The 108,995-nt window shown below is 32.4% G+C and overlaps 7 protein-coding genes and 1 long non-coding RNA gene across 10 annotated transcripts; 2 read left to right on the top strand and 6 right to left on the bottom strand.

The window, feature by feature from the left end:
* Nucleotides 1-13,573: 13,573 nt before the first annotated feature.
* LOC139516897 (protein sel-1 homolog 1-like) lies at nucleotides 13,574-33,052 on the top strand. Of its 2 annotated transcripts, none has more exons than XM_071307319.1 (19): nucleotides 13,574-13,713; nucleotides 15,602-16,527; nucleotides 19,090-19,146; nucleotides 19,996-20,059; nucleotides 20,545-20,707; nucleotides 21,044-21,097; nucleotides 23,196-23,255; nucleotides 25,048-25,129; nucleotides 25,811-25,968; nucleotides 26,685-26,741; nucleotides 27,323-27,391; nucleotides 27,799-27,876; nucleotides 28,545-28,607; nucleotides 29,236-29,323; nucleotides 29,817-29,965; nucleotides 30,558-30,723; nucleotides 31,074-31,321; nucleotides 31,827-31,952; nucleotides 32,768-33,052. In XM_071307319.1, the coding sequence occupies exons 2-19, from the start codon at nucleotides 15,639-15,641 to the stop codon at nucleotides 32,897-32,899; spliced, it is 2,703 nt and encodes a 900-aa protein (XP_071163420.1). In that variant the 5' UTR covers nucleotides 13,574-13,713; nucleotides 15,602-15,638; the 3' UTR covers nucleotides 32,900-33,052. The 2 variants fall into 2 exon arrangements, with proteins under 2 accessions (XP_071163420.1, XP_071163418.1); XM_071307317.1 differs by having other exon boundaries at nucleotides 13,585-13,713; nucleotides 15,602-17,676.
* A 12,076-nt stretch (nucleotides 33,053-45,128) lies between these two features.
* LOC139516896 (uncharacterized) lies at nucleotides 45,129-50,430 on the bottom strand. The gene is made up of 3 exons (XR_011663040.1): nucleotides 49,667-50,430; nucleotides 48,394-48,856; nucleotides 45,129-47,046 (listed from the first exon to the last, which is right to left on the bottom strand). It is a non-coding gene; the product is annotated as an uncharacterized lncRNA (long non-coding RNA).
* A 6,115-nt stretch (nucleotides 50,431-56,545) lies between these two features.
* LOC139516894 (NAD(P)H dehydrogenase [quinone] 1-like) lies at nucleotides 56,546-62,462 on the bottom strand. Its single transcript, XM_071307315.1, has 4 exons — nucleotides 62,170-62,462; nucleotides 60,759-61,003; nucleotides 58,790-58,891; nucleotides 56,546-56,900 (listed from the first exon to the last, which is right to left on the bottom strand). Exons 1-4 carry the CDS (start codon nucleotides 62,357-62,359, stop codon nucleotides 56,625-56,627), a joined length of 813 nt encoding a protein of 270 aa, XP_071163416.1. The 5' UTR covers nucleotides 62,360-62,462; the 3' UTR covers nucleotides 56,546-56,624.
* Nucleotides 62,463-67,761: 5,299 nt separating this feature from the next.
* Nucleotides 67,762-75,582, bottom strand: LOC139516895 (NAD(P)H dehydrogenase [quinone] 1-like). Its single transcript, XM_071307316.1, has 4 exons — nucleotides 75,329-75,582; nucleotides 71,874-72,117; nucleotides 71,090-71,191; nucleotides 67,762-68,067 (listed from the first exon to the last, which is right to left on the bottom strand). Exons 2-4 carry the CDS (start codon nucleotides 71,979-71,981, stop codon nucleotides 67,792-67,794), a joined length of 486 nt encoding a protein of 161 aa, XP_071163417.1. The 5' UTR covers nucleotides 71,982-72,117; nucleotides 75,329-75,582; the 3' UTR covers nucleotides 67,762-67,791.
* Nucleotides 75,583-87,078: 11,496 nt separating this feature from the next.
* Nucleotides 87,079-87,900, bottom strand: LOC139515328 (uncharacterized). Its single transcript, XM_071304894.1, has one exon. It carries the CDS (start codon nucleotides 87,898-87,900, stop codon nucleotides 87,079-87,081), a length of 822 nt encoding a protein of 273 aa, XP_071160995.1.
* Nucleotides 87,901-90,064: 2,164 nt separating this feature from the next.
* LOC139516891 (uncharacterized) lies at nucleotides 90,065-97,254 on the bottom strand. The gene is made up of 2 exons (XM_071307312.1): nucleotides 97,013-97,254; nucleotides 90,065-96,643 (listed from the first exon to the last, which is right to left on the bottom strand). The coding sequence occupies exon 2, from the start codon at nucleotides 96,374-96,376 to the stop codon at nucleotides 95,312-95,314; it is 1,065 nt and encodes a 354-aa protein (XP_071163413.1). The 5' UTR covers nucleotides 96,377-96,643; nucleotides 97,013-97,254; the 3' UTR covers nucleotides 90,065-95,311.
* LOC139515327 (uncharacterized) lies at nucleotides 93,422-94,123 on the bottom strand. The gene has a single exon (XM_071304893.1). The coding sequence runs from the start codon at nucleotides 94,121-94,123 to the stop codon at nucleotides 93,422-93,424; it is 702 nt and encodes a 233-aa protein (XP_071160994.1).
* Nucleotides 97,255-98,400: 1,146 nt separating the features above from the next.
* LOC139516890 (cdc42 homolog) lies at nucleotides 98,401-106,479 on the top strand. 2 transcript variants are annotated; one of them, XR_011663039.1, is made up of 4 exons: nucleotides 98,404-98,700; nucleotides 99,968-100,026; nucleotides 102,735-104,449; nucleotides 104,529-106,479. XR_011663039.1 is itself a non-coding variant. In XM_071307310.1 (3 exons), exons 1-3 carry the CDS (start codon nucleotides 98,559-98,561, stop codon nucleotides 103,137-103,139), a joined length of 606 nt encoding a protein of 201 aa, XP_071163411.1. In that variant the 5' UTR covers nucleotides 98,401-98,558; the 3' UTR covers nucleotides 103,140-106,479. The 2 variants fall into 2 exon arrangements, 1 of the variants encoding a protein (XP_071163411.1); XM_071307310.1 differs by having other exon boundaries at nucleotides 98,401-98,700; nucleotides 102,735-106,479.
* Nucleotides 106,480-108,995: the final 2,516 nt, after the last annotated feature.

The following is a 108,995-nucleotide window of genomic DNA, read 5'->3' as shown; positions in this document are numbered from 1 at the left end:
TTGTCGTTTGAATTGCTTTACATTTTTCATATCTATATATATATAGAGGCCTTTTCTAGCCGACTATACGGTATGGGGTTTTCTCGATGTTGAATGCTGTGTGGTTGCCTATACTATCTATATACTAGCTTTCATCCACTTCATTTGAACCTTGATGGTTAGTTGTCTCATTGGAATTGACAATCATACCACATCTTTTATCTTTTGTTATAATTTTCTTTTAGTTTGTATGCTTTACATCTTCGTTTATTCATAACAAAATATCAGTGTTTGCTACTTATTGTATTTTGAAATACTTAAAGAAGTCGAATTAATTTTATGTATGTGAATGTGTCCTTTTCAGATTAAATTTCTGCACAAGAGATTCCAGAATAAGCATGTATACCCGTCCAATATCTTCTTGTAAATATCGAAGGATCATTTATGAGCAATGTTCTTTGATCTATATTTTAAGTCGTGCAAATTACAATCAAAATACTCTTTACATTTGAGTACTTACAAAAGTGTTTGATAATATTATTTAGATAAAGCAGATAAATGCACACGTATTTGTCAAATCATTACATGTACTGATTCAAAAGTTGAAATAAATGTACACTTAAATTTATATTTTGATATATATGTCCGTCAGTTTTGGAATGTGAAAATGTTTTTGACCTGTTTGACAACAAAATGTTCACAGAATAGATTTCAAACCTTGTTTTTGCATTTGCATAATTGATTCGAAGTCAGGATATAGTGTTTTTGATTTTTGATCTTTTTATCGTTTAAAAAAATATGCAACGTTTATGGATTTCTGTTCTATTTTTGTTTTAATCCTAGAAATGGGCATACTTCCAGAACACAAAACATTCAAAATTGGTGCAATTTTAGTTATGAATCATAACTGTTTATGCTACTTTATGCTACTTTATGTAACACATTAACGAATTGAAACACAAGCAGATTATGATTAATTCATGCGAAAGAAAAAGATCATTAATAGTACAGATTGGACACAGTGTCAACAGTTTGGATACGGTACAATTGTCTGGAAACAATTATAGACAAGCATTAACCAGAGATATTGTTCCATTCGGGGTTAACTTCTAATTGATGGTTTTTACTTGTCTAAATAATTTAATATATTTCAAAAGTAGGCATTCAAATAGTGATATTTTAATCCAAAATACAACTTGTAGACATATTAGTTTAAAAAGGGGAATGGAGTAGAATGGGAAATATAGAAGAAAGATAACATTATTCAAAACTTTAGCGAATAAAAAATAAATACATAGATGGACAAATTGAAAAACAGTAGCACAACTTTTTTTTTATATTCCTTCAATTATGCTGTTACCATATGCGACTTATTATCGGATTTTTACCTGCCTATGTATCTGGAGTACCTCATTACGCTTCTCGCGATTTTCGATATGCCTCCAGTTGCCCAGATTTTTTTTTGTTTGTAGTGCTGATGAAAGGAATTATGTCTGTACGTCTTATTTCTTCCCGCCATAGTGGTGTGTCCTTTTTTAACTTTCGGTTTTTGATTGTCTCTTATATGTACCTTATTAATTGTGATTTAAGTTGTTATAAAACTGAATTCTACCGTCTAAGTTAGTAAATATATATATATATACTCGACCTGTTAGTCAAATGCGTTTTGTTTAAATATACTTTTTCACTTTTTTAGTCTTTTCGAAAATGTTGTTTGTGCTGTTTTTAGATCCTTCTACAACGAAATTTGTTTTACATGCACACGTATAAAAATTGCGGTTTTTATCCAACGCAATCATAGGTTTGAACGTAGTTTTTAATATAGACTCGTTTATATTTTTTCGTTTGGGCTTGTTTCATATTTTCCCTCCGGTTTATATGATCCGTTCATCCTATATTGACTCTTAAAATTCAAGAGTCTATCTAAAACTGAGGGTATTTTTTCTAAAAATGAGGGTACTTTTTATATGGCCTTCCAAATATCGTTTCGATCCCTAACATCACTGAAGAGACATTTATTGTCGAAATCCGGATCTGGTGTACTAACCTAAAAAAATATTGACACCGTATGTTTGTGGCATAACATCGTGGCCACAAGTTAATTTTTTTCTGCTTAGTATCAAATTTATATTAAGATCCATTTTGTTACATCTTGTGATTAATTTTAGTTGGCAATCGTCAATGGCAGTCAGCAGGGTTAAAGAACATCAGTTGTTCGACCTGTTAGTCAAATGCGTTTTGTTTAAATATATTTATTCACTTTTTTGGTCTTTTGGAAAATGTTGTTTGTGCTGTTTTTAGATCCTTCTACAGCGAAATTTGTTTTACATGCACACGTATAAAAATTGCGGTTTTTATCCAACACAATCATAGGTTTGAACGTAGTTTTTAATATAGACTCGTTTATATTTTTTCGTTTGGTCTTGTATCATATTTTCCCTCCGGTTTATATGATCCGTTCATCCTATATTGACTCTTAAAATTCAAGAGTCTATCTAAAACTGAGGGTATTTTTTTCTAAAAATGAGGGTACTTTTTATATGGCCTTCCAAATATCGTTTCGATCCCTAACATCACTGAAGAGACATTTATTGTTGAAATCCGGATCTGGTGTACTAACCTAAAAAAATATTGACACCGTATGTTTGTGGCATAACATCGTGGCCACAAGTTAATTTTTTTCTGCTTAGTATCAAATTTATATTAAGATCCATTTTGTTACATCTTGTGATTAATTTTATTTGGCAATCGCCAATGGCAGTCAGCAGGGTTAAAGAACATCAGTTGTTCGACCTGTTAGTCAAATGCGTTTTGTTTAAATATACTTATTCACTTTTTTGGTCTTTTGGAAAATGTTGTTTGTGCTGTTTTTAGACCCTTTTACAACGAAATTTGTTTTACATGCACACGTATAAAAATTGCGGTTTTTATCCAACGCAATCATAGGTTTGAACGTAGTTTTCAATTTAGACTCGTATATATATATACATATATTTATACTATTAAGATAACATACATTACTAAAGTATAACATGAACCAGAAACATATATTTTACTTTTAAACAATCACTCGAAAAGTAAGTATACATGTCAATTGCGAAAAAAAATTTGAAGTACATAGTTGAGATAAATGAGAGTCCTTGTCAGCGGGCCATTGTTGAAAAGATAAACAAAAGTCTGGTACTGACTATCGTGTATATGTAAACTTTAAACATGTTTTTGCTTATCAATGGGATCATTGTCTAAACAATGAAATATATTTCATTTGATTTTAAGGAATGAAACATCAAACAGCGTACGATGAAGATTATCATCCAAACTTTCAGTCTACTGGTATGTCAGTAGTGGAGAATAGTATAATTCCCAAGATTATAATAGCTTAAAACAGTATGAGATAACACGCTCTCCTCTTGGTTACAAATGAATTTGTATTGTAATGGGACTTTATTTGTATTATTTTCCATGTCTATTTAAATCTGTTGAATTGAAAGCAGTATAGCTTCATGCATGTCTTTTTTAGTTATGTTCATGTAGATTTTAAAACATGTTCTCTATTCATGGTTATGAGGTTGTCTAAAATAAATGCTCAAACAACGGTAAATATATATATCATCGTACCTTTAACCCCATATTTACAGTATCTTTATTATTAAATTGGTCAGTTTCTGTCTGGAAAATAATTAACTTTGACTAGACAACTACTATAGTATACCAATACTTTCTTAAGTAATGTTAGCTTATTTTTTTTCAAATAAGTACCCTGAAATTTTGGTTTCGTAAAGGAAAAAAATGTTGCGATCTATGTAAAATTATCTAATTCTCAAAGGCTATCAATTCAACAATGTAATAAAATATTGTTTTCATCCGTCGGTATTAATAATGATTTTCTTATCAATATCAATGAAGTAAACAAAACTTACTAATAGTGTATTGCCTGTGATTCAGTGAATATTGTGTGTTGCTTAATGCACAAATCAAGTCGTTGTTTTTTTTAGATTTGAATTGTTTTACATTGTTACATCGGTGCATTTTAAATATCTAAGCGTCACTGACGAGTCTTATGAAGAAACGCGTCTGGAGTACCAAATTATAAGCATGGTACCTTTGATAACTATTTAAACCACTGGGTCGATGCCACTGATGGTGGACGTTTCGTCCCAGAGGGTATCACCAGCCAAGTAGTCAGCACTTCGGTGTTGACATGAATTTCAATTATATGGTCCTTTTTATAAATTTACTGTTTGCAAAAGTATGAATTATTCGAAATACTAAGGATTTTCTTATACCAGGCATAGATTACCTTAGTAGTATTTGGTACAATCTTTTGGAATTGTTGGTCCTCAATGCTCTTCAACTTTGTATTTAATTGGCTTTCTAAATATTTTGATCTGAGCGTCACTGATGAGTCTTATGTAGACGAAACGCTCGTCTGACGTATTAAATTATAAGCCTGGTACCTTTGATAACTAATTATAGCTAGCTATGCGGTATGGGTTTCGTCCATTGTTGAAGGCCGTATGGTCATTTATTTGTCATTTGATCTTTGATGAATATATGTTTCATATATGCAATAATACCACATCTTCTTATTATAAACTGGCAGGAATGATACATGTAAGGTTATAAATAAATGGTATCTTTTCATTCCAATTAAAATGAAAGAAAGTAATATAGAATGAAATTCAAAACAGTGTGGCTGTGGCTATTGATTGACACATTGAATTCATCCATTGACTGGGACAATTTACGTGAACGTTTGTCTGTAACGACCACTGTTCACGACGTACCTACGATAGACATTTAAACTGTGGGGTCACCAAAGGTTTCTTAACGCCTTTAATTATAAAATAATTCGAAAAATTAATCAGGAATAACCTTTATGTTTTGATTTATATAATTGATATAAATCAAAAAACATCGTGTTATTTCTGATTAATTTTTCGAATTACTTTATTAAGGTGTTGAGAACCTTTGGTGACCCCATAGTTTAAGTGTCTTTAAAAAGTACATCGTGAGCAGTGGTCGTTACATACAAACGTTCACCTAAATTGTCCCAGTCAATGGATGAATTTAATGTGTCAATCAATGGCCACAGCCACACTGTTTTGAATTTCATTCTAATTCGTACTTTTGTGTTGATTTTGAAACACCATTTTCTTGGTAACTGCAAGGATAATTCGTTTTTTTATCTTTTTTATTTAGCAAAATGTGATGTGAACCATACAGGTAAAGAAAAATGTAAGGAAGTAGCAGCTTAAACATATACTAGTATAATGTTGTTTTATTTTTTTTTTATTAAACCCGATATAGTTGAAATACTTGACTTTTCAATTTTCAAGTCATTACAGAGACGATCATGGTCCAATTGTTTTAGAATGATAAATCAGAAGTTTATTTATAACAACAGTTAACTGCATACTGACGGGTTGCTATGTAAAATGGACAATTTTACTAGCAATGGCAAATCTGATTTACTATATTCACTGCGAAACTATAATCTGGATCAAACTTGCCAGAAACTATACTTCACATTTAGAAACTTAAAGATAAGGTCTTCCCATCTTCACAAACATTTAGTTAAATTATCACAATTGTGTGTACTTTGGGATTTTAATAACACCAATTTATTAAAGCTTAAGGGTAGCTTATAGATGCAATTTCAATATGGTTCTGTATCTATTTATAAGTATATATGTTACAATCAGATCGACCTGGTCTGTTCCACAAGTCGGAGTTCAATCTGAAGTCACAGTTTCAAATCGAGGTCTTAATATTCCTTCTCTAATTTAAGCTAGGTTCACACTGCCGATCAGATCAACTCGATGATCCCGATTGTCCAAATTTCCACGACCAAGCTCAACCAAATTCTTGATCGGGCCTGTTTACGACTTCTAACCGACCGCCATCTGACTGTACACAACCTTAACTCGACCATTCACGACTCCTTAATGACTCCATCTCGACAACAAAATTAATACTTATTCGATAATTCCTATCAATTCACGATCTTTACACGATCTTTACTCGACTAGCTAGACCAAATCAACTATTCACGATCTCAGCCTGATCTCGACTAGACCAGATCGACCTGATCGTATATGTGTCGCAGGGATGATCGGGAATTGGTCGGGTATGCACATTTTTAGTATAAAAACGTCCGAATTTTTTTATCCCTCGTCGCTTCGGAGTGGGCATTAAATGTTACATTTGACTAAACATAGAAATAAGCAGTTGGATTTGTGGGCAAGGTGGTAAGAGCTCAGAGAGACAAGTTAATAGCTGTGACGGAGTTTGTATAATGCATAGAAGACGAAGTAGATAGTGTAGACAGCAACAGGCGTTGAGAAATCTAGTCGAGGTAGTGGCTGACACGACGACCACTGTGTGGGCAGTTTGAGAGACTTGCACTAACTCAACAAAGAGGAACCCAATGCTTATAAAAACTTCCTCGTAGTTGACATTGATATGTAATGGTAGTTTTATTACTTTTTTTGGAAATGACACCACAATATGAGATTTGTCACTGGATTAGCACGTATGTTAGATAGCAATATACATAAACTTTACCATCCCCATTTCCCTGCATTCTTACAAATAAAAGCGTACTGTTTGTCAAATATATGTGCATAAGTATGTAATCAGTATGTTCATAGATTTGATATCCAGTAGTTGAATGGTTAAAGATATTTATTTTCTTTTTGCTGTATGACAACAACCTGTATGTATTTGCCAAAATATATTGCAAAAAGAGGGCAAAGATGTTACATATTTCCCCAAAATTTGACCCAAAGTAGAATTTCAATCCCCTTGAGTGATATCTTTTCTGAAACAGTTTACAACTTTACATATATTTATCAAGAGATCCGGAGTGTATTTCTTTCTTACCAAAGTTTGGTAAACGTTGTGTGCCGTTTGTTATAGTTTGGTAAACGTTACAGAAGTAGAAACGAATGCATCGTTTGTTTAGAAGGGATTGCAATTTTGAGTAATTCTAGACAATATTTTGAGTTATGGCAAGCAAAAACACGTTTAGATAATTGATTTAATGTTAAAGCTAGAAAGAAATGCATCGTTTGAACTAACAAACGACTAACGTCAAACTATACGCATTTGCAGCGAGTGTATAGTTTGTCAAAGTTGACGCAAACTTGCAAAAGTATGTTAGAAACAAATGACCAAAACGTGTGCTCACTGAAAAGTTTGTATCGTTACTGTTAGAAAGAAATTCGCACCAAATCAAAAAATATTTGTCTTTCGTCTCATTTTTGTGTGAAATTACTTCAATTGTAACAGTACCACATCTTCTTTTTTTATGCTACAAACATTTCTTGACAAACAGAAAATACGGACAGACAAAACAGAAAATAGCCCATAAAACAGGTAAAATATAATCTTGATGTTCTTATAAACCAACTTTGAAAGATAACTTAGTCATCAGAATTCTAACAATGAATATTATTGCACAATTATTTTAATATTTGAAAAATCCGCCAGTGCCAAAATTGGAGGATTTTCATCCCTTCCGGAACATCTGAGATCATCCAAGGTTTTGTTGGGTTACGTGTTGCTAAGTTTTTAGTTTTCTATGTTATGTGGACTGCTGTTTGTCTTCTCGTCGGTAACTGTTTTTCGCTATGGCTTTTTCGGTTTGTTTTCGACCTCTGAGTTTGATTGTTCCTTTGGTGTCTTTTGTCTCTCTTTTAAAATTTCACCTCTCCTTGCAAAAGTAAAGACACGTACTGTACATGGTGGAATTTTTGTACAGTAAAAATAATGTTGCCACTATATATTTTTGCGGAAGCAGAGTTATGAGATTTAATCAGATCTGCACACACTTTTAGAAAATCGTGTAGCAGTCGTGTGTTCTCGTGTATGGCCGAGTAGATATCGAAGAGTGATCGAATGTGGTCGCGAAGGGATCGGGTATTGGTAGAGTTAATCTGGAAATGATCGAACATTAGTCGGGCAAAGGTCGAAATGATCGAGTACTGATTGATAAAACTGTTGTATTCCGACCAAACTCTATCTCTACACGATCCTTTCCCGATCAATTCGACCGCTATTCGACAAATTATCGATCTCTTCTAGAGTGACTTGCTTCTCGATCCTTACTCGAGTGTTTTTGACATGTCAAAAACTCTCGGGTAGAAAGTCAGATCGATGACTAGCAAGGTAGGCTATCCCGAACATTCTTGTCGATTGAGTCGGACCAGTCTCCCGATCACGTAATTTGTCTTGATCGGGCTTGGTCGAGTTGGTCTGATCGGCAGTGTGAACCTAGCTAAATAGATGATAAAAATATCTCTTTATCAATTTCGTTCGTCCGTAGACACGTTCGAGCTATAGACTCGTGATCATATCATTGCCATTGTATTACCAGAACGACGTCAGAGGGACAAAAAGATACCAGAGGGACAGACTCACTCATAGATTGAAATAAACTGACAACGCCATTGCTACAAATAAAAATTACAAACAGACAAATAATAGTACAGAAACACAACATAGAAAACTAAAGACTAAGCAACACGAACCCCACCAAAAACTGTGGGTGATCTCAGGTGCTTTGAAATGGTGAGCAGATCCTACTTCATAAGGAGCACCCGTCGTGCTGCTTATGTTATTACAAATCCGGTAAATATTCTTAATTCGGTAGGTCACATTCGTGAAAAGGGAAGGGTATTGTAGTTACGACATAAGGAACATATCCGATATCATCTGTGAAACGGTTACTAGTATTCCATAACGATCAACCAACTTGTGATGGCGTTCGTAAAATTTACGAAAAGGGATGATTTCAACTTCACCATTTGCAACTCTTGGGTTAATAGCTTCCTTGTGAGCAGTAATCCTCTATCAAAGAAATCATCCACAAAAGAGGGACGAAAGATACCAGAGGGACAGTCAAACTCATAAATTGAAAATAAACTGACAACGCTATGGCTTAAAATGAAAAAGACAAACAGACAACAATAGTACACATGACATAACATAGAAAACTAAAGAATTATTATAAACAACACGAACCTCACCAAAATCTAGGGGTGAACTCAGGTGCTCCGGAAGGGTAAGCAGATTCGTATCTAATCAACGCCAAATATAAACTAAAACAACATATTCAGTCCAGATCTAGAGATCTCATTCTGCGTAAATAGACAAAATAAGTTATAATGTTAAGATTGGATTGACGTACAATAAAGAACGTCAAAAGAGACAACAGTCGGGTTACTAAGGAAGCAACTAAAACAAAGTAAAAGTACGAATATGTGTAACAATATGGATAAACTGAAAAACACTAAAGACTATACGGACATTGATCATTTGCACACAGAAAATGCTAGATGTTGCCTTGATATATATTTTATGATGGTATAATACTAAACCCCTAACGGGAGTGATTGTGCTTGATATTCATATGATGAAGACATTATATTTCAATCAGTTAAATTGAGGTCTAGAGCTGACATGTCAATAACTGCTAATAGTCCTTTGAAAAGTTATGTATCATTGTCATTTTGTTTAGTTTCTTCTGTTACCTTTTCTGACATCGGACTCTGACTTCTTTTAAACTGATTTTGACTGTGCGTATTTTTGTATGTTGTTTTTCCTACAATTACAAGAGGTATAGGGCGAAGGTTGAGATCTAAAAAAAAAAATGTTCTACTCCGCCGCATTTTTGCGCCTGGCCTCTGGCCTTTGTTAGTCTTGTATGAAATTTAAATTTTAGTTTCTTTTATATATTTTGAAGTTTATAGTTTGGCGTCCATTATCACTGAACAAGTATACATATGTGTTTAGGGGCCCACTGAAGCACGCCTCCGGGTGCGGTATTTTCTCGCTGTATTAAAGGCCCATTGGTGGCCTGCAGCTGCTTTCTGCTCTTTGGTCAGATTGTTGTCTCTTTGACACATTCTTCATTTCCATTCTCAATTTTATTATCCACGATATCGATTTCAACAGGTATATTGTAAGATTGCCAGCGGTGCAGATATCTAACAGCTCTTCACAAAATTTAAAACAACTTGATTAGATAATTTTATGGTGTCTTCCTGGAATATAAAAAGGAAGATGTGGTATAATTGCTAATGAGACAGCTCTCCACAAGAGACCAATTAAATGACACAGAAATCAACAACTATAGATTACCGTATGGCTTTAAACAATGAGCAAAAACCATTCCGCATAGTCTGCTTTAAAAGGCCCCGAAATGAAAAATGCCAACGGCAATTCAAACGAGAAGGCTAACAGCCTTGTTTATATTTAAAAAATCACGAAAATCAAATATGACATACAGCTACTAACGAAAACCACTCAATGATAGGTCCCGAACACGAACATTTATGCCGGACCCATTGACAAAGTCAAATTCTATCCATTGATACATTACCTCCGTAAAATTGCACCCCATTGATATAATGACTTTCACTGATAAAAAATGTGACCCATACCAGCGGCACGTCTGTGTTTACCATTACATAGCAAGAGAACACCCTCTTTCCGTGTACAATGTCCAGAGAAACAGGGATCGATAGATTGATAAAACTGTGAAATTATCGGCATGGGACGTTTGCGCTTTTTCATAGGACATTTGCGCTTTTTATTTTGGACACTTGAGCTTCAAATCATAGGACATTTGCGCTTTTTAAAAAAGGACATTTGCGCCTTTTACATAGGACATTTGCGCTTTTTACATAGGACATTTGCGCTTTTTACATAGGACATTTGCGCTTTTGCAATATTTTGTTTTTATGACTTCCCTCCTCCTTTTTACGGACTTGGGACCGACAGGTTTGACCTGGCAGAGTAAAAGTCATATTTTTCTATATGGTTAAAAGTTTAAAATCTTTTCATAGTACATTTCATAGCACTAAATATAATTACTATGTTTAAAAGTTAATATACAGCTAAACGGAAACATTCTAAAGACATAAAACATGTACAGTCATCACAGGTCAGTTTTCGCTTGATATCTGCTTGGTGCCTGTTTATCAATATAACGAATCTTAATGTAATTCACCGACTTTTGTTCAATGATACTCTCCAAAAAGATAAAAATAGCAGGATGAGTCAAATAAAACTGTTCATTATAGTGGGCATGGAAGGACTCTGGACCATTTTTCGTACGCTTACTGTGTGATGGCTGGAAATCGTGATTCAATTGTCACATAATTTTCTGCCATGCAGGATCTGCAAATTTGGAATATCTAGGTTCACTTATATTTAGATAAAAAGCGCAAATGTCCGATCACTTTAATACAGGTGAATCAAAATCTAAAGCGTAAATGTCCATAGTATCGGAAGCGCAAATGTCCTATCGTTTTACAGGTAAAAAAGCGCAAACGCCTGAAATTATTATTTATTTTTAAAACAATTATATATCATATTTATAATTAGTGGTTTTAATCTACTAATAACATAATCAACATTTATAACTATAGAAACAATATCCAAAGATCTAATTTCAATGTTGAACTGGTATAAAAAATATATATATTTAGAATAAGTTTGTTATAGGATCGATAAATTTTCCCGTATCGTATCTCATTTGAAATTTCTGAGCTCGGTAAATAACATCTCTTTGAAAATTTTATCTGGTTTATCATAACAAAAAATTCCACTTACAGTCTTAGGTCAAAAGTATTTCACCTATCTTAATTCATCTGTAAAAAACCGTGTTTGCCAAAAACTAATTTTTATGTCATTTCCTATTTTGATGAATTTTTTATACAAAACTCTGAGCTTTTATGATGCCGGTCTTTTTTCAGCAGGACAAACTATCTTGAAATATTTCTATCACATGCCAATACTGTGAGAAATCATTATGTTTATACACAAATTGTATTCAAGTGTCAGTATTTTTTTTTATATCTTATATAGCCCTAGGAACAGTATATCTAATAATATTGATATATTCCTGTAGAATCCATGACAAATCGCCCCACTGGAAAATCGCCCCACACCTAATAGTTATGATAACATGCTCCCCTTATGAAAAGGGTTAAAATCCCGCTGAAATACGGTCTGTCAACTGGCCCCACTCATGACAAATAGATAAACCACTTATAAAAAAGATGCAATCCCGTTGTATATCTTTGTCCCTGCCCACGTCAATACCTTTGAACACCAAAGTGAAGTGCTATAAAATCAAATTGCTGTTAAAAACTCTGTTTTTGCAGAGACATGATACTTTATACTTGTTAGCTTAGTTATTTGTATAACAATTGAAAAGAAACCTGTTAATGTATTATAATCATACTATTGATGCGTTATTAACATTTATATATAACTTTATTGCAAAAACCAGAGACATATAATACAGAGACATATAATACAAGAGATTGGCAACTTGGCGAAATCCCGTAATATCACACGGCCACATTTAAACCTCGCGAGATCTCTTTGGGTAATAGAGTCTTTATCAAAGTATTAAAAGTACTCGAAGTAAGGGTGAATGTTTAAGCATAAATTAACTGTTTCCGTGTTAAAATTAACATAATTAATTAAATAATTTGAGTTCATGCATAAATATTTATTTCAATGTCATTTTAATTTGTATTATTTGTATTATTGAAAAAGAGACATAATTTGATATTGAATTAAAAAAAAACGATATTAAATAGTTGACACTTAATAAATTGTATCAGAGTTCATTTTATTTGATAGTTTCATAATGGGTTTCTATTTAATATACACCTGTGTCGGAGACATAATTTCACAGTGTGACATGTATATTAGGCTTGAATTATTCGATGGTCAGGTAAATCACAACCTGTTTAAAAGAGTTGCCAATCTCTTGTATTATATGTCTCTGGTTTTTGCAATAAAGTTATATATAAATGTTAATCACGCATCAATAGTATGATTATGATACAATTAACAGGTTTCTTTTCAATTGTTATACAAATAACTAAGCTAACAAGTATAAAGTTATTCTCCAATAATGATAAAAAAATGTATTTGCAATTATATTTTAAGAAAAGTTTAATAAATTTCGTTTTTTTTGGTATTCTGTGTAGATTACAAAAATCAAAATAAGCTTTCATTTAAGTGCGGCTAGTTGGTAGACCTGAAAATTACATATATAGAAGTAGATTTTTCCCTTTTTTCAAAAAATGGGGCAACTTGACAGGGGAAAATTAACTGGATTTAACCCTTTTCACAAGTGAGGCGATTTTTTAAAAAAGTGGGTCGAGTTGGTTAACCAGGTTGGGGCGACTTTTTAAATTTTTTTAATAGTGGGGCGAGTTGGTGAAAAAGTGGGGCGATTTGGTGTGGGGCGTTTTGCCAGTGGGGCGATTTGTCCTGCTTCGATTCCTGTATAGCCATATTATGATAATCTTTGAGTGTGCATTACTGCAAGGATGGTAACTAGATCCTTGGTTTTCGATAGGTGAACACATTTGACTTTTTTTTCTTTTCTTCCTCTTTTTTTTCTATTGAGTATCTACCAAATTTCTACTTTTAAAATGCAATTAGAGATAGTATATTTTTTACATCCAATTATATATTTTTTTAAATGGTCGCAAAGATAGGGCGAAAATATAAGGGACGAAAATATTAGGTATTCTTGTTTCCGGTGGTACAACCAATCAAAATTCCCCACACAACCAAAACAATAAACATGGATGGAAAAGGGAACTAGTGAAAAGGACGTGGCAAAATTAACTGAATTTACGACGATTTATAGCGACATGCTATTTGACATATCACATTTTTTGTAAGATAGATAATTAGGTAAGACTTCCCTAAAATCTGCAACATTTTATTACTCATGTTTTGCACAAAATCAGCTAAAACTGCTGTAAAAAAAGAGCCCCTGAAGATAAATTTATCAGATAGTGATACCCAGGGGCAAATTAAAGCAATAACTGTACATCACAGCACGAAAAAAAGACCTCAATTAACTACTAAACAGTGTAAAGATAAAGCAACTTAAACCACGATAAAAACTGGGATGAAAAGTGCTCCAAAAGGTAGAAAAACCAAGGTTGCCAAAAACCGGAGCTTTCTGAGTATTTACTGTATCTTATAGCCAAAATGAATATTATATAATTTTCAAACGTCATGATTTGATGTCACTGAAAAGTCTCATGCTCCTGGGCGTCTTGTTTGAAGAGGTACAAGTGTTCCAGCATGATCATTTCACAGCCACAGGGTGGTCCCCAGCCCTTTTATGTAAAGGGTGACATTGACTAATTTGGTTGGAATGTAGGACAGAAAGTCACAGGACAAAAAGTCACGGACAAAAAGTCACGGACAAAAAGTCACAATTCATTTTTTCTGATTATTTTCTTTAAAGAAAAACAGCTTATTTCTACAAAAATATTTTTGTATTTTTCTTGAACTATTGTATAAATACCAACTTTGTAAACAAAATTTATCAAAAATATATCAAAGATAATCAAATAATTGTTAAAAAAACAAAATGTCAAAGTGACTTGGCACTTAAATGGCTTCATGGTGCCAAGAAATATATCTTTTGCATGATTAAAATTAAATAAATCTCGAATTTTCAAGTATAATGAAACAATTCCTAAACTTTAATTTGAATATATGTATTAAAAAGTAAATATTTCAAGATATTTCTATTATATATTCAAACAATTGTCAACAAATCATTTGTGACTTTTTGTCCTGTGACTTTTTGTCCTACCAAATTTGTGACTTTATGTCCTGTGACTTTTTGTCCTGTGACTTTCTGTCCGTTTACCTTTGGTTGCATGTTATTTCATGAAGACAGTATTTATCACTTCCAAGAGATTCAAGAGCGTTAATCAATCATTCCTTTGTAGTTTTGACTTAACATGCTTAATATTAAAGTATGTTACTTCATTAGAACCTGATGAAAATGACCAGAAGTATATTTGTCAGGCCCGTAGCCAGGATTTTCCAAAGGGGGGTTCGTTTGACTCACAAACTCGACTTTAACAGTCACAATTCGAACAAAACATCGACTTTAACAGTGCTTATTAGTTTTCAAGGGGGGGTTCGTCCGAACCCCTCGAACCCCCCCTGGCTACGGGTATGTTTGTAATCCATTTGCATTAAAAACTTCATATTCCTCACCAAATACATGTAGGGGGCCAAACATGGTTTATTTTGTAAATTTGCTTTGTCCACTATTGAAATTAGTACAAAGTAGGGATAGAAGTCGGTAAACAGACCAACTATGAATGAAATCCGGATTATTACTATAATGACTACGGACATATGAATGGAACAGCTGACCATTTGAAAGAAGAATTTTGATCCCAAAAAGAAAAAGTTTGCATTCCACATGCATTAACATACATTTGTACTTTTGGTTAGATCAACTTAATTAATGTATATATTCCCATGTAGATCATTGTTTCAATTTATTTATTCAAGTTGCTCAACTCTGGGACTACTATACTTAATATACTAATATCATTATATTATGTGCTAGCTTAACTTTGTAAAAATTTCATATCTTTTCTAACATGTTTAATGAGAAAAACTGAAAAAGATTAAAATATGTACTTTTTTTCAAAGTTAACGTTGAAAATATTTTCAAGACAAACATATGCTTTCTGTATAATCATGATAATGTACATGTACAAAATGTATAATACATGTATAACTAAAACTTTTTCTTTTTTAGGTGTTAAGGTTGTTACCAATATCTTGAGAAAACAAAAATGAAGAGAACTGGTTATAAAACCAACACCAGTGTCGTATTCTCATTGGAAATAGTTTTTCTGGTTTGTTTATGTGTTTCATTAAATAATGGTGAAAACCAACAGGTCTCAAAAGAAGACGTAAAACCAGAAAAAAAAACCACAGAAATTCCACAGGCACCAAAGGAAGACTTAAAATCAGAACAAGGCATTAACTATAATACTGATAAAACTGTAAATACACAAGGTAGGAAAGCTGATGACAATTCACATGTAGAGAATGTTGTTAAATCTAATGAACAATCAATTCAAAATCAGTTCTCAGATGAAAAAGTAAATCAAAAGGCTGAGAATGATAAAAATCTTAATGATAAAGAAAGCAAAGGTATTAAAGATGTAGAAAACATAAAACCTAAGTCAGAAAGGGTTGATGAATCAGTTAAAAATGATCTTGTTCAAGAAATGAATCAAAATGATATAAATAAGGATACTGTCAATGCTAATGTTATTAAGGATCAAATAGGTGAATCTCATAAAAATGATAAAGAAGACACTGGTCCAAATTCTAAACCTGGGCCTTCTTCTGAAAAGGGAGAAGGCTTTCCTGCTAGTGCAGTAGGAACAAATGATCATGCAGATAACAAAATTGAAAGATCAGGATCAAAAGATGATACAAAACCAGGAGAGAATGTAAACCAGGTTAATAATGAGATGTGGGAGAAAGATAATGATGCAAACAAAGTCCCAGGTGATCAGCCAACAAACTTTGAAGAGGTTGAACTGAAGAAAAATGTTGAAGATACCTTGTCTGAGGAAGATTATGATCAGTGGTTAAATGATCATAGTATAGAATCAACGACAGAGTCTGTTAAATCAGGAAGGGAACCAGAAGACGGTACAGATACTGCAGGTAAAGTTGATGCACATGGTAGTTTTAGTTCTACTAATATTGTGGGTGATCTATCTAGCACTTCTAACTATAATCCTAGTAGCACTTCTAATAAGCATGCCCAAACTAAATCTGATGACTTGCCACACAAAACAGTGATGCAAGATCAGATTGCAGATGTTAAAGGAAAAGCTGAAAAGAAAAACATACCACATGTACAACACAATGGTGACAGTGCTGATGGTAAAGATGCCTCTGAATGGGAAAAACAAAGTAAGAATGGTAAGTGGCCTTCTCATTTAAAGATGGAGGAATCTGTTGAAGTCGAGATGCAGAAAGATGATGGAAACCATGGGACAGACAAAGAAATAGATTTGGAAAATGTAATGGCAAGTCAGGACAGCAGGCAGCCCATGGAGTCTCAAGAAGAAAAATTGCAAAACCTTAATGAACAGCTGTTGAAGAAAATAAATCCAGAAGCTTTTGAACAACTCAAGCCTATGTTTGAAAAACAGTTTAAAGAAGCTTTAAAAACCTTGAGTCAGAGAAAACAATCAGTTGAGGAGGTAGAGGAGACGAGAAAAAAACAGCATAAAAAACATCTCAGAGATAATATGAATGTTGTTGTAGATCAGGAAGAGCTGAAACATTTTGATAAAAAAGTCAAGGAGGCATACGAACAGAAGGCTACCCAAACGTATACCCAAATACAAGAGACCTTGAAGACGTGGAAAGCTACTCAAGATAGTAAAAAAGTTAAGCAAGCTGAAGTGCAAGCTGTAGATTGGCGGAGTAATTATTATGATATGCCTGTTTTTGACTTGATGGAAGGAAGGCAAGAGTATATAAAGACTTATTACAAACTCAAGTACCCAGAATCCTATACAAAACCAAGAAAATATACCATGGAGGACTTTCCCAAGATTATTAATGAGAAAAGACTTAACATGGATGAGGTAGATCAGATAAGCAGGAGTATAAATGGAAATAAGAAAAGAGAGGTTGTTATCTATAAACCTAACAAAGAGGGAACAGTCAGAGGACAAGTCTATCAGATGACAATAGAACCATCAGGGGAGATCACTACAGAGGTAAAACAATACATTCAGCCTGGTTCCCCTCCCCAGTTAGTGTCCCAGAATCAGAAGTTAGAAGATATATATGTACAAGGTGAGGCTGTCTATAAATCCCATGTACACTGTACATCAAATATATTCTGCTGCTCATGGAAAATGGAAAGATTACTTATGTACAGTGGAGGATTTTTGCTTTAAATTTTACCATTTTGCTTTTGATGCATGATGGAAAAAACACCATGTAAATTTTGTTTCTGTGGTGTATATTTTTGGATATATATGCATGGTTAACAGGGTTTATAATATGCCTTACAGTTACATGTAAATTTAAGTTAAATGGATTATAACTGTTATAATCAAGTAATACATGCAGATGTTGACAATGTTGAAAGGATATATATTCTTCCCCAAAATCATTAAGGGAATTTTATATAGAAATCAGCAATTATATCTGACAAGCTTTGTTTATATGCATTGTAGTTGCTGAGACAAAATCCATGCATTAATGGGTTTCAGAAACACTGATTTATTTGAAGAAGTTTAAATTACAAAATACCTCTTCAAGTATTTAGTGTGATTCAATTGTACATGTTAAAACTTTGTTTGCAAACACATGAAAATTACTCTTCAAATGAGTGATCTTTTCTTTAACTTTCAAGCTTTTCCAGAATTAAATTAATAAGATAAATTTGAATTTAGGGAGGAAGAATCTTTGTTAACTTGATATCATTCAAACTCAAGACTGACAATTTGTAGGTATAAATACTTCAAATTTTTCAAAAAGGTTGTGAAATTCAAAATACTTGTATTAAAGAGTTGTTTCCTCCTTACTCTCTGTTCATATATTCAATTCTAAGTTCTTTAAACAATGAGAAGAAAAAGTAAGAAAATCAAAAGTTTTCAAAATATAAATTTTTCATTATCATTATTTTACACTTGAACATATACCCTGTTCCTCTTTATATGTTTGGTTGATGCTATTGATTTATATACATGATATATGTACACATATTGGTGAATAGATGTATATTTCACTATGCTTTTATTATTTTTCTATATTCATTTTTTATTGTTGTGTGTTTTGTATACTTTATTTTTGTATATTGTTGCAAGTTTTGTATATGCTATATGCTTTTGAGTGTTTGCTGATTAATATTTTTTTCTATTATTCAAATTTATTATTCCACTTCACAATTCAATTTATTTTCTTTTGTTTAAAGTAATAAAAAAAAACAATCTAGCTAAAGTAGTTTATATAAATTAAAAAATGTGAATTTGCTTATGTAAAAAAATGTATATGGAATTTCATCATCAGCTAAAGGAACAGTAATAAAAAATGTCTGCTATATAAAAATAATAACAAATGTACTCTATTTATAAATATTTTTCATTTTATTGTTAGATTATTTAGATACATGTAACTTTATATGTATACAATATTGTTAGCTGTTTAAACTACTGAATTTATGTCACTATTTATATTAATATTTGACATTAAATTTTATAGAAAAGGAAGCAAAAGAAGTTGTAGAAGAAAAGCCCTTGTCACCAGAAGAACTTAAAGGTATTGTAAAATTAAGAGAACTCTGATTGTAGAAAATGTTTGCACATGCAGGCAATGGTATATATAAGTTCTTAACTAAAATTGATGCTCTATAATGTCTCTGTATTAAATTGAAACTTAAAGCGTTTAAACATTTACGTTGTTGTTGGTAAAATATATATATAACTACATTTGATGTGTGTGAGTAAATGGGTGGTGTAAAAAAAAAGATGTATGATTGCAAATGAGACAACTCTCTACAAGTGACAAGAGACCAAATGACACAGGAATTAACAACTATAGATCAACTAAAGGCCTTCAATAATGAGCAAAGCCTGTGTCGCATAGTCATCTGTAAAAGGCCCAGAAATTAAAAAAAATGTGAAACAATTCAAATGAGAAAACTTACGACCTGATTTATGTATAAAAAACAAGTATGTAACACAACCACTGAATTACAGGCTCCTGCCTTGGGACAGACACATACAGAATGCGTCTTTTTTTTTTTTTAAACAAAAATCATTTATGATCAAGTGAAAGCCAGCTTAATTTCAAATATACAAAGTTACAGTGAACTTGTACTTAACAACTTAATATCACAAGTACTGTCATTTAATTATTACAATTAATACAATTATAATAAAATGAAAAACAAAAACAACATATAAATTCCTAGAAACAAAACAAAAAGTTATTAGATTATGCCATTACATGTACAAGAAAGTTTTCGAGCACTATCAATAGTCAAATAAAACGGAAGCATTAGGACACAATGACATCTGAATTCGTACACAAAATTAATCTGTATTTTTGCTAGTCATAATTTATCTTTAGGATAACTAATAAATAAAGATTTTGAATTATATTTAGCTGAAGAACTCTACAAGCAAGGAGAGGCTCTTATAAATGAAACATTCCAAAAAGACTACCATCAGTAAGTTAGTCAGAAGTTTATTTTGATAGTGCATGTATTACATTTTTGTTGGTTTTTAGTAACATTATAATAATTAGAGAAAAGGTTGTAGCATCTTTTTATGTTTCATTATTCCTATATGTTAGAATAAAAGTATCCATGTTAACAATAAAAAACAACAAAAATTGTCAAACTTATTTATGCAATAGTCAATATCTTGAGTTTGTACATGTATATAGCCAACCTGGGGAGAACATTGGCGGTACTGTTATCCACATTCCATGCTGAAATTCAATATTAATATAGTGAATTGCTGTGTGCGACTCCAGTTAAAGTTTGTTTTAGCTGTACATATTTTTTTTCTCATCAAACAGTGTAATCTGATAATTGATATATTGGTACCCATTTTTCATTTTGTTCCATTTACTTGTGCTGTAAATAAAATTGTTATGTTAAGCTGGAGTTTTTTTTTATAAGAAATTGTTTAAACTGATTTCTAATTGTAGAGCACACCAATTCTTCAAGATGGCTGCTGATCTGAATCATACAAAAGCTTTAGAACATATTGCTTTTGCCTACCTGTTTGGAGATTATATGCCACAGAGTATTGAAAAAGCTAAAGAATTATTTGTTGATTTGTCAAACAGAGGGTCACCAAGAGGACAATTGGTGAGTGTACAAAATTAACCTTTTCCTTTCTCTAGAATAAAAGATTCTCCATAAGAAACCAAATCTTAAGAGTTGATACAGGAAGGACCACACTGGATATAAAAAGTAGATCTTTATACTTATTTCAGAGAATCCTAGTAATAATATTTTTTTTTAGATTTTCAAAATTTTCTGAAATCCATTCATGGATAGGTTAATCCAACTTCCTAATTTAATTTTATGACGGAGTAAAAATATGGAATACTTACAATACAAAAAAACCTGTATGTACCAAGTATTAAAATAAAGAAATACACTTTTCATAACCAGATAATTAATTGAATTTCTGATTTACAGGGAATGGGATTTCTCAGTAGTGCAGGAATTGCAGTCAACTCCAGCCAGGCAAAGGTATGTTATTGACTACCTCTAATTTTAAAATAATCAAGGCATGTATTAAAAGGTTTCATTAACTAGAACATAGTCTTAACATATATTTTTATATCACTTCAGACTTGAAATGTTAACATATTTTTGAATATAATATACTCCACAGTAAAACATTGTAAAAGGACAAGGATGGAATTCAAACCTTCAAGATTGTAAGAGGTTTTAAGGATAATATTTTCAGTCTCAAAAAACTTCTCTTTTTAGTGCTGTTCCATTTAAACATATATGGTATCCAGGGAAGACACTTTGAACGGGATAACCTCCTATAGGGCAAATTAGAATTTCACTTACATTTCAACTATTCAAAAACATAGATAACACCCACCCATTGTTGAGATTTGGAAGTGCCTAATTCTGGGTCCTATGTATGATTTTACGGAACAGCCCTTCAAAAGGATTTCTCATATTCTTACACCCTAGTTTTTGATTGGTTTCTGTCATACCTGTTATCAAATATTATTTGATAAAATGTGAATACACCTACACCTAACCACTATTTGGTCACCATTGCATGCTATACCAATTACAAAATAAATGTGTAGGACTCTACAGTGTGATGGTACTCTAAAGTGCGATGGTCACGCTAAAGTACGATGGTCTACGCTAAAGTACGATGGTGTCTCACGCTAAAGTGCGATGTTTTTTTGTTCGCTAAATTACGATGGTGTATCACGCTGAAGTACGATTGTCTAAAGGGTAAAATTCGAAGTATTAAAACATCGAGGTTTAAAAAGTCTTTTTGCAAAAGCTATTATGCTAAAGTACAACATATGTGATAGGCTTTACAATTTACCGGTAGTCTGAAGTGATAGTTTCTAAATTAACAAGTCTGACCATGTCATAATTGCTATTAAGTTAATTTATGTTTTGCAAAATATTATTTTTCATGTTAAATGATTTTTTGACAATTCGGAGCGTATTTATTATTTGGATAATTGGTGTAGATTGCCGTCCACACTACTAGTTTTATTTTCAATGACAAATGTAAGAGAGGTTGTAACACTAGTGACTTGTGTTACAACCTCTCTTACATTTGTCATTGAAAATAAAAATTACAAAATTCGTTCACTGTCGGAATATGCAACATTTATTTGTAGAAGCTTTAATCTAAATGAGAGAGAAATGCAATGTTTGCCAAGCTTTCTCCTTTTTTTTGTAGCGAGTACAAATACATGTTTTATTTTTTCCGACAATGTACAGTACGAACTAATGTATTAGCAGACAATTTACAGTTCACGCACGAAAACATGTATCTCTATTTTACCGACGTTACTTTTCATTAAAATCGACGGCATTTTAACGGGGATCACAAAGTACACTGCCACATAAACAATAATTCTAATGTATCCGTTCGCTTCAAATAGAAGCAGGATGGGTATGAGTATACTGTTTTGTATTTATATAGTAAAAGGGTCGACTGTAGTCCTTCTTCTAACACTCGAAAAAAATAAACATTGTGATTCAACCGACAAAGAACACGGTTAAATTAAATCAATTACTAGTAGGTAATGGACATTTGATGTAAAAATTGTTAATCAAATATTCTTCATCTATCTTCTGGCATGTTCATTTTTAGTTTGTATGAACGACTGTTAACGTCATTATCGAACTAGGTTTCTAACGTCTATATTTTCGCGGACCATCTGAATTTAGGGTATGGAAGCATCGCACTTTAGTGTAGACCATTGCACTTTAGCGTCCCCATCGCACTTTAGAGTCCTACAAATGTACAAACATTCTTGTACAAAGTTAATACCACAAGAGACAATATTTAAAAATACAGTGCTCAAAAGAATCTCTGTGTGAAATAAACTAGCCAATTGTTATAAAACCCCAAATAAAAATAAGACCAATTTCTTACCCAAAATGATTCTTTTTTTAGGGAGAATTTTATTTTGCACTCTTAGTTAACATATTTGATGTTTTCTATGCATAACAAATCTACAAATGCTTATGGTCTTTAAATAGCACATTAAGCTAAATACACTGAAACGACAGTGAAATGATTACATGTTTTCCATAACTAACAAAGGTATGATAGTAAATTTATATTTTTCAGGGTTTGATATTCTACACATTTTCTTCACTTGGAGGAGATCCATTGGCACAGATGACTTTAGTATGTACTGATATAATAACAAATTAACATATAGATTTTGTTCAAATTAACCAAACATTGTCAGCTTTTATCATGGCAATCTTTGGAGAAAGCTGAAGTAATGCAACAAGACTAAGAATAAAAAAGAAGGAAAAAGCATCAATTAAAAACTAAATCTAGTCTTAGGATGAAATTTGAGTAAGATTTTGCTCTGTCTGCAAGTCAGAATTAAGTGGAATAAACAATAGCATTCAGAAATACTTACAACTAGTGAGATAATACAAGGGCAGTGATTTAACCACAACCTAGACAGTGGCGTAGCCAGAGTTGAAATGATGTGGATGCCTTCGCGGAGCGGAGCGAGGCGAATTTTTTTTTGGACTATTTTATGCAGAAAATTATATTTTTTCAGACATTGTTCCTGTAGGCACATTTGCTCCCATAGAATCCGACACTGGTTATATAGATTTTTGTTTAATTTCAAAATACCCACCAATTCATATAATTGTATTTCAAACATAATTCTAATGTTTTCTCGAAATTCTCGAAATTGAATGAAATTCAAAATTTATTTATTTGATGAAAAAGTTTCCCACCAATCTTAATATTTGACATCTCATAAATGGCCCTATCACAGCGGCACTTCTGTATAAAGGAACTGACGTGATCCCCTTTTCTAGCATTTCTAAAAAAACGGCCCTATCACAGCGGCACTTCGGAATATAGGAACTGAAGTGACCCCATTAACGCGTCGTAGGGGACATCATCGAAATACCTGGTGTCCGTCCATCCGGTCTTGTTTGCACTCTCATGTGTACAATTCTTGCCAGATTTTTATATCATCAGCAATGACAATTTCGAAAATAAGTCCTAAGCTTTGACCTTTTGAAATTAAAAAATTAAAATGGAAATCCCATTGCATTTTCTCTAAAGCTTTTATTTCTCCATTAAAAATAAAAGGAAAAGGAAAAACATTAATTTTTATTAGTTATTGCTCTTGTTCATTGGTTACATAAAATATGTGCAATGCAGGGGACATAGGAACTTTGTTCTTTTATTGAAAATAAAATTAATATGTGGACCTAGATAGGAACTGGAATTTTCTGATAAGCCTAGGAATGATCACACTCTATTACAGATTAGTTTTTTTTTCACGTCGTCGTTCATTTCACAGGAAACGATATCAGGATATGGTGGTTTAGTTGTCAGTTATGTTGTTAGTCAGTTGTAGAAGCCATCGCTCCGCTAGGCTCAATTTCAGATTAAACATGTCCGAGGATATCTGCATCATTTTCTGCACTTGCCGTAGCCGACGACGTAGTCTTTTTATGAAAAAAAATCGAGAACACTTTTCTGCGATATCTTGTTTTATTACATGAACTAAATTATCCTTAATAAAAGACCACGCATACTTCATCGAAAATAACTGGATGCTATCCTCATATCCTAACTTTTGTTACATACGGATACCTCCGAGTTTAACTGCTGCGAACATATCTTTATTTATATTTTTTTTCCTGTCAAAATGATGTGGATGCTTGAGCATCTGAGCATACATGCAAGCTACGCCACTGCTAGATCAAATTGTTTTGTCATTCAAATAAAAACTATTTATTAAGATTTTCACCAGAAATGTCATCTCTATGAAGATACCCACATTCTTTTAAAAAAGTATTGGCTCTGGGAAAAAGTCTTGACAGTTTTGAACAATATTTAAAAAAAAACAAAAAAAACTCTCTTATACAATTTGTAATTTCTTCAATAGCAGAAATATGTTCTTTGATGAATTAAACAATATTTATTTAATTTCTAGGGTTACAGATATTGGTCTGGTATAGGAGTAGAGACCAAATGTGAATCTGCATTAACTTATTACAAGAAAGCAGCATCAACTGGTAAGATCCTATATGTATACATTTTATCAGAAACAATCATAAGTTTTTGACTTTGACAATCATGACATGAACATATAAATGTATTGAAACAATCACAGAAATATTAGAAAAGAAATAAGTTTATTTGAATTTGAGAGATTTCTAAATCCTTGTTTAAATTTTTACTTTCACCTTTAAAAAATAAAGTGTGATTCTAAAAGACATAAATTATATTAATATTTTTATGTACATGTATATGCATATTTATATGCATATTTCCATTTCTTTGAATGTAAAGCTTTCCTAACAGTTTTGGTGAGAGTGAAAAATTATTGCATATGTCAGTTTAATGTTGCCATGCATAGAGGATAAATATTTATGGTATGAGGAAAATTAATGATGAAAAACATATTTCAGCTTAAAATTTGTTATTAAAAAAAAGATAGTGTATTTAAAGAGCACAAATTCAAACTTTAATAAAGAAAGGGAGACAAGACTATCATTACTATAGCTATGACAAACAAAAATGACAGATCAGATTTAGTAACACAAGCACATCAAAAATTGATGTTGTTGTACAAATTTCTACTCCTCCACCCCAAAGGAGAGATTAAATGATAGGTTGTTGCTTGGAACCTTATGCAAAAAAAAATCTAGTATTTAGTGTTTTAGACTGATGAATGTAATATTTGTTTGTTACAGTGGCAGATGCTGTAACATTTTCGAGTGGTCCTGCCATACAGAGAATCAGATTACATGAAGAAGCAGAGAATCAAAACTCAGGTCAAAGTGCATTGATGGATGATGATTTACTACAGTATTATCACTTTTTAGCAGACAAAGGCGATGTGCAGGCTCAGGTATGTAAATACATTAAAGATTTATCACTTTTTAGCAGACAAAGGCGATGTGCAGGCTCAGGTATGTAAATACATTAAAGATTTATCACTTTTTAGCAGACAAAGGTGATGTGCAGGCTCAGGTATGTAAATACATTAAAGATTTATCAGTTATCAGCCAAAAGTAGACAGGATACTTCATGTTTTATGATATTTAAAAACAAAACCTGAACTTCAGCCTTTAAGAGGAACAATGTGTTTGGAATGAAATACAAAGATTGCTTTATATTACAATACAAGTGTTAATTCTGTGAAAAAAAGGTTTTGGTGAAAACAGCTCTTTATTATTACCTGGAAGCCAGCCTATTTTCACATTTAAGTCTTTCAGTTGATTCTGTTGATGATCCCAGATCCACAACAATTTAAACATTAATCTTGTACTTGCAAAATCCCAATGAATAAACCTTGTTAAAATAGTTGGTGTACATTAGTTTTGTAAGGGTATGTAATACACCTGTTTTGCTTTGAATCGGCATCTGGTCATAGTGTTGCAAATTATTACTATTTTCACTGAATATAAGGTTAACTATAAGTTATTACCTATATGTTTACAATAACTGCCTTACTTATAAGAAAGATAATATGTATTTTGTTCATTCATATTATCCATATTAGTTGATCTTGAATGTAAAATTTCGTCCTGAGATTATAAGTGAAGAATTTTTATGTTTTGATAGGTTGTACTTGGACAGCTGTATTACCAAGGTGGAAGAGGAGTCCCAGTAGATCATGAGGTATTGTCTTATTAAGAAAGAAAATATCAATGATAATTACTGACCATCAAAATCTTAGCTGTGAAGTGAAACTGTACACACACCAGTACCAAATCTTCATTAGAAAAAAAACCTCACATTCATGTCTTGAGTAGAGAAATATCATGACACACTTGTTGCAGTGATGTAATCTTATATTCATCTGGTGCTTTAATACCAATTTATTTTTGTAACTGACTAGAGCTTCTTCATCAGAAATTATAATTGATGTGGACTTGTTTTATTTATACCAAAGAATATTAATTTTCAGAGCAAAAAGAAATGATAGCACAGTGGAACATAACATTGAAGTCATCAAACTATGTAATTTTCAATTTAAAGTTTGAAAAAAAACGCAAAACATATTCTTTTGAACCATATGATATTGATATTGAATAAATTTACTGAGACAAATATCCACTAGAACCCGAAAAATGAGGATGTAAGAATATAGAAGACAGAATTTAGAAATTGCCAAAATATTCAATATACAGAAGTACAACTACATTTTATATCATTATTTAAATTCCAGATTATTAACTCTAATTCCTATATATTTTCAGAGAGCTTTACATTATTTCATGATGGCAGCAGAGTCTGGGAATGCCAATGCTCTGGCTTATCTAGGAAAGGTTGGTAAAAAAGAAAATGTTGTTTATATGGTCATGTTGTAATTAAATTTTTTTTCAATAATGTGAAGAATTAATAGCTGTTGTATATTGTTAAATCACTTGGAAATGTAACAATTACTTAAAAAAAGATTTAAGGAACATGGTTGATTCAATCCTAGTAAGATAAGTACACAAATTGTTTCAAGCAGTAATTTTTGAAGTACAGCAAATGTAAATTAAATGTATATTAATTTTGTATGGACATTTTTTTCTATTCAGATCCCAGATAATTTATTATACAATAAAGATATTACACTTTTATATAGACAGGTAAATCAGTAAATCCATTTGAAGATCCAGACATTCAGTAAATTTTGATGAAAAAACTAAAACCATTGTATTGATTGTAATTTGTTTTTGACATTTAGATGTATACAGAAGGTAGTGCAGCAGTGGAACAAAATAACCAGACAGCCATGATGTACTTCAAGAATGCAGCAGATAAGGTGGGTAAATTCAGGGTCATATGTATTTTTATTTCATAATCATCCTGCAGCAATCTACTTTTGTTTTGCTCCAGTTGTGCTCACTTTGATTGTACCATCATATGAGGCATCCTTTAAACAGTAGCTTTTTTCAGAACAGATCAATTGTCAACAGTATAAATCTTTGAAATGGTTTTAATGTTTTACCTGGTAAAAATGCTTACTTTTGTTAATAAATAAATGATATACACAAGAGAATCATGAAATATTTTACACAGAACAAATACATGTACCTATGAAACAGAACTTTTGTATATTTTTTTTTTATATATTCATGAAACATTTAATTCAAAACAAATACCAATGAATTAATCATATATTGGTTGATTAGTGGATGGTAAATCTTCAATTACAATTAATTTACTGTTTATATATGCCAGTACTATGTTGATAGCATAGGCATTTACACTTCATCTTGCTGAACTGATATTTAAGTTCAGATTTTATATCTGTTTCTTCTCAGGATAACGATCAGCAGGCGGACATGTCATCCTGCGCAAACTCTGGTTTAGAATTTGAGCAGACTTGTTAGTTCCTACAATTAAATGTTGTAGTTTTTGCAAAATTGTATATTATGTCAAGAGTATTATCAATGCCAGCATCATCTATTGACTTTGTTTGACTTTCAGGGAAATGCAGTAGGTCAGACAGGTCTTGGAATGATGTACATGTATGGAAAAGGTGTGGCAAAGGTGAGTGTATACATGGCTTACATTTTGTCAGTGACTTGCCTTGTAGACGAAAACTTGTTGAATTCCTCTAATGACAAAATAATACAAAATCATTTAACTGTACATGTTAAATTATGATTTTGAACAACTTGTATGACATTCTTAGAAGTAGTTTGATATGTTGCATTGACATTTTGGGGTTCATTTTTCAAAATTTCGAAAAATATTTGGTTTGTTTTGATTTTCAGCTAAAAGTAAGATCTTTACACTTTCAATAAAACTGTGCAATTAGGGTCGATTGCTTATCTGGAAATAGTAAATTATACTAGTTTTTACTGTTATTTTATTTAAACCCAAATCACCAAAACTATTAAATTTTCATTTTACTCTAATTCTTACAACATTCTAAGTGAAATGTAGATACCCAAAATTAATTGAATTGAGTGCATCCCATCCCTCACCAGTCATAACAAACAAGCAATTCATAAATATGAATTTTACAAAACATCTGTATTTTTTTATATCCTTTTGAACATCAATATGAAAATCTTATAATTCCAAAAAAATATATAGTATTTTACTGAATAAATTTATTTGAGTTTTGCTTTATATTTACATATTTTTTACTGTTAGTTATGTTAATTTTCAGGATTTTAATAAGGCTTATAAATACTTCCAACTAGCAGCAGACCAAGGATGGGTAGATGGACAGTTACAGCTTGGTATCATGTACTTCAGTAAGTCATCATACAATGTATAGTACATATAGACATGATAGATTGAAATAGTTATTGCATGTTTAAAATCATCCACTCTTTCTATTGTAGTTAAATCTATAAAATAAAAATCTTTTGTTATATAAAAAAATTAGTAATAAAGACATTTAGCTGGTTTATATTTAAAGGATATTTTGTTCCTTTCAATCTGATAATATTTTTTTACTGAAAGAAACATATAGTTATGTGTCTGGATAAAAGATATAGATTAAGTGAAATTAAATTTGAATATTAAGAAAGTTTGTTTATTGAACATTATCATTGATTATTGTCCTCCCTGAAATGTGTTGTGTTGCTTCAGACATAGAAATTCCAGATGTCCTTCCATCCATGTTCTGTGTGAATGTCAGTCTTATTAGCACTCTCAAAAGTTCAATTCTTGCCAGGTTTTAAAAAAAATGCTATTAATGGTATATATATTCAATACATTGCATGCATGTTGATTATGTTATAGGTGGTAAAGGAGTAAGAAGGGATTATAAAATGGCTGTAAAATACTTTAACTTGGCTGCTCAAGGAGGACATGTATTAGCTTATTTTAACCTAGCACAGATGCATGCTACAGGGACAGGGGTACTAAGGAATTGTCATACAGCTGTAGAGGTAAGGGGCTATTATAATATATAACCTTATTTACTGCCTTTAACCAACAAAAAAACAACATTTTTGTGGCAAAGAACTTTTCAATCAAATGTCATGTTCAGATGAGTAAAATTTTGCTATGATAAATCAAATGAGCATATAAAATGGTGAATGTCTCCAAGAGACAACAGCTCAATCATAGAGCAGAAAAAAGCCAAAGGACACCAATAGGTCTTCAACACAGCGAGAAAAACAACACCTGGAGGCAGGCTTCAGTTGACCCCTAAACAAAAATGTGTAGATTTAATCTTAAAAATTAGTGTTATCTTTCAAGAGATAACTGTTGTAATCTATTGGTTATCTGTCTATGATAATACTTGTGAAACAACTTTATTATCACATGATGACTTGATTACTCCTTACATGATCATGAAGACCTCTTTTCTCCTTGTTTATTTAATTAAGAAACCCTAGCCAACACATTTTAGTCCATTTTAATCAGTTTGTAAAGATATCAACTGAAACAGAGAGTGCACTTCTTGAACTTAAATGCACATAATAAATCATTTGAATAGGTATTTTGCATTTCGATTAAATTTTAATTTTATTTCAGTTTTTCAAAAATGTAGCAGAAAGGGGACGGTGGGCTTCTATGTTACAAGAAGCTCACACACTGTATAAAGAAGGAAATGTTCATCAGGCTTTAATGAAATATACATTCCTAGCAGATTTAGGATACGAAGTGGCTCAATCAAATGTGGCATATATTTTGGATAATGGTAATGTATTGCTTTGTTACAATTTACAAGTATTTTTTTGTTCAGGTCTGAATTTATTGTAATTTTACCTGACAGTCAATCTGGTTAAAGTATCATCACAATATTTATTATAGTCTGGTCTAACATTGTCTAAGCTGCCTAATGCGTCTTGCCTAATGCATCTGTACATATTGTCTTCCAATCCTTTGCCTAATTAAACAAATCCTATAGATGACAGTTTTTAACACACCGAAACAAAAATATTTCTTAATAAAGTAATAAAAATTCTTGTTTTATAATCACCAATTATTTTTATTATGAGGTTCAGTAACTTTATTAATTATTATTTTGAGGTAAAATTTTTATTTCAGGTGAAGTTGGATTATTTGTTGAAGATGAAATTTATCAGCGAGCTTTACTCCACTGGGGTAGAGCTGCTTCCCAAGGATCTACTATAGCAAGGCTCAAGATGGGAGACTATCATTACTATGGTTACGGTACTAAAGTCGACTATGAATCAGCAGCTAGTCAGTACAGACTAGCATCTGAACAGCAACATAATGCTCAAGCCATGTTTAATCTAGGATATATGCATGAACAGGGTCTTGGTCTTAAACAGGTAGGCAAATGTATTAACTGTTGACTTTTGTGTTGCTCAGTTAATCAGTATATGTTATATATGGCCAGTGTCTTTAAACACACAAGCATTACTTACAAGGTTCATTATTAAACCATAAGTAATGAAATTACACATGTTTAAGACCTGAAAAAGGACAAGAATTGTTTTGCTTTTTAACAAGATTTACGGGATATATGGCAGACAGGCTGGCAGCTGACAAACAGTGTCTGTGCATTTACTCATAAACCAATGAATTAAAGCTTTTCAAATTTTAATATATTATTACGGATGACAAAATGGAGGTCAATTGCGATATTGACGATTTTCACTTTCACTGTGAAGGAGTTATGGTTCTTGAAAAATAAATATTTTCGATCAAGTACAGATTTATTAACTATGTGATGCATAGTGACTAATAATGTTTATAAACATCAAGTTTGTAACATGTAATATTATAAATTTTGGAAGCCATGATTGTATATTAAAACTGTTATCTACATTTTAGGATCTGCATCTAGCCAAAAGATTTTATGATATGGCTGCAGAAACCAGTATAGATGCTAAAGTTCCTGTTATGTTAGCATTATTTAAATTAGGAGTATTTTATGGTGCTGATGTATTTAATAAAGAAGTAAGTTCATGTGTTTAAGTTATCCTTAAGAAACTATTGACATGTATTTGATAATGTGTGAGAAATATACTAAATTGATCATAATTGGCATGCACTAACTTTCCCTCAAAAATTAACTTGATAAATTTGTACTCTATACAGAAATAAGTAGATGATGTAGTATTATTGCCATTGAGACCATAATCTACCAATGGCCAAATGACATGGATGGTGTCATCTGACCTTGACCTCATTTTCATGGTTCAGTGGTTATAGTTAAGTTTTTGTTTTTTTGTCTGTTTTTCTTATATTGTATGTAATATAGATTACATTATGGTCTTCAACAATGAGCAAAACCAATACTGTATAGTAAGCTAGAAAAGGCTCTAACATGACAAAATGTAAATTCAAACGAAACAACAAATAGTATGATTTTTGTACAAACTATTCACAAAAAAAACAAATATTATAGAAAGCGATTTGATAGTTCTGTCATGTTGTTCTACTTGAGAAGAACAATATTCTGTTTATGAGATCTCCTTAACTTACTTCTCATCTTACTGATTTATCAAATGCATAAATCTGTTCAAGCTGATTAGTGTAATGCACTGTTTTTCTATCTTATTTTCCGGTAACTCAAACTTCAAAATTATTTTGTTGTGTGTGCTTCAATTTTTTATGCTATTCTTTTTTTACATGATATATGATAGAAATAACATTTAGCAAAAACACGTATTTTGATAAAAATGAATGCTGTTTTCAGATATATATTTGAATATTCCAAAGCACTAATTTTTGGTATATGCAAAGTAAGGATGTTTTTTTTTCTTTTTCAGATAGAAGAAATGAATAATTTTTTCCAAAAACTAGATCCCAGATATTTATTTGGTCCTGACTGGGATATGTATCTAATAACATTTTTTGCCTTGGCAATAGGATTAATTATTTTATTACGGAGAATAAGATAATTGTGAAGTATTTTGTTATGTGTGTGTTCATGAGAATTTTGCTAGAAGTGGATGGTTGAGAGGTGTGTGTAAGCATGATTGCTGTGGGAGTGGCTGTGTGTAAGGATTTTATGGAAACTGTTGATTTTATATTAATAAAAAATATTTATTACATTTGTCTTTTTATAAATCCCTTAATTATTATGTATAACTTTTAAATTATTTATATCAGATATTTTATGATTCCCATATGCTTCATAACCTGTCCTTTTGCCTATCTTTCATAAAGGTTTGTAAATGCAAAATCTCCTTCAATAACATTGTGACACAAACAATTCTAACCATGTCCAGTGTCCACTCACTTCCTTGTTAATTATCCTCTGATATTTAAGGTTTTCCATAGTAAATCATGGACTTTGCCCTACTGCATATGAAGGAGAATTTAAGGAAAAATTTCTAGTTTACAAAAGAATGGCTCCAATTATGATTGGATAATTTCACACTGAATAGTTATGCAGATCACTACTTTTTATAACAATAATTCCAAACAGAGTAAGACTTTCAAGAAGGTATTCACAATCTATTAATAAAAGCATAATAGAAGAAAGTAAGACTACTTCAGATACTTAACTACACAGTGTCCTGAAATGCGTTAAAACTTGAAGATTTTGTATCTTTTAATGAGATATGAAAGTTGTTTTCCATTCATTTGATGTGTTTGAGCTTTTGATATTGCCTTTGATAAGGGACTTTCTGATTTGCAGTTTTCTTGCATTCGGAAATTTTGTTATTTTACTTTTTGACAGTAACTTCCTTGAATCATTGAAGGATGGATTTTCTTAATGTTAGCTCACCTAAATTCTTTAAAGATCAGTGATGTCCATGTTGTATCGTCAACGCATTATCTTAAATCTTGAAAACCATAATAGATAGAGGAAATGTGTATGTCATAAATGCTTGGATTGGCAAGATCTGCAATCATTTTCTTGCCCTCAATTTTATCTGATGACTCTTCAAGGAGTGGTTGCCCTTTCATGACGATTTTGACTAATATTCGAGCTTTCATATAAAAGCAAGAAAATTTTGAGGTCATCGTCTGAAAACATTTGGTTTCTGGACAATAACTTAAGTAAAAGTAAATAGAAATCTATGAACTTTAAACACAGGTTTTCTAACCACAAAAGAAGGTTGGGATTAATTTTGGGGGTTATGGTCCTAACAGTTTTGAAATTAGGAGCCAAAAAGGGGCCCAAATAAGCATTTTTCTAGTTTCCAGACAATAACTTGCGGGACAGTGTGAGAAACTGAAATTATACCTCAAGTTTCCATACCACATAGGGATGGACAGGATTGGCTTTGGGGGGGGGGAGGGGGTTATGGCTCAAACCGTTCAGGAATTAGGGGAACACCAGGGTTTCCTGGTAAATGGACAAATTCCAAGCAGTGTAAGGGAGATAATCCAAACACATTTAAAGTACATTGTTGTGTATGTTTGGATTACCTCCCTTACACTGCTTTTAAATTATGTTAAAAGAAATGCTGTATTATCTTGAGGTGATAAGCTGTCAATTTATTTTTAGAAGTAACTATTTAAGGAATATTAATTTTAGCCATGATTATGTATGTCATTTTTCTATTTTAAGACGTTTATGATTTATTAAAATTGAAAACTATGGTTGCAAACTTAATTGAAAATTTGAATTGAGATTATGAACATATCTTGAGGGAAAGATTTTATTTTTTTTTGGAAAAAGGGTGAAGGGGAGATGAAAATAACAACAATCCAGATTCAGACTTGTATCAAGCGCAAATATTATGTCCATTATTGCCCCAACTCTTCAATTCTGCGGTCGTATTCAGCTGCGCTCAGCGAAGCATTTTATTGTCTTCTGTCTTGAAAACTATAATAAAAAACGATGGGTAGAAACTGCTCAGTTATAAAAACTAATTGCAATAGAATTCCTTTAAAAAATCAATACATTAAGATTTTTGACGTATATTCGAGTGTTTGTCTATTATCTAGAAAACTATAATAGATGGGTAGCAACTATGAAGTAAAAGAATCACCAATACAAGATCTAATTTTCACAGGTTTCAGGCTCCTGTTTTATATTATAAAAAACAGGCACACACATAGTTTATCCACAGTTACATAATTACTACAATATCTGGAAGAACATGTTTAACCAAATACGCTAAATCTCAGCCCATGGGTTAACTGTGCCGCAATTTAACCAAAATATGCAAAGTTTTCACATCTCTTCAATCCTAAGTCATCTTTGGTTGATTTTTAGTTTTAAACAAAACGATACAATTTTAAGGTTAATTAAACATGTCATTACCATACATTGATAGCTCATTGACGTATCTCCCGTTATTCAGCCTTGTGGGGCCCTTTCACGGTTATAGACATGTTGAGTAGGGGGGAGATTATAATTATGGTGGTAAAATGGTTTGAAAAAAGGTGAAAGCATAATTGAAACAGAACAGCTGTTTAAAAACATGCATAGGATTTCCCGTACTGACATACTATTTTCCACCTATATCCATAAAATATATGACCCCTTATACTTATACTACAACGAAAATATTGGAGTAATGAGGAGCATTTAATGTTGAAAAGGTTGTATCACTATCTACACACAATAAATCGATTTATTGCCGACTCTTTCAAATGCTACAAGACTATGAAGACACTTGTTTTCAAAATAACATTTGATTTATCTTTTTATGTTTGTAAGTTTATTATTAAAGAGACCTGCTAAGCTTTGCTGCAATAACAACAATTCATAAACTGATGTGTCAAATATAAAGATCTAAGATCTCTGATGCAAACGATTTCTGGGTCAAAATGCTTTACACAAAGGTATAAAAGATTACATAAAACACACACACACACACAAATCGGATAAAGAGAAATAAACAACCATGGATAATATGAAACATTATTAAGAAGCTTACAAAAAGTCAAGAACGACAAAAACCGAGGATTTTAAAGTAAAGAAGAAAAAACCCTTTCAAATAGACAAGTAAAGAAAACAACAAAATGCATACTGAAAATTCATCCATCGAAAACATTACTCTGCAAAAAGATATAAAAAATTAAACAGATCCAAGAAAATCTGAACTTTTGTCAACCATTAATAAAAAGATTGGTATATGTCATCACTAATTAAGGAAGGAACATTGTACACAGGTCCGGCCGACAAGACACACATCCTAAATGCACAATTGAAATCTGCACTCTTTTTAAGTACAATTCACAGGAGGCTGGCTAATTTAGATTTTCAAAGCGCTTGAAAGTAAAGAATAAGTTGCAAACTAATTTAGAGGGCAAATACAAATTTCTCAGAAAACAAAACCCAATCAAATCCCATTTGCTCAACACATATCGATACAACAGGTAAAGGACAAAGCAAATAACAGTTAGATTTCTGCAGAGAAACATCAGATTTCATTACCAAAAGTCAAGAGCCAGGCTTGAACTATATTAAAATACCACAGGAAATATTTACTTACTTATAGGCCTTTGACCTCTCCGGGAGCATAGGCCATTGACGATCCTCTATCTAACTCGATATAGCGCCAGTTTTTCTAAAGTGTTCCAGTTGTATCCTATCTGCTTTGTTTCATATTAGGTAGAATACGACTTAATTATGAAACTGTTTGGGATACAGCAATATTTTTTTTTTTATCTATCTATAAAAGAAGAAAAAGTACACGTCAGATGCGTTACAAATAAGTATAAACCAAAAAAATGTTTGTGTCTTTGAAATGATAGCTCACCTATGATGCAAATCACTACACCAACGAAGAAAGGAAATAGACTAGTAATGTTATATTAAATCGAGAATTACATGGTAGCAATATCCAAAGAAGCCCGCGACTCGATCACACCACCATTGCGTCATGGAAGAAAAATATACATTGCAAATAAGACGCTTCACGTACAGAATACAAGTTCTTTAATGAATGGGAGACCATGTTGCATACTCATTAATGTGTGTATGTCGTCGGCATTATTAAATGCCTTCTGTTGGTCTGCCAATTCAAGCCGTCTTTTACATCGTAGATGGTACCACGTATCACAACTGTCACAGCAGATGCTTGCAATTTTACAATTTTCATTCCACAAGGCCAGAATATCATATTTGCTTAACAGTGGGTTTAACTTTTCTTTTCTTAGTGGCAGGCTTGTTGAAATCCTTCCACGATCTTCCACAATCAATTCAAGTGCGTTTAATTATAAAATACAAAACTTCGAAAAGTGTTCCCCGCGGTTGCGATTATTAGACCTCGGGCACTGATTTTTTTTTAATAACGAAATAAACGTTTTGATCGAGGTTAATATCGTTCAGGATTCTTCTATATACTCTTGTTTAAATTTTCTTACTTACTTGTATACAATTTTGAAATCTAAAATGTAAAAGTGCAACAACACTATCTACACACTTTAGATGTAGCATATAGAACATATCCACATTTATATTAAGAACAAAACAAGCAATGATTATCTTTTTTATTCAGGAAAACATTTATTGTTATAAAACATTATTATTTTATTCTTTCGGGCGCTTTTTTTTCTTCCCAGCGGGCCGTTCGAAACCCTAAGATTTTTAAAAACAAATGAAAACGAAGATACAACAGTAACAAAACTATCATTAAACTGTGACACAATCTTGCAAAGTGAAAGATGTTTCTGAAGAGTATAATGGAATTTACTATCATGCCGTAATAATTTAAAAGTTTTATCGCCTACAAATCAAGGATTTCAGTGGCGGATCCAGAACTTTTCGTAAGGGGGGGCCGCTGACTGCCCTAAAAGGGGGGGACTCGAGTCATGCTTCAGTGATTCCCTATATAATCAACCAAATTTTTCACACGATCCGCCTATGGATTTGTATAGTTATATATCTATAATACTAAAATTACGAGGTCCAATTTGTCAGCCGTCATCACGTAAAAACGACGAATCAAAGAATTCAACTTTATATATAACTAATATAGTACAAAGGTGTAGATTAAAAATTACACCACTCCAGGCCCTTTTGTTTTCCACGTAATTAATATCGCCAATAATTAAGAAGTTCCGGGTCGAGTCCGATACCGATACCAATAGTATATTCACCTGTTACCGATTACCTTATCTGTACGTTCCGCATCTGACAGGCGCGCCACCAAACGGTGTATTCAGGATTAATATGCTATATATATAATTATAGTATTACACGGGTCATAATCACAGGGTTGTCACTACTTAATTGTCAAATTGTTACCTATTGTAGTATTTTAATCAGTTAAACTTTTAGATAACAATACGAATACTAAAAATCTGGACTAAAATAAGGTGTATATAGGTACAGTTTTCAATCTGTTAGCGGGCATGACGTAAAACAGCGAATCAAAGAATTCAATATTTATAACTAATATAGGACAATGCTGTTGATTAAAAAATACTCCATTCTAGGACCTTTTGTTTTCCAAATAATTAATATTATCAATAATTGATAAGTTCCAGTTCGACGGGTTCAAACAGAAAGATTTGAAAGCAGAGAAAAACTGTGTATCTTATAATCAGCATGACTTTATCAGATAACAATACTGATACTAAAATAAGGCTTGCGCATAGTTATATACTTTAATTCTGTCACGGACCCGCGATATACGAGTGTGTTCTAGTATAATACTAAACAAATCCCTGCATGGTTCTTTGTCTCTGAAAAAATATCCTTTTATGATAACTCAGGGAAAAACCCACGAAATGATTGAAATAAGAAGAAAACGGTAGACATATACAAAATTTAAAAAGACGTGGAGGAAAATTATTGTCAATGTGTCCTAAGTATCTGTATTTTTTCATTTCTAAAAAACTCAAAGTTAAGGGTAGTTAGGGACGATATCAAAAAGTTTAACGTAGGATAAAAAACTTAATTCAGTATATTTTTTCACTACATCCCCCAGCCTACCCCTCTTAACTTAATTTCGGAAAAAAATGATTGACCAATACTTGTAGCAATTTTGACCAACGCCAAACTATTTGAATTCATTTTTTTTTTTATCCTTCATTGATTTTTTTATTTCGTCCCAAATATCTAAATACCACATAATCAAAATAATTCGAGGTATATAACCTGGAGGTTATATACCTCGAATTATTTTGATTATGTGGTATTTAGATAAGACTAAACTGATACAGAGGGAACCAGTCGTAGTCATGCGGAGTACTTCTAGATTTTTCTATCTGTTGGTACTTTGCGTGGCACATGATCATCACAAAAAAGAAAACAATCATTAAGAGTGATGCTGAATTGACAAGACAATATAGTTATCTGATATGAGGCAAGACACAGCTTCTAGAAATATTTAGCTCTACATAAGCTATATAACATTGTTAGCCCAGATTCAACTTTGGACATAGTCATAAGTGATCATAAGTCATAAATGATTTTTTTATGACATAGATCACTTTACTGACACTACACACAATTATCCTTGATCAAACCAACTATTTTATTTGTACCATTCATTGACCCCATGCTGACATGGACATGATCTGCCAATAGTACACCATAAATTATTTTAATTTAAGATATATACAAACTTTTCCTATATATATTCCTTCTTGTTCAAACAAAAAAAATACCGGATACAACCAGAGACATATAAATACAGAGATTGGCAACTTATCGTTACGGCTATTGACCAGCGGTCAACTTCACGCGTGTGCACGAGATTTCTCGAGAGTAGAAAATTCGCCAAACAATCCGCCATTATTGATTATTTACAAACAGCTTTAACGTACAGAAAACAACCAAATTATAATAAAATACAATCTATATCAACACAATTCAATTAAAAATAACTTAAATTTATGAAGTGGCATAGTTTATTTATAATTTTAAGCTTTCTTTAGTAATGGTTAATAAAATTATAGGCGAATTTATATCCCGATTCAAGAAGCCCAAATTTTAGATTCAGTACTCGATAAGGCTCCCGACTTTTGGAACAAAAATAAATAAAACTAAGCAATATTTCGAGGTTGTGTTTGTTTAAACAATGACATATAAGGTCTATAAAACGGTTTCTTCTATTATAGTTGGACTAGGATAATCCTGAATAAAATGATCGTTGGATAACAAAACTACTTGAATGGTCTCAAAATGGCTTCAGAGTCATAATGTTCTTTTACTTGAAAATTAAAGCAATGATAATTAAATTACTAAACACATGCTAATGTTCTTGTTGTTAAGCTCCATTGATACAGGTTTTAATGTTGCTAATTAAAAATCTTGATCATGGTAATAAAACTGTTTATAATTTGACACCTATTAATAAGTAAACATCCTGTAAGGTACACGAAGTAAACATCAAACATGTTAGGTTATCAGTAGCTGTATGATTCTTCCTCTTAATAAGTTAGTAACTCATGTAATTAAACCACTTGGACATGCAGAAATGTCACCTGTTGTTAACAAATTGATGAAGTCTTTCTAGATTAATTATTAACATCATAAACAAGGTAGTGTGAACCCCTGGTGTTAAAACTTGAAACTTTTTATCACAGTGTAAAGTAGCCCGACATATCTTGTCAAGTTGTTATGCTTAATAAGTCATATATGCACCACGAAGCCATTTAAATTAAGTACCAAGCCACTTTGACATTTTGTTTTCATATAAATAATTATTCAATCTTGGCGGAATTGATGATTCTTAAAGTTTTTCTTAGGGAAGTATTACAAAATTAACATAGCATGCATGGACAGGACCTTAAATACTTTTAAAGGACATGCACTTTTGCATATCCTTTTTTTTTTTTAACAAATGCGTCCTTGTTAAAAGGATGAAGAAAAAAATTACATTTTCGCCTAAATTACATTTCAATTGTTTTCCATGTTGTCTTGAAGTGTGTCCTAGGAACCCAGAGATAGATTTCAGAATCTTGTCAAAGTCAGGACATTTGTAACCAAAGTATAGCAGTAACATCTGCACTTAAACTCTTGTCAATTTCCTTGACCTTTTTTTTTGGGGGGGGGGGGGGGGGGGGTGCACACCTGTCGCTAGAACAAAGTCGTCACTATCTACAATTGGGTCAGTGTCATTGTCGTCCAATGATAAAAAATCTGTCTTGGACATCGTGAATATCACAACAACCACCAAGCATCAATTTTAATATAGATATAAATATTGAGATGATTGAAAGTTAATTTTAAAAGGGGAAATTTCGCTTGCTGACATCTTCGACATTACACAGTTATTTCTTGCAAAGATAATAATTTTCCACATACACACCTAATCATGGGACCCCCTAATTAACAGACCGATTGATGCTACATGTAAACAGTGTCATTATTATTCACCTGCGAATTTGTTTACAATACAAGATTTTAATTCTGAAAGTCTTTGTCACAGGCACTTGTTTCTATCCATTGGAAGAAAATATACGTTGATAGTGCCGGTTCTTCCAATGGATAGAAACAAGTGCCTGTGGTCTTTGTCCTGGTCCTTCATACAAAGAAAAACAACAGGGTGTTCCGAGTGATTATTATCGATTGCCTAGACTACCGCTAATCTCGTTATCATATGATTAGAGGATGCTGGGTACGAGTTTACACGCGTGAAGTCAGCGAGATTTACAAGTCGCTAATCTCTTTAGTATACATGTCTCTGATACAACATATAATTTAAGTGTAGAGTCATTTACTTGAAAAGTATGTCTTCAAATCTGTGCCTACATGCAGTTGTTAACTTGTCAATCTACCAGTCTAGTTTTTATGTATTTAACTTGCTGGAAAAGATGTTTTGAAAATTTTACTTAGCCATGGTATTTTGACCCTCTGCGGTATATTGAACCCCCTACTATAGACCACTCATGTCACAAATTCTAGCTATTCTAACTCCTTAACATAGTAGTAATATTCCAATAAGTTTAACATGATGGAAAAGATGTTTTGAAAATTTTACCTAGCCATGGTATTTTGACCCCGCTGCAGTATATTGAACCCCCTACTAAAAACCTCTGATTTAAAAAAATGATAACCAACAAATTGTTAATTGGATTATCTGCAGTACTATTTATTAAAAACAGGGGGGTCAAAATACCATATGCGAAAAATGACCGCATGGTATTTTGACCTCAGGTTCACTTTTTTGGAGGTTCAAAATACCATATGACACCTGGTATGTCCTTGTAAAAAGTTTGGCCTCAAATCTAATGACAATGTCCTCTGATTCTCTGATTAAATTACCCACTAATAATGTTTCCCCAATCCTTTTGCTAGAAGGTTTAATAATGAGTACATGGAGTATCTAATAATCTTTTAATGTACATGATGTCAGAAACCTAATACAAATGTAGTAAGGATTGTCAGGAGATTTAAAGGATGTTATTATATATACATGTACAAGCATGATATACACCTAAAACAGGACTTTATTACCCTATCTTGACTTCCTTTTTTCCTCATGCTTGATATGATGTATCCCTCATCTATAATAGTTTCCTGCTTTGCCATCATTTTCCACAATGACGTCTTATACTTGATGATGCCTTGTTGATTTTGACGTCTATACTCTTTTGAAAAGGACATAGATTTGGGATGAATCTGACACAATGTAAAAATGAACATAGATTTTAGGACTTTATACATAGACATTAATGAACACTGCTCACAATAAATTATCTGACTCGTTCCAGTCTTAAATAAACAAGAGAAAACAAAACAAAATTCAAGGATTTCTATCTTAACATATGAAGTACCTGGTATTTTCTTATAAGTTTTTAAAACACAATACAATGGTACAGGTTTGTTAAAGTTTGCTTTTATTTTATTTTACAGATTTAAGAACAAATGAGGTGTGGATGATGAGATTTAGACAAAGACTGGCTTGGTTAGTGATAGTGTTTTTTCTAGCAGCAACATGTGCTCTTGTGTACTATATTTTTGAGATAAATGAACATTTCAATAAATTTGCCATTGACCATGTTGAAAAATTCCATACAAACTCAGGAACAGAAGATACACATGGATTGTGGCATCACATAATTGATATACCTGCTTTTGTCTTCTTCATCATATTTATCATGGCATATCTACAAATTTTCTTCATGATTCTGGCTTGTACCAGAACAGATCCAAAGCACAGTTTTGCATACATTTGGCCAATTTTTCTTTCTACAAAGGTCAAGTCTTTAGTATCAAATTGTTCATTAAGAATTGAAGGATCAAAGAAATCTCATGACTCTACAAATGGTTATATTACTATTGATACATGAATTATGTTAATAAATAAGACTGTGATATTTTACAATTATAAGTTGTTGATTTTCTATGATCTTGTCTTTTTTCATTTTGATAACATTATTTTATTTACATTTTTGTATCATGATAAAACTATGTTGAATTCTTCAAAATATGAATGTTAGCACATTTTGTAGTAAACGAGATATATAGATTTTTTCATGATTTATATTTTTTTTGCAATATGCAGCAAAAATCAACAACTTTAAATGTAAAACCTTTCTGTTGCAATTTTCTCAATAAAATTAAAACATTTAAAATAGAACAATATCAATTGACAAAATGTTTTTTTAGGGTAGGTGATTTTTTAGCTTAAAAAATAGGGAGGATAGGGTTATAGGAAACACACATATTTTTATACGACCGCAAAAATTGGTATCACGTTGGCGTCGTCATCGTGTGTCGTCGTCGTCCGAAGACATTTGGTTTTCGCACTATAACTTTAGTATAAGTAAATAGAAATCTATGAAATTTAAACACAAGGTTTATGACATAAAAGGAAGGTTGGGATTGATTTTGGGAGTTTTGGTCCCAACAGTTTAGGAATTAGGGGCCAAAAAGGACTCAAATAAGCATTTTCTTGGTTTTCGCACTATAACTTTAGTTTAAGTTAATAGAAACCTATGAAATTTTGACACAAGGTTTGTGACTATGAAAGGAAGGTTGGGATTGATTTTGAGAGTTTAAGTCCTAACAGTTTTGTGACATTCATTATCGTAAATACGCTGCAACGGCCCATAACATCCAACATCCAAAGGTTGTAAAATATGTGAGGTATGAGCTGGTAAGACGTGAATGATGATGTGATGTTCCTGTGCCCATTCAATTATATCAACTGCTACATGTGATTTATGTCCTAACAGTTTAGGAATTAGGGGCCAAAAAAGGGCCCAAATAAGAATTATTCTTGGTTTTCGCACAATAACTTTAGTATAAGTAAATAGAAATCTATGAAATTTAAACACAAGGTTTATGACCACACAAAAAGGAAGGTTGGGATTGATATTGGGAGTTTTGGTCCCCACAGTTTAGGAATAAGGGGCCCAAATGGTCCAAAATAAAATTTTGTTTGATTTCATCATAAATTGAATAATTGGGGTTCTTTGATATGCCGAATCTAACTGTGTATGTAGATTCTTAATTTTTGGTCCCGTTTTCAAATTGATCTACATTAAGGTCCAAAGGGTCCAAAATTAATCTAAGTTTGATTTTAACAAAAATTGAATCCTTGGGGTTCTTTGATATGCTGAATCTAAACAGGTTCTTAGATTTTTTATTATTGGCCCAGTTTTCAAGTTGGTCCAAATTGTGGTCCAAAATTAAACTTTGTTTGCTATCAACAAAAATTGAATCCTTGGGTTTTTTTGATAGAATGAAATTCAAAACAGTGTGGCTGTGGCCATTGATTGACACATTAAATTCATCCATTGACTGGGACAATTTAGGTGAACGTTTGTATGTAACGACCACTGCTCACTATGTACTTTTTAAAGACACTTAAACTATGGGGTCACCAAAGGTTCTCAACACCTTAATAAAGTAATTTGAAAAATTAATCAGAAATAACACGATGTTTTGATTTATAACAATTATATAAATCAAAACATAAAGGTTATTCCTGATTAATTTTTCGAATTATTTTATAATTAAAGGCGTTAAGAAACCTTTGGTGACCCCACAGTTTAAATGTCTATCGTAGGTACGTCGTGAACAGTGGTCGTTACAGACAAACGTTCACGTAAATTGTCCCAGTCAATGGATGAATTTAATGTGTCAATCAATGGCCACAGCCACACTGTTTTGAATTTCATTCTATGCTGAATCTAAACATGTATTTAGATTTTTGATTATAGGCCCAGTTTTCAAGATGGTCCAAATTGGGGTCAAATTAAACTTTGTTTGATTTCAACAAAAACTGTATATTCTAATTATGTATTTTGATTTTGGATATTGGACCATAATAGGTAATGTCCAATTTAAAATTTAAAGTTTTTAAGTTTAAGTTCTGAGACCACATTCATTATGTGTCAGAAACCTTTGTTGTGTCAACTATTTAATCACAATCCAAATTCAGAGCTGTATCAAGCTTGAATGTTGTGTCCATACTTGCCCCAATGTTCAGGGTTCGAACTCTGCAGTCGTATAAGGTGCACCCTGCAGAGCATCTGGTTCTATTTGGACTTATCACTTGAAGAGTTATTTTTTTTGTTCTCATGTAACCAGTATTGTCATAATTTACATGATGTATGATAAAATGAAGTGTGTTACTCTGAAAATACATAAATATTGATATCTAAGATTGTGAATTTTTAGGTTTAGAAAACCTCAAATAAAGTGCTAAACATTTATTTAAGAATACTCTAACTGAATGCTTATATCTTTAATATTCTCTGTTTAATTTGATCTCAGCTTGTGCAAACTGATGATAATTTATAACTAGACAAATATAGTAGATATATGCAGCTGTCCTTTCTAGTTTTTTGGGATGTCATTTTGGTGTATTATTGAGATATATTTTAATTTTCTTAATCTGTTATTATATAATTGCATTACATGTAATGATTATACTGGCATTTGATATTACTTGTATTTTTCATGGACCAAGGCATAAGCATTGGGTCTCATTAATTTTTTTTTATTGTATGATAATTTATTATTATTTTGAAGCATGTCAACACTATTCATGCTATTGATACACAAATGTAAAATTGAGCTATTTATGCAATAAGAAAATGTGCTACATCACTAATATCACATGAAACTTCCAAGATTTGTGTTCATTCGTAAATATATTCCTGATATTAGTGAAAACATGTGAGTTGTCCTTTGTATTATCTTTATTTCATGATACCACTAAAATGTTTTTTGGTTACATTTGCCTAAACTCTTGTTATTCATATCCATAGATAGAGCAAGGATATATGTTACAATGAACATTTAGTAAAATCCTCTTGATAAAATACAGATCCTTTGTCCAAGCTTCATTAAAAAGGATCTGAAAACACTCTAATTTCCTTTTGGTTGTGGTATTATAACATCAACGAATGAAATTTAAGCCATCAAATTTTTGTATCCATTTAGAAAACCATATAATTCCTAATGATATATAAAACAGTAAGAAGAAGTTGCATTGTCAGATTCTTGTAAGTGAAGCTTCATCTGTATTTTAATAGAATTGAATAAAATCTGACTTGAAGTTAACTACCTCATTAGTTTCTTTTATATGAATTTGTCATATAATATCCTTATTGTATATGTGTGAAAAAAAACCTAGTGGTATATATATTTATGATGTTTATAAGATTTGTTTTTTTTTATTGGTTAGAACAAGTGTTTTACTATGGGTACATGTTAATCGTGGGATACTAATCATGGTTTTATGTAAACTACCAGATTGATTGTTCAATAAATTTTCTTTTTAGCAGAGCTTTTTAAAAGGATGAATTCAATTATTTGTGAAACCCCCAAAATTGCTTCACTTTAAAATGCATTTTCTCAAAGTACACAGAAATGCCTGATAATAAAGGCTAAATGTTTGACTTGAAATAAAAATGAAAAAGCACTTTACATGTATGTGTGAACACTTCATATATTTTAAAATATGTATAAAATATTTAGACTTTGTAAATACATGAAGCTTATCTTCAGTTGTTAAATTTCAGCAGAAGTTAATTGTTTGTTAAAAGCATTCCAAAATCATTTTTAGTTGTTTGTATCTACCTTTGTTTGAATATGTTTTGTTTTACTTAATCATATATGGTTATTAATAATATAATTTCATGATTTGGTAACAAAATACTGTTGATTTTTATGACTGCAGTTATGAAACAAATATAAGAAATTTAGATAACGAACAAGCTATGATTTTTCCTTTTATAACAGAACCAAACTTGCTATATTGACTTGAGCATTACTTTATTTCATTCTATGATCTATTTCAAGCAATAAAAAACATATAAAGCTTTAGTCCAAATACTATTTTATTAATTTTAAGCTCAAATTGGACTGGTAGTAACATATGGGTTATTCAAAGAAAACTGCATATGGATATTACCATTGGCCAATATACCTTTTTTATTCTCAATATTATTGTTTTATTTATTAATTTCTATTAGGAAAGCTATGTGCTTACTAATAGTCATATTTTTATCAGAGGTTCTTCATTAAATAAAAATATATCAGTTTAAACTTAAGACATAAATGAGAAATTATCCCCCCTTTTTTCTTGAAACTGGAAAAGGGCTTTTTTTTTTGTATATACCATAATTCTGTGGTAAAACATAGACTAATAAGAGCAATTTATATATCCCTCAGCTAGATAACTTGCTAAACTGGTTCAAAATTGCATGTACAGTGAGATTTTAGAATTCTTATATGAGTATGTACCATTTGCCTTGATTGTAAAAAGCTACCATAAGAAAAACAAAAAAACTTGAAAAATCATAAGATTATTTGACCAAGAGCTATTTTTTTCCATATACAAGTCATAAAATACTTGTTTTATTGATTTCAATCAGAAAAAATGCAAAAATAAGAACTTGGAGTCAAGTCTTACCTGCATGCATGCTGTATGACCATAAAAGGCTAACATACTTGAGTATGCCAATTTAAGAGCTTAAATTTCCCATAAGCAGGACGGTTGACCAAAAAAAGATGATTAAACATGATTACTAACATCAAATTGGACTTATTTTCATTGGAATAGGTACAACTTTTAAAAATTGGATTTCTGGTGATTCTCTGTAATAGGAAGTACACCACTAATTAATGGCCCCATTGCTTTCTATGTTAAATTCGTCAATTTCGAGTGGTCACAGCTCTTTTATCTTAAGTTCAAATAAAGTGACAATCATTGCATGTCAAAGCAACACCTTCTGGTGTTCTGTACTGAAAAAATCAACATACCTTACATTGCATATAAGAAAGAACTGGTTCCCGGAACTTCGGATGTACCAAAACAGGTACTTCCGATCTGACAAAAAGGCAAAATGTACCCTCCTTTTTAAATTTCATGCCATTTTTTTATTATTCAAATTTATTAGTCAAAAATTGTTCTGCAATGTTCACCAGTCATGCAGCTTTCATTTGATACCAAAATTAATAAAATATTCTATATATATTGAAAGTTATGTCCATGCGTAGGAACTATTTTGTGTTAAATATGTACTACTTTCTGGTATGTGCTTTCTGGCCGGGCCTGAATTAGTGGTGTTACACCTTTACCTTAGTTTATATTGTGATGAAGGCATTTGGATAGCTTTGTGTCAGCATTTTAGTTTGGGAATTTTTTCTTTCAAGTTATAGTTGTTATCGATCTATTCTGTTCATTCTGTTCGAAGAAGATGTTGTCTATTGATTTTGATATCACAAAAGTGAGTGGTCTATCTACTTTTAATTTTATGAAAACATGTTTGATTCTGGACAATCTCTTTTGAATCAATCTCTTTTGACTTTAATACTAAAATCTGATGGATGTTCAAATGTCATACAATTTGGATATACCACTTGAGGATTTTTTTTTTTTTTTGCCTGTCTCTATCTTTTAGACCAGGTAAGGATGTTGATAGAGATAATAATAAAATGATTTTTTTCTTTTTTTTCTTCTGAAAATAACCTCTGATACACTTTTTTTTTTATTCTTACTAAGTGTGAGAAATAATGTGACTATTTTTTAGCTCACCTGGCCCGAAGGGCCAAGTGAGCTTTTCTCATCACTTGGCGTCCGGCGTCCGGCGTCCGTCGTCCGTCGTCGTCGTCCGTCGTCGTTAACTTTTACAAAAATCTTCTCCTCTGAAACTACTGGCCCAAATCAAACCAAACTTGGCCACAATCATCATTGGGGTATCTAGTTTAAAAAATGTGTGGCGTGACCCGGTCAACCAACCAAGATGGCCGCCACGGCTAAAAATAGAACATAGGGGTAAAATGCAGTTTTTGGCTTATAACTATGAAACCAAAGCATCTAGAGCAAATCTGACAAGAAGTTAAATTGTTAATCAAGTCAATATCTATCTGCCCTGAATTTTTCAGATGAATTGGACAACTGGTTGTTGGGTTGCTGCCCTCCAATTGGTAATTTTTAAAGAAATTTTGCCGTTTTTGGTTATCTTGAATACTATTATAGATAGCGATAAACTGTAAACAGCAATAATGTTCAGCAAAGTAAGATCTACAAATAAGTCAACATGACCTAAATGTTCAATTGACCCCTTAAGGAGTTATTGTCCTTTATAGTCAATTTTTAACAATTTTCATTAATTTGGTAAATTTATGTAAATTTTTACCAAATATAGTTCTCTGTTACTAATGGGCAAAGTTCATTATAGATATAATTGTAAGAAGCAAAATCGTTCAGTAAAGTAAGAACTTCAAACACATCACCATCACCAAAATAGAATTTTGTCATGAATCCATTTGTGTCCTTTGTTTAATATGCACATAGACCAAGGTGAGCGACACAGGCTCTTTAGAGCCTCTAGTTTTAGGTCACCAGGTTAGATATCAAAGAAAAAGAAAAAAGATTGATATTCATGACTATTCTATTTATGTTATCATTCCAGAAGATATTTGTTTTCAAAACAAGCAATAGTTATTATTATCATATAATGTAATTCTTTTAAATATGGATAAAAAGATTACCAATTTGTATGTTAATTCAGTAATTGATATTGCATTTCATTTCAAATTGAGATTTTTATGCCCTCATTTTCATGTGTTATAAATCATGTAATGATTTTCGAAAGTGGTTGATCATTTAATATTTACCAGATGAGATTAAAGATGTGAAAATAAAAAAATAGTTTCATCTTTACTCAGTTGTTTCCTTTGAATATTTTCTCATCTTTCAAAATATTCTCTCAATTGTGTGCCATATGTTCTCTGTTGAAAACTTTTGATATGTCTTTCATAGCAAGGCAAATTGAGAATATTGAGACACAACTTTTTCTTCATCCTATATATATTTTTTTTTATTATTTAAGGCACCTGTTGTTTACCGATAATCAAATCTTGTAAATCGATTAAGAAAAGACAAATCAAGATAAAAACAAAAACTGGTGATTTGCATCAACTCTAATAGGAGCGAGATCCAGTGTGTTGACATCTATGTACATGCATTACCTGTTATGCGAGTCAAAACTTATAAAAATGTCATAATCAAGGATGAAGACAGATTTTTGAAAATAACTGAGGAGATGACTTTACTGGTATTAAAAGATTTAAGAGCGAAACATCTTTGTTTACCATCTCGTACATCTTCCATGTAGACGAAACGCGCGTCTGGCGTACTAAATTATAATCCTGGTACCTTTGATAACTAATTCCATATAATTGCCAAATCTAGGGGCCATTTAAACTGCTTTTGCCTTACAAAAACGGTCAGATACTTTGTACCAAACTCAACCACCAGGCCGAAGCCAAAAAAAGGGAAAAACAACATATCCATCACTGCATGAAAGTCCTCAATATGTATCAAGATAATCGAACATTTTATCCCAACATCATCACATCTTTGCAAGTGAGTTTAAACACCAATGCATCATATCAGTCAACCGATGTGTACAAGGAGCACCCCTGTTTATAAAATGCTTATAATATGATCATGTATGATCATAACGTATTAACTGAGATATGTAAACGTCATGCGATGTAGCAGATGGCACGTTTTGTTATTTTGAAGTTGACAGTTGAAAAGTTGAAATCGTTACGTCTGTCATCTGTCTGTACATCGGGAAAATATCAATAACACAAACAGTACCAGTTTAATTGCACCAAATGTTCATTATGACAATTATGTCTTTTCAGTGAATGATAGGGGAATATACCCACAAATAAACCTACATTAGCCTAATAAGGCAACGACTTTTGATAGTTATGAAAAAATCATGCAAAGATACCAATAATATCAAGGTCTATCTCCTTTAAAAGAGGGGCGAAAAATACCAGAGGATAGTCAAACTCATAGATCGAAAATAAACCGACAGCACTAAAAAAAAAACCAACATCAGACAATCAGAAGGGTAAGCAAAATCCTGCACCACATGTTGCACCCGTCGTGTTGCTTCTGTTATTACAAACCCGGTAAATAGCATAATTATGTAGGTGACATTCGTGAATAGGGAACGGGATTGTAGTTACGACATAAGGAACATATCCGATATCATCCTGTGAATCGGATATTCCACAACGGTCAACTGGTGAAAAATTTACGAAAGGATGATTTCAACTTCACAATTTGGAAATCTTGGTTTAATAGCTTCCTTGTGAGCAGCAACCCTGTATCAAGGAAATCATGATAGGAAATACAACCACGGGAATATCGTATCAACTGGGAGATATATACTCCGTATGCAGGTGCTGTTGGAATGTTGTTACATAAAAATGGAAAGTTCAAAATTGGGAAGCTGAAATCATCTCTTGTCGTAAAGTTTTGTTTCCAAACGACCCTCACTGTCAATTTCTATATGTGAGTCAAGATATGAGACAGACTTAGCTGTACCTGTAGTATCCTTTATCTCTAGTTCGATGAGATAGATGCGTTCAACATAGTCACCAAATTTTGAATGAATTAGAGAGCGAATATCTTTATAGCGGAACGTTACGTTAAAGGATATTGCTAACTTCTTATCTTTTAAACAATTTCTATATAGTCAGCCTCATGATAATACAGGAACAACTCGTCAAGAAGAGGGGGCAAAATTGATTCCAATCCTCCAAACGTAACAAATATGTTGTCAGTCAAGAAACCCAGCATCTTGATAATGTCAGTTTCAGAGAATATTTTGTTTGAATCAGAGTGATTCTTTACAAACTAAGATTGATCCTTTTTTTTTATATATATAGAACAAAGCAATACCAACTCTTTTAATTTGTCTTTTTATTTTGGAATTAGGAATAGTGTAGAAAAGTCATTTTTTATACTATTAATGCAAGATGAAAGAGTCTTAGATTGCACGTACTATACAAGATATTTGGATTTTTTAGTATCCACATCTGATTCAAGCCGCCTCTAGAATAGGCAGTTTCACCATAACTTTGAAGCCCGGCTTTGCTGATAAAATAGATGTAAATAATTTAGAAAGAGGTTTCTTGGAGCACTTGGAAGACCCATCAATATACCGTTGTTTGTGAGGACACTTATGTAGTTTAGGTATCCAATACAGTGATGGAAGATCCAGTTCGTTCTTCATATTTGGTTGAAATTCCAAAGGAACATAGAATAGACCTATGATTATACAGGATTTCCTCTTTGGTAAGTGTCGTGAGGGTATATGTTGAGTTTCCAAGTGAATTTTCAATATCAGATTCATTTATCAAGCAGTTGAGATTTACAAACAAAAACGATGTTATTTGGAGCTTTATCTGCGATCACAACACATTTGTCATGGACATAGGACAAGTGTTTTGTAATATTTGGGTCTTTAAAGATTAAGAATTGATGGCCAACATGCCTAAAAATAACTTGGATATGATCATTATTCTAAAATGCAAAATAAAAACTTTAAATAGCCATAATAGTAATAATTTATGATCTTCCTGTAACAAAGAAGATACTGGTATCAAAACTAAATGTGAAATAAGGACACTAAATATTCAACTCAATTTTAGTATTAGTATATATATAGTTTATGCAAACTATATGGGTTTCATTCATGTTGACCCACTTTTCGGCCGATTACAGCGCTAAGACATGGAACAATTTTGTAAAAATGAAGACTAGTAAATGATTAAGAAGGTATATGGTATATCAATTTCTGACACAAAATACCCAAATAATTTAAAATCTTTAGCACAGAGATTTAAGATTTCATAAGTAAGCGTTTACCATAACTGTATCCAACAGTTAAATGAATATCAGGAAAAAGCGAGATGTGGGCATGTTCAAATTTATTTATCTAGATATTTCTGTGTTTTATTATATCATCATTATTATTTCATCAATAAAAAAGGAAAACAGCAGATGAGAAATGTCATGCTTCCGAAACGCTTTTCTGGATTTTCTTTCATCGGAAAAACTCAAAACCGAATTTTTGAAAGCCAAGAATATAAATGAACCGATAAAACCCCTGATAATTACATTTGGGTGCGAATGTAGTTAGAGCTAGTGTATTTTATGCATCCCATATATACAATGAAGTTGAGTTGAGAATATCCTGAATGATTGTCTAGTCCATCTAGTGTAGCCCGGTCTTTTATGACCCAAGACAACCAGCACCGATGACGCAATTGGAAATGCATTCAATGCTGTAAATTTTCTTCGATAAAATGATTTGTTCTTCCAATTTGTTCTAAACGACGGTATTCGGAATCGGTTGACATTTTTTGTTTCGAGATATTCTGTCTGGTGTTGTGGATTTTTTTTCTGTGTCAACATTGACCATCCAGTTAGCAAGTTTGTGCGTAATTGTAAGAAGTTGCATTTTTGGATTCGTATATAACATATTTTAGAGTAAAAAAAAATAGCAAATACCTCAAGAAAACAATTGGACCCTTTTTATTTCATTGATAAAACACGTTTAGAAAAGTTACATCTACAGTTTTATAAATATACACTTAATATAAGAAACTTCAATAAATTTAGGTACAAGAGCTGATCTGAGGAGAGTTCCTCTGGAACTAAATATTAAATTTCAAACTGTATTGTATCTTATTAGATTATATTCTGAAGACATACATCTTCTTTTAAAAGAATCCTTTATATTTTCTTAAAACTTAGACTCTGCGGGAATTTAATTAATCTTAGTTCCAAATGTCAAACACGACTCTAGAAGAAACTGTTATGGGTGTGGACACTTTTTAAGAAATATTTCTTACAAAAGATAACTTAAACTATAAGAGAACAAATATAATTAAAATTGAAGTATTTTCATGAATAGATAGTAAATATCAGATATAATGGAACACAGCAAACTCACTATTTATAAACGCGTAAAACTAATTAATACAGAAGAAAAATATTTAACTTGCTCAAAATTTAAATTTAGAAATTTAAACTAACAAAATTTATAATAAGTGACCACAATATATTATTAGAAAAGGGAAGATATCTTAAAATAAAATGTAGTTTTATGGCAATAAAGATTTGAATTGGCGTTTGTATTTGTTACACTTCAGGTTTTTCTGTTAAGTTGTTATCTTCTTACAGTTGACGTGTCCCCTCGGTTTTAGTCTGTAAGCCGGATTCCCCCGTCAATCGATTTATGACTTTTTCAATGTGTACTCTCTTACTGTAAATACGTTTTCTTGATTTTGTTAGTAAATTGCATTTATGCAGGTGGAAGACCATTTTCCATTTTGTTTCCTAAATAAGTTTATCGAGACATATTCATAAGTGATCTTGGTTATTTCAGATGTTTCCCCTTCTACCAGTTGTTTCCTGTCAGCAAGGCGGTGAATTCATTTTTTGGCTTCCCGTCTGATGGAGATGTAAAACGCATGCTGATAGTCAGTAAAAGGTGTGACTTACTTGATGGAAAGTCTTAGATAAATCCATAATTAGACAGTCAGTTTTTTTCTCTGTATCCATGTGAATGTTGATTTCATTGACACATCAATCAGCTATTTTTAGCAGGATAATCTTCTGGATATATATTGTAGAGGATAAAATGTATCGTGTTTGCCAGCATGGGCTAGTTATAAACTGTACTTTGGCTGTATTTGTTATATTTTTAGGAATTTTGAATTCTCGATGAACTTCAACTTTGTACTTTTTGGCGTTTTTTTTAAACTTTTTTGTCAGAGCGTCACTGATGAGTTTATTTTACAAAACTCACGACTAGTGTACAAAATTGTACAAAATTTCAACCCTATGACGAGATTATTTCCTATGATTTTACCATAAAACAAGGTTTAACCCAACATTCTTTCTTAATATGTCATGTACCAAGTCAAGAATATGGGAGTTTTAATCAAACAGTCCGTTTCTATGTATGTTGGTGTTTGTTTTTGTTGCAGTTCAGTGTTTCTGTTGTTCTGTTGTTTTTCTCTTATGATAGCAATACACAAATAGAGGTTTCGTTTCTTTTGTGACATTTTCACCCCCTCCTTTTTGCAATATTTTGTATTAAATAAATGCAGATTGTTGCCATAGTTACACCAAAAAGTGATTATATTTCACCATTTAAACTAGTGTAAATCAAATCTATGGAAGATGTTCTTGCCAGAAATATATACATTTCATGCATAACACATATATTATTTGTCTTATTTGTCAGAAAGGAAGGGTGATCAAAAATTATGTCAATTATAAGTGTTTTTTTCTATCTTGTTGTGTATTGCTACTTTATGGCATTTGAGAAATCACAGAATTACTTTTTTTATTAAGACAAATCAATTCACAAATCTATTAATATTTAAATTATAGATACAATTCTGAGTGAGTAACATCTTTTACTATGACAATATATGTTATTTTTTGTTATTTATTGTCCGTCCTTAGCAACTAATATAGACATTTTGAAGGAAAGACTTGGTTCAGTCATAAATTGATACTTTATCAGCTACCCTAGGAAAAGAAACGATGCGCAGTTTGAAGCAACCTCAATATGGAACGCTTTATATTTTTTGATGCCGATATATAATACATTTATATTTTGAGCAAGTACAAAGATATAATGTTACATGAATTAAATCTAAATTTGTCCCCAGCTGTTAGTAATTAATTAAGTATTTACCAAATGTTAACCAAGGATTTTGGTATGCTAAAACACAACACAATTGAAATTTAAAAGCTTTAAAATTGCGTTGACTTGTAAAATTTGTCTACTATTAAGGTCAATTTGAGTTTTAAAACAAGAAAAGACAAACAAAAAAGGTATAGATTTATAAATTTATCTAAAATTTTAAATGTCATGTTTCTCCAAATCACTATTCTGTTGCATTTGTGTGGCACCTGGTAACCTTTATAGGATATGTATATATGATGCAATGTTCATAACTAGCAGGCCAATTTTCACGATTACCTAGCAGAACATCAGTATGCTACTGTTACCTTTATTTATTCAGTGCCCATGGTGTAATTGTGTGTATCCGCAGCAGTGTTTGTCTTCAGATATGGAAGTATTTTTTTTCTATATCAATTTCAGTGAAGTTAAAAGTCCTTCAGGGAAGGCTAGACATTGTTTGTCGTATGGTTTTTAAATTCAATGTCTTTGAAATTTGGTTTATGATAGTTGAAATGTTTATTTTGAATGGTTGCCTTTACGGCCTGGAAAAAAAATTATTATACGGAAATGTATTGTGGTCATTCAAGATATGGTTTAATAAACTCATCATAAATACCAGGATTTCTATTTAGTATTTACGTCAGACGCGTTCTTTGTCTACAAAAGACTCATCAGTGACGTTCAAATAAAAAAAAATGACACAAAAAAATTAAAAACATATTTATTCAAATCATTTACAGATATGTAGCGATAATATCATTAACTTTAAAATGTTTGCTACTGTGTTTAGAGTGGCATTTTTTTACCCAGATGATGTCCAACAGACGGTCCGTTTTCTTTATTCTTTTGCTCCTCCACATAATTGTCTGACATTACAAACCCTTTGTTAGCATCAAAATTAGAAATCGAAGGGAAAACTATGGGTTCTTCTGTTAAAATGTTCTTTAAGCGAGTTCCCCAATCATGTAGCATTTGTTCTCTTTGTTTGTCATCGGCATACGCAGGTGAAAATATACACTGTGGCTTCAGAACATCAAAACCACAACCTCGAAGTGTGCAATACTGAAAAGATTCACAACATAATTTGTTAGTTTTTATACACTCTAATCAAACTAAGTTGTGTTTTTCCCCTATGATTATAACAGTAAGCCGTGTCATGATAGATAAGAGTTTTAATCAACATTTAAATGTAACGTACAGGTTCCCAAATTGCACCTATTTTGACCTTTTTTTTCATATACGTTTTGTTTTATGATTCAGACAAAACGTACCAGTTTGTGTTCATTTTGTAGACGTATCCTTATCTCTTATATATTTACACAAATTTAATTTTGAATCCATAATGTATCATAGAAAAATGGGTTTGATCCGACGTTCAAACGTTCCATGATTCAGTTATGAGTTGTACCCACATTGCATCCATGCTTAAATTCACTTCATTAAAATTCGAAGTTCAGATGTCTTGCTTTCTTTTTTTAAATATTAAGAACAATTTGAGATTAGTCCATGCTTAATATTCATTTTTCAGAAACGGATGCTTGTAACATATTTAATTTGTTTGTTTTTGAAAGATGACTTTTTGTGAATGTGGCATGGAAACGTTTCCGTAGATTTACTTTTTTTTTATAGTGAATGCTTTATTTTTTTTAATACATACTGTGAACTTTTGTGTATATCTTGATATATTTACTTATGTTGAAAGACGTGTATAATATCAAATCAAAAAAATATAAATTGTTTAGTCTCAAGGAAAAATTGAACGATCCACGGCGAATTTTGTTGAATTGGTGCAATTTGGGAAATGTGACCTTAAATTGTTCGAATGTACAATGATAACTTCCTTTCAGCACCAAAATTAATAATTTTGAATCAGTTGCACAACAGCGTAGACAACCACAATACTTTTGTTGGTAATAATACTGAATCATTTACCTTTAATTTATTTGTCATCGCTATCGATAACAGTGATTTTACGCTCACTCAGTCTGTTAGAGGACTTCCAATTGGAATTTATATAGTATATCCATATTATCTACAAAGTTTCATAAAATTCTGTTGCGATGACAAAGTACATTTTGGCCAAAATTGTATGTTAAAGGGGCATAATTTCTATTTAAATAATTGAATCGATATTCCCTATCGATATGCACATCTACATTGTATTTCCATATTGTCTACAAAGTTTCATGAATTTATGTTGTGTTGTTTCAGAGGAGTTTAGATGACAAGAACAGGTCTGAGGGACGGACCAACTTCCTTGCAAGGGGTAAAATAAAAGAGTAATGAACATGCAGGTGCAAAAAAAGAGAAAGTTTAAGTATTCAACATTGAAATAAACACATAAAAGGCGACGTTTAAAGAGACTGTGAAACTTGCTACTAGTATTCCACGTGTTTTGTGATTTAGATGTGGAATTTGGAAAAAAAAGATACCTGTAAAAGGGCTTTTAATAATGTTCTATCTCTTAGTGAAAAGTATTGCCTATTTTACGGTTTTACATTTTTATTCCTTACTCTCTGTAAAAATCTTTACCTATATACCACCAAGTGAAGATATAATAGATATAGGAAGATGTGGTATGAGTGCCAATGAGACAACTCTCGATCGAAGTCACAATTTATAAAAGTAAACCATTATAGGTCAAGGTACTGTGGATTCATTATTATTCGTTGGATACCAATTTTCGTGGGTTTCGTGGGGACAGGTGAACCACGAATTCAAATGTTCAACGAATAGCACTTTTTCAATAGGTTTTGAATACAGAGATTGGCAAAACCACGAAATCAAATATCATCGAATATGCAAGTTTTCAGCAATCCACGAAAATTGATACCCACGAAAATAAATGAATTCACAGTATATGTATTTTTTAACATATGGGGTTTAAATTACTATTGTGTCTTCTTTATTTTCATATACTTATCATACTTCAAAACTTCGAAAATAATCACCTGAATAGGCCAAAGAATAACATCTAAGTCGCCTAGCAAACCATTAGGTGTAAACATTCCTCCTGGACTTCCTGTTGTCATTGATAAAACACATTTCTTTCCCTGCAATTGATTATATGCATCACATATACAATGTTTGGTAATCAACTTTTCATAAATACGACCAGGTTGTTATTAATATAATATAGGTAGTTTTTTTTTAACGGAACCAGAAACGTTACAAACATATAAAGCTGATTTATAGAACGAAAACCACGGAGATAATATTGATGCAACTGTCTATCAAAGTAACTAATATGAAAGCAGCATTTGATTAACTTTTTTTTTTACATAAATACAAAGATATGGTTGGGAAGTTTGCCTAGATTGTTTTTACTGTTTTGGCTGTTATTTTTTTTAGTAGATTTTAGTAACTACAAGAACTGTAAGTTAGTTCTTATGTGTACTTATTTTTTGTGTGTTATATATATTTAGTTGTTTTCTGCGCTTTGTACCGATATGATGAGTGAAGCCTTTTCAAGTGATTTTATAGTATTTTCTTATATTGTGCTGTTAAGTTTAGGGGGTGATTGGGCTATTGCTAGCATGTATACCCCTTCCACATTCTGTCCAAACCCAGGAGCCTGTGATTAAGGTGGTACCCAACACCTTCACTAAAATTAATTTGACTCGTTTAATTTTCATAAAATCTTGACAAAGTATTTACATTGACCCTTTGACAAAAACATAAAATTAAAAAAAAAAAATTGAACCAATCACTTTCTCAAAAAAATTACACTGGTTATTCAGCAGTTTGACAAACACTAATTTTGATCATTGAGAAGCTTAATAGTTCCTTAACAACAAAACGTAATTAAAACGTTTATCTGATTTTACAGAGTTATCTTCCTGTATGTTAGGTACCACCTTAAGTGGTCGTTGGTTGTTATTTATCAAATTTCGTGTTCGTAAAATGTTTAGTAACTATTTCGTTTGAATTGCTTTATATTTCGGGATCTTAGATGCATACTACACAGTATGATTTTTGCTCATTGTTCATATCCGTACCGTGATCAGTAGTCGCTCACATTTAAGTAATTTGCTATATGTTGGATAATTGTCTTATTGCCAATCATATCATCTTTTTTTTTTTTTTTTAAAGTTAGGTGTTATAGAAGGATAAGCAGCTTTCACTTCACTTCAATAGTTTAAAAATGGAAATGGAGAATGTATCCTTAAAAAACCCATGTGTACTAGTTCAGTGAAAATGGACGTCACACTATACTCTAAAACATATAAACGAACTTAAATAAAATAAATGTGGATTGTGTCCACGGAGGGGGTATAAAAACATAGAAGATTAACAAAGGCCAGAGGCTCCTAACTTGAGACAGGCGTAAAAATATGACGAGGTTAAACCTCAACCCTCCCCTATACCTTTAGCCAATGTAGAATAAACAAATACACAGCAATACGCACACAATAAAACTCAGTTTGAAAGAAGTTCGAGTCCGATGTCAGAATAGATAACAAAAGAACTAAGCAAAATGACAATGATTAGATATAGGAACATGTGGTATGAGTGCCAATGATACAACTATATATCCAAGTCATAATTTATAAAAGTAAAAGGTCAAGGTGCGGTCTTCATCACGGAGCCTTGGCTCACACCGAACAGCAAGCTGTAAAGGGTCCCAAAAATTACTAGTGTTAGATCCATTCAAACGGGAAAACCAACGGTCTAGTCTATATAAAAAAAACCCGAGAAACACCTATGAACCACATCAATAAACGACAACTAATGAACATCAGGTTCCTGACTGTTATCAAAAGACTGCTATCAGTTATTGACATGTTAGCTCCAGACCTCAATTTAACTGATTGAAAGATTATGTATTCATCTTATAAAAATCAAGGAATATGTGTCTATTTATCCAACTATCATAGTCATACTAAAATAGAAATATCCACTGATATATTTAACAATTACCTTAAGAAGTCCTTCATCAAACATATTAAGAAAGCTGAATGCAAAATCTTTGATGAGAACTCGCTCAAACCACCCCTTGAGAATAGCTGGAACTGAGGCCCATTGCATTGGAAATTGGAAAATAACCAAATCAGCCATTTTTAACTTTTCTATTTCTTGTTTGATATCTAAGCACAAACTGTCTTTTGTATAGGCTGCACCGACTTCATTTGGATAATTGAAATGTTTTGGATCCCCGAGTTCACCTGAAATGAATAAGTGATTAACTTATGAAAATGATATATGTAGTTGATATTCTGTGAATAAATGATGGTTGAATTTTAACCTTACTGTTATCTTGATTTTTTTATCCTTTTCTTTATATCACGTAATATCTTAAAACAAGAATGTTCTCTATTAGAAATAGATCAGCGGACATTAAACTGTTGACAAGTTGTTAAAATAAAATAAAAAATCTCTTCTTGTATAGGTTCTCAGATAAGGGATGTGATTTAAACTTTAAAAATCACACGAAAAACAATATGAAAAGAGGCATAATTTGTTTATTTTTGTTTGTGCATAGCTTTCTTTAGAAATCATCTTTAAAATGTTCTGATTTTGCCTTACGTTTTAATACATTCCATCCACCTGTCGTGGAAGATGTTAAAGATGGCTATACGTAAAATGGTATAAATATATGCAATGCACTAGTTTGTTAAAAGTGTGAAACATACACGTATAAAGTAACATCGATATTTCAGCTGATTATAATAGAAGAAGTGATATAACACAGTGTTTGGAGTGCTTCATTCAATACATATGTGATAAATGAAACTGTACAAATGTTCTATTCATTAAACAGTTCCAATGTTTTACTATTTACTATTGTAATTATATGAAACGAAAAACTCAAGCAAGCTTAAAATGACTCTATATATATAAAATACATTTTTCTAATTGTGAAAATGGCTAAATCTAACGAAAAAGTATTATTAAGGAAATAATCTAGTTTTCAATGATACTTTTGAGGTTCAATGATTCCGTTTGGGGACGAATTTTATTTTGGGGATAAAACCCGATTTATTAAGTTACATTTTCAATTTAAAAAAAAGATTCAGTACTGATTTTTTATTACATACGTTCTGCTATATGCCTTTGTAACTTCATTGGTCAATGTTGAATAAAACACCCAAAACACATAAACACACATACACGCAAATCACTCAAAACACTGAACTGCTAATACTATATCATTCAAAACAAGAAAAACTGTCATGATATAGTGATAAAAGTACCCTTGTGTCGATTATTCCCCGAATAACCAATGTATGTTTCTCATGTAAATTTATTTTGAACAATCTCAATATTCTACGAATAAATAAATGAGTGCAATTTTTTTAATAACAGAAATGTAAAATTACTCTGTACTCACCAATAATATCTGTTTTTGAAATCACTGGTTGAAAATGTTGTGCGTAAAGGTCGGACACTAAAACATTATATCCCTGGGCTTTAAGAGTTTTAACAGCTGTGTCGCGAAGTGCTGCATTGAACGATTTAGGCTCGGGATGAGCATAAACTATCAGAGCTGTTTTCTGTGTTTCAAGAAATTTCTTGTACATCTTTCCGATTCAGGAGAAATATTGGTACAATACACCTATAATGATCGGTTTTCATGCCAACGTAATATTCACACCAGTCATTGTATAATGGTTAGGTATTTAATGAATATTTCTTTAGTCTTTCAAATCTAATTTTTCTGTATAATCTACACCCGTAATACGGAAGCCAGTAAGGGCCACATGAGAAAAAAAATCTGATAATAACGACATTCTATGACACAATGTCGTAATAACGATATCGTATGTTGTAATAACGACATAACCTTGTCGTAATAATGACAGCATATAGAGAAAAGAAATGAGGTATGCTTGGGAATGAGACAAATAACTACCCAAGTTTATATGAAGTGGATTCAAGCACTTATAAGCTACCGTACGGCCTACAACAATGAGAAAACCGAATACCGCACACAACTTTGTCGTAATAACGACATCCTATCTATCGTAATAACAAATCATATATCGTTATTAAGACATCATATGTTGTAATTGCGACATAAGTTATCGTGCTATACCAAGGTTAGATGTACTTAAATTGTTATAAGAGTTATTACCCTTAAAGGACTATTTATACATATATTTCCACTTTTCGCTTTTATCTTCAGAACTACGAAAAAGACAAAAACTGTTAATAGAAATTCAATTATACCTTATTTACAAAACGGCAAAGACAGACGAATTTGTGGATAAATGTTTGTAGAATTAAATAAATGCTTCTTAATTCTAGTCCGTCAAGCTAGAAGTCTCTCGCTAAAAATACTCAGCATAATTTGCATCATTAAAGGGACCAATGGGAATTGCCTATTATGAATATGTGGAACACACCACACCAACCCGACTAAAACTAATGATTGTAGAGTTGTTGGGCTTGCTTGCTTGCTTTGTTTGTATAAACGTTTACTCGAGCTTTAATATTAAGATTGACATATTCAAACAATATATTCTATATACAATGTGTGCATAGTTAAATCTGTGAATATTATATTCAATTTGATTGGACGTTATCCCAATTGCAATTGTACAATATGCAAACAAAGCAAGCAAAGAAACAAACGTATTGCTCTGCATGCATTAGATAATTAGCTATAAAAAGATCACACCATTGTGTGCACATGTACAAAGGTTTAAGTCGACGTCACTTAAACTTCAAAACCTTGGAGATCGATGTTATTGTTAATGCTTTCCTTGAACACATACTTCAACTTAACACGGTTTACAATTTGACTTTTTTTTTATTAATAATAGTTCTTAAAATAAAAGTGCAAAGTGCAAAATAAATAAATAGTCTAATAAGGGCGACAATTCTTATAAAAAAATGACCTACAATAGCCATGTCGTTACTACGAAAGAGTTGGATCGTTGTAATGGCAAATGATGTCTTTATTGCGATAAAGTTTTTTCAATGTGGCCAAAACCGGCTTCCGTATAAAACGGGTAATAACTATTTAAACCTAAGCTTATTAAATTTTAAAGCATTTTGTATGTTAAAGGTTGTTATATGTAACTATTCCAGAATACCATAAGAACGTATGGTCTAGTTAATCTTTCAGGCTTATGACATCAGCTAGGGGAGTTCATATGGTATTTGCAAGAGGGGCGTAGAATCAAATCTTTCGCCAAGGGGAGCGAGGCAAAATATTTTGGACCTTTGTTTGCTAACAAAAGTATAAAAATATTAGGGTTTGATATTTGTATATGCCGAGTTCTGTCCATTAAATGTCTATGGTATATTAAAATGAGTGGACGGATCTTAACAGCAGTAGACCAATAATAAGAAATTCAGATTCTATGGTATTAGGCGTTACTTAACATTTAAATAGTCCTAGACCCGAATTTTATGAACGGGAGGCGTAATTACTGTTGCCCTGGTAGAGGGTCCATGCATTGGAAGCTCAGGAGCTCAGACACATATGATACAAGACAAACAAACACGGAAGTATAAAGTTCTTTCGTTCTAAATATTGTAGGCTTCACTGTAGAATACATGATTGAATATGAAAATTGCCATATTCAATACAATATTAGCAGATTGCGATAATGTTTTGTTTGTTTTGGGTTTTTTTTAAAAAGGGGGCGACGTCCATTACACGCCCTCACCTGGACCCGCCCCTGTCAGCAGGTATTTTCGTATTCATTTTTAAATAAATGAGGCCTTTAATATGGCGTCCCTGTTATACAATTTACGCCTTTTTAAGCTAACATACTAGTATAAAGTAAAACGGGATATAAACTGATACTGTACCATTTCCAGCCGGTGTTTTTTATTTTGTTTGATAGGGTCACAGCCTCTTCACGCATATTGCAATGTTTGTCTTACCAATAACTTATATGCAGTATTATTTATTGTTATGTTGTATATATTAAATTTTCCTTTTTAATTTAAACATATTTATTTTATAGTGGATTGAGAAACAAGTTATTGCAACTTATATTAATCCCTTTCCACTTTGCGGGTGCGAGTGTTGCCTTGTAGCGGCATTAGCCTGCTCTTTTACGAAATCTACAAGGATGTCTTTTACGAACAAGAGATATAGCTCTCTCTTAAAACCGGTCAGCCATTTATTGTCGCCTTCAGACGGACTATCATCGTTTCCTAAAGACCATACTCGCAAATGTTTTTAAGGGAGAGCAAAAAATTCAGTCCCTGAAATTTTCTATTCGGTGCGTGGATCGAACCAGGAACCCTTAGTGTTAGACGTCCGATGCACTAACCAATACACCAGGCTCTCTAGGAATCCTATGGTCGTTTTTGCCTTATTACATATGTTTTCAATATGTTCGTTCTATCTCGGATCTGAACTGTTGGTACAGACTGCGTACTGAACAAACTGAACGGTATGGCCATGCAATGTGTACTCTCTATCTATAGGTTTGCATTTTCTTGATTGTGTTAGTGAATAACATTGATGTAGATAAAAGACCGTTTTCCATTGTGTTCCCCTTAATAAGTTTATCGATGATCTTGATTGTTTAAGATGTTTCTCCTTTACCAATTGTTTCCTGTCAGAAAGGAAATGGATCCATTTGTTGGTTTTCCATTTGATGGAGATGTAAAACCCAGTTTGAAAGTCAGTACAAGCTGTTACTTGCTTCATGGAAAGTTTTACAGAAATTCATAACTATATAGTCAGTTTGTTTCTTTGTATCGATGTTAATTGTAATTTCAATGATACATTCAATCAGATGTTTCCGCTGGATATGCTTCTCCTGAATAATTTTTGTAGAGGATAAAGTGTATCGTGGTTGTCAGCATGGTTTATCATGAGCTTGTTAAAAATAAACTCGTCTTAATATCAGGATTGAAATTTTGTATAGTGTAGCTAAGCTGTTTTTTGTTAAAACATTCAGGATTTTTTTATCCTTCAACTTCGTACTTTTGTTATTCGCGCGTCACCGATGAGTCTTTTAAAGACAAAACGCACGTCTGATGTAAAAAAATTAAATCCTGGTATCTATGATGAGTTGGTTTGTTTCCCATTATTTACAGCAGATACAAGGCAGTGAACTTGGCGGTAGTTTACATTGCCCCCTTCTTTAATATTTTACTTATATTGATTTCTTTCATATACCTGGTAATTCATCGATTTTATAAAGCAGATAGCTGTTCAGATAAGAGCAATATATCGCAATCTCTTTCAGTTTATCTCTTGTAGTCAACACTTCGGTGTTGACATGAATATCAATATTGTGGTCATTTTTTAAATTTCCTGTTTACAAAACTTAGAATTGTTAAAAAAACTAAGGATTTTCTTATCCTAGGCAAAGATTACCTTTGCCGTATCCTCAATGCTCTTCAACTTTGTACTTGTTTGGCTTTATAAATATTTTGATATGAGCATCACTGATGAGTCTTATGTAGACGAAACGTGTGTCTGGCGTACTAAATTATAATCCTGGTACCTTTGATAACTATGAACCAATTTAATGAAGGAGATATTATTATAAATCATTCGGATCCGTATCTCGTTTCCCGCTATTCAACGTCACGTGACTTTTCAGCATTACATTGAACTAGCCACTCTTGTAGATATGTAAAAGTTTCAAAAAGCCGGTTCTGAACTGGTACCAGTTCGAGCTTAAATGTTTTATGATATAGAAATCGTTAATCTTTACTCCCCTGAAACCAGGGGGTGATGCGAATAAAACCCAACGTTTTTGGAGATCATGGCCCTCGTTCTCTTTAATAATTAACCTTGAGGAACTTGGGCATCCATTGCTACTGATGGTACACAGACTTGTCAGTTAAATCAATCATATCAGCATTCTGTTATCATGTCAGATCTCGTCATTCGTCATTCAAAGTGAACTGTGGCCGTTATTTTCACGTAAATTATTTGTTTGTTATGTTTTGCCTTAAACTTGATTCTTTAATTTATTTATAAATTATTTATGCATTTCTCTGTGCTGAGTGTTCATGTGTTTGTTTGATCTTTATTCCTGTAACGTAATACAAAATTAATCCTGGTATCTATGATGAGTTTATTTACAACCACTGTAGTTTTAATTCCCCGATGGTATCACCGGCCCAATAGTCATCACTTCTGGGCTGATATGAATTATCATTGATATAGTCATATTAATTTTATAAATTAACTATAGCTATGCTACCTCAGGAATAGATTACCTTAGCTGTATTTGGCAAACGTTTAGGAAGTTTGGTCTTCATTGCACTTCAACTTTGTCATTTTATTTGGCCTTTTAGCTTTTTTGGATTCGAGCGTCACTGATGAGTCTTTTGTAGACGAAACGCGCATCTGGCGTAAATACAAAATTAATCCTGGTATCTATGATGAGTTTATTGTTAATTTAGCAATGTTTTTTTTACATTGCTAGTAGTATATAAGAGTGAGGTTTGTGTAGCTTTAAAACAAGGTTTAATCAACCATTTATTCTTAAAATATCCAATATCAAGTCAGGAATATGAGTTGTTTTCAAATAGCCCGTTTCTATGTATGTTGGAGTTTTTGTTGCAGTTCATTGGTTCTTTCTGTTAATTCCCCTTATAGTTGATGTGTTTGGCTCTGTTTTAGTTTGTATCCCTGATTTGTTTTCCTTAACCGATTATGGTTTTTTGAACAGCGGTATACTACTGTTGCCTTTATTTATCCATTACCCTTGGTGTTATGGTGTCTGTATCAGCATCATTGCAAGGGTTCAGATTTGGTGGTTATGCAATTCTATATCAATTTTAATGAAGGGTAGAAATTGTTTGTCGTGTTCCAATGGTTTTTAAATTTAATAAATTTGGAATTTGCTTTATGATAATTGAAACTATTTATTTCGTATGTTTTCCTTTTCGTTCTACAGGAAAATGATTACATGGATATGCATTGTGGTCATGCAGGATATGAATAAATATCAAAATAACTAAAACCAAGTATACATATACAATTAAAAGTATGTAGCGACAATATTAGTATTAATATCTGTATTCAGAGTGGCATTTTTTTACCCAGATGATGTCCAACAGATGGTCCGACCTCTTTATTCTTTTGCTCCTCCACATAATTGTCAGAAATGACAAACCACTTTTGTGCATCAAAGTTAGAAAGCGATAGGAACATTATTGGTTCTTCTGTTAGAATGTTCTTTAGCCGAGTTCCCCAATCATTTAGCATTTCTTCTCTCTGTTTGTCATCGGCATGTGTTGGTGAAAATGAACACTGAGGCTTCAGAACATCAAATCCACAAAATCGAAGTGTGCAATACTGAAAAATACAAAATAGTTTTAGTTATCAAAGATACCAGGATTATAATATAGTACGCCAGATGCGCGTTTCGTCTACATATGACTCATCAGTAACACCAAGATCAACATAGTTATAAAGCCAAACAAGTACAAAGTTGAAGAGCATTGAGGACCCAAAATTCCAAAAAGTAGTGCCAAATACGGATAAGGTAATCTATTCCTTGTACATGTATTAGCTAGTTTCATACATAAAGATGTGTGATGTCGCTATGATTATAACAGTAGGCCGACGAGTAAGCGAGTCACAATGGATCAGAATCTTAACCCGATTGTTTAATCAAAATTTAAATGTAAAAATGTTAAAGTGTAGTTCTTTTTTTATCCACAATGATAACTTCGAATCCTTTCTGAACCAGAAGTGTAAAATAAAACAGATATTTTTTCAATTGAAATTAGTGACACCAATTTGTTATTTCTAATTTAGATTTTTATCCTAAAAACTAAACTAAATTTCATTCCAAATATGGTATTACACAAAATACATTTTTCCGTTGTCTATCCAAGTTCTTGGATATAAGATAAACTAGACGTAAAAGTATCATCATAAAATGTTTATTTAGAAAACAGATGGTTGAATGTATGTATTTTATTTCGTTTGAAATAGGGTTTTTCCCGTTTGCTATTTGTAGTTAATATTTACAGATGGGAACTAGTATAACTAGTTCGGATACTGGTTTTGTAACAGTATGTACTATTTATAAGTTTGATGTTAGGTGCAGGAGGCACGAGGAAAGTTTTGGCGGTTTTTACGGGTGGGGTTTAAAGGTACTATATAAAGTTTGGGATTTAAATGTATTAGTATCGAAGGTGCTCGCAGTTACGTCGGATTGAAGTTGGTCACATAGGTATATGTGCAGTTGCTGCTATGTTTATTGTACGTACAGGCGTTGGAGGCATTAGCCGGGGGAAAAGAAACGATGCGAAAGAGGAACAATGTTATATGTCATGTGTTTATATAATGTTTCGATTGAAGAAATATGTACAATTCAGTAAAATAAAATATTGTATCGCAAGAGAAAATAAGATGTTACTGCGAGCAACTAATCCTATATCTGTGTTTGTCTTGTTTATAACCCATTGAATTAGAAATTAAATGCTTTAAATTCGGACGAGCAGGGCGAGGGAGAATTTAAACTATAAATATACACATACGGTGTAGCTATTGTTCTTGTTGCCTTGTGAAATGTTCCATATCTTTATGCAAAACTACGAGCGTCTGCTCATTTGAACTCTAAAGCAGTAAGCTGCTCGGAACCAAGAAAGTAACGCCATGTTTATAGTTCCTATTAACAACATGCCCTAAAGAATTAGTTCTATAATCAGTAAAAAACAAACGTGAAGGCGCTGTGACGGATGAGTTTACTAACTGTCTCTAAATCACTGACAGGTACAGATAATTCTTAACGTGGTTATTGTTTTATTTCTGTCGTTATTATAGTTGATGTGTTTCCCTCGGTTAAAGTTTGTAACCCGGATTTGTTTTCTCTAAATCGATTTATGACTTTTGAACATCGGTATACTACTGTTGCCTTTATTTATAATGTTAGATGAGTTCTGAGGCAATTTAAAGAGTACAAATGCCTTCAAAAATGATGCAAATTTCGAAACTAGCGGTTGATTTATTACATTGAAAAGCGTCTCTTAAGTTCGACTTCTTATTCATGTGGTTCCATAATAAAATTATGAATAATGGATAATGGATATTAACATGATTAATGTGAAAATGGGTTTCTCATTTACTCAATCCTTCCTGTAAATATCAGAATCAAATTCTATAGGCATAGATAATGTTCCTTTTATTTTCCTAAACAAAATCGACCAAGTATGAAAACAAGTTTTGCTTCACTCCATTCTTCAAATATGATATCTAAATGACATTAATTAAAGTTAAGAGCATACCCTAGCTGCAAAATGATTAACACATGTATATATTACATCATCAATTGAACCCATTCAAGTTGGCGGTTTAAAGCGACAGTGAAACTTGCTGTTCAACTGGTTTTGTGATTTAGTTTAAACATATTTATTTATAGTGGATTGGGAAACAAGTAATTGCAACTTATATAAATCCCTTTTCACTTTGCATGTGGTGCGAGTGATGCCTTGTAGCAGCATTAGCCTGCTCTTTTTCAAAATCCCACAGGGTGTCTATTACGTGCAAGAAATGTGGCTCTCTCTTAACACGGGTCAGTCATTTATCGTCCGCTTCTGACGGACTGTCATCGTTTATCAAGACTATACTCGCAAATGGTGTTAAGGGAGAGCCGAAAAAACTATCCCTGAAATTTTCACCTCGGAACAAGGATCGATTTAGGAACCTTTGTGGTAGTAGTTTGATGCACTAACTTCTACACCACGGCTCTCCTATGTAATTAGAAATTTGTTATTTGAAAAAAAAAATAGATATCTGTAAAGGAGCTTTAAATAATGTCCCAGCGCAAAATCATTGCCCATTTTACTGCTTTTACATTTTTTTTATTCCTCATCTCTGTAAAAATTTATACCTAGATACCATCTACTATTAAACCAAGAGTTTCAAAATGGCGAAGTCGAAATCACCCCTTCGTAATTTTTACGGACGCCATCACAAGTTGGTTGACCGTTATGGAATAACCGTTTCACAGATGATATCAGATATGTTCCTACAATCCCCTTCCCTTTTTATGAATGTGACCTATCCACTTAGACTATTTACCGGGTTTGTAATAGCATGAGCAACATGATTGGTGCCACATGTGAGGCAGGAACTGCTTTCCTTTTCGGAGCAACTGAGATAACCCCCATTTTTTTAGTGGGGTTCGTGTTGCTCAGGTTTTAGTTTCTATGTTGTGTCTTGTTTACTAATATTTGTATGTTTATCTTTTTCATTTTTAGCCTTGAAGTTGTCAGTGTATATTCTATCTATGAATTTGACTGCCTCTCTGGTGTCTTTTGCCTATCTTTCACATCTATTATATACCTTAAAACTAACAAGTAATCACCTGAATAGGCCAAAGAATCACATTTAGGTCTCCTAGCAAACCATTAGGTGTAAACATTCCACCTGGACATCCTGTTGTAAATGACAAAACAGCTTTCTTTTCCTACAATGATTTATATGTAACATATACAATAATTGTTGGTCATTAATTTTTCATAAATAGGACCTGGATGGTATTAATATTATACAGGTAATATTATTTTGGAAAAAAGGATCCAGAAACGTTACAAACATAAAGAAGATTTTCAGAACGAAAACCCTGAAGATAATAAGAAAAAGAAGGAAATTGCTAATTTCTAATTTTTTGAGTGAAATATCATTTCTTTCGCACCCGTCTCTTTTGAGCATCACAACTCGTTCACTAGACACGTGTCAGTGGTTGGCGTTGTTAATTTCAATGAGCGTGACATCATCTTGTCCCATCTCACGAGCATGTAATTCAGTGGTCCTTAGTCGTTATTATTCATATTTCTTGTTCGATTAGTAAATATTTCGTTTGAATTGTAGTTTATTTTTTATTTCAGGATCTTAGATCCACAGTATAAATTTTGCTCATTGTACATATCCGTACCTTGACCAATAGTAGATTACATTTGCGTAATTTATTATATATTGGATAGTTGTCTTATTGCAATCATACCATCTTTTCATGTTTAAATTAGTTGTTACTGAAGGATAGGCAGTATTTACCTCGCTTACATGGTAAAATAGGAATATGTCTTTCTGTATCTATCTATAATAATCATACTGAAATAGAAATACCCACTGATGTATTTAACAATTACCTTGAGTAGTCCTTCATCTAACATTTTTGGAAAGCTGAATGCAAAATCTTTGATGAGAACACGTTCAAACCATCCCTTGAGAATAGCTGGGACTGAGGCCCATTGCATTGGAAATTGGAAAATAACCAAGTCAGCCAATTTTAACTTTTGTATTTCTTGTTTGACATCTAAGCACAAACTGTCTTTTTATAGGCTGCGCCGACTTCATTTGGATAATTGAAATGTTTTGGATCCTCGAGTTCACCTGAAATGAATAAGTGAATCAATAATAAAAAGTTATAAATGATGGTAAAATTTAACCTGACTGTGATCTTGATTTTCTTATCCTTTGATTAACATTACTTTATAGTTATCATCAAACAAAAATGAACAAAATACAAAAAGTAAAATCACAAAAATACTGAAATCTGCGGAAAATTCAAAACGAAAAGTCCCTAATCAAATGGGTCCGTGTATCACTTATCAATTCAAAGTTTTAAAAAGTTTTTAAATTTTAAATTTTTAGAATTTTGATCAAAGTTTTAAAATATCAAAATTTGCGTAACATACAATTAACTATTGAATTATTAAAACGCAACGAGGACTCGGAATGATAATAAAAAGCATAGACTATAGAAATATACAAAATCCTAAATGTGAACTTTGAACGAACAATTGTCGTGTCATATTATATACATGTAATTACATGTATTTATTAGTTTGTTTATTATGATTGTAAATGCTTTCTTCTTGTCGGGTTCGACGACTTACAGAAAAGAGCGACGATTTACAGAAAAGAACCGAAAAGGACCGAAAAGGACCAAAAAGAACCGAAAAGGACCGAAAAGAACCGAAAAGGAGATCGAAGTTTTTTGTAATCGAAGAAAATTAAGAATTGCAAAATTATATAAGTCTATTATAAATAAAAAGATATTTTTCACAAAAGTTTATTCTTAGGTTTTGAAACCTTATACTGCGACAGGACTACATATAATAACTTACTGTACATGTAAAATATTATAGGTAGGGTCGGATGCCTATCTTATGGAATAAAAAACATAGAACAGACAAGAAAATAAAAGATATTAATTCATTACTGTCAAACAATCGTTCTACGTGAAGTATATTTATAAGCTAAGTGCCATTATTTTGTTCAATCTTGGTCGCTAATTCATTTCGAACATTACAACAGTTCCTTATATTTTTTTAGGAATGTGTTCATTCATCAGTGAATATATATTATAACACGGACATTCGGACAATCGGACAAAAACAAAATAAAACAAAATATCGTTTAAAACATGACGGAAAACTTTACAGGAGTTATTGAATAAATACGAATATTTCGTTCTTTTCGTGTGTGTGTACGTGTATTACATATAAAATGGAAACACATCATGATTGTTACTTTGACACGTTAAACCTGTCAAGGATTTGAATTCGTTAAGGAAAAGCCCCGTTATCTCCATGCACAAGTTTTTCTATAGATACATGTAGCACCACAGGCCAACATTTATCACCATCTGACATCATTCCACTAATCTACATATCTGTTTTTTAAAAGTGGTTTATTAGATAAAATTAATAGAAATCAACAGGCCATTAACTTTTTCACACCCTTTAATCTATACGCTATTATGGCGGCTATATAAAGAGTAAACAATTATCAATTATACCGAAAGCGGGTACGCTTTTCATTTATGTATACAGGGGCGGATGCAGGAATTTTCGAAAGGGGGGGGGTGCTAACCCAGGGCAAAGGGGGGTGCAAAACATATGTCCCGATACAAATGCATTGATCGGCAAAAATAAAGGGGGGGTGCGCACCCCCGGAACCCCCCCCCCCTCCCCTGGATCCGCCACTGTGTATATTTCTTGAAAGACGAAATGAAATGACTGTGTTTTGCACAAAATTTATAATATATATAGATAATGATGTATTTTTTTTTATTGATTAATCTCATTTTATTCCCATGTAGCCCATCGTTTAATACCGTAAATTGAATTAAGAAATTGAAACGAATCAAGAACATCGTAAAGTTTGCCAAGGTTTACATGTAGCAGGAATTGAAAATTTCTTCAAATGTTTTTTACAATTCTATTTTCGAAAACAACGGAATTGACACTTTGATTTTTTTTTTCAAAAATATTTAAATGCCTTAATCTGATACAGAGAAATCTAACTTTTTTGTAAGACTACATGTCCATATAAATGTACAATCTAAATTTGAATTATACATTCCTTTATTACGAGGGGGGACATTGGTGTATAGATATATACATTGTTTTAACTTTAAATAATAATCAATAATCATATGTGTGTTCTTTTCGGTTCTTTTCGGTCCTTTTCGGTTCTTTTTGGTCCTTTTCGGTTCTTTTCTGTAAATCGTCGCTCTTTTCTGTAAATCGTTGGACCGCCCAAGTCATTTGTATTAATATACTAGTATGTTTAGTTTATTTCATATACAATTCATGTTTATAGTCTAAGTTGATTCATATGACCATAAAGTTTGAATTGAATTGAATAGTATTAAATATTAAAAGACATGGCAAATATAAATATGTTAAATGGTATACATTATACTAGTGTGTAACAAGTGTGAAACAGACACGTATGAATTAATATCGATATCCAGCTGATTATTATTGTCATTGAAGAGCTGATATTAAAGAGTGTTTGGAGTGTTTCAATCAATATACATATGTGATAAATGAAACTGTAAAAAATTGTCTTTTTCATTAGTTACAGTCATCTATAGATTCAGGAACAAAGTTTTTGATGGCAAAAGGAATCAAGATTAAACGATAATTCATGGAAACATCTTAAATGCAATAGTTCCAATGTTTTACTTTTATTACTATTAATTTTAAATGAAACGAAAAAAAGTCAAGCAAGCTTAAATCAACCTGTATACGAAATACAACTTTTTATGCGAAAATTACCCAATCTAACGAAAACGTTTAATTAATGGTTATTTTCCGGGTTTTAATGATACTTTTGCTTTTCAATCATTACGTCAGGGTTGGTTTTTTTTTTTTTTTTTTTTGGGGGGGGGGGGGGGGGGTATTAAATAGATTCATTAATTTGTATTTTGAATTGAGTGAATTGTCTTGAAACAAATTTAAAATTGAATATACTTTGATTCAGTACTGATTTTTATTGCATACGTTCTGTTATATACCTTTTGTTACTTCGTGAGTCGGGGTTAAATAAAACCCAAAAAACACAATATCAAACTAACTGAACTGATGCTATCATTCAAAACAAATAAAACTGTGTTGAGATGACGAGCAGGAAAAAAAGTACCAATGTGTTGATCAATCACTGTATAACCCTTGCATGTATGTTACTCAATAAGACATGTACATTTTTTTTTAACAATCTTAATGTGATAAATTTACATGTCTTATTGAGTAACATAAACGAATGAGAGTGATATTATTAAAAGTGAAATGTAAAATTACTCTGTACTCACCTATAATATCTGTTTTTGAAATCACTGGTTGAAAATGTTGTGCGTAAAGGTCGGACACTAAAACATTATATCCCTGGGCGTTAAGATTTTTAACAGCTGTGTCGCGAAGTGCTGAATTAAACGATTTTGGCTCGGGATGAGCATAAACAATCAGAGCTGTTTTCTTGTTCATCTTTTCGCTTCAGGAGAACTATTGGTACATATGCCTACACTGATCGATTTTCATGTCAACGTAATTTTCACACCTGTATAATGCCGGGTGAGGTATTTAATAAATATTTCTCTCATATAACTCAATTTTTATGTTAATTACACCTTATGTAAGAATCCTGGGTTTTGATTGGTTGATAGCCAAATTTTTTTCAATGTGGGCCAAACCGGCTTCCGTATAAAACAATTATTACTTATTTCTACCTAAGCTTAGTCTTGCGGGCATTGAAATCAGCATGTAGTATCGTATTCATTTTCCTACGAATGAGGCCTTTATTATGGGGTACCAGTTATACAATTTACGCTTTTTTAAGCTAACGTATACATTAAAAGGGATATTGCAATTTTTTCCCTATTCCGTCAAAATGATGGGTTCAAAATGAAGCCTTGCTATATTGTCTTGTCAACCAAGTTGATACATCTGACATGAGTCACCGATTAGTACGGATATGGAGATATGTGTATATGGTTTTTAATGAGACAACCTTCCATCTTCCTGGTGTGTTAACATTTTCTTCAACATTTGATATTTTCGTATACAGCTTAATATTTTTTTGTTGGAGAATCGTGATTTATATGTATAAATATATCTTATAATTAATTAAATTAGAGTTACTGTGATTCATGATCAACTGTAAACACGGTGGGTAAGGTTGTCCTGCGAGAAAACGTTCTGTGCTGGTGATTCGGTCCTGACTGGTGCTGGTGATCATTGAAAAAATGTAAACAAAGAAGAAAATGATGATTTTTGACGTTTTCTCCCATAAAAAATGGAAGGAAACGGTTGAGATTTTTCAATTTTGTTTCTTATGGCGTTTATAGGCATTTTTACCATTCAAAAGTTGACCCTTTAAACTGTTTAATTAAGCGTAACACAAAAGTGCTCATTTCCAGAAAATCTTAAACTGAAAAAATAAAACAAAAATGCTCATGGAGTCCGCTTTCAATACCCAAATCTACACGACAAAATTATTTTGTGAAAAACCAGTGCAATCTAGTAAAATTTTGCATTTTCTTATATTATTCATGTCTTGATACTGTGCTGGTGGATCCTGTCATTGTGCTGGTGGGTCCTGATATGGTGCTGGTGATTTTGGGTAAAAAGTTTTTCATATTTGAAACAAATGTTACAAAATCAATAAAGTGGGCTGATAATTGTATTCAATCGGATCTGTGACTCCTTTTTATACTTTTGTGCATCCATTATAAGCGTTTTCAAATAATCGTAACTTATATTACATAAATGGGCAACATATTCCGTCCAATATCAGATGAAAATTTATCTAATTAGAATAGTTTTATTTAAGATACTAAATGCCCTTGAATTGGTGATTCTCTACATAATATGTTAACTTTAACAGTTTTAAAAGGTGATTAAAGTAAAGCGACATTAAGAAGAGGGGGACTTATATTGGCATTAAGGTTTGACTGGTTTATTTCAGTTAAATATACGAGGTAAGACGATCTAAGTATACGTACTGGTACCTCCAATTTCTTCCTTAATAAATACACTGTCTCCAATAAATTTCGACTGGATAAAACAAAAACCGACCTAGACTTGCTCTTCATACATGACTCATAAAAACTAACTAGAATGAAACAAGATGTGAACAATTGCATTCAAAGTATGACCTGCAACAATGAGCAAAAACCATAACGAATACTAGCTATAAAGATGTAAACGATAAAAAGTGAATAATTTCGGCTGATTTTAACTACAACAAAATATGAGAGAAAGCGACCATCGACAACCACTTGTTTAGAGCACTTTTGACAGGACTTAACATATAACAAAGAAGATGTGACATAATTGCCAATGGGACAACTCTCCACAAAAGACCAAAATGACACAGAAATTTTAAAACAACTATAGGTAACTGTACGGCCTTCAACAATGAACAAAGCTTATACCGCATAGTTATTAATATGTTTGTTTGCGCTCAACACACACCTTCTACCAAATCCTCCTCCTTTCCTCCTTCATTTCATCAGTCGTGTAACAACACAACAATTTATCACATAAAATAATAACATTAAGACACACATTATTGAACAACGAATACTCGCAGCTAGTGAAAGCTAGTTCAAAGCTGCATTTTCAACTAATAGATAAAGCAAGTTCTCTTAGATAAAAATTTCATTCGTACCGATCATACATGTTAATTTTTGATAAAGCAATACTTTAAAAGTGTGCAGTGAATCTTGTGCTCACAACAGTTATTGTCATGACTAATATGTATAAATCGGCATTTTGAATTTCGAAGATACCAAGAAGTGTTTTACATTTCAATTTAATGATCATGAAGGGATGGAGATTGGATGGAGGTTAACATAGGATAAGAAGAAATTGATAGTATTTTTTGGCGAAAGACTTTAAACCTTCGTTGCATTAAATTCTAAATAGTTTTCGGTACGAATGAAATTTTTATCTAAGAGAACTTGCTTTATCTATTAGTTGAAAGGTGTCAGTATTCACCTCAAAAACTAACAAACCCTTTGAATAAACTTATTAAAAAGTAAAGTATCTGCAGTATTGTACAAATTTGTCAGAGAAACAATATTCAAGATGCTTAGATAACATTGAATTTATTATCTAAACTCATCTAAGAAGTGTTCAGGCTCACCTGATTGTTTGCCTTGATCAACTTTGTTTGTGTCTGATTCTTACAAAACATGTTAAATCCCCAAAACATTTTAGCGCCCGGCCCAAGTCAGGGGACTCTTGGCTTTGTAAGTCTTGTATGGGATTTTTTTTATATTTTAGTTCATTAATATATTGATAACCGATAACAGCTTTTAAATCATCTTCTATGAGAAAATAGAAAACAGTAAATTAAAACATTATGGGTCATTTTTTTTCAAAATAAAAGTAAACAGATTCACAACAATGTCAATTTTAAGAAAACAGATAACAGCTAATTAGTCAATTACAGTTAAACATCAATGATCTTGAATATTTGCCACTTTTGACTAAAATATAACGGCACAGAACCAGGGCATTGGAGCACAGAACCAGGACCGTTTTTCTAATCACCAGCACGGCGTCAGGACAGTTTCGTTTGGCGAACTTGCACGACTTTTGCAATAAAGCATTTGTAATATTCTTTGCATGGTATGACGTATCAGAGAAAAAAAATAAGCAACAAGCCGTTCTGATACAATGTAAACAAACCCACCAGCACAGAATCAGGACCCACCAGCACCCGTCAGGACCGAATCACCAGCACAGTACGTTCTCTCGCAGGATAACCTTATACCCACCGTGTGTAAAGTTCTTCATTTCTCGTAAAACAAATGTAAAGTTTAAATGTTTCTTTTCCAACTGATTTGATATTGACGAATGGCCATCGCATTACAAGTACAAGAGAAACTAGTAACATTAGAAATGTCATTAAAGTACAAGATTTTGGTTTAGTGGGACACACTAATGACGTGACTAATCTGCATAAAATGCAGTAAAATCCCTATGCTATACAAAATTTCAAAGTGAAAGAAGAGGAAAAAGTAAAAAAAGTGATATCAATTATTATACTCAGATGCTGAAAAACGTATCCCTTCTTTCCAAAAGGCGTGTTTGTTATTAAGTAAGTATTTTTTTTACAGTGGTACAAAATCTGCATACAATTTACCATGATGGTAACAGGAGCTCTGTAAATCTCTTAAATCGACTTAAATTTTAAACGCAAATAACAACCATAAGCACACAGTACAAAGTACAGCACACATATTTATAAAACACCTGCATAACATGACAGGCAAAAACGTATCAAAGCAAACAAACACATCTTACGAAATAGCTGACAATTTAAAGAGACAAAAAAAAAAATAAAGCAAAAAACTGAACTCCAAGTTAAATTCAAAAGGATGAAATCCATAAAAACTGACATAATCAAAACAACCAAATGGATGGAAAACAAGTCCTATTCCTGACTTGGTACAGGCATTTCCCGGAAAAAAAGCAGGGTTTAATCTGGTTTTATAGTTAGCTCAACCTCTCACTTACATGATAGTTTTGTTATATTAACACATTTTGATGAGCAAATCAAAAAGACGTTATAGGTCAAAGTTACAATAATTTGGACCTAGCAGCTGAAACTGTGTTACTATACATCACATACATACAACACTACTGTCGAAACAAACACACATATATAAATCTAACAAAGACGCCAACAAAAACGTTTTTGTAGTTTATAGTAAATTTGATATAGACAGCGACCAAAAAAGATTGTGTACTTTATAGTACACACTTTATCGTCAATGTTCAAATTAAGTAAAATATAAAGACGTTGGTAAACAATATGAAAACAACAGTGTAAAAACTCTTGCTTCCGAATCGCCTACAATGTACCTGCACTAGGAACGGCCAAATAAAAGCCCAAACCCGTTTAATAACTTGATGGATTTAATCACATTGAAAAACATTCAGTATCACCTTAATACACGAAATACACGATGGTTTTAAAGTATAGGATCTAGGTGTTGACGTTGTTTGGCATCTTTTAAAATAACGTGTTATAGTATTCTTTTATTTGTCTTTATAGATATCACTTTTTCTGTTTAGTGTGTTTTGATGGTATCCGTTTGACTTGGTTCTGTGCTTGCACATTCCGTCACCGTGTTACTGTTCTATGATAATTTTTGTATTCTTGTCGTTCGTGCTTTTTTTTATATCCTTTGCCTACATGGATTATTGTGTTTCTATGTTATATATGACGTTGCTCTGTACTTATACAGCCCGTCATTGTGTTATTTTATATGATTTCCTGTGTATTCTTGTCTTTTATTTTTGCTAATATGATTTGTCTATATGCCTTTTAGTGTTCTTTGGTACATATACATATGACGTGGCTCTGTACTTATACAACCCGTCATTGTGTTATTGTTCCATGTTAATTTTGTATTCCTGTCCTTCATTTTTGTTATCAAGGTTTGTCTTTATGGTTTTTGTGTTTCTATGTTACATGTGACGTAACTCTGTACTTGACATCCCGTCATTGTGTGAATATTCTATGATAATTATTGTATTCTTGTCATTCATTTTTTCTAACATGATTTGACTGTACGACCTTTTTTCTCTTTGTTACATGTGACGTGGCTCTATACTTATACATCCCGTAATTGTGTTATTGTGGCATTGTAAATGTTTGTTTACATAATTATTTGTTTATTTTTATAGTGATTAGGATGAATCGATAGCACAATTTTGACGGCTGTACCCTACTTTTTATTTTTAACATTTTTACCTTTTTAATATGTCTGTTTTGTTTACATATCGTTTTCAATATAATGGAATTTTGTGCGACTATCATATAAGTTAGAGGTTAAGCTAGCTATAACACATAAGAAAAAGCTGTACCAAGTCAGGAATATGACAGTTGTTGTCCATTCGTTTGCTGTGTTTTATCATTTAATTTTGACATTTGATTAGGGACTATCCGTTTTGGATTTTCCTCGCAGTTCAGTTTTTTTGTGATTTTACTTTTTAAGAGTCGTACAAAAAAAAAGAAATTATCAGCACGCACAAAAACAAACTGTCGAGTAAATAAAAAAAAAAACAACTTCAGCACCTATAATTTTTAAATAGAAACCGTCCTGTTTTATCTGTGGAGTAGACACTGCATATTTATCTATCATTATATCTTGGTATGCTACTTTCCGATGAACATTTCGAAACAAAATTAAACCAAATCTAATTAAAATATTGATCTCTGATTACGTTGTACTACATATGAATTAGATTGAATTAAACCGCAAGAACAAGCGTTTATATTAATTTACAATAACTATAACAACACAGTAAGTGTTCGTTTGTGTTGTAACAGTTATTTACTTTTCTACATTGGCTAGAGGTATAGGGGGAGGGTTAAGATCTCACAAACATGTTTAACCCCGCCGCATTTTTGCGACTGACCAAGTCAGGAGCCTCTGGTCTTTGTTAGTCTTGTATTATTTTAATTTTAGTTTCTTGTGTACAATTTGGAAATTAGTATGGCGTTCATTATCACTGAACTAGTATATATTTGTTTAGGGGCCAGCTGAAGGACGCCTCCGGGTGCTGGAATTTCTCGCTACATTGAAGACCTGTTGGTGAACTTCTGCTGTTGTTTTTTTCTATGGTCGGGTTGTTGCCTGTTTGGCACATTCCCAATTTCCATTCTCAATTTTATTGTAAATTAATTTAGTCGCTCGTTCTTGCGGTTCAATTTTGTTTGTGTTGCGCTCGCTACAAAGCTGCCGTGTTAGGGATGACATCAAAAGATCGATGTAGGATAAAAAAACTTAAATCAAATAGTTTGGGGGTGGGGGGTCAACATTGCTTCAAGTATTGTTAATCTAAAATCGATTTTACATATATCCCTATTGGTCAATCAATTTTTCCCAAATTAAGTTAAGAGGGGGGGGGGGGGGGGGGGGGGGTCAGTGAAAACACTATGTGAATTAAGTTTTTTTTTATCCTTCATCGATCTTTTGATGTCGCCCCTTAGTGCACAGTATCATAGATTTGATATGGCGAATAAGTTATAAATGGTAATTTATGATAGTTTCTTTTTTCAAAACAATTAATAATATGTCTGCTTTTTTTTTTTTTTTTTTATATATATAATATGTTCGAAGTGTGTTGGCAAAAGTTCAGATTAAAATCAATGGTCACTCAAAGTAGCTTAACCCAATGATCACATTTGGTAGTGCATTTATTTAAGTTGATTGATTGATTGTTAGATACTCAACGTCCAGTGGCAAATATTTCATGCATATTCATGACAATAACAAATTAAAACATTGCAAACAATATGTAGGTCCTGTGATAGAGGCCATCCGGAATGAAGATCGGGGTATTTGGATTGTCACTTGCATACTGGATAGGAAATGAAGCCTTGCAACAGACCACCTACGGACCCCTCAAAGAGTTGTTGCAATGGTTCATGACGACACTCTCTTTACACGAGACTTCGGAATTAAACGTACCAGAGAGGACGTGGCTGTGTACTTGTATATCCACCAATCCAAGGGGACGTTACACTTCGGCAAGCTAAAGACTTTTACTTCCGGTCTGAAAAAGACCTAAGTGATCATATTTCTAATCTCCAGTCACTTTAGGGGCAATTTAAATTGAAGGCAATGGTGTTTGTATGTGTTGTTATATATTATGAATTTCTGCGGCTTGTAATTTTTAGCCTAGGCATGTATTTTGTTTAAATGCCTTAACATTAGAGAGCCCAACAGTGACTGTCTTACTTCAAGGTTTAATTACTGAGTCCAAAGAAGGGCCATATTTCGGAATGGATATTGTCATAAGCATAATGAGACAAGTCACAGTGTTTTTTTTTTTACAAAAAGAATAATATCGTTGATAAAAATGTTTAATAAGACTGGACCTAGTAAAGAACCCTGTGGTACACCTTTATTTATATCAAGCATTTCATTAATACTTAACGTTTGACCAATTTTGACACATTGTTTTCTACGAGTCAGATAGCCATTGAATACATTTAGATTCACTTAAACCATTGTGTCTCAGCACAGTAAGTATTAAGACATGAGGCAAGCAATCAAAAGCTTATCCACCAATATTGCTGCCAGGTATTTATCATTGTATAGGGCCTTTCCAGTCTTCGATTGATAATTATGTTTAATAAAGTCGACTTTATTTAATAAAGTCAAAACCTAATCTAAATTACAGGGAAAAAATGAATTAAAAACCTTGAAATGACGCCAAAGTCTCACTGGCTGTCTAAAAACAAACAATTCAATTGAAGGAGCACACTCACGTGCTTGTAACTATTCTTTGCAAAAATAATGTTTTATGAAGTGAGTCTAGAAAAAACTTGAGTAGACAAAGACAATTTACAAATCAGTCATTGGGTTTATTTCTTTAGTTTTAGCAGTGTAGTAATACGTGGAGCTTTTTCGAAACATTTATTTCATTTATTTAAGTTTTTCTGATTATGACAATCTTGACAATTTTTTATGATTGCTTCATTGATTATCAATACCTGGATTCTTTCCATCGATAACAATGTTGTTATCCCTATGTTCTTTAGGGGCCAGCTGAAGGACGCCTCCGGGTGCGGGAATTTCTCGCTACATTGAAGACCTGTTGGTGACCCTCTGCTGTTGTTTTTTATTTGGGCGGGTTGTTGTCTCTTTGACACATTCCCCATTTCCATTCTCAATTTTATTGATTACGTTAAAAAAAGTTTTTAAAGATCTCGCATATTTCCCCCTGATTGTTCTCTATAGCCATGTCTCTTGTAAAATGATGTTTTTGTTATTGGCGCACCCTTTGTTTGTAAGAAATAGTTTAACTCTAAGTCAGATATCTGTTTTGTCTTAGGGTCACTTGTACATCTTTCAATAACGAAAGTGTTTACAATTTTTTTTTTTTTATTAAATTTGGTTACAAATAAAATTAAGAATCAAAATGTGGAATGTGTCAAAAGAGACAACAACCCGACCATAGGGCAGACACATTTCTTTGAGCTTTATACGCTTTCCAGTTTGTTTTAGCGTTAACCTGTTGTATATCATTCTGTTTTTATACAAACTAATAATTCTTTATTCATATATGATATATGTCCTGGCAACATTTTCCTGTTTTTGGTAGGTGCGTGTTCGTTTGCTACCTGAACAAGGATTTTACTAAAATGTCTATAATAAGCTGCTGCAGTGCTTTAATCATCATTACATCTATCAGTATCCTAAGCTACACCTTGCCGATTATTAAAACAAATTCTGCTCGTTAAAGGTTTTAAATTTCTACAATTATATTTAAAAATTCTTATATGACGTGCTTCATTCGCTATGTGAATAAACACATGCTCTAAATCCAATAAAATTGGTTTGCACGTGCGTATATTGACTATACTGCAAAAAAAATCAAATTGGCATGCATTTAATATATTTTTTACCTAAAACACTTCCAAACTCTTTTAAATGATGCACATGTTGTTAATAATTCATTTATTATGACTAACGTGTTGCAATTCGAAATTGACATATTTGACCTAGATACGACAACCGTTCATGCTCTCTGTTAAAAACCCCTCCCTCTGAAAATAATTCGTGGAAGAGCCTTCACAAACGCTGTACACTTATACACATCGGACATAGAAATTACCTTAATTATCCTAATCAGAATCGAAATAATTGATGCAAAATAGGTAGCCATTATATATATTCGTGTTATTTGAGCCCACACTATCGCTATTTTCTTAAATAAGTGTGCAATAAAACAGTGACGAAAGATACCAAAGGGACAGTCAAACTGTATTTTTTTGTGTGACAATAACACCTAGTGAACACAAACTTTCTCAGATTGTATTATATAAAAATCAATTTTACTTAGTATGGTTGTTTGATATCATGTGTAGTTGACCACATTGTTGTGCCATTTTGATTATATCATTTTGTATAAGAGTTAGCAACACGACGGGTGTTACATGTGAAGCAGGAGCTGCCTACCCTTCAAGAGCATTCGTGTTGCCTAGCTGGTCTTTATTATGCCCCACCTACGATAGTAGAGGGGCATTATGTTTTCTGGTCTGTGCGTCCGTTCGTTCGTCCGTCCGTCTGTCCCGCTTCAGGTTAAAGTTTTTGGTCAAGGTAGTTTTTGATGAAGCTGAAGTCCAATCAACTTGAAACTTAGTACATATGTTCCCTATGATATGATCTTTCTAATTTTAATGCCTAATTATATTTTTTACCCATTTTCACGGTCCATCGAACATGGAAAATGATAGTGCGAGTGGGGCATCCGTGTACTTTGGACACATTCTTGTTTTTTTTCTATGTTGACTGTGTTTTGTGTACTATATTGTTTGTCTGTTTGTCTTTTTATTTATTAGCTATGGCGTTGTCAATTTATTTTCGATTTATGAGTTTGAATGTTCCCCTGATATGTTTTGTCCCTCTTTTATGACACTTTGTATATGTTTTGGAGGTTTTTTTTACAATCTCTCTACACAAGTCTTCTAGTTATCAAGTATTAGGAGAAAAAAATGAAGCGATACTATCAATTTTACGTGCTAATAAAATTATCAACCAATTGAACGAAATCCAGTCGGAAAGAAGACAATCGTTCTCAAATATACAAATAAGTCAGTCTTTCTCAAATATAGGCACCAAAGGTATACCAATCAGTGCCCAATTAAAAAAAGACAATCTTTATGAAATAAAGGCAACATAGATGATATCAATCGGTTTCAGTTTGGAAAAATACGATCATTTTCAAAATTAGGCACTAAAATTTAAATCAATCGGATTCTAGTTGGAAATTAGGCAATTTGTTTCAATTATGGGCACCAAAATTAAATCAATAATATTTGATTTGAAAACCCCAATGTCAGTGATAACAAAGGGTTTACAAAATAAGGATGTGAATAACTATAACAACACTTTTCTAAGTTAGTCAATGTATGCCACAATACACGTTTGATAACGTAACTGCAACTGTAAAAATGACTCAATGTATTATTTGAAATTTTAAGTGCATTTCGTGTTATTTTTGCATTTTCACATTTATAGTAAAATTTGTTTTGTCCACTCAAAATGCTTCAATAAATCAATAATATTTAATTTGAATAATTGAATACATGCGTAAACTATCTCCAGCTATAAGGGTTATAATTGGAGGTCATATCAATACGCTTTCAATATTCCGCTAAGGTACTCAGCAGATAGATAACCATACAGTTAACTAAAACACCATTGCTCATATTAAAGTTTATTCCTAATTCTGGCATGAATGTATATAGACAATTGTGTATGCAGGTAAAAAGCTGCAACAAGAATGAAAATACCATATAATATTTGGAAAGGCTATTATATTGAACCAAAAATACAACAATATAAGTGTAATGTTCTTGCTTAAAATTGATATAGTTAAGTAAGTTTAGTAGATACAAAAAACAGCATTTAACAACTTCAATATCAAACCAAATAAATGAATGTGCTATGAAGTATTAAAACTTGCCAAATGCTTTAGCATAAACACTAGAAATATAGCTCAGACGGGGTTCCTTACTCAAAATATCATAGGAAAAATGAATGTAAATACTTTGCTCTAGAACTTCATAATTAACTTATTTGCATCAAAAATAAATATGCACATACAAAATATAAACCTTAGTTATAAATATTTAACTTACATAGTGGTTTGCCATAAACGGATGATAAAGCTACAGCTTGATAAAGTTTAACATTGGTCCAATGTCATTGTGGTTCACAATTCAAAACAGGAAACAGGATATCAACAAAAGTAAAAGTGAAAGTGAAAGTGAAAGTAACTTTAAAGTGAAAGTGAAAGTACAATCACATAAGGTCAAAATGAAAGTGAACAATTAAAGTTCTCAAAAATGAAAGTAATTAATTACTGATAATAAATATGATATACAAACAGAACACTCCCCGTCTGATATGAAAAATATCACCACATTCATAAAAAGAAAAATATGACCTTCAATACATATAAACCCTCAAAAATTAGTTTAACTAACTAATGTCAATAATACAGACAAAAACTCAATAATACCAGTCTTTTACAATGCATTGCGACACAAAAGAACAGTCTGTGTGATTGGTCGCACACATACACGAACTTGTCCATCTCTGATTGTTCTTACTAACACTTTCCTAACTAATTTGTCTTTACTAGGAAATATATGTTCAATAAGTCCTATTGGCCAAAGGTTTCTGTGTTGATCACCATCCTTGAGAATAACGGTATCACCTTCTTTAATGTTCTCCTGAGTTTGTTTTCGTCGAGATTGCAACGTTTGTAAGTACTCGCGACGCCACTGAGTCCAAAACTGTTCAGCTAGTACTTGAACGAATTTCCATTGAGTAGTGTATACATATCGAATGTTCAAATGACTAAAATCTTCATCACAGTCAATGGTTTTGGTAGTTAGCAGAGCATTTGGCGACAAAACACACGGTGAATCAGGGTCTGATGAAATTGGAATCAATGGACGAGAGTTCATGATGGCCGTTGTTTCCGCCATAAAGGTGCACAGAACCTCATGTGTTAATTTGTTGTGTCTTGCATCATAGAGAATAGAGTCAATAATACGGCGAGCCATGCCTATGAGACGTTCCCACGAGCCTCCCATATGTGACGAATATGGAGTGTTGAACTTCCAAACAGTACCTTTTTCGTTAAGAAAGGTTTTCAAAGTTTTATCTTCCACACATATTGCAGGAATCCCAAGTTCATTCGCTGCTCCAACGAAATTTTTCCCTCGGTCGGAAAATAATTTCTTAACTTTGCCTCTTAATGACACGAACCGTCGTAGCGCATTGATAAAAGATGAGGTGCTCATCTCTTCAATAACCTCAATGTGTACAGCTCTAGATGACATACATGAAAATAGTACAGTCCATCGTTTTGAGTTGACGCTTCCTCCACGAGTTCGTCTAGTTGGGGCAATATGCGCAATTGTTTCTACATAGGCGGTAATGGTAACGTTTTCTTCTGTTGCTCAGGCCATATCATAAACTTGTATATGTATGATGGCTTGTTTCGAAGCTGAGACATTTTTTTCATATGTGGTTAAATTTTCGGGGTACGAAGTGTGATTCATTTTTCCGTAAATTAGCAAACCCCGAATATCCTTTTGTGATGTGGCTCCTCATGGTAAAAAATCCCATTTTTGACACAATAAGTTCTATTGTTCTTATCCCGGGCATAAAAACAATGCCGTATTTGGCGAAACCTTTTCAACTTTTGATCTTCAGTGTTGTACAACTTTGTACTTTTTTAACTTTCGATCTTATATATCTGAGCGTCACTTGTAAGTCTTGTGTGGACAAGGCGCGTTTTTGGCGTATTGAATTTTAAACCTGAAGCTTTTTGTTATCTATTAATCATGTTTTTCTTTGTCTAATATGTTCTATTAATTTGTATTGTAGTCCTGTAATATTATGTTGTCATTTCAATGTTATATTTAACTTTGCCATTAAAACGCGAGGTTTGGCATGCCACAAAACCAGGTTCAACCCACCACTTTTATTCCCCTTTAAAAGTGTCCTGTACCAAGTCAGGAAGATGGCCATTGTTATATTATTGTTCGTTTCTGTGTGTGTTGCATTTTAACGTTGAGTCATTTGTGTTTTCTCTTATTTTTGAGAAATTGAGATAAGAGGTGGCACGGTACTTGTCCATCCCAAATTCATGTATTTGGTTTTCATGTTATATTTGTTATTCTCGTGGTGTTTTGTCTGATGCTTGGTCCGTTTCTGTGTGTGTTACGTTTCGGTGTTATGTCGTTGTTCTCCTCTTATATTTAATGAGTTTCCCTCGGTTTTAGTTTGTTACCCCGATTTTGTTTTTTGTCCATGGATTTATGAGTTTTGAACAGCGGTATACTACTGTTGCCTTTCTTTATCTATAAAAATTTAATACTTTAAACACATTTAATGGCTCCATAGGTTTTACACATTTATTCTGTGTTCCCTTACTTTCTAAATTAACACAAATGGTTCAGCTTAGTCATTTGTTTATCATAGAAATGTGTCAAATATCACTACACAGAGATGTTTTGTTTACACGTGACTTTTGAGTTCCTCATTTCAAGGCGCATTAGGGATATTGTCCCATATTGAAATCCATAGTTCTGATTTGACCAAATATTTTTAGGTGATCTTCATCGGTATGACATTCTGAATAAATCTGTGTATTTTTGTCCATTTCTGAAAAAAAATAAAGTAGTTTCAGCACTATATGGCAATGACACTTTTATCGCTATATTCATTTATTTTTAATACAATGTGTATGTATAATTAATTTCTTCCAGTATACCTTCACTATTCAAAACAAGGACAAAACTTCTGATGATAACCTTAAATTACAATACACAGACCCTGTTAAAGCATTCCATAACATTTTCTTGTGTCTAAAAGTGCATTTTGACACAGAAATTATGCAAAAATGTAGATTTTATAAAAAAAAAACCACCAAAATAATTATTTTTACTAGTGGACATCTGGTATCTAATACTGTGGAAACCACTCGAAACTACTGAGAAATTCATTCTTATCATGTAATTAGAGTGCAATGAAGTGCAAATTTTCAAAACTTGTCCTTTCACATAATTCTATTTGAGAAAAAAAGGCTTTTTACATGTATTTCAGTAAAAACTTTTATCAGTGAGAAATCCACATGAGGTATTAAAGGAAACATTGTGACATCACATGTATTATGGCGTCATTAAATAACGACAGATCAAAATAGTGCTAAATATAGTTTGCAGTGTTACATGGGAAACATCGAGTCGAAAAGATCAGTAACCAAGCCTTTTCATTTAATATCAAGACCATAGCAACAGTTTTCATATTAGCATATTTCTAACATACCGACTGTAATTTCAATTGCACAAATACCATAAATAAATAATTTAGAGCTTGCCTAACAAAACAAAATGCTTACCAATTATTCAGGACTTTTTAAAACCTTTAGTTTGCCATCTCATGTAAAAAAGTAATGATATGTCTGGAACTGAAATAAGACAAAAAAAATTACTCAAGCTGTGTTATCATTTAATTTAAATACATAAGTATTATTGAGAGAGAAAAATCTAACTTTTGAAAGTTTTATCGTAAAGAAAGAAAAAAGCTTCTCCCTTGCTGCTTAGCCACCTTCATTCAAACCGTTTATATTAGAAGCAATGAGTAGTAGCTAACTAGCTTAATAGTTGAATAGCAATATTGTTTTCAAGAAGGTTTGACCCTCCCCCTTTTCACTGAGAAATGACAATATCAAGTGTTTTGCTCGTGTGTATTAAAAATAGTAATTCATGATTTTCTTAATACATGTACATGTTTGTTTTCTGTTTATTTGCATATGATATCTACTGACCAGGGTCAAATCATTGGATAAAAGCACACGTGATGATGTATCTCACTTTACTCGTGTGAAGTGTGTTATCTCCCTTGATTGTCAGTTATTCCTGTAGACCAGAGTGATAATTACATAACCAAGACTATATTGTGTCATGTTTACTTACAATTTAATAATAATACATGTAAGTTATTTCTTGCAGCCTTTTTCAATAAATAAACAATTCCTTTCGGATCTTTCGGGGGTAATTAAAGTTATGATTGTGCCTTAAAAAAAGTGTTCAGCCCCGTGCCAGTAATGCATTTTAAAAGCGAAAATTTCATTGCCTTTTGGCTGATCTTTATCAATAATATTTATCTTAAATATTTAAACTGTTTATGATAACTAGGTATAAATAAAAAAATACTAACCATCATTTTCACTATTTTCTGTGGTGTACAAGGTGAAATCATCTTAAGATATCTCAGGATTTTTTGTTAGAAGATCGGGCAATATGCGCAATTGTTTCTACATAGGCGGTAATGGTAAAGTTTTCTTCTGTTGCTCAGGCCATATCATAAACTTGTATATGTATGATGGCTTGTTTCGAAGCTGAGACATTTTTACATATGTGGTTAAATTTTCGGGGTACGAAGTGTGATTCATTTTTCCGTAAATTAGCAAACCCAGAGTATCCTTTTGCGATGTGGCTCCTCATGGTAAAAAATCCCATTTTTGACACAATAAGTTCTATAAAAATTTAATACTTTAAACACATTTAATGGCTCCATAGGTTTTACACATTTATTCTGTGTTCCCTTACTTTCTAAATAAACACAAATGGTTCAGCTTAATCATTTGTTTATCATAGAAATGTGTCAAATATCACTACACAGAGATGTTTTGTTTACACGTGACTTTTGAGTTCCTCATTTCAAGGCGCATTAGGGATATTGTCCCAGTTACAATGTCCCAAGGACCAAAACAATCCACTTCGACGTAAGTAAAAGGTGGGCACGATTTCAGTCGTTCCTCCGGTAAATCAGACATTTTTTGAGTCATAAGGTTACCACGAAATCTACGACACAATACACATTCGGAAATAACAGTGTTAACTAGGCGCTTAAGACCAATTATCCAAAATCCTGCACTTCTGATACTGCCTTCCGTTAAATGACGTCCTTGATGTCTAATTGTTTGTGATAATGTAAGACAATAAGTTTGGCGAAGTGATGATTACCAGGAATAAGTATCGGATGTTTCTCACCAAGTGTCAAATCTGAACTGAATGTTTGAGTCTACCTCCTACTCTAACCACTCCGTGTTCATCAACAAACGGATCTAATTTCAACATTGAGCGTTCCTTTGAAATTGGTTTCTGTTCGTTCAAATTGTAAATTTCCTTTTCAAAAATCTCATTCTGAATTTGACGAATTATAAAAGATTCGGTCTCCTTTTGAAATTTTGGACTATCTTTGTCTTCAGACACTTTTTGACTAGAACGTTTTGATTTCCAAGGACGTACAAAATGTCTCAAAAACGAAACTGCCCTAATGAGAGCTTTCAAACTTGAAAAATTCGTAAAACGATGACAACCGATCTCTGGATTTCGAATAACTGTTTTTTTAGATAATACTAAAGGACGAATTTCCTTGTCCTCAGTTGGTGTTACTAACGGATAAGAATTGTCTTCAATCATAACATCATGTGATGATAAACATGTCGGACCTGTTATCCATCTAGTGGCAAGAATCATATCTGGTGAGCTTGAAAATCTAGTTTCGGCATCAGCTGGATTCTGATCAGTTGATATGTAGGACCACTGAGACGGATTTAACCCGAATAATTCAGTCGTTATATTCCTCTGATCTACGAAGGCTACATTAACGCCTGAACGTCTTCCTCGATCAAGACCGTCAACCGGAAAATTCACACCGCTATGCAATATGGGAATTTTGTTTTAAATTGGCAGCTAAAGAAGGAGGAGTTCCGGATGTTAATTGATGTTAAATGATGTAAACTCATGTTAATTGATGTTAATTGATGTTAATTAAGTATTTTCGGATTTGTGTTAATTGAACACACGTGTTCGGTAAGACAATTACAAGACAGTTGCGCAGACTCATTATCCTGATCGCCGCCGATTGGCTCTCTCTCACAGAGAGCAGGCGACGCGGCCAATGATCATAAGGAGTTCAAGCCCTCTTGTAGGAGAAAATCGGACACGGAAAGGGCTTGAATTATTCGAGTTAAGACGGATTTGACGTTTTGTGAATTTTTTCAACACGATTTGTGACGTAAGTGAAAAATCGTCTTTTGGTATTGCTAATATATCCTAGGACAACTTGACTGTCCGTGTAGTAATGACAAGTCTCCGGTAAAAGCTTCATGTTGTCGCAAATGACTTCATCTAACTCAGCGCCAAGAACAGCAGCACAAAGTTCCAATCTAGGAATTGTGTGACCTTTCAAAGGTGCTAGTTTTGTTTTTCCCATCAGAAAACCTAAAGATGCATTTCCAGTCTCATTAACGGATTTCAAATAGGCTACTGAAGAAATTGCTTGTTCGGAAGCATCACAAAAAATATAAATCTCAAGATGGTGCGCTGTCGACACTGATTCAGGAGTAATCATTCGCGGAATTTCAAAATTGCCAAGAGATTTCAGACTCAAGCCAAAGGTTCCATCTATCAGCATGTTCAGAACTTAACGGTTCATCCCAGTCAGTTCCAGGTGGAACTACTTCACGGAGAAGAATTTTACCGCTAATCACAATAGGTGATACGAAACCCAAAGGGTCAAACAAACTGTTTATTGAAGATAGGAGTCCTCTTCGTGTTATAGGTTTGACATCATTATTTACATGAAACACAAAATTATCGGAATGAAGATCCCATGTTATACCTAGACTTTGTTGCGTAGGTAATATATCTGAACACAAATCCAAATGTTTCAAGTCTTTACCTAGGTCATCACTGGGGAAAGCTTTCATGACGTCAATATCATTCGACACAATCTTGTGAAATCTTATATGTCCATTTGTTTTCAGATCGTTTTGAGTTTTCTTTACAAGATCGATTGCTTGTTCTTTGTTGGTGAATGAAGTGAGACCATCGTCCACATAAAATCTTTACATACAAATGCACGGACGTCTTCATCGGAAGTTGCAACAGCTTGTCGAAGGCCGTAAGAAGCCACGGCAGGTGAAGGCGTGTTACCAAACACGTGAGATGTCATACGATATTCAATGAGAGGTTTCGAAAAGTCATTATCTTGGTCCCAAAAGAATCTAAGGTAGTCTCTGTGATGATTTGACACTCTGAACTGGTATAACATTTGCTCAATGTCTCCAGTTATAGCAATAGCATTTTTACGAAAACGCATAAGAATTCCAACGAGGTTATTTGTAAGATCTGGTCCTGAAATTAATAGATTATTTAACGATACGTCTCCGTACACTGCAGACGAGTCAAATGCTCCCCTTATTTGGTCTGGTTTTTTATGATGATAAACCCCGAAAAGCGGAAGGCACCAACATTCTCCTGAAATAACTTTAGGTGCAATTTCCGCTGCACCGCTGTTCAACACTTTCTCCATAAATGTCATGAAATGTTCACGTTTTGTTTGATTCTTACGCAAACTAGTGTCAAGTATCTGTGCTCGTTTCCAGGCTTGTGAGCGGTTGTTTGGAATAGGTGGTTTTGGTTGTTTAAACGGTAATGGCGCTGACCAATGACCAGTGTCATCCTTTCTAAAATCCGTGTCCATCAAGCTAAGAAATTGTCGTCCTGATGAAAATGTCATCTTTGAGATCAATTAGCTCTATGTTGTTCTCGCAAAGAGGGAACGTGGTGCATCGTCCATCGTTGAGAACATGAGTTTTACGCACACTGATTTTGTTTGGAGTATGTACTTTGCCCATGCACACTTCTCCTATTACCGCCCATCCTAGTGCTAATCTTTGAGCGAAAGGTTCACCTTTATCTCCAGTAATTTGTTCTTGCACATGATGAATCTCAGGTATATCTCGACCAATCAAAAGTTCAACTTTGATGCTCGGATCAAGAGGAGGTAAGTATGACGAAATACGACGAAGATGTGAGTAGGCAAATGCAACTTCTGGAGTCGCAATCTCCGGTAATTCACTAGGAATAGAATCGCATTCAATTACGTCTTGTAATTCGAATGTAGATTTGCCATCAATCGATCGAACACATATACTGTTAGCAACTCGGCACTTCATGGTCGAATTACCATTACACGAAGACATGTTAAATTGTGCATGTTGTCCTTGAATTCCAAGGTCATCAAAGAGTTCTGGAGTAATCAAAGTGCGGTTACTTTGATCGTCTATGGCAGCATAGACTCTCATCGACTTATCCGGGGCGTTTGGTAAGTATACATCTACTAGAAGGGTCTTTCCACAGGACCGACCAACCCGGATGTCACCACAAAGAGTGGTACATTTGACAGTTACATTGACCTCACTATGCTCCCCGCCATCAGCTGTGAGAGGCTTTTCATTATCGGCTTGTGTTCGATTTTGAGTATATCGGTCTATATGCATTGCTGTGACATGGCGTTTGTTTCCAAATACGACACATTTAACATTCACTGTACAATTGGAGGCGAAATGTTCATTTGTTTCACAGCATTTAAAACAAATTCTCTTTTCGCGTAGAAACTTCTGACGATCTTGTATTGGATATTTCCTGAATCCACGACAGTCGTTGAGGGTATGTCCTGCCTTGTGTAGTGGGCATCTAACTGAACTTTAGGAAGAAACTTCTAGTCTCCTGGATATCACTGACAGACGTTGTTTAGAATAAGCAGTTGAATTGACACTATTGTACGAAAAGGCAGGATCATTTCGAATTTGACACATGTCTCGAATATAACTTACAAAAAGATCATATAGTTTTACACAGTCTTTGTTTGTAATTGTTTGAAATGCGTTTAACTTACGTTTGAGTGCGCTTTCAACCATTTCAGGCCTACCGTATCTTTCTTGTAGACGATCGTATATTCTTTATAGACCTCCAGGCGGATCATGAGCATTAGCAGCACGGATGATTTTTGCAAATTTGGAAGATTCTGTACCCAACCATTTGACCAATAAATCCATTTTTCAAAGGGTGTTATGCCAAGCTCTCGTGTTACACTTTGGAATGATGCTCTCCATGATTCGTATGTCTCCGGTTTATCATCAAAGTTTGTGAATCGCGACAGCAGAAAGTCTTTTCTGTACATAAAACGAGTTATGTCTGTCATAGCATCATGTAGTAGAGAATTTGTAAAATTAGCATTTGGTTGTACAGGATATTGTGATAAAGATGGTTGAATGTTTGGTTGACTAGATAGTGGTGTGAAAACTGTATTTACAACACTCGGAATTTGAGGAACACTTACAGCTGCACTAAAGGCCTGAGAAGCAGATGAAGCAACCACAGGAATGTCTGGTTGTTGATTTAACCATGATGCAACTGGTTCTTGAAAATGCACATTATGGACATATTTACTAATGTCATCCTTCTTTTCGCACACTTCAGAAATTATATCCTGTTCTTGATCACCTTGTTCAAGTATACGCACCTCAGTTTCAGCTGCTGCGACTTTACTCTCCTGTTTCACAATGTTTATGTCAGCTTCAATGGCTGCTTTTTGTTTCATAAGTTCGCCTTCCTTTCTAACAAATTCCAGTCTCACTTTCTCGGCTTCTGCCTTTGCCCGCTTACTACTTGCTTTTGAACTTCCATTTGAACTACTTACTTGTGATAGTTGTTCAACTAAGTCAGCTTTCTTTTTCTTAATTTCAGAGTTCACTTTTCTGTATGTTGAAACACACGTCACAACATATTCATTATAATCACTTATCAACTGTTGTGATTCATTTGTATCAGCTCTTGTTATGACACTTTTGTATTCTTCGGACCGACGACAAAAGTTTTTATAGCGACTGTCAATATCTGTATTTAACTGTCTTAATGTTTCTAATGTGTTGCTAGAAGGAACAATTATCATAAGATCTTCGATTTTAGACCAAATCTTCTCACATTTTTCGCGCAGTTCGTTACTCTGGTCGTTAAATGGTTTGTCCTTTAGGTGTAAACTTTCGGTCACGCTTCTCACGCGTTTCAGACATAAATTTACACTATCTTTTTACTATTCCGCTAAGGTACTCAGCAGATAGATAACCATACAGTTAACTAAAACACCATTGCTCATATTAAAGTTTATTCCTAATTCTGGCATGAATGTATATAGACAACTGTGTATGCAGGTAAAAAGCTGCAACAAGAATGAAAATACCATATAATATTTGGAAAGGCTATTATATTGAACCAAAAATACAACAATAAAAGTGTAATGTTCTTGCTTAAAATTGATATAGTTAAGTAAGTTTAGTAGATACAAAAATCAACATTTAACAACTTCAATATCAAATCAAATAAATGAATGTACTATGAAGTATTAAAATTTGACAAATGCTTTAGCATAAACACTAGAAATATAGCTCAGACGGGGTTCCTTACTCAAAATATCATAGGAAAAATGTATGTAAATACTTTGCTCTAGAACTTCATAATTAACTTATTTGCATCAAAAATAAATATGCACATACAAAATAGAAACCTTAGTAATAAATATTTAACTTACATAGTGGTTTGCCATAAACGGATGATAAAGCTACAGCTTGATAAAGTTTAACATTGGTCCAATGGCATTGTGGTTCACAATTCAAAACAGGAAACAGGATATCAACAAAAGTAAAAGTGAAAGTGAAAGTAACTTTAAAGTGAAAGTGAAAGTACAATCACATAAGGTCAAAATGAAAGTGAACAATTAAAGTTCTCAAAAATGAAAGTAATTAATTACTGATAATAAATATGATATACAAACAGAACATTCAATGAGGTCGAATTATTCACTTGGAAGTGAATAATTCATCGTGGGTGTTTCTTAGCTTATGTTGACAAAATTGAAAAAAATTTGCTGCTAAACGCGAATTAGAATTTCACTTTATCACTTTCATTAATGATTCAACAAAAAACATACCTTTTTTTGTATATCTCGTAGCTAATGCCCCTTTGAAACCCCAACAGTCAATTTTTGGTAATTTTACAACTGATGCAGAACCTCGAGAACTGAAAGGCGGAGCCCTATTGGTCTCATATAATTATATATAATAAAGCGCTAAAATTGTAAACTATAGTTGTCATAAATTCTGTATATTTAAATACCGCTGGAGTTGTAAATTCGAACGCTGTAGATATAATACTAGTAGTCGGGCGCACTGTATATTTGAAGTCAAACGCTGAAGCAGTGAAGTTGAGCGCTGTGAAATATAAAAGTCAAGCGCTCTAGATCTAAACAAATGTCCAGCACAGTAGATTACAGTCTATATCTATTTCTACAGCGCTTGACTTAAAACCTTCAGCGTTAGACTTTGCATCTCCAGTGTATGAATGAGAACAATAGGGCTCCGTACTGAACTGATTTTTATTCTATTTTTTTATTACAATTTGGTTGCTTTTTTTTTTAATTGTGTTTACTTAAAAGGGAATGACCTTTAATTCTATTGTTTTAGAAGCATAAATAAAAAACTATCAACAAACTCGATCCTATGAAAAAATCCTCTACAGATATAACGTTGTGATATTTTTCTTGTTTTTAGAATAGATTAAAACACACATTGAACTTTTATCTGAAAATCTCTTTATCATGCTTATTTATTTACTGAACCAGGAAATTAAAAAAAAATGCATTTACTTTTTCGTGACAATAGCCTGTATTGTAACTAATTTTACATTACATTAGCTATATGTAATACTATAATATGGTATAGTTAAATTAATGTTATATTAAGTCCATCTTTAACCAATTAGTTTTGTTAAAACTCTGAACCTATATATTTATATCACTTTTTGTTTGGCCAAAACAGTCAATTTCAAAATTTGTTACGCTTTTTAAGCAATCGTTAAATTGGTGTTGATATTACCAAATAATCAACGACCTACTATATATAAATAATTTCTGTAACTTTATTTATATCTTGTATGTTGATTGGCTGTAGTCGCACCTTAATGACGTTTTCTTTCATTCGGAATACTCGGAATTCTTCTCTCATTTTGAAAAGTTATTAGAAGAAAATGTCAACAACATTTAGTTATTCATAGGATTTTCTTTATATTTTTGACAATTTATGATGGCAGAGAGCGATACAAAGTTTATTAAATGTGTAGTGGTTGGCGATGGAGCCGTGGGAAAGACTTGTATGTTAATGAGTTATGCTACGAACAAGTTTCCAACGGACTATGTACCAACTGTGTTTGATAATTATGCAGGTAAACAGCTCACCTATAGTACACATACTTATCACATTTTTTTTTAAATCTAAATCATTCACTTCTATTGTCCTACTTGTAATAGTTTGAATACATGAATTATTCATAAGCTTTATTTCGTATTCGTCTCACTGTCAGAAAATATTAAATTTTGATTTGTTTATACATTCGATCTTTCTAAATTCTACACAGTATATAATCTTCAAAAACTGGTGACTGGACGTTTGATATCACTGCATGAGATTCGACCTAAATTTGACACATTTAAAGCTTCCTGTTGAAAGCTATTATATTTCAAAAATTATAAAAGAAAGAAAGCACACACACACACACAAACAATAAATATAATGCCCGTCTGTACTTGATGTCATAATTATCGGTCTAATAATGGACTACCTTGTTCAAACTTTTAATTATAAAAAGTCAATACATTATATGTGTATACAAAAGATGTTTTCTTCCCAGACTAAATATGACTAATACTGCGGAAATCCCAGTGTCACCAGATTACATTCATGTGTGAACTTTAAACGCAATTTTAAAACCCAAATCTAGGAAGTATATAGTGAGTGACACAAAATAATAATGTTGTACATTGTTTTTTTAAAACCGACATATTTTTATTATGTGATCATAGATTAAATAGAAAACATCAATGTGTTTAACGAGTTAGAAGTTATTGACCAGTTCGTCCAAGCACTACGACCATACTATTTACTTGACCTACATAAACTAGCTATAGGCTTTAATGTATAACATTTATCAATAATAAAATCCATTTAAATGTTAATGTGACTTTACTTAGACCTTTTATACACTATAGTTTTCTATATAAATCTTATACACTTTGGTCAGTTTAATTTACTTATTGTTAAATGATCTTACAATTATTTGATAGTAATAAATAGAAAAGTATTCATTTAAGGATGGAGTAAGGCTGCAAGACTGTTTACAAATATTTTCACATGAAACCAAAAAGGAAATTTGCAAGACATGATAATGTTCTAGAGGCTCGAGGGAAAAAGCATTTTTGCGTGTCACACCTGCATATTTTGTGATCTTTAATCCTGCATGAGCCCGAAGTATGGTTCCCTACACATATAACAGCATAACATACAGGAATAATGGTTTGAATGCACCTTTCAATCGACCAAATATGAATTAATTATAGTTTTTCCCGACATTAATGACTTCGAAATACTTTTTCATTTCGACTTTAGACTTACCAATAGCTGTTTTTATTGACAATTATTATTTTTATTTCTAGTGACAGTTACCGTTAAAGGACAACAATATCAACTAGGATTGTTTGACACAGCCGGCCAGGTAAACATGCATACTAGTATTGCGTGACCGTTTTAATATCATTTTTAATCATGCAATGTGTTTTTTGACACCTGAAAAAATGAACAAGGATGTTGCATATTCACAAAGAAGTAATTTGAAAGTATGCACGAGTAAATTATTAAACTATACTTTAAAGGTTTACAATTGGTTATCATGTTGCCTTCCTAACCTGCACTTCCTATTTGATGAACTGGGTCACCTTTGTAAAACCTGATTTAGATACACGACAGACAAAGTTTTGTTTAGGGTTTTATTGATCCTATTCTACAACAATTCAATTTCATCATGTTCATCATTTGTTTCTCTAATTATGAACGTTTGAATGCTAGTGAGGTTATTAATGATACTTGGTATTGTTGCTAAAAAATGTTGGAAATTACTGCTACAAAAATGAAAGCGAACATCAAAAAAGAAGTTCAACTTTAAACTCCCTTTCACATATAAATGTACAAAGGACTACACAGTCTTATCATCAAACTCTTAACTACTCAATGCCTCTAAGGATAGAAATGGAATGGTGTACATGTTGGAAGGTATTGTTTCAAATCACTATAAGATGTGTGTCGAATGTTGGAATGTCTGTCTGCAAGGTTAAGGTCAATACATTGCATATTAAGAGAATAGGAATACAGTTTGTTGTCTTTGGATGGAGTACCTCTAGATGCTTTAATTTCCAACAGATATGCATTTTAATAAGAAGGTTTTGTGTCCCATGTGGTTGCTGTCTCATTAACATATACCGGGCCCACATTTAATTTTCTTCACAGTTAATATCCATAAGAAGTAGGACCAATTACTAATGTTGTTTTACACAAGGGCATTTTAAAAATGACTTCCAATCTTAAATTTACTCTATTGCGGATTTTAAGTTGCAACATCATCAAATCATATATATCTGGGTTCTGAACATGCTACCAATTTTCAAAGCATTCAGATGCAGATAGATAACTCATAGGTTGACGTTTTTATTCGAACTACAACTGCAGTTTTAAAGATTTTGGTAATTGTTGTAGCACTTTATGCATTTTTAATCACAACCTAACTTGTATTAGAAGTAGGTACGCGTTTTCTTTCCGACGTATACAAATTAATATTACATTTGATGTCTCTGGATGCACAGTTTCAAAGAGCGAGAAAAAAAACCACGCGAACATTTTTAAACATTGTGTCAACATTGTCTTCGAGTGCACAGTGTATAATGCTGAATAAAATTCTAACTTTATAGATATATTTTAAATGATTAACGATTCTGTAAAGCACAGTTTTCCAACTCTTTTGTATTTCAATCCACAAGTTTTCAAACCCCATTCGCGAATTTATGGGGAAATAAAGGTTTCTAATGAGAGTAAGTTTCAAAATCTATATTATCTTTGAAATGCCCTTGTCAATGACATACATTTTCATGAAAATGACATCTATTCAATATACTAGTATAAATATAAAATACATGTTCTATATATGTGTTAACGTTCCTGTTTTTTGAATGCTAGAGTGACAATTCAATTACCAAATTTGACCTACATATTTGACCATAGTATTATAGTTTAGTGGTTGTATTCATTTTAGAACTGGTAATAATTCGTCTGTTTTACTTGCATTTATGAAATACGACTGTATCATATTATTTTTATTTAGATGTTTTTTCGTACTTATATTATTAAGATTTTAATGTCCTGTACAAATAAACTTGTACTATAAAAACAATTGCTGAAAACATTACCGTTAGTAACTAATTGAAGCAGATGAGGTAGAGCCAAATTTCCTAGTATTTGGTTTAATTCAAAAGGTGGGAATATGAAAGTCTTTTATATCATTCCGGAATCTGAATAAGTCTGTGTCATCATGGTCATGTTCTCAAATTTATTTAGTTTTCTACAATTTTCCACATTTCTGTTAATATAAAATATGCAATGTTTTTTCTACATTGACTTAAGGTATAAGGAGAGGGTTGAGATACCAAAAAAACCTTTTTAACCCCGCCGCAATTTTGCGCCTGGTCCAAGTCAGGAGCCTCTGACCTTTGTTAGTCTTGTATGATTTATAATTTTAGTTTCTTGTGTATAATTCGAAGTTTAGTATGAGGTCCTTTATCACTGAACTCGTATACATATTTGTTTAGTGGCCAGCTGGAGGACGACTCCGGGTGCGGGAATTTCTTGCTACATTGAAGACCCATTGGTGGCCTTCGGCTGTTGTCTCCTCTATGGTCGGGTTGTTGTCGCTTTGACACATTCCCCATTTCCATTCTCAATTATAGTGATTCAGCATCTTGCTGTTTGGGTCATTTTGATACAAACTTGCAAATTTACATTTTCTTGTGTGTAAAATTTTGCAACATGACGAACCACTCACTCACTTCTTATTGTGAATTCGTTCTTGACGCGAAAATACTCTATGTGTGCTGATGCGGCGTACAGTAAAGACATCGCTAACATACAAATTGAAATGCAAAAAAAAGTCAGAATTAGGGTTTTGAGCTACATGTACCGCAAGGCTTTTATATAATTGTGGTATGTCGTTATAGATTACACATGATAAAAGATCTAAAATAGAACCTGAAATTACCCAAATAGAGCTGTGATGTTGTGAATCAAACAAATAATTTGAAAATTGCCCTGATGTTAATAAAGAGGGGTATTTGGCCCAACCATTTTCGTTTCGTGAAACTGTTTTATCTTATATTTTAGGAAGAGTACCAAGGTCTAAGACTACTGTCCTATCCAGGTACACATGTTTTCTTAATGGCATTTTCTATTACAATGCCAGAGTCTATGAAAAACTTGGAACAAAAATGGATACCGGAAGTACGTCATCAGTCACCGTCTTCAGCATATTTAATTGTAGGAACTCAGTGCGACCTTAGAGACGATGAAAAAGTTAAACAAAAATTACAAAAACGTAGACAAAAACCTGTTACCCTAGAAGAAGGACAAAAATTAGCAAAACGTGTGAACGCAGACTGTTATGTTGAATGTTCCTCATTAACAAGACAAGGACTAAAAGACGTTTTTGATGAGGCACTCATAGCAGTGTTGGACCCTAAAGTTAAAAGGAAATCTGGAAGAAGGAAAGTGAGATGTGTAATATTATAATTATAGTTCATTAACTCATGTCTTCAAATTTAATTCATTCACCTTACTCAAGTGTCACAGGGTTTAAGTGAAGATTAGTGCCTGCTATAGTTCAAGTAAAAAGACCCAAGTGCGTTTTCCGGCTTAAATTTGGTATATACTTAATTCACATTTACATGTACAATTGTGAAACTTACATTTATATTCTGTGAATGTTCTTGGAAAATTGTTTTTAATGTATTTGTTTATATAGGCCATAGCATTTTATTGTATGTATTAAGTCTGTGCAATACAAAATCTAGCATTTGTTGTTTAGGGGAAAATGAGAGGTTGCACATGTTTTTGCTTTTGACACCACCTGATATATGTTTACTTTTTTTTTTACAAGAAATAGCTTTAGTCAGATTTTTTGGTTGAAAGAGATGACATTACATTTACTGATACATTGTAACACAATGGGTTGTATGAAATAGTAGAAATATTACAAGCGAAATTTTATAATAGTTGCTACTGGACATACATGCATCATATAAATACTATCAGGTGAACTTTTATTGATGTTTATAGTTTTCATGTTTGTGCCTTCTTATATCTGCTATATTCTTAATGAAATCAAAAGAGTTTGTACTTATTTCTATCTTATCAAGTAAGAGCTAATATTTAGCCATCGTTGCATTTATGTATTACTTTTGTTGCTACATGAACAATTAAAAACTCGTTATTTGAAATATGACTAAAGTGCATGTATATATTTGAAGGTTCGATTTGTGAAAAATTTCGATTAACTGTTAATGCTTTTTCCTATAAAACATGACAGGAAAGACGAATTGTGTGAAGGTTGGTTTAACATACGAAATTCAGTATGTGATCTTTTATGCATATTGACTAAGACAGATACATAACTGTTGGATCTGATATCATATTGACATATTTGTCATAATATATAAAATCTTTTATAAAACCGGTGCTTTTGACAGTGTTGTTAATAATATTTACGATTGTAATGGTTATTCTTATGAATTTTATTATTTTGGGGGAATATTGTACAAGTATCAGCTGATTTGTTGATATTTCTATATTTTCACCACAAGAATAACGTAGTTCTATCAAATGGTAAGATATGAAAAGTGATGATCTGGATGAAGGTTACTAGATAGTTTCCCTCTGAAATCTGAAAACGAGGGCTTGTCGAGAAGATTTGATATAGAACCTTACAACAAATCTTAGCCCAATTCCGTAATCAAAATTTAAGATGGCCATGTAGCAAACAGACCCCGATCCTTTAGCAAAGCCCAATTATTACTCATGAACTCATGAGTTACTATATCCCTGTAACAAACTGACTCCAATGCGTAAGAACAGCAACATTCTAACCCAGACTTAGAAATCTAGGTAGCCAAGTACTTCCAGCAATTGAACTTGAATTGGTTTTATGTTGATATCTTAACAATGTTTTTTTAGAAATTAAATGTTCACTTCACAATTAAAATTGACCCGGTTCTACAGGTCTTTTACTTATTGCATTTACGAGTCGATGAACAAATTTAAAAAGCATGTAATGCTGATGTTTTCACTAGTTTATTCGGCATGATAAGACATTTTATGATTTCCTGTAACTTGACACACAGTTCTTATGATTATATATGTATATTCATGATCATGACGGCTATGTTAATGAACATAACTTGCAGTTGTGAAAAATGGAGAATTAATATTCTTGCTATTACCCACGAAAAAAATTATGAATAAGTAAAGTTCAATTGAAAAGTAATGACATTTTAATGCACGCTGCTTCATCCTGCTTCATCTATGTTGTAAAACAAATACATTTAGTATTGCCCTTCCAAGATGTACGCTATAATCGCTTAACAATATTTGATATACAGGGTAAATTGTGCAACGAACTTGACACATAGATAGCAAAAAGTATATAATCTTTTGTATGTTTACTCATGACAGATTAAGAACAATCGGGTTTGTTATCGGTTACACAGTTATCATAGTGAACATTTTCTTCAAGAAAATTTTATCATCAGTTAAGTCTTTTTATAGTTGTATATGGCCTTACTTGCCAGATTATCTTTTTTAGTCTTCCGTAGATATATATTTTACATAATGAAAGACGATTTAAAAAAAAACTTGAAGTGGTTACAAAAATTAAAATAAGATATATCACTACTGTATATCAGTAGCATAAAATTAGATGAAGATTTGTCACGATGCACATTGATAACATCCTTCCTACAGTCATCCGTAATTTATTTTCAACTAGTTAAATTATATATAATCAAACAAGAAGACAATGATGTCTTGCATTTCAGCGCGTTTTTATTAGTTTTACATACTCTTTAGTAAATGCAGTTCTAGTTAAATTTAAGTTCAATCGACATCGTGCTCAGAATATTTTTAAAAGTTAATTGACAGACTATGATTTAAAATAAAAAAGATGACAAAACAATATGATTAAATATTTAATACAGGAAGTTTCATAACTTTTGGTTTATTTTTTTTGTTTTAACTTTTTAGGTTTAAAAAATAAATAAACGCGGAAAGGAACTTATTTCGTAATAGATAAGTGGATTATAGCATTGATATAATTGAATTTTTGATGCTAAATCAAACGAGCTAATGTTTGATTTGCGCACTAAAATGAAAATTCTTTCCATTTTTAAATTCACAAAAATGCTTGAAATATTAAGTTATATGTGATAAAAGTTTCCTTGTTTGACCATAGTTCCCTAGTAGAGAAAAAAAATGTAATCCTTTTAGGGAAATATAATGGAATTATCAGTTATATGTTATCATATTTTGATGATAAGATAACAAATATATATTCATACAATAAACCGTTGATTGTGAACATTACTAAAATCTACAATCTCATTCATGATCCCTCTAAACATGCATGAAATATTTGCCACTGAACGGTTAAGAAACTGGCAATGAGTTAATCAATCATGACTGACTGGTATTTTAAAGAAGTTGCAAAATTTTTAATATGATATCTCACTATTATCTTTTGATAAAATTGAGAATGGAAATGGGGAATGTGTCAAAGAGACAACAACCCGACCAAATAAAAAACAACAGCAGAGGGTCACCAACATGTCTTAGTTGTATGTGGAATAGTATAAATGGTACCATAAAAAGAAATATGAAGAAGTTATATTATTATAATCAGTAATTCAGCATTTGTTAATAAATATTGCAACTGAAAAATACAGTTTATGTCACATACATGTAGGGTTTTTTGCTTGCTGATGAACCATTTTGTTTTTTAATTTAGATATTTACGTTTTAAGAAATGTTCTACTAATTGTTAATTTTTGCATATTTTATAAAGAATAAAACTATTTCTTTATTATTTTTCATGCATTTGTCCTGCCTTAAGTATGCAGAATAAGTTGTATTAGAATACAATCTTTATGTAATCTAAGATAAATACATATAGAAATATAATAGATGTATCTTATATCTGAATTCGATCTTAATATATGTTACTGAAGCCAAAAATGAAGGTTAAAGTGACATAGTTTGTATAGTATAAACTATACACTACAGTCACTAGCTTACATGTTAATATCTGAGATCGTAACTCGGACATTAAGCTTAATATCGTTAATGGAATCGGAACAGTTTACAATATTAATCCTGTAATATGGGTAACATGACCTTTGTCGTTTTACATATGTTCATTTTCTCAAAAGTGAATCTACACACAAATCTACATGGCTGTATGTCTATTTGTTTCTGAGAATGTGAACGTTGAAGTTCCAAAAGTCCGTTAAATTTCGCTGAGGATAACTAAAAATTATGGTAACTTGAAAATTGAAAACCCAAACAAGAAAGAAGCCTCACCCATGTAGTCCAATTTTATCTGATGCCGTATTTCATGCAATTACATGGACATGATACTACTTTAAAAGTTCAATACCATATATTAGTAATCAGTTTAAATTTTACTATTTATCACCGAAATTAACGGTTTTCTAAAATATCAAATCAATCTCCTATATTTTTTATGGGATATTTACTATGCGAATATATTTATTAATGAAATCTAAGAATACATTGACATTTTAAAATACATTTGTAAAGGAATTGACACTATAAATTGGATTTCCTGCTGTGCATTTATTTATCACTTCTTAATGCTCTCAACAAAGTAGTTACTTCCGACGATGGGTAGGTCATTCTATGTCAGAGATAAAACTTTAACATAACGCTATAATTAAAATACTTATTTTATCAAATCGAATATTCGTAATGTCTTTAACACTATTTTTGCCAACACTTAATCAAAACAGAGTCTATATGATATCGCTCTTATTTTAAAAATATGCTTTAAATTGTAACAAATTTCGAATTAGCTCTCGCCGCGATATAGCCTTTTTGTGCTAATGCGGCGTAAAGCAAACAACAATCAATCAATCTATATGATATCGCTATGATAGGGATCGTTATGCACACTAAATACTTTCATTCATCAAGGGGAAGGAAATCCCATTATTTGTTCCCTCTGAAACTCATCTTGGGAGTACCCAAATTAGATTCCTTCTGAAACTCGTATCGGTAACACCAAAATTCAATGCCTTCTAAAATACATATCGGTAACCCCAAAATTTGATTCCTACTGAAACTGATCGATGGAATCCCAAATACATGATGCACTCGTTTACCCCACTGATGGCATAGTGAAGAAACGAAAAAAGTTTGAACCAACATCCATTCAAATGTTATAGTTCTCCATAAATCACAAACTGAAAGACAGTAAACAGATTAAATCAAATGAAGCCGAACAAAAATAGATTCAAGTTGAAAAGTTGATGCCATTTTTTGTCCATAAAAAAGTTTGAACCAACTTCCATTCAAATGTAATACTTCTCCATAAATCACAAACTTTTCCTTTAACTTCCAAGGTATCTGAATGTCTCATGATCTGTGCTTCTCTAATTCAAAACGACCACGAGGCTTGTCTGGAACAAAATACTACTACTGTTTTCATAGTTTTGTTACAAATCTTTATGTAAAACTGGACGCTACGCATATCTCTCATAAATTGTTTGTTCAAGTTATGTCGGAATCATCGAGATTCTTCCCAACATCAAGTTTATATCTATTATTATTATTTTGTTTTGTCGCACGCGCACGCACAACGAATTGGTAAACCGTATTGATGCTTACCATGTACCTCGAAACCAGTGCTTTGGTGGCGACTGTCAAAATAAATAGATACATTGTAACATTTTTGTTCAGCTTATAAATTATGTTTTTGTACAAAGTTTACAACTTCCTAAGGTAGAGACTTTTGAAGGGTTTTGCTGTTTTGTTTTGTTTAGGGTCATAGTCATATGAAGATTTATGCTCTCAAGTATTTATATTATGGGATTTTCAAATTTGTTCGACCTTGAGCGTACACGAGAAAGGGTACTACAGACACACTGTCGTGCACACGAACATATTATGTATAACGCGCTTATATTCTTATGCATGCATTATTCAGTTTTTGGGTTTTGACGTTCCATTATAAGTTTTTCCCATGTCTATTATTATTGTTACATAATCGCTCTGCGTGTTTTTTTAGATATCTCTATACTGTTGACATTATTTTTTAAAAAGTAACCATTAAATTTTTTACCGATCCATATTTAGTTTTAGAACTTATATGCATACATATTTTAAAAATGACTCTGATTACCAGTTTTTCTGTCGAAGGTCAGTGGATCAATCCCGGTACTTTTCCACCGCCTTAAAAAAGCCAAGTGTGCTTAAATTGATCAATCTTTTCTTTTTATACCTAATGAATTACTTGTAGTTTGTCATACAATTGTGTCTGAATTATCTCTCTTTATTCACAGAAAACCTAGATCTAGACAG

The sequence above is a fragment of the Mytilus edulis genome, chromosome 3, assembly GCF_963676685.1.
Source record: "Mytilus edulis chromosome 3, xbMytEdul2.2, whole genome shotgun sequence".
NCBI classification, from domain to species: Eukaryota; Metazoa; Mollusca; class Bivalvia; order Mytilida; family Mytilidae; genus Mytilus; species Mytilus edulis.
This window is presented reverse-complemented; position numbering and strand designations above follow the sequence as displayed.

What these genes read in the sequence shown, in the direction of transcription:
- LOC139516897 (XM_071307317.1), top strand. Translation starts at nt 15,639, where the DNA reads ATGAAGAGAACTGGTTATAAAACCAACACCAGTGTCGTATTCTCATTG. An exon ending in CATTGGCACAGATGACTTTA is followed by an intron (nt 23,256 to 25,047) that starts GTATGTACTGAT and finishes TTTAATTTCTAG; the next exon opens with GGTTACAGATATTGGTCTGG. An exon ending in ATGGAAAAGGTGTGGCAAAG is followed by an intron (nt 28,608 to 29,235) that starts GTGAGTGTATAC and finishes GTTAATTTTCAG; the next exon opens with GATTTTAATAAGGCTTATAA.
- LOC139516891 (XM_071307312.1), bottom strand. Translation starts at nt 96,376, where the DNA reads ATGATAATTGTTCCTTCTAGCAACACATTAGAAACATTAAGACAGTTA.
- LOC139516890 (XM_071307310.1), top strand. Translation starts at nt 98,559, where the DNA reads ATGATGGCAGAGAGCGATACAAAGTTTATTAAATGTGTAGTGGTTGGC. An exon ending in TGTGTTTGATAATTATGCAG is followed by an intron (nt 98,701 to 99,967) that starts GTAAACAGCTCA and finishes TTTTATTTCTAG; the next exon opens with TGACAGTTACCGTTAAAGGA. An exon ending in TGTTTGACACAGCCGGCCAG is followed by an intron (nt 100,027 to 102,734) that starts GTAAACATGCAT and finishes CTTATATTTTAG; the next exon opens with GAAGAGTACCAAGGTCTAAG.
- LOC139515328 (XM_071304894.1), bottom strand. Translation starts at nt 87,900, where the DNA reads ATGTCATCTAGAGCTGTACACATTGAGGTTATTGAAGAGATGAGCACC.
- LOC139516894 (XM_071307315.1), bottom strand. Translation starts at nt 62,359, where the DNA reads ATGTACAAGAAATTTCTTGAAACACAGAAAACAGCTCTGATAGTTTAT. An exon ending in TTCAAAAACAGATATTATTG is followed by an intron (nt 61,004 to 62,169) that starts GTGAGTACAGAG and finishes TATTCATTTCAG; the next exon opens with GTGAACTCGGGGATCCAAAA. An exon ending in TTATTCTTTGGCCTATTCAG is followed by an intron (nt 56,901 to 58,789) that starts GTGATTATTTTC and finishes GAATCTTTTCAG; the next exon opens with TATTGCACACTTCGAGGTTG.
- LOC139515327 (XM_071304893.1), bottom strand. Translation starts at nt 94,123, where the DNA reads ATGGACACGGATTTTAGAAAGGATGACACTGGTCATTGGTCAGCGCCA.
- LOC139516895 (XM_071307316.1), bottom strand. Translation starts at nt 71,981, where the DNA reads ATGCAATGGGCCTCAGTCCCAGCTATTCTCAAGGGATGGTTTGAACGT. An exon ending in TAGATGAAGGACTACTCAAG is followed by an intron (nt 71,192 to 71,873) that starts GTAATTGTTAAA and finishes AAATCATTGTAG; the next exon opens with GAAAAGAAAGCTGTTTTGTC. An exon ending in TGATTCTTTGGCCTATTCAG is followed by an intron (nt 68,068 to 71,089) that starts GTGATTACTTGT and finishes TGTATTTTTCAG; the next exon opens with TATTGCACACTTCGATTTTG.